Source organism: Dipodomys merriami, unplaced genomic scaffold, assembly GCF_024711535.1.
Source record: "Dipodomys merriami isolate MVZ:Mamm:240054 unplaced genomic scaffold, mDipMer1.0.p SCAF_4, whole genome shotgun sequence".
In the NCBI taxonomy this organism is placed as follows: domain Eukaryota; kingdom Metazoa; phylum Chordata; class Mammalia; order Rodentia; family Heteromyidae; genus Dipodomys; species Dipodomys merriami.
Genome location: NW_027205603.1, coordinates 48,716,208 through 48,860,386, shown reverse-complemented (window position 1 = coordinate 48,860,386; position 144,179 = coordinate 48,716,208).

Here is a 144,179-nt window from a genome sequence, read left to right as displayed (position 1 = left end):
AAAAGAGATTGAACACACACACACACACACACACACACACACACACACACACACACACACACACACAAACATACACACACACACCCCTAAAATAAAAATTATACAAAAAAAAATAGAAAACAATTTTCAAAAAATTAAAAAATGGGTAGAAAAGAGTTCTTTGATTTCTTTTTTTTACAGGGGGAGGGTGGGGGAGAGATCTTTTATCTCCCCTGTGTCTGTAACCAGTCTCTTGGTGGAGTCTCTGGTCTGCTTGTGGTGTTTGAATTGAATGAAATAATGATTTCCTGGAAGTCAGTAATTCCACTCACAAGTTTACATCTCTGGGAAACTCTTGCTTAGGACTCCAGCTTACTATAAAGAAACTTACTTTCTGGATGTTTTCCAGAGGAGGAAAGCAGATAGTAACCTGGTTGTCCAACAAAGAGATCGTGAGAAGGCATGGCAGACATGGAAATCAGAAGCTATGATGCAGCCACCCTAGACTATGGACATGTCTCAGAAACTCTATAAACCAGAACATAATTTATAACATACCATTCCTATAAGCTAAAAAACAGTCATACAAAAATACATTCCATATTTTAAATGGCAAACGTGTACTCAGGCATGCAGTTGAAATATAGTGGATGATGGCTAGAATTGGAGAAAATAAGATTGTTTGGAAGGAAAAATTAAAAGCAGAAATGAAAATGAACTGTCAGGTAAGGAGCATGATTAAATCACTGAATCTCTATAGATACCATAGCAACATCACAGAAACAAGCTTCTGCTGATACTTAGGGTTATTTATTATCAAGTGCAGTTTTATGAAAATTTGCTGTAGTACAGGTAAACAATTTGGATATGTGCTGCCTGTAGATGAAAGTTCCCTCAGCTATAGCCAAATGAAGAAACATGAACAACAGCAGAACAAGAATGCTAAGGTTTTCTGACATGTGCTTTTAGAATCATTTATTGTGATGAAATCTGAGACAAAAAAACTTGCTTATACCATTGTGAATTAATATTTCATCAGGAAGTAAATATATATTAATATAAAGAATTGTGAATTGTTTCGGTTTTAAATTTTAATCCTTACTTTTCTGCTTTTAAAGGTAATTCATATATGTTATAAAATTTAAGAAAACATAGCATACTTCTAATGAATAAAAAACAACAAATAGATCCATCAGGGGATAAGCAATTTGAAGTATTTCATAGGATGTATTTTTCTGTATGTGTGGGTTGTGTCCACACATGTCATACACACAGACACCCACACCCACACCCAAAAAAACACATCACTACACTTTCATACACAACAGAAGGAAAGTGTTATAATGCCGTTTTCCATCAGTTCAGGCAACTATAGTAAGTACTATACTGAATAGCTTCTAAACAACAAATATTTGTTGTTCATGGTTCCAAAGGCTGTAAGATTGATATCTGCATGCCAACACAGTGGGGTTCTTGTAAAGCCCTCTTCAGAAAGCTATCTTCTCCGTGAGTAATCACATAGAGAAAAGAATCAAAGAGAGCTCCTTTCAGTCTCTTCTCTAAGTGAACCAATGCCATTTCTGAGGGCTCCTCATTCCTAATTCAATCACCTCCTACTGTTCCAATTCTTAAAACCATCAGTTGGGCACTGGTGGCTCACAACTGAAATCCTAGTTACTTAGGAGGCTGAGATCTGAGGATCCCACTTCAAAGCCAGCTTAGGCAAGAAAGTCCATGAGACTCTTACCTCCAATTAACCACCAAAAAGGCAGAAGTAGAGCCACAACATGAGCCACTCATGTTGTAGAGCACTAGTCATCCTTGAGCAAAAAAGCTCAGGAGGAATGGTCCTGTGTTCAATCCCAGGACAGGCACAAAACAAAGCAAAACAAATCACCTAAGAGTTACAACTTCCACACATGTGGTGGACACAGACATTGAGCATTTCAGCCAAATATTTTGTAATTTTTTGGCTTGACAACATATCATTTAAATAACAACATTTGAATATGTTTACAAGATATTTGTGATGGCTTTTTAGTATTCTGTGTTATAATTACTAACTATATTCATTTAGCTAGTATTTTGAGACTTTTTCTTATTACTTACCATGCTTTAGGTGGAATCATGGACAGTCATAGATAATTAAAAAAAAATTATTCCAAGGGATAAATTTCTACTTGGTAGTAGTTTTAGAAGTAGATAAGGTCATTAAGTAGAATCTGAAATAGTGAGAAATTCTTAGATCTTTCTAGATTTCTATAAACCTATATTATTCTGATCTGAAGTACATGGTAAATCTAATGGCACTTTTTCCTCGAGAATATGAACAATTTTTGTAATGAATGATTTTAAGTTAAAGATGAGTAGTCTGAACATTGCAGTTAGAGTACCCAACATGAACCCTGTCTTCCTACATGAACTTTAACAAGATTCTTAACTGATTTCTATCTGTTTCCTTACCTGTGAAATGGAGATAGAACTTTCTTTTGAGGATTTCAGGAGTGCATGGTGCATGTATGTATGTGTGTGTGTGTGTGCACACGTGTGTGCATGCACGCTGAGTGCACATGTGGTTGGGTATGTACTTATGCTAAGTGAAATGCTTAGTATATAGTTATGGTCTTGAAAATGAGACTAGTTGTAGTTAAAACAATCAACTGGTTATTTTAATCATTTTGGTAATAATAAAATACTTTAATTTTGACATCTTCTATTCCACTCTTATATTTTTCACTCTGAATATGAAAAATATCATATCATCTCTATGTAGCAAAATAACACACACACACATACACATACACACATACACACCATGGAAACAGATTACTTTTAATTACTTTCATCCTTTAGGCAGTTACACTTTCAATAGAAGCAGGGCACTTCTCAAAACTTCCTTTTCTAACAACATATAATGATAATGACAATTATATAATTATAGCATGTATGGTTTGTAATTTTCCATATTCTTCAATTCTGGACCCTCCTCTATTACCTAATGAAAACTAGCTGGAATTGAGAAGATAAAATTTAGTGATTGGAACCATGTTGAATTGTAGCTATTTTAACAAGTATTACCTTTTAATTAAACCCATGCCTCAGAGGATTTAGTTTCGAATATTTGCTTATAATTTTCACTTAAAGGTTTCCACTCCAGAGGGTTTTGTTTTAATGAGTTAGGATGTTTGTCAGCTATGTCCTCACCTTTCTTTTCTTGTCTCAATTCTTTCATATCATTTTAGTCATGTGAAGGCTAGCATTAAGGATTTTTTTTTCAGCCAATGCCACTGACATAAGCTCTTAACTCTAGCTACTCAGGAGGCTAAACCAGAGAATCTTGATTTAAAGATAGCCTGGGAAGAAGAGTCTGAGAGACTCCATCTCCAAAATAATTAGCAAAAAGCCATGTTGGAGGCATGGCCCTACTGTTAAGAGTGCCAGCTAAGCAAGTATTGATTCTGGCAATAAATAAATAAAGGAAAAAGAAAGAAAACAATTTGATGGTATCAATTACTATATATATATATATATAGTATATATATAGTGTATATATATATACTATATATATATATATATATATGTATATTTTTTCCTACTGTGTTTGAGACTGGTTGATAGAAACATTGACAATGAACAAGTTAAAAAATCAAATTGTCAGCTTTATTAACTGGTAAATCAATCCAGAGGCTATATCTTTAGATGTACAGGCTAATAAACCTCTGAATATTCTACACCTACTGAAACCCCTGATCAAAGGGAAAGTCTTTGAAAGTCTCAAAGCAATGCTGGCATGGCTTGGTTTTTATAGAAACAGGCTGAAAAGAAGCTTCTAACTAAGACCTAATTGGTAGATTCAACCCAAGACATCTATAGTAAGGAATAAATGGAAAATAATTTGGGAAGGTAGAGAAGCAAGTAAACAGGTGGTGGGAATTTATTAATCTGGTCCAAACTTTGGATTTTGTATGTTGGAGACTTAGCTGACAGATGTCCTTGAGCCTCTGGATATTTAGAATAGTGTGCTAGAAGCAGAACAGGAAGAAATGTGTTTACTGGCTTCTTCCTCTCTTCTCTTTTTATGAGGAATAGTTTGCCTCCTAGGGTATGAAGTACTTCCCACTTAAGAGATGTGCAGCATCAGAACCTTTCTATCTTCCCTGGGAGTGCTCTCCAGAGTGCCTTATTGATCACCTCCTTTGTTCTGGCTGGGTACTATTAAGAAAAGTGATTTTTTAACCCTAGTTTAACAGTCTCACTAGTATTCTTTCTTTCCAGCTGGCAGAGGTGCAAGGAATCTTCCATGGTGAACTCTCAATCTGCCCTCAATTTGGCTTTTATTTTTCTATAGCACTGCAAGCCCTGGAAAAAGAGCCTACATATCAGCCCTTCAAGTGCTTCTACTGAAGTTCCACTTACATGGTCCAGCATAAATGGCAAACATTTCCTAAAACACACTGTTGAAGTTCAGAATTAGACAGTAAACTACCTCTGAAGAAATATGCTGCAGAAAACCCCCTTTTAGGATCATTTTACATAGTCTTTCTATTACATTTTTGTCAAGAAATGAATACATGTAATCTATGATTTCCTTTTGAATTTGCCAGGAATCTCATTTTGGCATGTCATGTCTTTTGAATTTATATTCCATTCACCTATTCCAGTTTAGCCTTATGGAAGATAAGAGTTTTGTCATTTAGAGCATGAACCTTGGAGCATGCTGACTGGGGGAGAGGGGTCCAATCTTGGCCAGGATTTTCTAGACAGTGTAATTTGGGGCAAATAACTTATTATCTCTAGGCCTCAATATCCTCCTTTGCAAATATAAATAATATTATAGTAACTATTATGTGTGAATCACTAAAAGTTTGGCATAAACATTATCTATATAAGTGGATTACTCTTCTCTGAAATTCCTCCTCTTCCAGAGTAAAATCCTTTGAAAGAAATTGCATTTCAGAAGTGATATCACCACTTCTCCTAGAGAGTAAAAACCAAATAAATATGAATTGATAACTAGTCTCTTGTCATCTTTTTATTTCTTCTTCATGGATGACAAATGTCTTCTGAATGTCTGGATAGGCTGTGAGCTGTTACAGCCAGGTGTATACAGCTCTATTAACACACCAAAATAGGTAATAACCAAAAGTCTATCATGCCCATTCTCATGATATAAAAAACTTAAAATTTCCCCACTGCATATCTTTGCCTGAAGATAGTCAATATCCCAGATTCCTCCTTTATAGTGATTGCAAGCTACCCCACAAAAGACTTAGCTCAGTGAACAGTTGTGCTCATTTTACTTTCATCATTAAGAGCTCTTCACATAGTTGATGTTTATCTTCCTGAAACCCTCTCTTTTGTCATGTCTTCCTCCTACCTCACAGGTCACTTCATAATTTTGTGTTGCTTCCTTCTTTTCTACTCAGCATCGTAAGTTTTGGATGCCCATTGCTCAGTCCTTAATTACAGTCTCTTCTCACTGCTTTGGAGATTTCAGTTATTTGGCTCTTTCTTTTCTTTTTCTTTCTTTCTTTCTTTCTTTCTTTCTTTCTTTCTTTCTTTCTTTCTTTCTTTCTTTCTTTCTTTCCTCCTCCTCCTCCTCTTCTTCCTCTTCCTCTTCTTCCTCTTTCTCTTCTTCCTCCTCCTCCTCTTCTTCTTCTTCTTCTTCTTCTTCTTCTTCTTCTTCTTCTTCTTCTTCTTCTTCTTCTTCTTCTTCTTCTTCTTCTTCTTCTTCTTCTTTCTTCTTCTTCTTCTTCTTCTTCTTCTTCTTCCTCCTCCTCTTCTTCCTCCTCCTCCTCCTCCTCTTCTTCTTTCTTCTTCTTCTTCTTCTTCTTCTTCTTCTTCTTCTTCTTCTTCTTCTTCTTCTTCTTCTTCTTCTTCTTCTTCTTCTTCTTCTTCTTCTTCTTCTTCTTCCTCCTCCTCTTCTTCCTCCTCCTCCTCCTCCTCCTCTTCTTCTTTCTTCTTCTTCTTCTTCTTCCTCTTCTTCTTCTTCTTCTTCTTCTTCTTCTTCTTCTTCTTCTTCTTCTTCTTCTTCTTCTTCTTCTTCTTCTTCTTCTTCTTCTTCTTCTTCTTCTTCTTCCTCTTCTTCCTCCTCCTCCTCCTCCTCCTCCTCCTCCTCCTCCTCCTCCTCCTCCTCCTCCTCCTCCTCCTCCTCCTCCTCCTCCTCCTCCTCCTCCTCCTTCTTCTTCTTCTTCCTCATCTAACTACTTCCTAATTTATACTTCTTGTACAGATATCTTCACTAAAATTCACATTTATGTTTTATGATTGTCTACATATTTGGATGTCCGACAAGTTTATGAAGTTGAACTTGTCCAAATTTATACATCAACACTTCCTACCTCCCTTTCCTGATCCACCTCCCTCAGAACAACAAAAACAATAGAGCAAAGCTCTTGCTCCTTTTCATTTTCTCTTAGTTGATAGCAACTACATATTTCTAATTGCTTAGTTCAAATCCTTTGTACCATTCATAATTTATCTTTTTTCTCATTACACTTATTCAATTATTTCAGAAGTTCTACTATTTCTTCCCCTCCTCCTCCCTGCCCCCCTCCTCCTCCCCACTCCCCCTCCTCCTCGCTCTCCTCCTCCTCCTCTTCTTCTTCTTCCTCTTCTTCTTCCTCCTACTTTCTACAAATACTTGTACAAATTAGTTTAACATGTAGATTTATGTGTATAATGCTTCTTGATCAGAACTATTACTTCCACAGATTTATCCTGTCTTCATTTCTCTCTTCAATTTTCTTAGCTCAATTACAGTGAGTATCATGGCTGTATTCATCTACCAATCATCTATTCCTTCTGCCCCATTCCTTTTCATTCCTACCCCCTCCTCAGTTAAACATGTTTAAGTTTCTTGGTTTTGTGTTGTTCAACTGTCTGATAAATGATCTTATAGGCTACCTGATAGAATCTCACTCCTGTGTACACTATCATTAATCAATTTGATCATGTATGTAATATATGTGTACAAATACATACATATATATGCATAAAGCCCTATATGTGTCTATATTTTGATCTAATTTACATACATGAGAAAAAACAAAATTGAAGTTAGCCTGACTTACTTCTTTCAATATGAGTTTTCCAGGTCCATTCATTTTCCTACAAAAAATGTATTTTTCTTCTTGATGGATGGATATAATTTCATTGTATGTGTTTATGCCAGTTTCCTTATCTATTTCTTATTTTCAGGGCATCTCGGATGCTTCCATAACAAGAATTTTGCATTTTTGCTACATGTAATTTATCCCATACAATTTCCTAAAAATTTAATTTTGCTATTAAGTATTTTCTAAAATGTTTTAAAGATATTTTTATTTTTCATGTGTTTATTTTCTTTAAGTAGTTGCACAAGGGCGACCATTCAACAAAGCAGTTAATGTGTACAATGGGTCTTGATCAATGTCACTCCTTTCAACATCCTCACCCATCCCTTCAGACCGCTGCTCACACTTTTCTTATTTTTTTAGGAAAAATATTGACATTTAACTAAACCTTTCATTTATTCATTTTGTTGCTGATATTTTATAAGCTAGCATATCCAAAAATAATCACAGACAGGCAGATTTATTTTAAATTACTTGCCTTTGCTTATCTCACAATCTTCCCAACAGTAGCAAAAATCTGTTTTCTTTTTGCAGGAAAATATACTTACTCTGAATGGGGGTCTCAGCTCATCAAGTAAGAGGATATAGGAAAATAAAAATATAAAACACAGAAATTTGTTAGATTTTTTTTCAACCACCACTCAGCATTCCAAAAATATTACACACGAGACTGAGAAAATATGCTCTGTCTCTGAGCCTGTATTTGTGCTTTAAGGATAGTTTGTACTTATGGGATTTTTGTTTGGCAAAGTTTTATCTTCACTGTGGAGAGCTAATCATGTAAAATGACTATATGTTTTTCAGAATAAGATTTAAAAAATCTCTTTGACTCACAGATAAAACCAAAATCTCTTGCTTAGGTTCTGCTCAGGTATGCCATGAATCCACAGTACTTTATCTTCTAAATTTGGCTGCTTCCAACATTGAATGCCTGAAACTTTGATCCTTACTTGACCCTTACTAAGGTCCAATAAGATGAAAGCTTTAGGATGAGGGACATTCCCCTTCTGTCCAGTGTTCTCTAGGAGTCAGCATATATTTATATGTGTGTGTATATATATATATATATATATATATATATATATATATATATATGGAAAAGCAGTCAAACAGAAAAGTATCACAAGAACCCAAGATAGTATTCTATCTAAAAAGGCAACTTTTCTCATAAATTGTTATGTATGAATTATTAATTGAATTGTTACTATTGAGCATTGGAGTAACATGAATAATTATATTTTTTTAGGAATTAGATTTTGTTTTTATCCCTATTTTGCAAAGAGAAAAGTATAGATTGGGGTACTTAAGGAACTTTTTCCAACCTTGTTATGCAAGGAAGTATTAAGAAAGATAGTTTTAGTGGGTCTGTGCTGTTTGGGAAGTGGTAATTTTAAAAATGTTTTAACTTTAGATTCTTATTCTTTTTGGGGGGGGGGTCTGGTTGTGGGGCCTGAACTCTAGGCCTGGGCACTGTCCCTCAGCTCTTCAGCTCAAGGCTAGCACTCTACCACTTGAGCCACAGTGCCACTTCCAGCTTTTTTTAAATTTTGCTTATGTGGTGCTGAGGAATCGAACCCAGGGCCTCATGCACGCAAGGCAAGCACTCTACCACTGAGCCACTTTCCCTGCCCTAGATTCTTATTCTTTACTTCCATTCAGTTAATTACAAGGCTTCAATGAGGCAGCATATGTCAAGGGTTAAGCTCTACACCACAAGTGACAAAGTAAGGACTATTTTAAAAATATTTTTGCCTGTTTTATCCTTCTTGACTACTTTTTCTTTCTTTTAAAAAGCATTGTAAAGGTGATTTATAAAGGTGTTATAGTTTCATAAATCTAATGTGTGCATTTCCTTTTGAACAATGTCACCCCTCCCTCTTTTTCTCCCAGTTTTCCCCTCCTGACTTCCCTCCCCTATCTTCCCCAAGTTGTATAATTCATTTCCAACATAGTGTCTACTAGATTGTGCTGCTGAATTGGTTTACCCTTTCTCCCACTATTTCACATTTTGGAATTCCCAGCAGATGGCTAGTTCTTGATTTCAAGACAATTACTTTGCGATAGTTATTACTTGAGAATGGTATAACTGTACCAACACTTCATTTGTTATTGACTTAATAGTGCATTAACAACACATGGTAGATTATAAAAACTTCTCCCCAAGTAGAATTGTAACCACATACAGTGGATTCAACCCATTATGTATGTAGACAAGAAAAAAGATAAAAGCATGAATCAAAGCTTCTTACATCACATAAAGACAGAAAGTAGAATAACTACCATAATTTACTCATGTTCACAGGCAAAGGCAAGCACATTCCTGTGCATGCTCAGTTGGAGATCATGCTTTTTTCATGTATCACATGTTCAAAAATGGTAGATGGAAATGTCTCCCGAATGGAGAATTAAGCATCAATATAATAATTATAATAAGCAATGGTTATTCTGGATCTGGGTCATTCAGAAGAGTGACTCAGAGTGACTCAGAAAGTTAAGCTGGGCCTGGAGGACCTTATCTGAAACAACAACAACAAAACCTTCTTTGAAGGAATGCTAACAGTTATTTTAATTGGTAGCAGTTTATCTTTTTTATTTTTAAGCCTCCACAAGTGTAGGAACTTGCCCCTTAAAGTTCCTATCTAGCAGCTAACAGAATCAACTGGGATATATTTACAGAACACTAAGTTCTTTTCAGAGATTTTTATTCATCTCCTTGATAGTGAGTCTGAAAGTAGATTAGATATTAGTATTTCACTTTTCTGTATTATATATGCAGTGAGGATGAGGTGATTCTGTTAGTATTATGCTCACCTTTGGTCCTCAGCTCCACCCAGACCTGGGCCCCCCTCCCATTCCTGGTGTTCCCGCCATACATCTGGCCCCTCCCTCTCTCTGCCCAGACCCACCTGAATTCCAATCTACCTCCCTTAGACTCTCCTGCTACCTGGATAGAGACAGGTGCCATGTGCTCCCTCTTGGGGGAAATATGGCTCCTCTAATAAACCTTATAATAATCTTTCTCCTGTGCCTGCCTGCTTCTGCTTGGTCCCTGGGTTGGATGTGTGGGATCCTCCTTTGGATTCTACAACTCATTTTGTATTCATATAACTTTAGCAAATTGTCTAGCAAATTGTCTAACTTCTCTGAACTTCAGTTCTTTATATAAAATGAGACTAATAATATAACATCCTTGAAAGATTTTCTTTCCTGTCAAGATCACATATGATTATTCCTTCAATATTGTTTCCTTTGTCCATTCACAACCTATCCAACAGCATTTTGTCTCTTATTCATGTGTTTTCTTGCTGTAAAATAGCTAAACTCATACTTTCCATCCTCTTCCATTTTTTAGCTTGTACCTTTAGCTGTCTTGATCTATTCTTTAAGGTTTTAAATATAATTTAAATTTTACTTTGATCTTCAGTGATATGCATGACTACTACTGCATAGTTTTTTTTTGGGGGGGGGGTCCGGTCGTGGGGCCTGAACTCTGGGCCTGGGCGCTGTCCCTCAGCTCTTCAGCTCAAGGCTAGTGCTCTATCACTTGAGCCACAGTGCCACTTCTGGCTTTTTTCTTTTTGCTTATGTGGTGCTGAGGAATCAAACCCAGGGCCTCATGCATGCAAGGCAAGTGCTCTACCACTGAGCCACCTTCCCAGCCCCCTGCATAGTTTTTTTTTAATACAAAGATAATAAAATAAAGTAAAACCAAATCTTGTTTATCTCCTAAATATTTTCATAATTTGATTTTAGAGGTTTTTATTCTTTTGTAAGAGAGTAACTTTTTGACTTGTTTGCAATTGTTCATAGATGTTTTTTCTTCTCTTAAGTTTAAATTATGGAAAGTTCAAGACACAGATCTGAATGTGCCAAGTATTTTATTCTAGACTTGTTAGAAAATTATAAAACCTCTTACTTTTCCCAGAAGTGTTTATATATCAAAGTCTTTCTCATATTCTGAAATTCAATCCAAAGAAGTTAATCTCTTTTCACTTTCTCTCTTTTCCTACAAATAGTAGCATGTCACTAAGACTAGAATACTTTACCAAGTACTCTACTTTCCCTTACACAGAGTGCTAAAACAAGTTCATGATTGAAATTCCACAACAGTACTAAGTCATACCCTTGAAATGTTTTCCAAAATAATTCCTGGGAAGGATAACATGAAACCTTCACATGACATGTTCTTAACTAAATCAATTCTTTTGGGAAATTGGTAACCAAAAGCTGGAGGCAGAGATATTATTTAGTGATACACTGACAGTGCTTTACCTACTGTAATAAGTTATGATTTTGCTGGGAGATGTTGGCTCATGCCTGTAATCCTAGCTACTTAGGAGGCTGAGATCTGAGGATCACAGTTCAAAGCCAGCCCGGACAGAAAAGTCTGTGAGACTCTTATCTCCAATAAACCACTAGAAAACTGGAAGTGGTCCTGTGGCTCAAGCAGTAGAGCACTTGCCTTGAGCTGAAGAGTGCAGGGACAGTGCCCAAGCCCAGAGTTCAAGCCCATGACCGACAAAAAAATAAAAGAAAAAAAGAAAGAAACAATCGCATGAAAGAAAAAAAAACATTTGAATACATATCTTAGGGTTCATTTCCCTAACATCAATCTATCTGACCTTTTCTGCTTGATTCAGACATACACTGGTTATTGAAAATAAGGGAAACCATGGGACTATGTTTCTTTGGGCCTGGCTTACTTCACTTAATATAATTTTTTCCAAGTCTTTCCATTTCCTAATAAATGGGGCAATGCCATTCTTTCTGATGGAGGCATAGAATTCCATTGTGTATATATACCACATTTTCTTGATCCATTCATCTACTGTCCCTCCCCCACGGTATAACCCCTGCTTTCACTGTATTTGATGTTGGTATAATTTGTGGAGGAGAAGGGAAAAAACAAGTCATTTAACAAGGGATACAGGTGGACCCATTGCAACAATGAGACGTTCAAGTCGTTATGTCAAAAAGGAACTTTACAACTTTGGAAGGGGTGGGGGAAGGAGGGTTGGGTGGAGGGGCGGTGGAATGGGAAGGGGAAACAAAGGAAGAGGCTACAATGCTTGACAAGAAATGTACTCATTATCTTGCCCATGTAATTATAACCCTTCTGTACAGTATTTTCACACTAAAAAAAGAATAAGTTATGATTTTGGTATGATGGACTCATATACCAGTTGACTGTTTTCTTCAGAATATAAATCCTTTCCATAAATTCTTCTTTAATGAAGACAAAATTTTAATACTAAAATAATAGTAAAATATAAAAAATAATAAAAACTGCTCAAATCTAAAGTCTTTCCTTTATCGGCAACACCTTAAAAGTATCTTCCACTCATGACATTAGAAAAATGGGTTGACAAGATTGGGTATGTTGATCTTATGATGAACAGATCCTTCACTGCTATAAAGGTTCACTGGAAATTATAATTGAATGAACCAGCTCTCTATCTTTGCTGGTGTGTGTGTGTGTGGGGGGGGTGTATGTGCATTTGTGCTCACAGAAATGTCTTTTCCATTATTAAGAACCTCACATAAAATGATGATGTTGATAGCAGAAATGAAATTGGAAAGGTGATTCACCCAGTTAGCAGAGGTTTAGAGATCACTGGAGCTGTAGCCCTGTGGCAGACAATGCCTGCTAGAACTACAACTCAGCCCCAGGCAATGCCTGGTAACATTGCAGCTTTGCCCTGCTGCCACTGACTTCTCAGGTCCCAGGAAGTCAATGAATGATGTCTATAGACAATGAAGGGTGAGAGAGAACTTTCTTCAGAAGAAAGTATCTCATTTGAAGGCCTCTGGTGTTTTCTATTCTAAGTGTCTGAGTTTAGTGGTATTTATACCGTTGGCTGGGCTCTGATTGGTTGCCCCTATTATAAATAATTGTTTGGAAGGTTCATGTTATTGGTCAGGTCCTGCAATATCTCAATTGTCTTTTAATTCCTTATCAACACCCTTTTCTGAATATCCTCATTCTCCTATTTGAAGGCTATAAGAATTTGAGGAACTAACAAGGGCAAGTTAGAAGCAGAGGTGGAATGTTCTGTTCCTGCTAGAACCTCTTTTGCAACAATGCTGTCTCTTTGGCATCTGGTTTCACTGGCCAGACCACGGTGCTGTCTAGAGGTCCTAGGTGCTAATCTACCTTTGCACCAACATTCATCATTGTGGTGGACCACTGGAAGGCTACACAAAAAGCTGAAGAAGGAAACATTGATATGTGGAGACTAGAATTGAGAAGCCAATAAAACATTAGGTAGTTGTGGTGGACCACTGGAAGGCTACACAAAAAGCTGAAGAAGGAAACATTGATATGTGGAGACTAGAATTGAGAAGCCAATAAAACATCAGGTAGTTGAAGGAAGTTTTTACTGTCATGGTTTATTTACAAAGTGTGTCTAATGATAACTTTATCAGAAGAAGTCCTGAACATGGAGCACTGAATTTAAGGTGAAACAGTTTCTAGTGCTCTCTTAACCATGCCAATCAAAGAAGTTGAAAACTCACTTAAAAATTTTTATTTTATTGTAAAGATGCTGAACAGAGGGGTTAACAGTTACATGAGTAGGATGATGAGTACATTTCTTGTCGAGCATTGTTCATTTCCACAGTGTCTTATGAGTATCAATGTTGCAGTGGGTCATCTTGTGTCCTTGTTTCAGCTCTGTTATTTCGCCTCCCCTCCCCAAATTAGATGCAGGGTACCAAAATCAAGTACAGTGACAATGGGGGAAATACTCTAGGGGGAAGAACATACAAAGGAAACAAAAAAAATCACACAGTACATTTAAAAAAAAGAAAGAATTCATGTACATATCTTGGGGTTCATTTTGTTTAGCATCATCATATATGGACATATGTACAAAGCTTTTGGGCTTTTCTGCTCATCTGATAAAATTATTGCAAACAAGGGAAACCATGGGACATATATTTCTTTTTTCTTTTCTTTTTTTTTTATTGTAAAAATACCGTACAGAGGGGTTACAATTACATGGGCAAGGTAATGAGTACATTTCTTTTTTTTTTTTTTTTTTGGCGGTTGTGGGGCTGGAACTCTGGGCCTGGGCACTTGTCCCTCAGCTCTTCAGCTCAAGGCGAGCCCTCTACCACTTGAGCTACAGCTCCACTTCCATGAGTACATTTCTTATCAAGCATTGTTGCCTCCTCCTTTTTTTCCCCTTCCCATCCCTTCACATTTTCTCTTCCCCCCTCACCCCTCTTCCCCCTTCCCCACTCCCCCACCCCTGGCCAAAGTTGTAAAGTTTGTTTTTTGACATAATGTCTTGTACATCTCATTGTTGCAATGGGTCCACCTGTATCCCTATTTAAACAATTGGTTTTTTCCCTTCCCCTCCACAAAGTATACCAACACCAAATACAGTGAAAACAGGGGTTATATTGTGGGGGAGGGACATACAAAGCAACAAAGAAATCATCTTATAAGTGTGCTAGAAACAATCACATGAAAGAAAAAACATTTGAGTCCTTATCTTGGGGTTCATTTCCCTAACATCAACTTATCTGACTGTTTCTGCTTGTCTCAGACATATACTAGTAATTGCAAATAAAGGAAACTATGGAACCTATGTTTCTTTGGGCCTGGCTTACTTCACTTAATATAATATTTTCCAAGTCTTTTCATTTCCTAACAAATGGGGCAATGTCATTCTTTCTGATGGAGACATAGAATTCCATTGTGTATATATAGCACATTTTCTTAATCCATTCATCTACTTAGGGGCATCTGGGTTGGTTCCGTATCTTAGCTATGGTAAATAATGCTGCAATACACATAGTTGTGCTGGTAGCTTTAGTATGGTCTTGTTTGTGAACATTTGGGTAAATGCCCAAAAGTGGGATTGCTGGGTCATAGGGGAACTCTATGTGGAGTCTTTTGAGAAACCACAAATTCTCAAAGAAACAACTGCCCAATAAATAAGTGGGTTAAAGACTTAAAGAGAAACTTCTCTGAAAAGGAAAGAAGGATGGCCAATAGACGCATGCAGAAATGCTCAACCTCCCTAGCCATAAAAGAAATGCAAATCAAAAGAACATTGAAATACCACCTCACCCCTGTTAGAATGGCTATAATCAAGAACTCTAATAACAGATGCTGGAGGGCATGTGGACAGAAGGGAATCTTACTGCATTGTTGGTGGGAGTGTAAACTTGTTCAACCACTTGGGGACATATATTTCTTTGAGTCTGTCTTAACTTCACTTAATATGATTTTTCCACAGTCCCTTATATCTCAATTTCAGGTATACATATACAATCGAATTCTACTTATCCATCAGAACAAATGATACTGTAAATGATACTGTAAGGAAATGGAAAGACTTGGAAAAAGTAATATTAAGCAAAGTAATGGCTTCTCTTCTTGTGGTGGCTAGAATGTGCCTATAAATCTACAAGTAATCACACTGGATAGTAAACAAGTGGTTACAAATGAATTGATGGACATAGAATAGACCATGGAACACAAATGGTGTAATGCTTTAAAAAGATGAATTCAAAGCCCAGCAATAAGGACCAGGAAATGTATACTTGCAAGAGGGATGGGTGGGGCCAAGGGGAGAGGGGTAGAAGAATTAAGGGTAGAAGTGGGGAGAATGCAGGCAAGACTTCGTTGTACATACCACAGAATTGTGAAATATAAGGGACAGGGTAGGTCAAAGGGGGATTGAAGATGCTGAGCTGATGACATGAATCAAGATGCATTACACACACAAACTGCTTTGTTAAATGGCATAAAATTCAATACACAAACTATGAATTTTTTAACTTGTCATTGTTAGTAAACCACTGAAACATAGCATTAACTGGATTGGTATTGAGAGATATGTGAATGCAATATTAATTATGGCAGTGCAAGTCAGCTATGCTATCATTTAGTTTTGTTCCCTGAAGATCAACATTTTGAATGTTGCCTGGAATACAGAAAGTATTTTATGTAAATTGCCAATGTTTTTCAAAATGTAACTTTAGGGAAATTTTTAAAATAATACTTTCTGTTATTTGTCAATCTTGACATTCAGAGCTGGCTTTTGAACATTTGAACTGCAAAGACACAGAGATGATGAATACTTATTTGTATTTATCTATCACCATTAAGAAATTAAGAGTTCAATGATCAGGTCCTTTATGTTAAAAGTTAATAACAACCCTGGTATCAATGAAAATGTGATTAAAGAAGAATTTTAGGTAAATGCTCTTGAGTTTTTCTTTGCCTGTAATTTCAAGGCATTGTATCTGAAATACAAGATGTTATAGTCATATATATATACATATATATGTACATATGTATAGATAACAAAAATTATATATGCATATATATGTATATATAATTCTTGGTTTCACCTTGGGAAATTCCATTTCTTTGTAGAGCTGGTGCTTAAGAATGGCCACATGCCCACATGTTCCTCAGACAGTCTTGATTTTTATCTGTCTTGACACTGTTGTTCTTAGCAATCCACTTTTAAATGGAGAGGAATTTAAAATGCATAACATGGTTTTACACAAGAATCTATGTCACATTGTTCCTCAAATTAGTAGGATATATAAAATATACTCATGTAGGTTCCTATCAAGGCCATATTGAAATATATCATTTAAAAAGAAGTAAAGTCAAAATCCTGACTATTAACCCATAGCCTATTAAACAAATACATGTTACTCTCTCATTAAAATAGGTAGACTTTCCTGCATTACCTTGCTTTTTTTCTGAAATGCGAAAACATGTAATGTTGACAGCTTGACTTTGTTGACTAAATTTGCTCTTTGGAGGGAAACTCATTCCAAATTTGTTAAATAAAAAACCAAGGTGCTCCTGAGATATTTTTTTGAGAGAAAAAAAGCATCTTGACTACAATGATAAAGAAGCCAGTTCTAAAAGTTAAAGTGTGTACATTCTAAGTAATAATAATAAATATGGTTGTAATCTAGTGAGACAAAGTTGACTTATGAAGGAGTATAGATATTTAAAGGTTGTGATAGATTAATTATATTAAACACATAAGGGAAAAGTCATATGTGTAGTTTTCATAGAATTATTTTTACCAAATTAATTCTGTTTGTGTGTGTGTGTGTGTGTGTGTGTGTGTGTGTGTGTGTGTGTGTTTGTGTGTGTGTGTGCGCGCGCGAGCGTGCGCGTGCGCATGCACGTGCTGTTCCTGGTCCTGGGTGCTTTCTCCAAACACTTTTTGCTCAAGGCTAGTACTATACTATTTGAGCCATGGCTCCACTTCTGTTATTTTATTTATTTTTACTTTTTGTAGTTAACTGGAGATAAGAGTCTCATGGACTCTCCTGCCCAGCCTATCTTCAAACAGCAATCCTCAGATCTCAGCCTCTTTAGTAGCTAGGATTACAAGCCTGAGAAAATGGTGCACAGCTTTAAATTAGCTTTTAAGAACATTTAGTTTTCATGAAATTAGTCATCCTATAATAGTTCTGCATATTAATTTTTCCTCTAATTTAGTCTATTTATTCTCCTTATGGGTCTTATGTACTTTGTAAGGTAGGATTTATATTTGTGTACCTGACTATTTGACTTGGGAACAACAACAAAAAATTACCCACCCTTCTACGCTGAAGAAAATTAGTTGCTACAGTTTTCCAATAAGACAAAGGAAAAGACAGAGTACTGATTTCCAGATTCAACCATAAATCATTCTGTAAAGAAGTATTTAGAAGGTGAGGCAGATTTATCTAATGATCCATCACATTATTTTCTAGTAGATGAAATTTTTCATTTAAATTTCTTAGCAGAGTTTCTCTTCCAAATTAAACTCTACCTTTTGACAAATGAGCCTTTGCCTTAGAGCACAATTGACCACAACAAATGCTTAGGAAAAGTAGTAATGTTACAAATCCAAGTGTTCATTGCCTTGATCAAATTATTAAGCATAGCAGTCCTAATGTTTCAGTTTCAGATTTTCACCATTTGATTAAAAATGATTTTGTTATCTTATTAGCTACATGACATAGGCTTTGTAGCAGCTTTAAAAGATACATATATATTAATTGTATTAACATGTATTATGAGTAAGCATGTGGAGTCAAGGAACTTTTATAGATTTGTACTAGATTACCTAGTTACACTAAAATATCTAATTATAATCACGGAAATTATTCTTGGCTTTTTTCATGTTCATGGAGTAATTTTTTTCTTTTATTATTGCATGCAGCAACAAGTAGAGATTTTATTCTTTGTCTCTTACTGTGTTTACACAGTGAAATCAGGTCAATTTTCATGACCTAATTATATGTTTAATAAAGATGTTATGCAAATATAAATGAGAATTGTATAATGTTTAATTATAATACTGGAAATAAAAATTTTACAATATTATAAACAATGAGAGATTGAAGTCCGAATTTTCTACTTATTCTACTATGTCAGGATTAGCCAGGATCTTTATCTTGACAGGTATACAAACTGATTATAAGTGATCACTAAATAAAATTAATTTAGTAATGTTTATTAGATATTTTGCTCTTTTAAAATCTATTTTTATTGTAGTACATTTTTTATATATTAGCTTAGGTTTTGTTTTTAATTTTCTGTTTACCCTCTTCACAGTACCATCATCTATTTCAAAAGAACTTAAATTGCAACTAGAATGTGAGTCACTGACAAAAGTGTATCTTCTCTTTCTATATAGGTGATTCAGGTAGAATGTTTTCTAGATTCAACAATTTTGTAGGGCATTATATGATTCCAGTTTTTTTTCTGAATAAATTATCAAAGTCTCACATACAGTTCTGTAAAAGAAAAAAGATGGTGAGTTAAAGATACCTGGTGCATAGCTTTTGACCTTTTCTATTTGTCCCAGACAGATACTAGTTATTGCAAATAAAGGAAACTATGGGACCTATGTTTCTTTGGGCCTGGCTTACTTCACTTAATATAATTTTTTTTTCCAAATCTTTCCATTTCCTAACAAATGGGGCATATCATTCTTTCTGATGGAGGCATAGAATTCCATTGTGTGTGTATATCTATATCTATATCTATATCTACCACATTTTCTTAATGCATTCATCTGCTGAGGGGCATCTAGGTTGGTTCCATATCTTAGCTATGGTAAATAAAGCTGCAATAAATAGTTGTGTAGGTAGCTTTAGTATGGTCTTGTTTGTGATCATCCCAAAAGTGGGATTGCTGGGTCATAGGGGAGCTTTATGTGGAGTCTTTTGAGGAACCTCCATACTGCTTTCCAAAGTGGTTGAACAAGTTTACATATGATAAAATAAAATGAATTCAGGTGAAATGAAACCCAAGATAGCTAGGCCCAAAGAAACATAGGTCCCAGAATTTCCCTTATTTGCAATAACTAGTATATGTCTGGGACACGTAGAAGAGGTCAAAAGCTATGTACATGTGACCAGATAAGATGAAGTTCAGCGAAATGAACCCCAAGATAGGCACACAAGTGGTTTTTTTCTTTTTGCTATTGTTTCTAATGTATTTATAAGGTACCATGGAGGGTGTTTTTGTTGCTTTGTATGTTCCTCCCCCAGAGTATAACCCTTGTTTTCACTGTATTTGACATTGGTATAATTTGGGGAGGGGAAGGGTAAAAACAAAATGTTTAAATAGGGATACAGGTTGACCCACTGTAACAATAAGATGTAGAAGACACTATGATGAAAAGCGAACTTTACAACTTAGGTGGGGAGGAGAGTGTAGTTGTGGAGGTTGGAGGGAAGGTATGGTAGGGGAATAACAAAGGAGGAGGCAACAATGCTTGATAAGAAATAACTAGTATATGTCTGGGACAAGTAGAAAAGGTCAGAAGCTATGTACATATGACCAGATAAGATGATGTTAAGCAAAATGAACTCCAAGAGAGGGACACAAGTGGTTTTTTCTTTTTTGCTATTGTTTCTAACATATTTATAAGGTACCATGTGGGGTTTTTTTGTTGCTTTGTATGTTCCTCCCCCAGAGTATAACCCTTGTTTTCACTGTATATGATGTCAGTATAATTTGTGGAGGGGAAGGGAAGAAAACAAAATGTTTAAATAGGGATACAGGTTAACCCATTATAACAATGAGATGTACAAGACACTATGTTGAAAATGAACTTTACAATTTCGGCGGGGGGGGGGGGGGGGCAGAGGGAGGGCGGGGGCTGGGGAGTGTAATTGTGGAAGTGGAAGGGAAGGAATGGTAGGGGAAAAACAAAGGAGGAGGCAACAATGCTTGATAAGAAATGTACTCATTACCTTGGTCATGTAACTGTAACCCTTTGTACAGTATTTTCACAATAAAAATTTTATTTATAAAAAGATACCTGGTGCATTCAGCATATCCACAGATCTTAAATAAAGCATTATATCTTCCTCTCTCCACTGGAAAAGTGTGAAACCACTCAAGAATCAATTAGTTTTGACTTGTACTGATATTCATGGAGACAGATCTACTTGAGTATAAAGTGCAAGCTGTGCTACAGAGGAAAGCAGAGGGCAATTTCCTGGGAGAGCTACAGCTTAACCTGAGGTGTATGAATTGCAATGTAGAAGCACAAGACCTTTGAAAAGTCAAGGAAATTTGACTTTTCTAAGTGCTCATACCTTCTCAATAACCAAATTCAATGGCATTTAAATGGTTGAAATGTTGGACAAGGAATTCATCAGCTTTATTTCAGAAATAAAAAATGACTTCATATAGCATGCAAAGAAAAACTCCAAGTATGTACATCAATGGATGAGGAAGCAACATGAATGAGAAATTCAACAAGAAAACTGAGACTCTGGGAAATAAACTCCAAAAATATTAGAAATACTTAATTTAACCAAATTAAAAAAAACAAATTGAAAACATCATCAAGATAATAGACCAGAGTGAAAATCAAATATCTGAGTTGTGTGACAAGGTTGGAAAATTATTAATTCAACACAATAAATAAAATGTAACTAAACTTTCAAGAACTCTAGAATGTGATTGACACTAAACAGCATAAACAAAGAAACTGACACAAACTAAAGGTATAGAAAACAATGAAATCATAAAAGAAAATTTCCTAGACCTAAGAGTGATATAGACATTCAAGTAAAGGAGACATATAGAAACCTTCATAGATACAACTAGAGAAAACGTATGATATTTGTCTTTGTGTTTGATTTACTTTCCTTAACATGATAAATTTCCTGTGACATTATATATATCTATATACTATGTCATAATATAGATAATATAGATAAATAATAAATAAAATAATAATAGATATATATATAGATAGATAAAATAATAATATAGACATATATAGATATATATATACACCATTTTCTTAGCCATTTATCCCTTCCTATATGGACTCTAGATTTTTAAAGACATGAAAATAGAACAGGAACCATTTAGAAAGAGGAAATGAATCAATCGCAAAGGGTAAGGAGGATAAATTAAGGTACTTGGTGGTGAACATAACCAATGTTCATTGCATACATGTATGGATATGTCCTAAAGAAACTCATTATATTGTTGAATCAATAAATAATAAATACATAAAAATAAATAAGTAAAAATAAATAAGTCTTAGAGAATTACCAAAATGAAAGTTGAGATATTTCAAACTTTACATATTTTTAAGGCAAAACCTAAGGGCTAAATATATCCTTATCTTGGTCCTATAGAATATCATAGGCAAAGTAAATCTTCCATAGGTTTTTTTCTTTGAATGATATTCACTATCTACAGAACAGTGGACAATTGCCAACCTAAGTTGCATATAGTGCTCAAGATATAAATGAAGTCATATTGCAGTATGTGAAGTCAATAACTTTAGCTTTTAATCTGCTTTATCACTTAGTGATTTAGAAAACACAAAAGCCTTATTTTATTACTTTATTTGTTAAGGAGATTTAGATATAGATAGAAAAAACATTATAACTCCAAGTGTTTAGATAATGAGTAGAAAAGGAATTACAGTAGAAAAACAGGCTTTGAATATCCCATAGCCCCACTACACTGAGAAATACAGAGATGAGAGTCATGAGATTCTCTGTAGACCATTAATTGCTCTGAGTACAGACAAAGTGCAAACAGCTCCTTTTGAATGCTACTGATGAAGGCTCTGAGCCTCTAATTCATGGTAGAATCTTGCTTAACTACTGAGATTTTTAATTTAAAATTTTTTATTGTCAAGGTGATGTACAGAGGAGTTACAGATACATAAGTAAGGTAATAAGTACATGTCTTGTCAAACTTGTTACCCTCTCCCTCATTTTTCTCCTACTTTCCCTCCCCTCAGTCTTCTCCAAGTTGTACATATTATTTTGTGAGTATCGCTGTTACATTGGTTACCCCCTTGTTCTTTGTCTCACCATTCTGTTGTTCCCCTTTCCTTCCCTAATTCAAATAAATGTGTATACAATACCAGGATATCAAAATCAAATATAGTGACAACAAGGGATATACCATAAGGGGAAGAACATACAAAAAAACCAAAAAACCAAAACAAAAAACAAGAAATCACATAGTACATTAGAAACAACAACAAAGAAAAGCCTCTTGTGTCCATATCTTGGAGTTCATTTTGATAAGCATCATCTTATATGGTCATATGTATGCAGCTATTGAGCTATTTTGCTTTTCTGCTAAGATTATCCTAGATGTATACTATTTATTGCAAATAAGGGAAACCATGGGACCTATGTTTCTTTGGGTCTGACTTACTTAACTTAATGGCCAATAGACACATGAAGAAATGCTCAACATCTCTGGCCATAAAAGAAATTCAAATCAAAACAACATTGAGATTCCACCTCACCTCAGTTAGAATAATCAAGAAATCTAATAACAACTGATGCTGGAGGGGATGTGGCCAAAAAGGAACCCTACTGTACTGTCAGTGGGAGTGTAAACTTGTTCAACCATTCTGGAAAGCAGTTTGGAGGTTCCTCAAAGGACTACACATATCTCAGAGAGGGAAATGGATTGGACAAAATGATAGGGGAGAGATTAAAAAAAAGAAAAATGGAAAAACAAAAATTTAAATTTAAAAAGTGAAACACTAAAAATTATTAAGTATAAAGAAATGATATTGAGAGATGAAATGGATAGAATGAGAGGAGGGGAGGGAAACATGAAAAAATAAAAAATAAAAATTCTTAAAATTAGTTACTTGAAAATTATATAGGTATAAAGAGATAATACTGGTATTAAAGAAGTTAAGCTTAAGAGGTTGTGAATTGAGTAATAAATTTCTGGATTAAGCATGTACACAGAAATATAATTACACTCAAATTGCAAAGTATATGCCATTTTAAGGAAATATCAAGGAAGATTCCTCTAAAAGGGCACATTTGCCACTAACTTGTACCAGGTATCTGAGTGATGAAAGTCAAGTGCCTGTAGGATCTTACCCACATCTGTCTTTCTGTTCTTTCCTTACTTGAATATCTATATCTGTATGTTTCTTCTAAACTCCAGAGGCTGCCTAGGTCCTTGGGCAGTGACATTCTTAAATCCACTTCCAGAGTCAGCTGACTGTGCAGCACCTTCTTTTTGGGCACAAGCAATCACAGTGCTGGTGTCCTGTGTTTTTCTGTGCCAGACACTTGGAGTCAGGTAGCCTTCATGGGCTGCAGGGAAAGCCAATGGGACCATCATCGTGGCTCTAACAGCAGGTCTCACACTACCCTGAAAATGTCTGATTGACATTTTCTAAAATGATTCACTGGTATACTTTACAAAAATAGCTATTGTGAATTTATTCACAATATCACTCCAAGCCAGTTACATAGCTTACTCCTGGAAGACTCTGACAGTTAAGATAATCATTTCATTGATATGTGTGTGATTCTTTTTCTACCTAAAATGTAGACAAAACTCAAAGGAAGTGAGAAATGTAAATACAACTTAAGAAGTTCATTCAGAAGGCACATTTTAAAATGATATCCCTTCTAAAACCTAAAGTGGGGTTTTCCTCTGCCCTGATGTGGCTCTGCTTAACTATTAAGCATTAAAAAAACTATGTGAAATGATGGAAGGGAAAGGAAATTTTGATTGTACCTTTCATCTCAACCAGTTAAGGAAAATATGTAGAGGTAAATAGAATAGTATTAATCAAGCCTTTAGCATCAATGACCCATCTCTAAATCCATCTCCAAGCACAGAAAAGAGCCAGCACTCAGACGTACCCTCCCCAGAAGGAATTGTGATGAATTTGAGTAAACTTTACAAAACTTACTCTTGGAGCACTTGAGCTAAACCAAATTCAGTGAATGCTATTAGAGGGAAACTGGGAAAAGTACATTAGTATTTTTCTAGCTTATAACACATTGAGAATAGAGAAGATATTTAGTGATATCTATAGAAATTAATTAGATAAATTTTTCAGAGAAAGCCTCAAAGTAAGTTCAGGAAAATATTAATTATGCAACAAAAGTATTTCCAGCATTGAAATTAAAATTTTCTATTGAGAAGTAAAAAAAGACAAATAAATATCATCACAGCACATGTAATTTTTGTGTATTTCATAATGCTACATTCTCTTTTCAGTGTACAAATTGCCTATTTTAGAGAACATAGAGAACAAGAGCAGATAATTCAAAGAATATGTATCCAATGTCTCCTGTAATTCTTCTATGCATAACATTCTTCTGAGTAACTGTAATGATTTCTTCCTTTCCTTCTGACTTCTTTTTTTGGGGGGAGGGGGTCCGGTCGTGGGGCCTGAACTATGGGCCTGGGCGCTGTCCCTCAGCTCTTCAGCTAAAGGCTAGCGCTCTACCACTTGAGCCACAGTGTCACTTCCGGCTTTTTTCTTTTTGCTTATGTGGTGCTGAGGAATCGAACCCAGGGCTTCACGCATGCAAGGCAAGCACTCTACCACTGAGCCACCTTCCTACCCCCTTCTTCTGACCTCTTAAGCATCATCTCCATTTAACCAATTGTTTGTTCTGTTCATTATACTTTATGTTGACAGTCACGTACGTTTTGTTGAAATTTAAATCAGTAGTTGATAGAATGTGCTTTTCCATATCTCAGCTGATACTGATGTGAGTATAGGATGATATGAAATTTGAACCCTGTTAATCTAGTATAAAATGTAGCTCATAGAGCTCTCACAATTTCATCTCTCAAATAAATCACTTTCCCCAGATTTCCTAAAACCAAGTGGCTGGTACTACTATGGGGGAAATTCCAAAAAGAATCATAAAAAGAATGATATTTGATTGAGTCACTGATTAGAGAAATTCTCAAATTCCAGGTATTATATGAATATGTCTATCTTATATATAATATGTACATCAGCCCTATACTATAACTCCATGTACTAATACATTCTAAAAGATTTTTGTTACTGTTGATTCCTTGGGATTTTCTACATCAGTAAGTACATCATGTGCAAGAAAACATTTATGTGTTCTTTCCCAGTCTGTATACTGCTTCTTTTCTAATTACATCAGTGGGAGCTCCCAGGATGATGTCTAATAGTCACATTGAAAATGAACAACATTTCATTATTGCTCACTGGGAAAATATGAAGATTTTTTTTCACCTTAGATTTTTAAATGTGCTTGCCATTAGGCCCTGCTTCCTTACCACCCAAACAATAACATAATAGTCTTGGAAATTGGTGAGTTGTGTGGTTCTTTTTGTTAGTGTTTTAGTTTTCATCATTTAACATGTCCTTACATGTGATTTGCATGTGATTTTAATAGCTATGGAAAAAATTCTATAGCCAGAAAAGATTAAGTTAGAAGTGACAGAAAAATGAAGACTGTGTTCTATAGTTCCACTTTGGGAAATATTGTCATCCTGTGCACTACAGATGTCTTTGGTGTTCAATATTACTGCAAAAAGATAGTCTGCTTATCTTGTGCAGTGTCAGAACCAGTATTATCCCTTTACATTGCTCTCTCAGAGATGTCCTCCACATGGTCCCCAGAAAGATTCTAGGTTCATTAGAGCTGTGAGCAGGGTATTGTGGAACAGCTATCATTGAAGAACAGATACCTGTTCTTGGAAATCATTGCAGATCTATATTTGCAGCACTGATTATTGTGTGCTTCTGGATGCAGAGGGAATCTAAAGAGAATCTGGATGCAGAAGGGAATCTAAATCCCTACACTCATTTTTCATGTTTCCTTTCATAAGTAGGACATATGTACAGTTTTGTTTTATAATGGGATTAAGAGGTTTTTGAAACAGGACCTTCAAGTATTCTTGGTTTAGTTCATGGTTAATTATTCACAGAAAGGCGTTTTCCAATCAATATGCATGATAAATGCAACAATCTGTCTTCACCAAAACATGGTTCAAATATGAGGAGAGCTAGATGATCACAAATGGTAATAGCTAGTGGATCATGGACAGGAAAATACCTTAGAGAAACAGGGATAGAGTGGGACAACATGCAACTTTGCTAGGCTGTTGATTGATTAAGAAAGCTACCTATTATTGATGTTAGACTTGTAGTTTTTTTCTTTTTCTGGATCTACATTTGTGTTGAATTTACTGTGTTCACGGCATTGTGCTAAAATTGTGCTTACAGATATTTTCCTCACAGAGCTGCCTTTGCGGTCTGAAGCCATTAGATTTACTAGTTGTAGCTTGCCCTGGTCTCAGCTCTACTTCTTGTGCCATACCTGCGGGCTCTTCCTTCTGACTCCTGCTTAGAGGTCTGGATTCCAGCTCCAGTTTGGTTTTGGACCAATTGTGTATTTTCTTATGGTGCAATACAACCTTTTATGATAGGTTGCAGTAATTTATAAAGCTATATTAGGTTTTGAATGTATAGATTGTTATACTAGAACCTATATAACAGCCTTGATTGCTGCTTTGGGCCACAAAAATCTAAAAATGTTTTCTGTGTACAGCCTTTCAAGAAATTTCCTGATTCCTTGTTATACATTATATAAAAGATAAAGCCTTGGGCAGTGTGTCATTATAGTATCCTCAAGGCACTTAATCACATATTAGACAGAGCATCAGATAGCTATTTTGTAGGTCATTCAAGCACAAAGTTCAAAAACTAGTTCTATATAGAAGTAGAATATAAGTCAGTTTAGAACAAGATGTCAATGTTTTTCATTTTCTTTTTTGGATGTAGATTTGATTGCATTTTTTTAGAATGGCTCTTGACAGAGAACTCTCAAAAATACCACAGCCTGTTTTAACTTGTTTTCAAATCTTCTATCCCTCTTTTATTATTCCTGGATTTTTTCTTATCACTTCCAGAGATGAATTGTTATCCTAGCAATGACCCAAGCTTCAGAAGTAAGGCCTCCATTCACATTGTTTGTCATTGCTGTTCAAAATGTTCTATGGTCACCCATAAATCCAAAGTTGCCAGAAATCTCACCAGAATCTCATACCTGAGCCCAGGCTTAGTGAATCAGGAGCACACTTTTACAAGATTAAAAAAAAATTGAGAACTAGTTCATTTCACTTAAACTTGTGATTTCAGTATTAATTATAAATATAGAATAAAATGATAAATGTGATATTCTTAGCTCAGGTTTGAAATATAATTCTTATGCTAAATTTACATGTTGAAACCTAGCCTGGATGACCTCAAGTTGTAATCCAATTAAGACACAGGGTCATTGTAGATGCAATTAGTTTAAAAGAAACCATCCTGAAGTAGGTTAACAGCCCTTCCCCCATGCCTACACAGAATACCAGAATGTAAAGCAGAGATTGGGATGACATTTTTATAAGCCATTATACCCCCCCAAAGATAGTAAACAAACCACCAGAAGCACAGACTGGACTATTTTTCACAACCCTCAGAAAGAAAAAAATATGGGTAACTTGATCTGTTGCTCTGGTCTCAAGGACTGTACTTTTCTCTTATTTGAGCCACTCAATTTATAGTACTTTGTTTCAGCCCTATAAAACCAATCTATGGTGTTTAATTGAAGTATACATTTTTCTTGGACAAAAGAACATCTCCATTCCAAATGCATTTTTTTGTTCAGTATTTATAGATCTTGGTGCAGAGGAGCAGATGTCAGTAATACACATGTTATTTTTTTTATAGAATTGTATAATGCTATCTCATGAAATGGAAATTATTGTATTAAGACTTTAGGCAATTCTAGTGTCAATATTACATGATATAATATTAGAGATGCTATTTACCATTTGAATGAATTATTTATTAGCTTTTAAAGAAATCTCACTCCAACAGAAAAACAAATGCTAGGTGGGATTAACCTGAATCTCTTGTGGTATATGGTGTCCTGACACCATGATTTCAGTATCATTGAAACCTGATGTTAACAGAGCCTTTCAGCTCTATCAAACTGGAAACTTCACCTTCTTTAAATGCAGTTGTCATGGAAACCTCAGAGTTCTGGGATTGTTGTTTTCAGAAGGCATTGAAAAACTCAGTGCCAATATATGAGCACATGGGGTGTCAAATTAATGTGTGTGATTTTGCTCTATTTTTAAAATAGAAGAGGGGAGGAAAAGAGAAGGGCACATAAATGTTTTTGCTAATCCTGCCAAGGAATTTCTATTTAATCTTTGTGTCACATCAGAATCATCTATTTATATCCATCTTTGTATCAGATAGGATTTTAGAGAGTCTAAGTACTTAAAGTTGTTATCAGACAACTGGAAAACATATCCACAATATAGTTGCACCATGTATAGTCACATATTCTGAAAAGGCTCTCTTTAGTGAATCTGAGGCTGAATGGGTTTTCCTTTATTAGGCTTTCTCTGTTCTATTTAATCTTTTGCCCAGTGCTGTGTCCCATTGGGGTAAAGGGGAAAACATGCTTTAAAAAAATCCTTTTACCATCTTTTTTTTTTTTTTTGGTCAATTTAGGGGCTTGAACTCAGGACCTGGCCACTGTCCCTGAGTCTCTTTGTGCTCAAGGTTAGCTAGCACTCCACCACTTGAGCCACAGTCTACTTCTAGTTTTTGAGTGGTTAATTGGAGATAAGAGTCTCATGGAGACTTTTCTGCATCACTGGCTTGGAACCACAATCCTCAGTTCTCAATCCCCTTAGTAGCTAGGAGTACAGGCATGAGCCAGTGACACCTGGCAAACTATCTTGCAATTAACGCATCTGGATACTATTTTTTTTTCTCCTGTTGCTTCCCTTGATGGTTTTCACATTGTTACCTCTTTAGGCACCCAGAGTCCAGGTCATAGGCTCTATGAGTGAGTGCTGGAGAGGTGCCATTAATTTGAAGGTGAAATCTCATGGGACAGAATTTCTACTCAAAATAACCTTGTATTCGTTAAAATGAAAGAGATAATACATTGTAATAGGGTCATTTTGAATGGATATTTCATACCATACAATTATCCAGTCAAAACTAGGTTTCTTTGCATGATTCTTTACACTCTGCAAAAAGTATATTCCAAAATCATGTATTAAACAGAAAGAGATTGCTCATGTAACGTATAAGTGCATTTCATTTGCATCTTTCTCAAAGGAAGATTGTGGTGGAAAGAATTTTAGTACAGTGGAGCCAGAAAAATCATGATTTAATCTAAGGCCCATCATTTACTGTTTCCACAGAACTAACATTTTAGCATATGAGACCATGGTTAATTGGTCAATTCCAAGTGCTATAAAGCCATGGTGTAAGGAAAGATCATGTAAAAGAACTAAATACATCAGCTGAATCAAGTTATTTAATATTGGTTCACTTCTGATCTCAAGGACTTTTACCCAACACATAAATAGTGAGTACCCACTAGTGATAGAATCACACAGTACCTTCATTCATTCCTCTATTTAAATGTGATAATAAAGAGAATTTTGGAAGGTCAGTGATAGTGCATAATGAGTCAAACTGGTACACTGTTAATTTTCAGTCACTCATTTCCCATATACACAATCTTTGTGTCCATTTGTGTGTGCTTGAGGCCACCAATCAGTAATTATTTATACTTGTACCTTCAGTTCCAAGCATAGGTATTTAGTACTGGTTGAGTGAGTACATAATGAGGGATAGGCGAGGACACCAAACTCTAGGTGCATCCAATGTTTACTTCCTGAGCAAGATAGCAGAGAGTCCAAGTTTGACTAGAGACCTTTGCATGATTTTTAAACTATATTCAGAAATAATGGGAAAGATGGCCCTACTGACTTATTCCCTGGGGATATAAGCTTGATGTTGCTTATAGTTTCAAGCTCAAGGATACAACCAGGTCTTAGAAGGTAAAACTGAGAGACAGAAAGACGTAAAAAAAAAAAAAAAGATGTAGAATGAGAGAAAAAGTTACTGTATCCACCCATTCATGAGGCTACGTATTCACTGGCTATTGTATGGAACATGTGTGTTCTATGTTAGGTGAAGTATCTTACTTCAATTTCATGGAGAGGTGAATATGTTTAAGAGGAAAACCTTGTAAAACTTTGGGGCACAAGAGGAGACATGTGACCCTTGTTTCTCTTAAAATTTCATAAAAGTGCATTAGAGTTTATTGTGGTACTGAACATTAAAAATCTCTTCCCAGGGAAGTCCTTTTCCACCTCCCCCACCCCCGACCCCCCACCCATCCCCCTCAAAAGTATGATAACCGTCTTGTTATCAGGGACCAGGCACTCACTGAGCCTTAATGCTAGTTTTGTAGGACCTGAGAAAGCCATCTGGTGAATTCAAAGGAAGTTAGAGTAGGAAATGTAAAATGAAACCAAAAATAAAAAATAAAAAAAGAATTCCACCCACCTTTCACCTGGTTCTCAGCATGTCTTCTGATTATGATCTGGCCCTGTGAGCTTCCAGGGCCACTCACTGTAGAACCTACTTATATAATCATAATGATCTGGTAATTTCTCCAATAACTGCATATGTTAGTTTAAAGTAGATGTCTTTTTACTTGCAACTAAAGATCTTAATTGACACAGTAAAAGTATGATTTGAGACTTTGTTGTTCACTGGTATCTACCAAGCACTGAGATCCATGTCTGGAACTTGATGAGGTAGTTTTTTGTTTTTTGTTTTGTCTGTCGTGGGGCTTGAACTCTGGGCTTGGGCACTGTCCCTCAGCTGTTCAGCTCAAGGCAAGCACTTTACTCCTTGAGCCACAGCGCTACTTCCAGTTTTCTAGTGGTTTATTGGAGATGAGAGTCTCACGGACTTTCCTGACTGGGCTGGCTTTGAACCTTTATCCTCAGATCTCAGCCTCCTGAGTAGCTAGGATTACAGGCGTGAGCCACTGGGACCCAGCTCTTAATGCGGTTTATTGAAGTTTATATCCAATTTCATTTCATGTTTGAGTAACAATGTTAATCTTTATTTTATACATAAAACCAAGATTAGGAAAACATGACATATGTTTGGAATAAAACTCAGTTCTGACATTAACATGTAGCTTTTAATAACTATTTGCTATATCACTATATGATGGATGATTTGTACAAAAAGTTATAGTACATGTACAACTTCATTTGTGGAGGAGGTAATGGGATAATGAGGAATATAGGAAAGAGAAAAAATCCTAGGACCTGTTAAAGAACAAACATCTGAACTGGTTAGTTTTATATGATAACAAGGATCAGTATTTTAGTACCCAGTGTGTCAGAAATAGGAAAATCATTATCCTTAACAAAATTATATACGATGTGTATGATATACCAAAATACTGCAGGTATATCATACTTGTCATGCTTGGACAAAATTGGTCTAAGTAGCATAACAGGCAGAAATTTAAATGTTGAGTTAATATGGGATTATCTTGTTGTGATTAGCAATTTAGTAATTAGCGTATTTTTATCAGGCAGAGCTATCTCAAAATTGATGAGTATGGCTAGTTAAAAAACTTCAACATAGGTTGAAGTTGAACCATTCAAGCACCTTAGGATAATGACACAAGTCTGTGGTAAAACTGATTTCTTACTAGAGGCTTAAGTTTCCAACAACTTTTCACTTGTAATCTTTTTAAGATATTCTGGTAGCAAAATCTAGGTTCCAGGAATTGCGAGTTGAGTTTCTTATGCTATTGCAATTTCTGGTCTGGTTGGATGATTAGAACAAAGCGAGTTTCATTTTACACTTCTTGGTATTTGCCTTCTTGTAGAGTATGCAATTTCAGCAAAACAAAAAATGTATTTCTCCTCAATGCATAAAAGCTTAAAGAGTAAAGAATTTGGACTTGGAAATTTTGTTGTAATCTTCGTTTCCAAGACTATTTTCCACAAAAGCAAGCATGAAAAATATCACAGAATAATGAGAAAGTTGTTACCTTCTTGGAACTTCCCTCTATCCCATTTTTCTCTGACACCAAAGAGGATAAAATCTGTATATTCTTACACATTTTCCTTGTTTGAGTTAGTACATAGTACTACAGGGACCAACAGGTACTATATTTATAGTAATGTGGCCCATCTTTCTCTCCTGAAGTAGCAATTACACTTGAAGTCATTTCTCAGTTACTTATCACATTTGCACTTCTAGATTGTAGCTGTTCATCATGCCGCAAACCACAGTGGTGTCTCTGGGGAAGTAGACAAAGCATCCAGGGTACATTAGTAGCTGTTAGCCAACCTACCAACAGATGGTTGCAATCTAATCTACTCAACAGATCATATGGAATTGAAATGTCCTGTAACATTTCCAAATGAGAGGGACCCAAAACACCTGGTTCCAAAGACAAAAGGAAATTTTTTGTCATTAAATGACAAGATTAAAGGTTTTTCTTTATTTCTGTTCAGGGGTCCTTTGAAAAATACACAGAGAAAGCTCACTTCTGGACAGCAACATGTCTTTTCAACTATTTTTAGTTTCTTTGTAACCAGAATATCTCTGGGAAACGAACAGATCCCAAGGCATTTGCAATATGTCTGAGTGAGCAAGGAATGGAGTTGAGGAAAAAGCATAGCTGGAAGCAATTATACTATTCAATATATCTTACCACATCACTGGATCCAGTGACTCACAAGCTGACCAGGGGGCATCTAATGATTATCCAATCAGATCTTTTTGTTATTGGCTAGGCATTGACAAGGGTAGATATAATAACAGATGAACAAAGTAATAAATCAGCATATCATCATAATAGTATATTTGGATAAGGGCCAAGATGGTCTAAACAGCTCAGATAAATGACCCATCTGATTGATGAAGAATTCAAAGAGTGATAACTATATTCTTTTGAATATAAACCAAGTGTGGATTTTCACTTTCAAGCATGCCTACCATGTCATAAAGCACTAGAAAAATTATGAACAAAAACAAAAGGTCCAAGGTAGACATATAGAGCACATACCTAACATATACAGGCCCTGAGTTCAATCCCTACAACAGTAAAAAGAAAAAAATTAAAAATAAATATAGATAGAATATGGACATAAACATATAGACAGACATAAACATAGTAGATATTATATATACAGATGTAGCATCCCAAAACTATGGAGGTAGCACTTTTTCTTTAGTCTAAATAAATTGAAATCCAAATAGGGAATGTTGACACATCTTGTGTGAACTTGGTCTACTCAGTAAAAGAAATGAATAAAATGTTTTGGACTGAAATGAAAAAAAAAATGAAGATTTGAGAACTGTCAAATATATAACCAGATTTTCACACAGAGATTAATGAATCCTGGGCCACAAAGGGAAACATATTATATGACACACAAAAGTCAGTTCCAGATGTATTGTAGATATAAAAAGAAAACTTCTGGAGTACTGTAATAAAAAATAAACAGAATATCTTTGTGATCTTGAAGTGAAAAACATGTAGCACAAAAGCACTGATCAAAAAATGCTGGTAAATTGGGCTATATGGAAAACAAAATATGTGTTCAACAGAAGCGATTAAGAGAGTTCAAAAGGAAATAAGAAAAATAGGCTTAGACATCAATTTAGTAGGCTCTTCACAAAAGAAGAAATTCTATGGCCAAGATAAATGATGAAAAATAATGTATTTTCCTATTTTAGGATTTAAAAAAGTACAAATTCAGTGCATATTGTGAAACCAATATTTGCTCATGAGCTGAATTAAACAATCAAACAAAAAAATAAATCAAATAGAATATTCCAAGTGTTGACAATCTGTCAACCAAAAGCATAACCAAAAGTTATGATCTGCTGGTGAGGTTATAAACTGGTCTATCACACTAGGTATAAAAAAAGCAGTTTTTAGTAAAGATCTGTCAACCTAAGTATATAGCTAATAGGAATGTGAGTATATCCACTAACGGATGCATGCTTGAATCTTCATATAACATCATTAAAATAACTCAAATTTTCAAAATACAAATCTCATATATTTCCATAAGTGAATACAGGGATGAAAGTGAATATCACTAGTTTCTTACAACAATATAAATCAAGTTTTCTAACATAATGCTGAATGAAAATATGCAAATACAAAAATTCATGCTGTGTGATTCCATGTATATAAAACATAAAAATTGACAAAAAAATTCTAGGCTGTTAGAAAATACAATGCATTTTTTTTCTTCACAAAAGTGAGGAAGAATAGGTACTGCAAATGAAAGAGGATTCGGAGATTCTGATAATATACTATTTTTTTATTTGGCTGATGATTGTGGTTTTTAATTTGTAAAAATTAATAATTGCATTTACTTGTTTTTCTCTCTATATTATTTGTCAACAGAAAGTTTACAGAAAGAAAAAATGTAGTTTTCATTTGTTAATAAAAAGTCAAGGGCATCTGGTTTACATCTTTAAAATATAAGAGTATTTATATAAAAATACTCAATTATTCATAAGGACTGTTTATGTAGAGTGCTATGAATTATTTTTCTCCTTTCTATTTGTGTGTATTAAACAAAATAACTTGAGAATGGAAACTATTTTAAGCTGGGATTGCTTCTCTTATAATGCTAAATTAAATCTATTTATCACTTTTAGTCATAAGAACATTATTAAGAGGTTTAGATAGAACAGAATGATCACAGCTTTAAGTGCTTCTGCATGGGTTTATTATTTAAAGCCACATTTCAGATACTGCTGGTACCAACCAGGCAGTGAATGGAAAAGTCAAAAATGAAATACATCCTTGTTTTAGCTTCCCTTTGTTTATGGTTTTTTGGTTTTTGGTTTTTGTTTTTGTTTTTGTTTTTTTGTAATAGCACTAAAGTTGAGATGCCTTGGTCACCTTTTTAAAAAAGTTTTACTGGAGAGACTAGAAGAAGATAGCAGAGATGTAGCTGATCTATATGTGAGCTCTCTACAAGAAATCAGTTTTCGCAGTTCAGGGAATAATTCAGTATGGGAAAATCACACCAAGTGAGCCGTAATAGTACAGAGATTCTGCCTAGCAAGGGAAAATTCAGGCAGTTTGCACCAGAAGACAGATTTGAGGACAAGTGGCTGCCGCGGAACCGGCCAGACAAAGCTGGAACAAGCGGGCCAGAGTCCAAGGGCCGCATCTCTTCACCCACCTCCAGCGTGGACTGATCAAGGGCCCCATCTCTTCGCCCACCTCCAGCGTGGACTGAACGATCAGGATCAGAATTCCACATCCTGCTGAACACTAGCACAGATTGGGATGGGCTGAAATGCCCAGGAAAACCGTGAGTATCCCTGCTCCTACCCACAGAACAGCTCAGGGAAGGCAGCCCTCTCCTCTCCACCAGTGGAGAATGAAACCATATTGGATACTGGCATAGACTCTGCCATAACAGCTGCCATAACTTGGAACACAGAAGCAACAGGCAGCACCATTTTCTCCAGGACAATGATTTGGACCTGTGAGAGTCGTCCCACCCAGGAGGAGGGAACTCCTCACCGGGCCAGGGCAGAGCATCCATTCTTCACTACCTGGTGAGCCCAGGGAGGCAGCAAAGGAATTCCATCCATACCTCAGCCAAACAGGCTCCTTAGCCTGCTGCAGGAATCTCACTCAAATTCATTAAAAATAATAAAAGCTGGACAGGCTATAAAAGCCAAGAGAGGATCCAGGTTAGTCGCCCAAAGGGGCTCCTCACTTTGGGAAAGACCACTGTCTCCAGGCAGGCCAAACCCCAGCCACGCCCCAGCTCAGTCACAGCAGCAATGAACTAAAGTCTCCAGCCACCTCCTCCAGGCAGAACAAAGAAACCAAAAAGCAGATCGTGATTTTTAGTCTGGGAAAAAGGTAGCAAAGTCCCCAAGCCTGTAAAGCAGAACTTTTTTATGTGCACCCAAACAAGCCGATTTGAGAAACCAACCAACAACAGGGAAAACTGACTACTACAAGCAAATCAAAGACAACATCAAGGGACTGGAAAGTGCATTTAGGGGATACATAACCCCTGCCCCCCGCAAATAAATAGAAGATACTTTTTTTCCTCTTTCCTTTTACCTCAATTATATTTTTTAAATTTTTCTTTATTTTTAAACATTTCTTTAAAAAATAAAAACAATTGCTCCTTCTCTTTTTATTTTTGCAACTAGTTTATCTATTACCTTTTTTCTGTCAGTTTTTTTATGTTTTTTGTTTTCAGTTTTGTTTTCTTGATTTTTCTTTTTGCAACAATGTTGTTTTTTATTTTTCCTTCTTCATTGTTGTTCTGTTCACAACTGGATACACAGCCTACAGTGACCACTAGGCTTCCTCCATAACTCTGTATAGACTTAATTCAGAGTATAAATTGTTTACCCAATTCCCTACAGCACAATATTAGCATTCTTCATTTTAGTATTATTACTTCATATGTACATAATTGTTCTAATTTTTTATTTATTTTTTATTTTTATGTATATATTTTTTCTTCTTTCCTTTTTGTTTTTTTTAAAAAAAGTTCCTCACTCTTTCTTACTTAGAAGTTAGATCATAACTTTCCTCCCTCTGCTCCTTTCCTTTGCTATATTTCTCTAATCTGATTTTACCTCCTATATTTCATTGTATATCTTAATCTTTCCTCTAACTACAGCTCACCCATTTACAATTATTTCTGCTCCTTCATTCTCTCTTCACTTTCTTTACTCTGTTGATCCCCAAGTGTGAAACACTGAGCTAGTCTATATCTGTAGTCAGTGAGACTGCCAAAGTGGCTCAAGATGCTACCATTGGCTCAAATCATTCCCAACCTCATAACATAGCTACTCACTGATTACAACTATTTATAATCCCCACTTTTGAAAAACAATACCACTCCCCTAACAAAGATAAGATGAGATAAATAAGGGAATACCTATCTATGATTGGGAACCTCTAAAATCAGTGAACTAATACTGCTCCAGTGTGGATTTGCCTTAAAACTGTGCTCGGCAGTGGTATTGGGCCTACTTATGTAGCCGATAGAGTAGAGATAGAGTGAAATACCTATTTGGATTGTGTACCTCCAAAGTCTGCCCAACCACAGGGCTCTGAGTTGGTGCTTATCTTAAAATTGTTCTGGTGAGGAACTGGATATACTTTCATCTCCAAAAAAGGAGAGCTATAGGGAAAAGATGTATCTTTGAGTGAGAACATCCAAAGTCTGTGCAACTGAAGGGCTCTGGGTTCAGGCTCACAATAAAATTGTGTTCTGATGATGAAGTGGAGATATTTTCAAATTTCAAAAAGAGAAATAGAGTGAAAATACTCATTTTGAGTGTGAACCTCAAATTCCTGTGCCATTACAGGACTCTGGTTGGGAGCTTGTCTGAGAATTGTGATTTAGTGTGTAATTGATATACTCTCACTCCCCATAAAGGTGAGATACTGTGAAAACTCCCATTTTTTATTGTATACCCCCTAAGTCTGCAACTACAGGGTTCTTGGTAATTGCTTACCTTAGAATTTTGTTCTAGTGTGTAATTGGATATAAACTCGTTTCCAAAAAGAAGGTGAGATAGAGTGAAAACATCCATCGTTAATTGTAAACCTCTAAAATCTGTGCAACCACAGGGCTCTGAGTTGGTGCTTGTGTTTTAGTGAGGAATTAGATTTGCTTTCATTCCCAATAGGGAAAACAAGCAACAGAAACACACAAAAAATGGCAAGTCAGGAATTTCAAGTGTCACCCAGGACAAACAGCAACAGAAAATTTAATACAAAATCCAGAGGATACCTCTCAAAATGCTTTACAAACACTACTGGTAAATATGCTGAATGAAAAAACTGAAAGCCTAAATAAAGCTATGTGTGAGCGTGATGAGGCAAACAAAAAATTAATAGACAAATTCATGGAATCCAAAACAAAAAGGTGAATGAATTCCAACAAAAGGGAAGGGGGAGTGGCTGGAAAGTTGGCTCAGTGGTAGAGCGCTTGCCTTACATGCATGAGGCCTTGGGTTTGATTCCTCAGCACCACATAAGCAGAAAAAAGCCACAAGTGGCACTATGGCTCAAGTGGTAGGGCACTAGCCTTTAGCTGAAGAGCTGAAGGACAGCACCCAGGACCAGAGTTCAGGCTCCATGATAGACAAAAAAAAAAAGGAAAGGAAGTACAGTGAAAGGATAGCCATTCAATTAAGGGATTTGAGAGTGAACACAGAAAACTAAATCAAGGAGGCAAAGAAATCCATACAAGATCTGCAACAAACCTTCAACAAAGAAATTGAAGCCATTAAAACTGAGCAATTAGAAGGAAATGAAATGAAAACAAAGTAGAAAGCCTGGACAGTAGGCTAGGTGCAGCAGACAAAGTAGAAAATCTGGACAGTAGGCTAGACTATGCAGCAGACTGTATTTCTGGGATAGAACACAACCTAGACATTATAGAGAAAGAACACACAGTATTCAAGACAAATAAAAAAATGATAGATTAATTCAGCATATAGAAGACACCATCAGAATGCCTAATTTAAGGCTGATGGGTATAGAAGAGGGCCTAGAAACAGAACCCAAAGGTCTAGGGAATTTATTTAGTTTATTTATTAGTTCTCCTAGCAGAGAACTTCCCAAACATGCAAAAAGATAGGCTCATTCAGATACAAGAAGACTTTAGAACCCAAAACAAACCAGACCAGAACAGAGCATCACTGGATAGGTCAACCTGGGAAAAACTCAAAACAGAAACAACAGATATAAACAACTGCATAAACCAACTACACTTAACAGACCTATACAGAATATTCCACCCATCAGCAACAGAATACACATTCTTCTCAGCAGCATATGGAACATTCTTCAAAAAAGACCACTTCCAGATCACAAGCCAATATGTCCAAATACGGATACATTGAAATTATGCCCTGCATTCTCTCAGCCCACAAGGGAATAAAATTAGAATTCAACACCAAATGCTACCAAAGAAAATCCTGTAACACATGGAGGAGAACAACATACTGTTAAAACACCAGTGGGTCATGGAAGAGATTAGAAAGGAAATTCAAATGTTCATGATAGTTAACAAAAATGAACATTACCAGCTCCTCTGGGACACAGCAAAGGCAGTACTCAGGGGAAAATTCATAGCTCTGAGATCTTCCATCAACAAATTGAAGATATCTGAAACCAACAATTTAATGATGCACCTGAAGCTCCTTGAAAAAGAGCAACAACTTAACCCCCAATCCATTAGACAGAAACAAATAAAATTAAATCAAAGTAAATGAATTAGAATTCAAAAAAATCCTTAGAAAGAATAAAATAACAGTGTTGGTTCTTTGATAAAAATTAACAAAACTGACAGACCCTTAGCAAATCTTACCAGAAAAAGAAGAGAACACAACCAAATACACAAACTCAGAGATGAGAATGGAAACATCATGACAGAAACAAACAAGATTCAGAATAGTATAAGGGAATACTTCTCAAACCTTTATGCTAATAAGTGTGAGAATCTGATGAAATGGAAGCATGTCTAGCAAATTTTGATATGCTCAAACTAAACCAAGATATTTTAAACCAACTTAACAGACCCATAGCAAGCATCGAAATAGAAACAGCAATAAGAGACCTTCCATCCAAGAAAAGCCCACAGCTAGATGGGTTCACTACTGAATTCTACAAGGCCTCCAAAGCAGAACTCACACCAATACTCCTCTAACTCTTCGATGACATTGAAAATGAAATTTCATTGCCAAACTCCTTCTGTGAAGCTATCATAGACCTCATCCCCAAACCAGACAGGGAGCCATCAAAGAAAGAGAACTACAGACTCATTTCTTTGATGAGCATTGATGCAAAACTTCTCAACAAAATTTTGGCCAATTGACTTCAACAACTCATCAAAAAAATCATACACCACGATCAAACAGGATTTATTCCAGGGATGCAAAGCTGGTTCAATGTAAGCAAATCAATTAATATAATACATCACATCAACAAGAGCAAAGGATAAGAACCACAAGATTATTTCAATAGATGAAGAAAAAGCATTTGGCAAGATCGAACACCCCTTTATGATGAAAGCTCTGGAAAAACTAGGAATGCATGGAACATTCCTCAATACAATAAAAGCTGTATATGACAAACCTACAGCCAGCAGAATACTAATAGCAAAAACCTAAAACTGTTTCCTCTGAACTCAGGGACAAGGATGTCCACTCTCTCCACTCCTCTTCAATTTAGTGTTAGAAAGCCTAGCTGGAGCAATAAGACAAGACGCTGACTAAAAGGGATCCAAACAGGGGAAGATGAAGTAAAATTCTTCCTTTTTTAAGATGATGTGAGTTTGTATTTAAAGCACCCCATGGACTCCACTTCCAAGTTATTTGAGCTGATTCAAAACTTCGGCAAAGTAGCAGGGCATAAAATTAACCCTCAAAAATCAACGGATTTTCTGTATGCCAATAATGAGAAGAATGTGGCTGAAATCAGGAAAGCAAATACTTTTTTTTAAAATTTAATTTAATTTTATTTGTGAACATACTGTACAGAAGAGTTACAATTACATGGGCAGGATAATGCATACATTTCTTACCAAGCATTGCAGCCTCCTCCTTTGTTTACCCTTCACATCCCTTCCCAGCCTCCCCCCTCCCCCCATCCCAATCCTATTCCTTCCCCCCCCCCCCCCCCGCACTGACATTGTAAAGCTCGTTTTGGACATGACAACTTGTACTTCTACTTCTCATTGTTGCAACAGGTCCACCTGTATCCTTAAACAACTGGTTTTTCCCCATCTCCTCCACAAGTTATACTGACATCAAATATAGTGAAAGCAGGGGTTATACTGTGGGGGAGGGACATACAAAGCAACAAAGAGATAATCTTATAAATGCGTTAGAAACACATGCATGAAAGAAAAAAACATTAAAATACACATCTAAGGGTTCATTTTCCTGACATCACATTATCTGACCTTTTCCGCTTGACTCATACATATACTAGATATTACAAATAAGGGAAACCATGGGACCTATGTTAGCAAATCCTTTTGTAATAACCTCACAAAAAATAAAATATCTAGGAATTAACTAAAGAAGTGAAGGACCTCTATGATTAAAACTTTAAAAACCTGAAAAAGGAAATTAAAGAACTACTAAAGAAGTGGAAAAACCTCCCATGCTCCTGGATTGGGAGGATTAACATCGTATAAATGATTATACTGCCAAAGGCTATCCACAAATTCAATGCAATACCCATCAATATCCCAACCTCATTCTTCAATGAAATAGAAGAAGCAATCCAAAAATTCATATGGAACAATAAAAGACCCAAACAGCTAAAACAATCCTTAACAGAAAGAACAGTGCTGGAGGAATATCAATTCCAAATTTCAAACTCTACTACAAAGCCATAGTAATCAAAACACCTTGGTACTGGCATCAGAACAGACCTGAGGACCAATGGAATAGGACTAAAGTCCAAAAAATGACCCCACAAACCTATAGCCACCTAATTTTCAATAAGGGAACTAAAAGTTAGAATGTAAGAAAGACAGCCTCTTCAGTAAATGGTGCTGGCAAAATTGGTTAAACATTTGTAGAAAAGTAAAGTTAGATCCGTATATATCACCCTGCACCAGAATCAACTCCAAATGGATCAAAGAGGACACCCTGAAAACATTACAGGAAGGAATAGGAGAAACTTTAGGGTTCCTTGGCACAGGCCAAAATTTTCTTAATAGAGACCCAGAAACACAACAAATCAAAGAAAGTTTTGAAAAATGGGATTGCATGAAACTTTAGAGCCTCTTCATGGCAAAGGACATTGCTAGTGAAATCAATAGAAAGCTGACAAACTGTGAGAAGATCTTCACTAGCCATACAACAGACAAGGGTCTCATATCTAAAATATACTTAGAACTTAGAAAAATAAATCCCTCAACAACAAATCCTCAAAGAAACAACTTCCCAATTAATAAATGGGATAAAGACTTACTTAAAGAGAGACTTCTCTAAAGATGAAATAAGAATGGCCAATAGACACATGAAGAAATGTTCAACTTCTCTAGCCATGAAAGTAATGCAAATCAAAACAATGTTGAGATTCCACCTCACCCCAGTTAGAATGGCTATAATCAAGAACTCTAATAACAACAGATGCTGGAGGGATGTGGCCAAAAGGGAACCCTACTGCATTGTTGATATGATTGTAAACTTGTTCAACCACTCTGGAAAGGCTCCTCAAAAGACTGCACATAGAGCTCCCATATGGCCCAGCAATCCCACTTTTGGGCATATACCCAAAGGGTCACAAACAGAGAGATACTAAAGCTAACAGCACAATTATGTTTATCACAGTATTATTCACATAGCTAAAATATGGAACCAACCCAAATTCCCCTCAGTAGATTAGTGGATCAAGAAAATGTGGTATGTGGTATATAAATATATATATATATATATATATATATATATATATATAAATTCTATGTCTCCATCAGAAAGAATGACATCTCCTCATTTGTTAGGAAATGGAAAGACTTGGAAAAAATCATATTAAGTGAATTAAGCCAGTCTCAAAAATTTAGGTCCCATGGTTTCCCTTATTTGCAATCATTAATATTCATCTAGGCTAATCTTATCAGATGAGCTGAAAGGCTCAAAAGCTATGTCCATATGTCCATATAAGATGATGCAAAGTGAAATGAACTCCAAGGTACAGACATGAGAACCCTGTCTTTATTGTTATTGTTTTAAATGTACTATGTGATTTCTTTTTTGTTTGTTTCCTTTGAATATTCTTTCCCCTATGGCATATCCTCTATTGTCACTGTACTTGATTTTGGTGCCTGCATCTTGTATATACATTTGTCTAATCTGGGGAGGTGAAGGGGAATAACAAAACACTGAAACAAGGACATAGGATGACCCATTGCAACAATGATACCCCCAGGACCGCATATTGGAAACGAACTTTACAACTTCGGGGGGGTGGGGAGGAGCGTGGGAGGTGGGGAGGGAATGGATAGTGGGACAACAACAAGGGAAGGGGTAACAATATTCTACATTTAAGATATTCATTGCCTTAATCATGTAACTGTAACAGCATCTTTACAGTAAAATAAAATTTTAAAAAAGTGTTACTAAAATGCAACAAAGTAATTATACTATAGTATAATAAGGTAATACATACTCACCACTCCTGAAAGTCTCTTACTGTTCTTTTTTCTCCCACTCCTACTCTGTCTCCCCCTCCTTTCCTTCTCTGTCTCCCTCTTCTTTTTGTGGCAGTGGTGTTCTGACCTCTTAACATGACACATTTTCAAAAAGTCAAGGAATAAATATCACAATGTTTACTACAGGCACATCTCTGAACTACTCATACATTCCTTCTGCCTAATTCCAACACGTTAAGCTTATTCAACCCTAGCACAACTCTAGTTTTGCATAATATACTGCAATCTTCGCACTTGTTCATTCTTCTTTCCCATTGACCATTCTATGACATTTTATGAAGTCTAAAATAACTGTTGCCTCCTCTGAGTGGCAGGGTAGGTTTGTCTGTCAGGAGCTAAAAACAGGAAAGAGACAGCTTGCCAGTTGGTACCTGAGGTGTAGACAGTGAATCTTAGTAAGAGAGATCAACTACAAACACAGGTCCTAGCTGTTGCTGGTGGCTCATACCTCTAATCCTTACTTCTCAGGAGGCTGAGATCTGAGGATGGTAGTTTCAAGCCAGCTGGGGTAGGGAACTCCTTAATATTCGTATCTCCAATAAACCACTGGAAAACCAGAAGTGTTGCTATGGCTCAAAGTAGTAGAGTGCTAGCTTTGAGTGAAAAAGTTCCAGGATAACATCCAGGTCCTGAGTTCAAACTTCACAAACCATGAAACAAAACAAAAAAACCACAGGTCTTAATCTCAGGTTTGTGGGAGATGTTTGGGTAGCATGATCAAGCTGTATAGGATAAGTATATAAGCATGCCTGTATGCACGCATGCATGTGCATGTGTGTGTGTGTGTGTGTGTGTGTGTGTGTGTGTCCCTCACCCCCCACCCCACACCTCTGAGAGAGAGTAGACCATGACATTCACAACTAGTCTTAATTCTTGAATTTGGTCATTCACTTGCAAAATAACCAATACTTCCTTACTCTTGGCATATAACAGATGATCAATAAAAGTTCCCTAAATTGATGAAGAAATTAGCAGAAAATAATTTTTCCTCTTTATTCTTCCTTATGGTAGTATTTGGAATAATAAAAAAGTATGTGTCTAAGTTTATGATATAATATAATCAGATGTCTAAATCTATCTGTTTACCTAGCATATATAATATATGTATATATACATATACATACATACACATACATGCATATATCAATTCCCTCTAAAATTTACAAGGTAAGATCTTTAATTGAGCTTCCTTTATCCCTTGTTTAAACTTCCCTCAGAGATGGTTGTCCAATTTTTTTCAAGTTCTTTCAAACCCATAACTTAATCATTAATTGCTCCCACACACAGTAGAAAAATAATATTAATGGTCTAGTAGCTATCACCACCAGTTTTCCATGTTAGATTATTTTCATATTTTAAAATAGATCTTTATTTTGAAATAGAATAAATAACAATTGTGAAGGTTGTAAAGAGAGTTACCCATTTCTTATACCCAGTTTATCTTATTATTGTCATCTTTATGTCGTAAAGTACAATTGTCACAATACTAAACCAATGTCTTTACATTATCATCAACTGAAGTCTATTCTTTCTTCAGATTTCCTTAGTTTTTCACTGTTCATGATTCTATCCAGGATACATAATTACATTTAGCTATGTCTTTTCAAGCTGTCTTAGGTATGACAGTTTTTCTGACTTTTCTTGCTTCTGATGACCTTCAGAGTTGTGAGGTACAGTGTTCAGTGAATTTGTAAAATATTCTTCATCTGGATTTGTCTGGTGCTCTCCCAGGATTTCAGTGGTATGTAGATTTGAGAAGATTATAGCTATAAAAGACCTTTTACTTTTCTCGAAAAACTACAAATTTTAGGGTTGGGAAGGTGGCTGGGGGGTAGAGTGCTTGCCTTGCATGCATGAGGCCCTGGGTTCGATTATTCAGCACCACATAAACAGAAAACAATGGAAGTAGCACTGTGGCTTAAAGGGTAAAGTGCTATCCTTGAGCTGAAGAGCTGAGCGACAGCACCCAGGCTCAGAGTTCAGTCTCCACGACTGACCAAAAAAAAAAAAAAAAATTAAAGCTCACATTAGTCTTACAAGGGGGTTTCATTGTGAATTTTCCATGCATGCATACAATCATAATCAAACTCATCCTCTCTAATATTTTCTGTACATATTACCCCTTCTGGAAACATTTCACTATGTTTCATTGAGCTATTTGTATGTATAGAGGTAAACTATTTTGATCATTTTCATCCTCAGTCATCCTCTCCAATAGCCCTCTGCTTCCACTGATATATCTCCCAACAGTTTGTTTTACTTTCTATTTTTTTTGTTTTCAGTTGTATCATTTTTTTATTGTGAAAATACTGTATAGAGGGGTTACAATTACATGGGCAAGATAATGAGTATATTTCTTATCAAGCATTGTAGCCTCCTCCTTTGTTTCCCCTTCCCATCCCTTCCCATCTTCCCCCAGCACCCCCACCCAATCCTCCTCCCCCACACCACCAAAGTTGTAAAGTTTGTTTTTGACATAACGACTTGTACATCTCATTGTTGCAATGGGTCCACCTGCATCCCTATTTAATAGATTTGTTTTTTTCCCTTCCCCTCCACAAATTATACCAACATCAAATACAGTGAAAGCAGCAGTTATACTGTGGGGGAGGGACATACAAAGCAACAAAGAAATAATCTTATGAATGTGTTAGAAACAATCACATTAAAGAAAAAAACATTTGAATACATAACATCAACTTATCTGACCTTTTCTGCTTGACTCAGACATATACTAGTTACTGCAAATAAGGGAAACCATGGGACCTATGTTTCTTTGGGCCTGGCTTACTTGACTTAATGTAATTTTTTCCAAGTCTTTCCATTTCCTAACAAATGGGACAATGTCATTCTTTTTGATGGAGGCATAGAATTCCATTGTGTGTATATAACACATTTTCTTGATCCATTCATCTACTGAGGGGCATCTGGGTTGGCTCCATATCTTAGCTATGGTAAATAATGCTGCAATAAATATAGTTGTGCTAGTAGCTTCGGTATGACCTTGTTTGTGATCTTTGGGTAAATGCCCAAAAGTGGGATTGCTGGGTCATAAGTGAGCTCTATGTGGACTCCTTTGAGGAATCTCCATAATTCTTTCCAAAGTGGTTGTACAACTTTACACTCCCACCAACAATGCAGTAGGGTTCCCTTTTTGCCACATCCCCTCCAGCATCTGTTGTTACTAGATTTCTTGATTATAGCCATTCTAACCGGGGTGAGGTGGAATCTCAACAATGTCTTGATTTGCATTTCTTTTATAACTAGAGAAGTTCAGCATTTCTTCATGTGTCTATTGGCCATTCTTATTTCATCTTCGGAGAAGTCTCTCTTTAAGTCTTTAGCCCATTTATTAATTGGGCAGTTGTTTCTTTGAGGATTTGTTTTTGGGGGATTTAGTTTTTCGTTCTGAGTATATTTTAGATATGAGACCCTTGTCCGTTTTATGGCTACTGAAGAGCTTCTTCCAATCCATGGGCTTTCAATTAATCTTGCTAGCTATGTCCTTTGCCTTGCAGAAGCTCTAAAGTTTCATGTAATACCATTTGCCCAACCTTTCTTTGACTTGTTGTGCTTCTGGGTCTCTATTAAGAAAATTTTGGCCTGTGTCAAGGAGCCCTAAAGTTTCTCCTATTCTGTCCTGTAATGTTTTCAGGGAGTCTGCTTTTTATTTTGAGGTGTTTGATCCATCTGGAGTTGATTCTGGTGCAGGGTGATATATACGGATCTAGCTTTACTTTTCTACAAATGTTTAACCAATTTTGCCAGCACCATTTACTGAAGAGTCTGTCTTTCTTACATTCTAACTTTTAGTTCCCTTATTGAAAATTAGGTGGCTATAGGTTTGTGGGGTCATTTTTTGGTCTTTAGTCCTATTCCATTGGTCCTCAGGTCTGTTCTGATGCCAGTACCAAGGTGTTTTGATTACTATGGCTTTGTAGTAGAGTTTGAAATTTGGAATTGATATTCCTCCAGCACTGTTCTTTCTGTTAAGGATTGTTTTAGCTGTTTGGGTCTTTTATTGTTCCATATGAATTTTTGGATTGCTTCTTCTATTTCATTGAAGAATGAGGTTGGGATATTGATGGGTATTGCATTGAATTTGTAGATAGCCTTTGGCAGTATAATCATTTATACGATGTTAATCCTCCCAATCCAGGAGCATGGGAGGTTTTTCCACTTCTTTAGTAGTTCTTTAATTTCCTTTTTCAGGTTTTTAAAGTTTTAATCATAGAGGTCCTTCACTTCTTTAGTTAATTCCTAGATATTTTATTTTTTGTGAGGTTATTACAAAAGGATTTGCTTTCCTGATTTCAGCCACATTCTTCTCATTATTGGCATACAGAAAAGCCATTGATTTTTGAGGGTTAATTTTATGCCCTGCCACTTTGCCGAAGTTTTGAATCAGCTCAAATAACTTGGAAGTGGAGTCCATGGGGTGCTTTAAATAAAAACTCACATCATCTGCAAAGAGGGAGAATTTTATTTCATCTTCCTCTGTTTGGATCCCTTTTAGTCAGCATCTTATCTTATTGCTCCAGCTAGGCTTTCTAACACTAAATTGAAGAGGAGTGGAGAGAGTGGACATCCTTGTCCCTGAGTTTAGAGGAAACAGTTTTAACTTTTTGCTATTAAGTTTCTCCAGGCTGTAGGTTTGTCATCTACAGCCTTTATTGTATTGAGGAATGTTCCATGGATAATCAATATTTAAAGTGTTTAAGTCTATTTTGTGGGTACTATTGCTTAATTTATTATTAGTTTTAAATTTGTCATGTTTGGTGTAGTGAAGAGTAAATGCCTTTAATATTGACCTTAATTTGTTATATTCAAATCTAAGCTAACTTTTCTCTTTGTTTTTATTTTCATAAGATTCATTGTTTTTTGTTTTATTTTTAATTTAAAAGGTGATGAGCATCGGGTTACAGTTACATAGGTAAGAGAATAAGTGCATTTGTTTTAATCATCATTACCTCATTTTTCGTTTTTTTAAGATATACTTTCAAATCATTTCCAAGGAAGTCTTATTTCCTCCTTTCCAATTTACACTAATGAGGTCTACCAGGATGCTGTTGTATAGCTTTACCTCCTTCATGACCTGCCTTACCACTAATAAGTCTTATGCTATCAATGGTTTTCTTACAGAATTTTTCCCCCTACATACTTATTTCCATGAGTGATTTTTTTATTACAAATGAATTTTTGGAATTTAAATTATTTTTATATCAATTGATAACATCATATAATTTCACTTTATTAGATTAATGATAAGGTGAAGTATAGTCATTGATTTTCAAGTGTTGAACCAGTCTTGAATATTTGGGATAATTCCCCTTTGATTATGTTTATTATTATGTTTTACTTTTTTTCATTTTTAGTTTGCTAACAATTTTGAGGGTTTTGCTCCATGTTATGAGAGATCCTGATTTGTGGGTTTTATTATAATGTCTTCATCTAGTTTTGTTATTAGAATAGTGCTTGCCTTACAGTTGTGAAGTGCTCCCTCTGCTTCGATTTTTGGAAGATTTTTATGGATAATGAATATTATTTCATCCTTAACTTCAGTAAAATACAGCAGTGAAGCCATCCAGCTGTTATGTGTCTATTGTAGTTATAAGTCTATTGGTTTTCCTACAAAACCAGCAAATATTGACCATTGTGAAGAAACCAGGAAATTTCAGCAACAGATCCAGACTATAGCTAAGTAAATATAGGAGTCTGGACTAGTACTTCATTTCTTACTGTAATTTCTTCCTTTTGTTAGTGTAGTCTAATTTGTGTCAGCAATCTAATTTGTGGGAATAGATTTTCAATACTATTTTAAAATCTTTTAATGTTTGTGAAATAAGTGGTATTAATATCTCTTTTATTTTTGATATTGGTAATTCATACATTCTCTCTTTTTCCCTTATCTCTGTGGAAGTAATTAACTTTAATAATTTCAAAGAATAAACTTTCAGTTTCATTGTTTTTCTTTTTAATTACATTCATTTCACTCTACTTTTATTTTATTTTTTCTTGGTTGAGACCTGATTTTCTGTCTAGAGTACTTTAAATGAATGTATACATGAAGCAAACTGCTGTCAAGTTTACATGGTTGATATAGTTCAGCAATTTCCAACTTTAAACTAATCCATTCTTCTGAGATAAAAGTTCTTTCCAAGGAAATGTTTTATTGTATCATACATAATACTTAATAACATGTTCTTTGAATACATCCTTGGTGTGTATTTCTCATAGAGATAAAGGAAGATCATAAATTCATTAATTTTCTTATAACTCTCTGTAAAAGCTTTTCAAAGCACTTTTACTACTCACTGGTATGACAACTAGATGAAATTTCTTCTATATATTTGAATATTTCCATGAAGTTTGCCTTTGTCATATAAGGATGCCTATTTTACAACTAAATGTCTTCCACTAAAGACCACACCACAGTTATATAGACAGCTAAACTATTTCTGTTTTATCAGAGATTAAATTCTTTCCCAATTCTAATATAACTAAACTCAGGTGAATTATTTAACTCATGTGCTATTCACACACACAGAAGATTCTAGTTTTCTACTTTTCTAGAGAGAATTGAGAATTATTTAATATTTCCTTTGAAATTCTATCCAAGGGTTTCTAGTTCAAAAATGACTGGATAAAGATGATTTTTATTTTGCTTCTTTTCCAAGAAACCATTCAAATTGTAGCATAACCTTTTTAAAAAGGCATTGAAACAAAGGACATTTTAACAAATTTCTAGAGGAGAGAAAGTAGAGTGATGATGGATGAGGTAGGTGGAGAAAAATACAGTGTTTATGACTGGAGATGGAGATGGAAATGATCACTACATCAGAATTCTAAAGGCTCTGAGCAACATAGAAAGTGAGAATAAAAAATGACAGTGGAGGGGCTGGGAAGGTGGCTCAGTGGTAGAGCGCTTGCCCCGCATGCATGAGGCCCTGGTTTCGATTCCTCAGCATCACATAAGCAGAAAAAGCTGGAAGTGGTGCTGGGGCTCAAGTGGTAGAGTGCTAGCCTTGAGCTGAAGAGCTGAAGGACAGTGCCCAAGCCCAGAGTTCAGGCCTCATGACCGACAACAAACAAAGCAAAACAAAACAAAAACAAAAACAAAAAAATACATTGGAAAAAATTAACAAGATGAGTTGAACTTCTGCATATCCAGAATTTAATTTAGTTTCTCTATTCACTTTGCTGTAATAAGAAAAGGTCACCACCTCCTTCCCCTTTTATACAACATTGCACACATTTGGAGGTAATGATCAGATGATCTTCTCTGCTATAGTCAGCCATCATGGAAGGCGGGCTTAAGATACTATAAAGACATTTATCCCCACTCAAATAGATAGTAGAGTCAAAGCAAATATTTAAAAATAACATCAAGGAGCAAAGAGAAGAAGTGATAATAGATGAACAAGGTTAACAATTTCTAGATACATGACTAAGAAATAAATAATAAAAACATTGGGAAATACTGCATTTCCAGATGTTTGGAAGGAAATGGTGGCATCAGGGACCTGGGAAGGCAGAGCAATGAGAAGTAAGGCTGAAAATAAAAGATTTATTTATTATTTTTTTAGTTCTATTACTTATTTATTACAAATTGGTTGTACAAGATTTCATCTTAATGTCCATTTATGTACAGAATGCACGTTGATCTGACTATTCCCTCCATCATTCTCCTTCTTTCTCTTCACCTTTCCCCATCATACTCAGCAGATTTTCTCACTTAATTTTCATGTATGTTCATAAAGCATTTTCACCATATTCTTCTTCCTCCTCTCTATTTGAAAGCTTTGACAACAACATAACAATTGGATGCCCAGATTTTCTTCACCACTGTAGAAAGATAGATGACCCAAGCCAATTTATGCATTAGGCAGAGTAGGCACATTGCTGAAGCCCCATAAAATATCTTAATTCCTTTGCCAATCAGAACTAAAAAGTGAACATCATCCTGACTAGATTGTGTTGATCTTTACTTATACAATGATAAAATATAACTCTTATCACTCCTTTATGGATGAGGGTGTACAGAAAGGTAAAAGTGTCCACTGTTCATAATAGTCCTAACACAGTCCCATGGGTAGTGCCTCCTCTTCTACTATGGAAGCATAGAAAAGATCATTCCATTTTGAAGAGGCTGGAACAGTGAGCTTGATATGCAGGTACTTCAGAGAAGCATATTTATTATGCTCATAAACTGGGGGAGTAAATGAAGTCTGCTTACTAGTCTGGCTCCTAGGCAAATCTCTTGACACAAGAGGAAGAAGTGGGCAGCCTCCTCCTACATACTGTTCAGCTATGGCTGGTGACTTAGGCATAGCAAATTTCATAGATTAATAGAGAGCATAAAGATATTAGAGGTAATAGTTTGGTAAAGGCCAGGTGAGACAGTTTCAATAACATTTGATTTATTCTTTAAAAATCCATGAGTTAAGGACATGTCTTGATTTGTTCATCAGTATAAAACTAGAATCTAGAACAGTCAGTACATAAAACAAAGGCTTGTAAGAAACATTTCTTGAGTAAAGAAAGGCAAAAATACATAAAAGAACTTTTTCAAGTTTTAAAAAAAAATTTATTTTATTGTAAAGATGCTGTACAGAGGTGTTACAGTTACGAGTAAGACAATGAGTATATTTTTTGTTGAGCATTGTTACCTCCTCCTTTGTTTTTCTCCTATTATCCCTTCTCTGCCACACCTTCACACCCTTGAAGTTGTAAAGTTAATTTCCAACATAGTATCTTGTGAGGGTCATTGTTGTAATGGTCATCCTTTGTCCTTGTTTCAACATTTTGCTATTCCCCTTCCCCTCTCCAAGTTAGATAAATGTACATACAAGATGGAGGGTTCCAAAATCAAATACAGTGACAACAGGGGATATACCATAGGGAGAAGAACATACAAAAGAAACAAAAAAAATCACATTGTACATTAAAAACAACAAAGAAAGACCTCTTGTATCCATATCTCGGGTTTCATTCCACTTACTGTTGTAACACATCCTCCAAACCTTTTTCACTGACACTGCTTGAACCATTTGTGCTGTCATTGTCCTTTGCTTTGCAAATAATTCCCCCAGCAGTCTGTAATTGTGCTGGTAATTGTGTTACTCAAAGTTTCATCCACAAATTAAGTATGCCTTACAGCATGATTAAATTCTAAAAAGCAAAATGGTTGGAGAAAATCCATTATTGTTATTTAAACTGCCAAATAATCATTTCCCCAAATATTCATAATGCAAACTGCTCTTCTAAAGGGTAAGCTGAAAATCATTCATTGCATACTGACAGGCTAAGCTAAATTAAAAAATGTATCAAAGATGAAGGAATCTAAGATACAAATGAGCATTTTAAACTCACTTATAGAATTAAATGATTTCAAATGTGAGACATTTATTATGTCTGAAACTTTATGTAGTAAGTTCACTTTGAATAATAAGAGTAAATTTAAAAACTAATCTTTAAAATTATATTTAGGTTGGTAGGTATTACAGGTTATGACTTTCATTATGCATATGGAGAGAAAAGGGAAGAAATAAACACCTCATCAAGCACACAGTAGTGCAACTTTGATGTTTCTACTCCTTTTTTATATTTGTATTCTCTTTCGTTGTTGTTTTCATATTTATTGCATTCTTAAGTACAAATACCATTGTAATAAGCAAAATTGTAAGTATTTAAATTAATACTTTAAATAGTTCCCCCAAATCCTCACTAGTATTTGCTTTTTATTTCCTCAATGATAGTTATTCTGATTGAAATGAAGTAAAATCTCAATGTGAACAACTTTTCTTTTTGTCTCTAGGCTTTCACACAATCTGAGATTAAAGGAGGATATTTTTAGGAGAGGAGCACAAGGACATAACATCTATGTTCCTTTGATCATATAAAATAATATTTATTGAAATGATCTCCAGGAAATGGAAGCAAGGTGGTTTTTTTTAAATGTTGTTTTGTTTTCTTTTGATTTTGTCTCATTTGTTCATTTATCTGTCTTTGGGTGGGTAAAGTGGAGCACAGAAGTGGTGGGACAAAGAGTAAACAAATGTAGCAGAGGTCCTAACTAGACACTATGTGGAAAATAAACTATACAACTTGTGAGTGGTGCAGGGAGGGAAAAACTAAGAGAGAGCGAGGGAATGGATGACATTGTTCAAAAAGTAACATACGCTTCATCTGACTTATGTAACTATAATCCCTCTGTACATCACTTCTTCAATAACAATAAGATGCATAAATAAGACATTAGGAAAATATCAAGGTTACAAATATAAGAAACTAATAGAAATTAATACATAACTTTAAATCATAACTCTAAATGTTATGGTCTCAATTCACAAATTAAATGACAGATTCACCCCCAACAACAAATCTTCAAAGAAATAACTGCCTGATAAATAAGTGGGCTAAAGACTTAAAGAGAAACTTCTCTGAAGAAGAAATAAGAATGTCCAATAAACACATGAAGAAATGCATGTCTTCTCTAGTCATAAAAGAAATGCAAATCAAAACAACATTGAGATTCTACCTCACCCCAGTTAGAATGGTTATAATCAAGAAATCTAATAATAACAGATGCTGGAGGGGATGTGGCCAAAAGGGAACCCTACTGCATTGTTGGTGGGAATGTAATCTTGTTGGAAAGGAATATGGAGGTTCTTCAAAAGACTCCACATAGAGCTCCCCTATGACCCAGCAATCCTATTTTTGGACATTTACCCAAATGATCACAAACAGGGCCATACTAAAGCTACCAGCAGAACTATGTTTATTGCAGCATTATTTACCACAGCTAAGATATAGAACTAACCCAGATGCCCCTCAGTAGATGAATGGATCAAGAAAATGTAATATATATATATATATATATATATATATATATATATATATATATATATATATGGAATTCTATGCCTCCATCAGAATTTGACATTGCCCCATTTGTTAGGAAATGGAAAGACTTGGAAAAATTATATTAAGTGAAGTAAGCCAGGCCCAAAGAAACATAGGTCCCATGGTTTCCCTTATTTGCAGTAACTAGTATATGTCTAGGACAAGCAGAAAAGGTCAAAAGTTATGTACATATGACCATATAAATGAAATGAACCCCAATAGGGACACACTTTTTTTTCTTTATTGCTATTGTTTTTAACATACTTATAATGTACTATGTGATTTTTTTGTTTCTTTTGTATGTTCTTCTCCCATGGTATTACCCCTATTTTCACTGTATTTGCCCTGTATCTTGTATATACATATTTCTAATTTTGGGAGGGGAAGGGCAAAAACAAAATGCTTAAATAGGGATACAGGTTGACCTGTTGTAACAATGAGATGTACAAGACACTATGTGGAAAAATGAATTTTACAACTTGTGGGAGGAGGGAGGGAGGAGTTCGGGAGGTGGGGAGGTAAGGGGTAGTAGGGGAAAAACAAAGGAGGAGGTAACAATGGCTCGATAGGAAATGTACTCATTACCTTAATCATGTAACTGTAACCCCTCTGTACACTGTTTTTACAATAAAAAAAAGTATTAAAATGACATAGATTCATAGATTGTATGGAAAAGATGGACTCAACTATTGGTTTCCAAAGGAAGTAAATTTTACTGGCAAAGACAGGCTTAAAGTAAAAGTGTAGAAAAGTTATTGTGAGTAAATGAAACCTAAAAACAAGTAGCAATAGATATGCTCATTTTCAAAGTGAATGAGAAGAAATACAAAAGGGACACATATTACCAAAGGAAACAGTCTTCAAAGAGGATATAACAATTTTAAATATTTATGCACATCAGCTGACACATTTTCAGTTAGAAGAAGAAAATGTTTGGCCATGAGTGCATGTAGTCATAAACAATAATCTGGACTTTCTTACCTCACTGTCATAAAAATATGTATCATTTAGAACAAAAAAAATTCAACAAAATCTTTAAATTTAAATTTTACCATAGATCAGATGAATTTAGAATATACCACATAAGAGCTGCAGAAAGCACATTCTTCTTAAGTAGCCCATGGAGATTTTCCAAAATAGGTCAAATTTTATACCATATAAGAATACAAGAACATTGAAGCCATTTGAATTGGTTATACATTGGGGATTCAGTATGTCTATTTATGTATACAATGTATCTTAATCACTCCTCCTTTAGTTTGTCCATTTATGTATACAATATATCAGAATCACTCCTCCTTTCTTCCACACTCCTCCCTCTTCTCAAACCAGTCTGTCGTCATATCATAATGGAATACAATTTGAGATAAATTGCAAGAAAAATCACAGAAATCATACAAATACCTAGAGATTGAATAATATACTTTTAAATTATCATAAACTTAATGCGAAAAATCAGGATGGAATGAAGAGAGGAAGGAGGAGAGAATGCAGTCAGAACATTCAATGCATATTCTACAAAATTAAAAGAATTGAGAGAAGTGGAGGGATAAGGGGGCATTGGGGAGAATAATGAAATCAAGATGTATTGTATTTATAAACTATTTTAATGAATGGCAACCCTTTCATACAAATACTTAAAGATAATAAAATACATTGAAAAATACAATATATTAGAACTATGCATGGTTCTTTAAAGGCAGTACTTAACTATGATTTTTTACATTAAACATTTGAAGGAGCTCAAACAACCTAATGTTGCATCCTTATTGAGAGAAACAAGAAGAAAATCACTAAGTAAGTAAAAGGAAAAAATTATGAAGATCAGGGATGAAATTAATGAAATGGAAACAAAATAATACAAGGGCAATAAAGGTTGTCTTTTCTTTCAAAAGATAAACAGGATTTCTAAACTAAAGAGACAGAGAACAAAAAGTAAAATTAGAGTTGGGATACAGATAGAGTGGAATTTGTTTTGGAAAAACTAGATACCTCAATGTAGAAGGTTGAAACTACACCACTAGTTTACAAAAGTCAGCTCAAAATAAAACAAAGAATATAATACAAGACCTGAGAAGTTGAAACAATTACAAGAAAACAGGCACAAAACATTTCAAGATTTAGGCGAAGAAAATGTTGTTCAGAATAGGACTCCAATTAATCAGTATAAGAGTAAAAAAAGACAAGTGAGATTTTATCAAATTCAAAAGCTTCTGCACACCAGAAGAAACAATTATCAGAATGAACAGTCTACAAAATGGAATAGAATCTCTTCCAGGTAATCATTCAGCAAGGGATTAACACTCAGAATATACAAAGAGTGTCAAACAAAACCCCAGTTGATTATTGAGCCAATGAGCTGATGTTTTTAAATGAGTAAAAATGAACACCAAACCATCATCCATAAGGCAAACACAAATAAAAAATCCATTGAGATTCTATCTAACTCCAGTCAGAATAGCTTACCATGAAAATAATAAGTCACAAGAAGGACTGGCGAGAATGAAGGGAACAAGAACTACAACATTTCTGGTGACATTTTTATAACATTGCTGGTGGCATTTACATTTGTCCTTTGGCAGACTCAATCTTGAGTCATATGTCCCAATTCCTATAAGTAGTCAGAGTGTAGAGTAATACAGCCACAATAGAAAGCAGCATGGAAGTTCCCTAAAAAAAATAAAAATTGAACTAGCATATGATACAGTCATATGACAGTTGCATATATAGAAAACAAACAAAGTTTAGTGTAAAAGATACCATATTTATTGTGGCACTATGCACAATAGCTCAAATTATAAAATCAGCCTAGGTGCCCATCAGTAAATGAATGGATAAAGAAAATATATATACATAAGATTTCTCCTTGAGAGATGATGTCACATCAACAATTTTGTGCCTGCACTTTCAAAATCAACCAGAGCCAGAGGTCAATAGAAGTAAGAAGCCTGCCCATCTAATGTCCATACCTGTCTACCTATTAACTGGACAGGAATTTATATTCTTGCCTTTGTTACCTGACTTCTCCTCTACCTAGTCACCAGATGTCAGAAGTAGCTAGGGACATTTCTACCAACATTTTTCAGCCCCAAGTCCTTCCTCTTGCCATTTATATGCTCTCTAGTATGTTTTTTTCCAGCCCCTCAATGCCTCATGAGACTTCTCCAGACTTCATCTAAGGACTCTTGCCACCAAGGGACAGCTGCTGCTTGCTGCCTTCTCTGGGAGGGGACCAAATTCCAGCCTTTTACCCTTATTGTCGAAGCCCCTTGTCCGCAGGAAGTAGCCAGAGAGAATTCGTGTCCTATTTCATGATTATTATTTTTTTCTTTTCATTATTTTTTTTATTTTGAAAATACCATACAGAGGGGTTAAAATTACATGAGCAAGATAGTGAGTATATTTCTTTATTTTTTTAATTTTTATTTATTTTTATTGTGAAAATACTGTACAGAGGGGTAACAATTAGATGGGCAAGATAATGAGTACATTTCTTATCAAGCATTGTAGCCTCCTCCTTTGTTTACCCTTCCTATCCCTTCCCAGCCTCCCGCTCCCCCCACCCAATCCTCCCCCCCCACTATAGCTAAGATATGGAACCAACCCAGATGCCCCTCAGTAGATGAATGGATCAAGAAAATGTGGTATATATACACAATGGAATTCTATGCCTCCATCAGAAAGAATGACATTGCCCCATTTGTTAGGAAATGGAAAGACTTGGAAAAAATTATATTAAGTGAAGTAAGCCAAGCCCAAAGAAACATAGGTCCCATGGTTTCCCTTATTTGCAATATCTAGTATATGTCTGAGTCAAGCAGAAAAGGTCAGATAAGGTGATGTTAGGAAAATGAACCCTAAGATATGTATTCAAATGTTTTTTTTCTTTCATGCATTTGTTTCTAACACATTTATAAGATTATTTCTTTGTTGCTTTGTATGTCCCTCTCCCACAGTATAACCCCTGCTTTCACTGTATTTGATGTTGGTATAATTTGTGGAGGGGAAGGGGAAAAAAGTCTAAATAGGGATACAGGTGGACCCGTTGCAATAATGAGAAGTACAAGTTGTCATGTCGAAAACAAACTATTTCATGATTATTAAAAGGCAGGAATGTAAGGTCCGCTCCTGGATGGTGAGCAGACTCCACCCTCCTTGCAGCAAAGTCTCCACCCAGTACCTGCGTTACCTAGGCAACCAGCACACCTATAAGAGGTCACATCTGAATTTGATGTGGCCACACCTTTATCCACCCTTACCCTAGATAAGGCCTAGCCCAGGTCCAGAAGCTCTCTTTTCCCAGCAATCTCTCTTTCTCACCTCTCTTTCCCAGGTCTTTCCCAGGCCTTTCCCAACCACGTGGAGGGCCAAGATGGCCTGGTGCCAGTCAGAATGATGAATAAACCTACCCCTTACCTGAAAAAAAATTAAAAAAAAAAAAGATTTCTCCTTGACATTAAAAAAAATGTTGTTGTTGGCAAGTGGATGGAAATGGAGGTCATCATGTTAAGAGAAATGAGACATTCCTACAGAGATGAGTGCTGCATGCTTATTCTCATTTATGGAAGAAGGAAAACAAAATAGAATAAAACAGATTAGAACAAACAAACAAAATGGAAAGACAAGAGAAGAAAATAATAAAATGGATGAGTAAGATGAAAGTACATTATATGCTTGCAGAGAATGTCATAATGAAACTTCTTACTATATACAATATATAGTGCCAGCAAATTCAATATTTATGCATAACATTTTTTAAATAACTCCTGTATCAAATTTGCATCCATATAAATTCACATAAAACTTGCACAAAATTTCACTGAATTGTATTTTGCAGTTAAAATTTTATTTAATAGCATAGCACAGATGCACTCTACCAGTCTAGCAAATTTAGTTGTATTTCATTTTTTGGATTCATTTTGTTTAAATTAGTATTATTTTACCTATTGAAATTACAAAATTATATATAACTAATGCTGGCATACATATTTGTCAAACTAATAATATTTTTATGTTTTGTTCTAGAAATCCAACATAATAATTTATGAATATTTTGCATTTCTAAGTCATTATGTAGAATATCTAAGTGTTTTTATCATTTCAAATATGCAAGTATTTATCTAATGCAGTAATGTTAAAGATTTTAACTTTGTTACTCTTCCAAACACTAAAAAGGAAAATACTTGGTAAATCAATCCCTATTTCTTACAAATTTCATTTTTAGATTTCGATTCAGATTGTATTAATTTTACCTGATTATACATAGTTTAACATGTTTGTCACGAACCAAGATACACTGAAAAAGGAAATAAAAGAAAGGCAACTTCTAAAGTATTTCATAGCATTACCTGTAATAACTTCTACCAAATTATTCCACCTACACTTCAAATGTATTGGCCAATTATGCCATTTTTGTAGGGAATCTCAATACAATAGCATTTGTGGAGGAATTATAATAATACAGCTTAGAAAAATAGTATTAATATTTTTTCTTTGTCATAATCTCATTGCAGATGTGTTTTTAGAAAGCCTTATCTTATCCCATGGCAATACTTGTTGAAATAAAGTCCTTTGTTCTCTCCATCCTATTCTCAGTGTTTGAAATGCTATTTACCCTTTTCTGAATTTCAATGAACTTTTGAGTTTTAAAGGAGACAGTATTTTTTTAATTGTGAAAACACTGAACAGAGGGGTTATAATTACATGGGCAAGATAATGAGTACATTTCTTATCAATCATTATAGCTTCCTCCTTTGTATCCCTTTCCCATCCCCTTCCCATCCTCCCCGCTCCCCCCCCCCCCCAAGTTGTAAAGTTCGTTTTCAACATAATGACTTGTACATCTCATTGTTGCAATGGGTCCACCTGTATCCCTATTTAGACGATTTGTTTTTCCCCTTCCCCTCCACAAATTATACCAACATCAAATACAGTGAAAGCAAGGGTTATACTGTGGGGGAGGGGCATACAAAGCAACAAAGAAATAATCTTATAAATATGTTAGAAACAATCACATGAAAGAAAAAAACATTTGAATACATATCTTAGGGTTCATTTCCCTAACATCAACTTATCTGACCTTTTCTGCTTCACTCAGACATATACTAGATATTGCAAATAAGGGAAACCATGGGACCTATGTTTCTTTGGGCCTGGCTTACTTCACTTAATATAATTTTTTCCAAAGCTTTCCATTTAAAGTAGACAGTATTAAGAAAACTATTTTTTCTCCAAACCTTGTCTCTTAAGGTGAAGAAATAATGTAATAGTAACATTTTTAGAGAGCACTGCTGTAAGAGAGAAATCTATTTCCTCTGAACTTTAGCCTAGGAAGATGAATGCATTAATTTTGACTCTATGTGGAACAACATCTCTTGGAGGGAACTAGTACTAAAGAAATAAACAACACTGCAAGTCACATCCATTGTTGATACCCTTAAGAAAGTATCCACACTGACTTGTACTGAACCTTTTAATAACAAGGATTGTTATTAAGGATAAAAGAGTTCTAGATCCAAATTAACTGCGTTTCTAATGATGTATTTATTTTAAATGTCAAAGCAAAAGGTGAGTGCTACCAACAGTTATTAGTTCAACATACAAATTTGTTCACAAAATTATTCCCGCTTCCCCATTCATTTACTGTGTGGAAACTGAATTTCAGCTTAAAATTCTATTAAGTCATATCCAATATAATATTTGTGATATTTACTTGCTATATATGAGATTTACTTGTTATAACAAGTTATGGTAATGTGAAGCATTTTATTCTACAAGGAATATTCTGGTCTAATTTTATTTTTTATATCATTAATGCGTTTTTTTATTGTGAAAATATGGTACAGAGAGGTTATATTATATGAGCAAGGTAATGAGTATATTTCTTATCAAGCATTATTGCTTCTTCCTTTGTTTTTTCCCTTACCATCCTCCCATGTTATTTTTATATAAAAACACGTATCTGTTCTTTTCTCTCTGAGTTGAACCCAGGACCTTCTACTGTTTGAGATACACACAGATCCTTACTTTTATTTGCTTTTTTTGGTCGGTCATGGGGCCTGAACTCGGCATGGGCACTGTCCCTCAGCATTTCAGCTCAAGGCTAACCCTCTACCACTTGGGCCACAGCACCTTCTGGCTTTTTCTGCTTATGTGGTACTGAGAAATTGAACCTAAGTCCTCATGCATGCAAAGCAAGCACTCTACCACTGAGCCACCTTCCCAGGCCCTGCTTTTAAGATTTTTTTATCACTGATTTTTTCTCAGTTGAGGGGCTTGAACTCAGGGCCTTGGCACTGTCCTGAGCAATTTTGCTCAAGGTCAGTATTCTAACATTTCGAGTGTTAAAACTCCATTTCAGGTTTTTTGCGGATTAACTGGAGATTAAGAGTTTCATGGACTTTCCTGCCAGGCTGGCTTCAAACTTGGATCTTCAGATCTCAGCCTCCTAAGAAGCTAGGATTACAGGCATGAGCCATTAATGACTTTTTATCACCTTTATCAGGTCTATAAAGTTAAATAATGTAATATGAACAGATTTTAAATGCTATGTTTTGAAATTTGTTAATGATGGATCAGGTTTGAGCTTAATATAATTTCTCAAGCTTTCCACCTCAAATCATTATAAAATATTTTCTTACTCATATATTGTATCTGTCGTGAATCAAGGTGTTTCTTTTTCTGGACTGTTCTTGCTCTCTGTTAGCCTGATCTCCTCCATCTTAGGAGAGCCCCCACCGTCTTAGGCCTTTCAGAAAAGCATGGCCCTTCCTTGAAATTAGCTGACACAGGGGTGTCAGGGCCTTCCCAAACAGGCAGCTGCTTCAATAAGGATAGTTCCCCCACTGAAGCAGTATCCCATACCGTTTGTGCAGATACAACCTTAAAGGGTAACAACAGATTCTCCCGAGGTAATTTCCTGCAACCATAGATGTTAGCCCTTGCCTCTGCCACAATAAAGCCCCCCCCTCCATAAAACACTTCATAACTGTGATTTGTAGCCCTTCTAGCAGCTACTCTGCCCACGAGTTAGCCTATCAGGTTACTGACATTGAATTCCTTTTCCTTTGTATGTGACCAACTGTCCTAGTGATTCTCTTGGGGAAGCCTTCCACTGATGCCATGACTCATATCAGGGCTCTTCCATCAACCTTGCTCTTCCCCGTCCTAGGCAATCTGAGCTGCTTTGGGAATCCTGCCCCCACCCCGCATCACCCCCGCCCATCCCTTCCAGGCTTCCCCACCGAAAATCAGCCAAGGTCCTTTTCCCCATCACTCAGCGCTCCGACTTCACATCCACCAGAGCCCATCTGCACCCACTGATCTTCCTTGGTGAGTAAGTTCTCTAGGGAACCCAGACACTCAGACCTCTCGAAGCCCTGGAACCAGGCTCTGGGATTTCTTCTTGGGATTTGGGCTAGACACGGAGGATTGTGGGTGACAACCTCCCTCCTGGTCTCCTTCTCACTCATACTAGTCCGAGAAACGTTTAAGAATGCCCACTGTCTCTGGCCACATGGGCTTCTTACCATGGGTAGATCCTCCTCATACATTCCCTCCAACTCTCCTTAATAATTTTACTCCCCTTAAACTCACCCCCGACTTCAAGCCTTCCCAGTTTATCCAGCTGTGTAATCTAAATCTGGCCCTTTATACTCTGGATAATGACTCAAAGTGGCCACTTCATGGGACTTTCATAACTTCTGTGAGTATTCAAAAAAATGGAAAGAAATTACCTACATACAGGCTTTTCCTTTCTCCACTCCAAGCCCAGTCTCTGCACTTTCTGCTCCCCTGCTCAAATTCTTCTAGCCTCAAAGTCTCTGAATACTTTCACTTTTGACCCAGCCAATAAGTCCCACCCTACCACCACTCTCCTGCTTCCCCGCCCCCCCCAACCCCCCCAACACCACCTCCTCCCTCAGACCCTACTGCACCACAGCTTCCTGCCACATCTGGAGCCTCTGCACCTGGGTGGCAGCTGCAGCCCAGCTTGCCTCTGTCCAGTCTCCAGCTGCTCAGCAGCTTGCCACAGTGCCTCTCATCTCCTTCCCCTCCGGGAAGTGGCTGATGCCCAAGGGTATTTGTCCAGGTTCATATCCCACCAAGTCCTTCTCTGTCCTCTGCCCAACAGTGCACCCTCTCTGCTTTCCTGCCGTGATCACCAAGTCCTCTGCTTCTCTCTTCCCTCTCTTCCCTCTCTTCCCTCTCTCCTCTCTCCATCCCCCTACCCCCACCTCTCTCTCTCCCTGTCTCTCTGTCTCTGTCTCTCTGTCTCTGTTCTCTGTCTCTCTCTGTCTCTGTCTCTCTGTGTCTCTGTCTCTCTGTCTCTGTCTCTGTCTCTCTCTCTCTTGTGCCCCCGCTGATGACCTCCATTCCAGCTGCCTACAGACCACCACCAAAATTGTCCTCTGTTCTGACTCCTTCATGAATCTATCACTGACAGTGGCTGGCTAGCAAAGACACTGGGCCAATGTCTCTCTCTCTCTCTCTCTCTCTCTCTCTCTCTCTCTCTCTCTCTCTCTCTCTCTCTCTCTCTCTCTCTGTCTTCTCTCTCCTTTTCCCACCCCTAAAATCTCATAATGGGAGCAGTTAGATAGATTGTCTTTGGAACACTAATCCATTTCTTTTCTTTCCTGAGACTACTCACTTCAGACTCTGGATTCGTAATTTCTTATTTAAGGCAAAACTCCTCTTGGAGGTTACTATAGGCCCCCTGGAGGAATCCCTCCCTCCTCAATTCTCTGCAGGCCCTGGAGATCTATACCCACCTAGGAAGTGACCTCCACTCTCCCACCAAGCTTTACCAAAATTGTCTTAACGGTTTTCTGTTCTGGTTATTTTGTTTGGTGTTGCCTGTAAGTCCCTGCCCAGTATGGATATTAGACAGGCAGACTCTATTTTCTTTTTAATTTCCCGGCTCTGGTTAATTTTGAAAGGGTAAGCGCAAAGTGACTGCATTTAGGATGTGACACCATTCCCCCTTACTTCAAAACTAGCTTTGTCCTGGGGGTCTAGGTGCTTCCTTGTTCAGACCCAAACCAGTGGGATGGTCTGTGCCCCTTGCTGGCAATAAACAGTCCTAGCCTGTTGAAAATGGAGTCTGGTTTATTCCTTTTCTGTTCTCTTCCATTTTCCTAACATTTATTATTTGGTTGTTTCCCACAAAGATCCACAGTGAATATAGCTATAACACAAAACATTTATTTTTTATTAAGATCATAGTATATGAATTATATGCATAAAATATAATGCAGATTAACTTCTGGTTATGGAAATCTAATTTTTAATTCCCACTTCCAAACCCTAGCAGTATGAAAACATACCTGGGGCATGGGAATCTGTGTCTTGTACCAGTCCCTTCACCCCCCAGTCTCTCCTGTATAGATAGTACTTTATTTTTAATGTACTATGTGATATTTTTGTTGTTTCTTTTATATGTTCTTCCCCTTATGGTATATCCCCTGTTGTCACCATATTTGATTTTGGTAACCTGCATCTTGTATATACATTTATCTAATTTGGGGAGGGGAAGAGAAATAACCTAGAGTGTCTCTCTCTCTATATATATATATTATATATATATATATATATAATATATATTAGAGAAGCAACTGGAAAGACTAGAGATGCTTGGAGGAAGATTTCCTGATTCAGATAGACATTTTTCAAATGTTACCAAGAGAAAGCAGTTACATCAGGGGGCTACAAATGATAAGAAGCTATCATTAGCATTTGTATGTGTTATTGTGATCATTAATGTAAAGTATACAACAAAGTACTACCCTTTGATTACATGTTTGGTACAGGACAGTTTCATTCCTTGTTTCCCCACCTTGGTGACCTTTTCCCTTATGAACCTAGAGTTTGTCCACTATTTCCTAATCACATATATAGGAATCTATTGTAGTGTGCCTCCAAAGTATCAACAGGAACTTTTGTGTTCGTAGGAGGGAAGAGCAACAGTCTCTTATAGACATCCATGAGGTGCTTGTTGAATAAGACTGGGCTGTTGGGTTGTAGTGCATCTGTTAGAATTCAGCTCACACCTTTGCTGTAAACACGCATCCTGCATTCTTTACAGCAGCTGCCAGAACATTTCCTGATTCTGGAAGTGATGGCTCTACAAGCTTGTGCTTTGAGAATTACCGTCATAAACACAGAAAACGGTGCCCATAAACAGTATTTTAGGACTCTTGTTTGCTTTATGCTCTACATTAATTGACTTAACTGAATGAATTATGTTTATGCAAAGTGTAATTTCAGAAAGACATTAGGAAGGATCCAAGAGAATGTATTAAATAACTTTGTATGAAATGTATATCATGGTACAGTTTAATCTCACAATCTTGTGGTTGTGGATGTGTAAATTTTTCTATACATAATTTATAGGAAAGTAGGCAGCAGAATGGTAACTGTCGTCTAAGTTGTATTAAGTTCCGTGTATTTCTAATTAGAGAGGCAGTTAAATATACAGCCTTATTAAAGGGACTGAATACATATTTCCACATTTAATCTGTCTTCTTGGCTCTCAGAGTACTTCTCCCCAATCTAAGCTACTGACATTTAGATCATGCTGTGTCTTTAATTGCCCAAGCAGTTACTTAAAACATTGTATTCTATTTCAAAGAATGGATCTCTAGAGGAAATGATGTTTCTGTTTACCTGGGGATTCCAAAGTAGTAATTTGAACTATTTTCCTATGGATATATTTCCACAATTTTATCTCCTTTTATAGAGGGTAGAAATTTACCTAAGGCTTTTTTTTTTGCCAGTCCTGGGGCTTCAACTCAGGGACTGGGCACTGTCCTTGAGCTTCTTGTGCTCAAGGGTAGCACTCTACTACTTGAGCCACAGCATCACTTCCAGCCTTTTCTGTATATGTGGTGCTGAGGAATAGATTCCAGGGCTTTATGCATGCTAGGGGTGCACTCTACCACTAAGCCATATCCCCAACACTACCTAAGGCTTTCTATTTTTTAGTCAATAAGACTGGATCTGGATTGTTTCTTTTGCAGTAAATATGAAAGACTTCAGGAATATTAAATGCCACTATTCTTTGATTTCTGACACTGCAATACAATATATCAGACTCTAGTATTTTATAATATTGACCTGAGAAAAATTCTTAGGTACATTCTAAGTATTCCCAGTAATGGAATTGTGTATGTCCATGTTTTAGCTATTAGACTTCTCCAAGCAAAACAGAATGCGTTCTCATATATATATATATATATATATATATATATATATATATATATATATATATGTAAATTTTTTTTGGTCAGCTGTGGGGCTTGGGCCTGGGCCTGGGTACTGTCCCTCAGCTCTTGAGAGCAAGGCTAGTGCTCTACCACTTGAGCCACAGCGCCACTTCCCATTCATATTTTTAAATTTTATTTTATTGTAAAGATGCTGTACAGAGGGGCCACAGTTACACGAGTAAGGTAATGAATACATTTCTTGTCACCTTTTTGCTCCCTCCTTTGTTGTTCTCCCACTATCTCTTCCCTTCCTCACCTCCCTCACTCTCCCCCTCTCTAAGTTGTGAGTATCATTGCTGCAATGTGTCATCCTGTGTCCTTGTTTCAGCATTTTGTTACAGAATGCATTCTGAATCCTTTAGTCAAGTCCAAGAATGGAGAGATTAGACATGCAAATGAGTCAGCAAATGGGTGGAGCTCTTATCCAAGGCATTACTGAATACATACTGGGTTGAAACTTAACAGCAGCTGAATTAAGATGAGGCCATTTCATATGTATTCAAGATTGCATTCATCTGGGAAGCAACCAACTATTTACTCTATAATTCTACAAGTTTTTAAAAACATGACACTTCAAAAACATGTAGCCATCACCACAATTCAGAATCAGCCCTCAATAGCCACAATTTCCACATCTGGGGATTTAACCAACCATAGACCCAAACCATTTGGAAAAAAGAACGAATTAAGTTTCTTCTGTGTTGATCATGTGCAATATTTTTTGTCATGAGTCCATAAACAATCTTGTTTCAGCTACTATGGGAAGGATCATAGTAACTTGAGTTACAAAAGAAGATGAGTAAACAAATACTATGTCACTAATCTGGGGGATTTGAATATCTCTAGATTTAGTATCTGTAGAGGATTTTAGTAACAATATCCTGTGGCTAAAAATGGACAACTATGCAAGCAGTTCACTGCATCAACTCCAAGTCCCTTACAGACACTCATCTGTTTTATCTACTTAGCATAAAGCACTTAAGAACCATTCATATTGTCCAGTGCTGCAGTAATTTATATCTTGCTGAGGAGAATTTCTTTGTATAAGTATACCGAATTTGTTTATGCACTAACCAGATGAAGGGCATTTGGATGGCTTTTAGTTTTCAGTAATTATGAATAAAAGTTATTGTAAGTGTTTGTACAGATATACATTTTCTTTTGTATGAGGATGGGTTTTGTTTCACTTGGGTTAATATTCAGGTGTGCTATTTCAGAAAATTATGTAAGCTTATACTTAACATTGTAAGATTACCAAATTGTGACTGCATCCCTTTGTAGTCTAGTTGCTTCCTATTCTCAGTGTTTAATTTGGTTAATTCTTTTACTTTTAGGGATTTTTTTTTTGTACATTACTTTTTATTTCTCAATGACAATTGCTGCTGAATTTTTCCAAGTATTTATTTATGTTGTAATAAAAAATATAGAAATTGATAAATCATTCTAGTAACTCATTTACATTGAGATATCTAAATATATAAAAACATTTGTTTAGCAACAATTTCCAAGTTTGTCTTCTCATGGGCAAAAGAACACATCTTTGGACTTTTTTTTTTTTTGTCGGTCATGGGGCTTGAACTCGTGGTCTGAGTGCTGTCCCTGTGCTCTTCAGCTCAAAGTGAGCATTCTACCACTTGAGCCACAGAGTTTGAAATGTTTACTACACTCTGCTCATCCAGATGCATAACTCAACTAAAAATAAATCTCTAAGGAAACAAAAATATACTGAATATTTAGTGTATTGATTCTTACTGAGGAAAAAGTTGATTTGATTTTCTCCCTTTTTCATAATGTTTTGGTGTCATGTAGAGATGACCTCACAATCAGCGAGATGAGATAGACCAGCTACTTGTCTCCAGTGAGTAATTTAAACTTCCAGTGTTCACCTCTCCTTTTGTGAAGTTACAGCAAAGCAGTAGACTGAAAGAAATAATTTTAAAGAGACTAAAGGAAATATTCCTCTTAATCTTATACTTCATGTGGTTCTTTTTTTTTATTGTGAAAATACTGTACAGAGTGGTTACATGGGCAAGATAATGAGTACATTTCTTATCAAGCATTGTAGCCTCCTCCTTTGTTTCCCCTTCCCATTTCTTTCCATCCTCCCCCTGCTCCCCCCACCCAATCCTCCTCCCCCTCCACCAAAGTTGTAAAGTTCGTTTTTCCACATAACGACTTGTACATCTCATTGTTGCAATGTATCCACCTGTATAAACGATTTGTTTTTCCCCTTCTCCTCCACAAATTATACGGACACCAAATACAGTGAAAGCAGGGGGGGAGGGACATACAAAGCAACAAAGAAAAAATCTTATAAATGTGTTAGAAAAATCACCTGAAAGAAAAAAAAAACATTTGAACACATATCTTAGGGTTCATTTCCCTAACATCAACTTATCTGGCCTTTTCTGCTTGACTCAGACATATACTAGTTATTGCAAATAAGGGAAACCATGGGACCTATGTTTCTTTGGGCCTGGCTTACTTCACTTAATATAATTTTTTTCCAAGTCTCTCCATTTCCTAACAATTGAGGCAATGTCATTCTTTCTAGTGGAGGCATAGAATTCCATTGTGTATATATACCACATTTTCTTGATCCACTCATCTACTGAGGGGCATCTGGGTTGGTAGATATGATGTGTTTGTTTCTGAAGGATGTGGCTGAAGTAGGCATTACAGATCTGGTGAAATGGAATTTTCTTCTGTTGTTGCTCACAATGGGCTGCCCTTATGGCTCTACAGCCAGCAACCCACAGCAGGCAACACCTGCTTCTGGTGGCAGTGCAGCAGCAGACAATGCTTGCCCATGTTGCAGCTCACACTGCCAGATCCGCTGAGCTGCCTTTGTTCTTGTCTCAGGAAACTGACAAACGAATTCCAAGACAACAGAGAGTGAGTAGGAAGGTCTTTATTCAAAGAAGTATCTCCGTCAAGGCATCAGCTGCTCTGTTTTTGTCTGCTTTCCTTGTCCATTGTGGGATCACTCTCTCTCTCTGTCTCTGGGCATTGGGTCTAGGGTTTTTTTTAATATATATAACCTGATATATGCTCTGATTGGGCAACCCTGAAGGTATAGAACAACCTGATCAATCAGAGAAGAACTGCGGAATCACTGTGAGTCTGTTGACCTAGAAATGTAGTTCTCAATTAAGTCCATCTCCCTTATTCCCTCTACCGCAAGTAAAATTATTCTTAGAACCTTTATCTAGTCTCATAAACTAAGAAGGATGGAGACAGGACACTTTATTCTCTAGAGCTGGAACACCTTAAACAATGGTGCATTCCCCATAGGCTGTTCTTTGCTCACCAAATTAATATCACCTTCCACTTCAAGATGTTTTTCAGAGGCTCTGAGCTCTCACTAATCCACCAAACCTTTTAGCTTTTTAACTAAATTTACCCTTTCAAAAGCTCAGAATGAAAATCATCAGGCTCATACAGGAAATGATCATGTATTATGAATAATCATCCATTGTGTTGAAAGAAAAAAATGCGAATGCATGATTTTGTCTTAAGGTACCTGGAACCTTACCAGTTACAAAAGACCAAAAAAGAATTTCTATATTTTCCATTCTGCTGTTTCTTTCCATTCCATCCTATTTTACATTAATCAAAACTTCATATGAGTAAAAGAATAAAATTTCAGTGTTCAGTATTGACTTTGATTTTACAATCTTCATACCTATTAATTCCATGCAAGTAATAACATTTTTATGTCTTAGGTTTTTTTTGTTTTGTTTTTATTCTTGTTTCTGTTTGTGTGGGATTTTTGTTTGTTTTTGTTTTTGTCTATCATGGGGTTTGAAGCCTTGGACTGGGCACTGTCCCTGAGCTCTTTTGCTCAAGGCTTGCCCTGACACTTTGAGGCACAGTGCCGCCTATGGTGGTTAATGGGAGATAAGTTTTTCATGGACTTTCCTGCCTAGGCTAGCTTCAAATCATGTTCCTAAGATCTCAGCCTCCTCAGTAGCTAGGATTAGAGGTGTGAGCCACCAGCGCTCAGTTTATGCCTTAGTTTGATAATGCACTCTTAACATAGTTGGTTAGACCACCTCATTATGATCTACACATTTGATTAAATATGAGTCACTTTTACCTTCAGCTTTGAAAGTAAAGTTTTTTTGTCTGGCATGATTGCAAGGCAACATCAATTCAATGTAGATGTAGCTGGAAGTAAGATTTGTATTTTAGGAGATTATATAGTACAGATTGTTTATTCTCTTTCAAATTAAAACTCTGTAACTTTTATTTTTATTTTCTTCATTATTTGGACAAAATTCCATCCACAAGTTAAAATCATGAATTTAACTTGAAAGTATTCTATACAATGTCCATAAAATTTAATGTGTGGACAGTGCATAGAAACTTTCATATGTAGGTAACTTAATAGGTAGTATCTACCTATTTAAAAGAGCCAGGAAGCCAGGCACCAGTGGCTCATACCTGTATTCCTAGCTACTCAGGAGGCAGAGATCTGAAGATTCAAATCCAACCCAGGCAGGTAAGTCCATGAGACTCTTATCTCCAATAAACCACCAAAAAACTGCAAGTGGTGCTGTGGCTTAAGTGGTAGAGTGCTAGCCTTGAGCTGAAGAACTCAGGCACTGCACCCAGGCCCAGAGTTCAAGCCCCACAACTGACAAAAAAAAAAAAAAAAAAAGAGCCAGGAACTATATTCACAAAGGTATATTAGGTACTATTTGTTTAAGTAAGTATCCCTTGGAGGAAATAAGCCCCAATAATTATGATTAAACATTTAATTTACAGTGAAGTGGAATAAAATCATAAAAATTAACTTAGGTTCCCACCAAAGTATTACACATAGGAAAGGCAAAATCCCTTATTGTTCAAGTAACATATTTTGTTTTCCAAAGAATCACACCAGTATATGTGTTTGTCTAAGGTTTCATTTTGACAAATTTTTATCTTTGGATGATGAAAGATTGTTGAGTAAAACTACGTATTGGTATACAATATAAAATGTATAACTGATTTCAATCAATTGAAAGATTCCACATAATTGATTTCAAATGCCAATTGACATTGAGGGGCAGGATTTGAAAAATATTGCTGTAGATTTAAACCCCTTTCTGTCAGTTTTTGGCTCTGTGACTTGGAGCAAAGTATATAACATTTCCATATTTTTGTTACCTTTGAATGGAGACCATGTTTATAAGATTTCAGAAAAAAGATAAAACAACCCCACTCATGACAGTGACTCTGCTAGAAAGAGGAAACTGTAGGGTAGACAGTTTTATTCCCAATAAACGTCGGAAATTTAGGAAGTTGCTTAGTTTGTATATATTTTCTATACCAGATTCCTCTAGTACTGTCAGTACTCCTGGGAAAGCATTAAAGTTGTTATGACTGAAAAAGAAAAAAGAAAGAAAATGAAAATAGTTCCACCATCTGTCTCATATTGATGTGTATGGTAAGATATTCTAACTTCTGAAGGCTTTGAACTGCCTTGATGACTCTTCAGTCTCTAGAGTCCTTGCCTGTCATCAGGACTCTGGTGGTGAAAAGTAGGAAATTCTTCTCAGAAATTACCATGGATCTAGTTATCATATGGTGCCCAGATCTGCCTTTTAGTCACTGGATATGAGATAAATAAGTAATCTGGTTCTGAAATGTCTGCCTGGTTACTCCCTAAATGACTCTCCCATTGACACTTTTCATGTTCTGATTCATAGCTTTCTTGTAAAATTTAGGAAAATGTTGCCATATTGAAAAATAAAATTAAGGTTATGTCTACTTAAGAATATGGTCTGTTGGAAGTGGCGCTGTAGCTCAAGTGGTAGAGTACTCGCCTTAAGCTGAAGAGCTGAGGGACAGTGCCCAGGCCCAGAGTTCAAGCCCCACGACCGACAAAAAAAAAAAAAAAAAAAGAAAAGAATATGGTCTGTGCCTGCTATCTGGTTTGAAATCTTAAAGGAAACTTGAAAAGGTAGACAAGTGTGCCTTTTTCCTTACTTAGAAACTCACATTTATTTATTTCTCAAAATTCCAGAGGAGATACTATTAGATAGGATTTAATAGGCATATGAAACACACAAGATTTTACACTTCCTGTTAACAGGACTGTACATCAGTTCTCCCTAATAACAAACTAAGAAGTAGAAAATCTGGGCTTAAGCATCCATACAGTTTATAAACTACTGTATGACTTTGATCTATTTGTTAAACTCCTTTGATCGACAGTTGACTTTTCTTTCCATAGTGTTAAATTTCCATTAAAGCTCCTTCTAGATATCAAATGTCTGTACTTTCCGATTCTGAATCAATCAAGCAAGATATTTAGATAAGAAATGCTTAGCTTATTGAAGAAACATGTTAAACTTATCTTATATACTCATTTTATTCATTTCAGAATATATTTGCTATTTCTAAAGGATACTACAATAAAAAAGATCAAAGAATATTATTCAAAGATAGTGAAAAAATTTTATTTCTTAAACCAATTGTGGTTTCACAGATGTTTGTTATAATTTTATAACTATACATAGCATAAACATTCTAGTTGAATGTTTTCAATATTAAGTAAAAAGAGTAAACAGAAAGAAAAAGGAGATATTAACAACTGTGTTTATTTTACTCACTAACAAGAATTTTATCTGAATATCTACAAAAACTGTATAAAAATAAAATTGGACCTTAAACCCAAATATTCCATGTATTAGTTTATGTGCATTTTACAGGTTTCACAAAAATTACTTAGAAATAAAATAATAAAAATATTGTTTTCTTCTTACTCTGGAGTGAGTAGTGATTAATAAGTTTTCCTTCTGAAGGACTAGAGAGAGACAGAAAAAGCATAGTTTGTGCCTTACATTCCACAAGTTACTGAAGATTCCAATTAGAGGATTTGTATAAAACAGAGAAAAGTATCATAACCTGCAGAGTACAATAAATACCCTGGCATATTTGCAGTTTGTAGACAGTTCTATTGTGCTTTGATGACAATTTTTCTTTTTGCTACCTTTGGTAAAATGTATTCCTGTCTTTGCACTGCAAGAAAAATAGGAACTAATTATATGCAATATTAAAAAGAAAGAAAAAGAAATCTTTCAGCTGTGTGACTTTAGGCAAAGTCAAAACTCACCACCCATTTTAATTTTTGATTTATAAAATCAGAGATGTGGTCATCAACCCTACATTCTTTGTCCTTGAGGATAATCCCTGGAATTGAAAAATCTTATACTAGCACACCACTTTCTGCCATTGCTAATGTTCCAGCTTTATTCTATTATGGGCATTGTGAAGCAGCAAATTAGCGTCAGTTGTGTGCACTGCATTGCAGTAGTTTGGAGTGAACAATAGGATACCTTTTTACAGATGTCTGTGAATGTGAAGGAGCACCAGGTTTCTCGTTCCCATGGAAATATAACCTCAATTAAAATTCTATTCTCATCTCTATGAAACTGTGCACAAATGTCTAAGAATCAAGAATGATACTGAGAAACCTGCTAAGCTTAGTAATAGCTCTTGCTCTCCTGCCCTGATTTAATTCAACTTGTGTTCATCAGAGATGCACATCATAATTACTTCTGGAATTTTTTCAAATAATTCTCTCCAAAATCCTACCTAGGGGCCAGTGAAACAGAATTTCCCAGAGATGGCTCAGGGACATGCATTGTTTTGGATAATGCCTGGGAGGAAATACTGGTTTTTCTTCTAATGAAATTTAGCTTTTGTGTTCTTTTCAAGATAGAGCAGGAGATAATTGTCTATAGTAAATAAGCAAAATCATTTAAAAAATAAACCCAAAGTAATTGTCCTTGCTTAGAAATACTTACTATCTTTTACAAAATAACAGCCATTATCTTATAAAATGGGATCTTAAGAAGGTGCATAGAACAACTTGACCAAGTATGCAATAACTACAATAAATACCAGATCTGAAAGCAATCCATCTATGACAATAATTTTTCAGAGAAAAATATAAACTACTAGTGGAATACAGATTCAAATTAGGGAGCTTTCGGTTGCCTTCAAAAAGTCTATTATCCAGGTCCAGTTACTGTGCTAAAAAATTAGTAACACAAGCCGGACGCTGGTGGCTCCTGCCTGTAATCCTAGACTCGGGAGGCTGAGATCTAAGGCTAAGGATCCAGGTTCAGCTGGGAAGGAAAAATCCTTGAGACTCCTACCTCCAATAAACCACCAGAAAATGGGAAGTGGCGCTGTAGCTCAAGTGGGAGAGCGCTAGCCTTGAGCTGAAGAGCTGAGGGGCAGCACTTAGGCCCCACAACCAACCAAAATAACAACAACAACAACAACAATAATAATAATGTATTGTTTCTAATAAAAAGTTGATTTCCCATTTCATAGGTAAAGAGCTGGAATCTAACAGATATTTCCATGGTTTATAAAGGTCTTGGAACTAAGACCTAGCAAAGATGAAAAGCTTAAATATTGTATCACGAGTGCAAATGTCACTGGGCATTCTATCACTCACTGTTCCTTGGAAGGTTAAGAAAGTGTATGGGAGAAGCGTTTGCTTCCTTCACCTATACCAAGCAGGGGAGGAAAACAAAGTCACTCAGCAGGTAAGACAAGAGGTCAGGGAGCTCCCTCTTCCCCATGTGGAATGTAGAAATGGAATGTATCTCTGAGCAGGTCTGTCTGGCATTTCTAGGAGGGTTGTTTGGATGGTTCAATGGCAGGTAATGCCCACAAATGTAAGCTGGTAATACAAAGAGACCTGAATACTGAGTCTGGAATGAAAGGGGAAAGGGATAAGGAGATCCCAGAGTGGGCAATAGGAAGGCTTTTATTAAAATGGGTGAGATATGTTATCATCTCAAAGCCTATTTGTACAAAGGGGACTCAAATCCCATTCTTCCATTTGTATATGTTCATTGCAGTCCTTTACTTATTATAGTTATTTCTGTTATATTGTACATATTAAACTCTTACCAAATACATAGTATGCAAATATTTTCCTCATTTCATAGGCCTTATTTCATTTTATTTTATTGATTGTTCACCTTGCTATATAGAGCCTGTGACGCTGATGTAGTCACAATTTGTCCATGCTTTTCTGTTGCTTATGCATTTAGTATCATATCTAAGTAATCATTGTGAAATTCAGTGTCATGAGGAATTTTCTCTATGTTTTTTATGCTAGAGTCTTCAAATTTGAGTCTTTAATCATGAAACATTTTCAATTTTTTATGTTTGCTATTAGATAATCTAGTTTCATTCTTTTGCTGTGAATATGCTATTTTCCTAATAAATTGCTGTTGTAGAGATTCTTCTTTCTCCATTGTGTATTTTTGGCATATTTTTGAAGATTAGTTAGTTGCATATTGGCTTAGGTTTATATCCAGGCTCTTTATTCTATTCTATTGGCCTAGGTGTCAATCTTATGCGGTGTGAGGCTGCTAGAATTATTCTAATTTTGTGATGTACTTTAAAAATCAGGAAATGTGATGCCCCTAGCTTTGATAGTCTTCTTAGGTTTGTTTTGATAGTCAGAGATCTTTGGTAGTTACATATGAATTCCAAAATAGGTATTTGCTGTTTTGCAGAAAATTATTGCTCATATTTTGATAGGGACTACATTGAATCACTTTGAGCACATTTATATCTTAATCATCTAACATACCCCATGAATACCAGATACCTTTCCATAAATTGGCATCTTAAATGTCTTTCATCAGTGTTTAACAGGTTTTAGTGTTTAATCTTTTTCTCTCTACAGATAAAATTATTCATAAGTGTCTTATTATTTTATGTTATTAAAATTGTTACTGTTCCTTAATTTCTCTTTCAGACAGTTTAATTTCAGTGTTAAAAAGGCAAGTGATTATTATTTGTCTTTTTTAAAAATCTTGCACTTTACTGGATTTGAGACCCAGCGTTTTCTATATATAAGATCATACTGCCTGTAAATAGAGAAAAATTTTCTCTTTTTCTGGTTTGAGTGCATTTTAGCTCTTTTCCTTGTATCATTGTTCTGGCTGCAACTTCTACTGCTACATTGACTACAACTAGTAAAGGTGGACATCCTTGCCTGGCTTTGCTTCTGACAAGAGAATAAAAGCTTTTTGTTTTCTACCATAAAATATCATTTGCACTACGTGCAAAACAAAGTCAAAATGAATTATCACCTCACATCTCTTTTTTTTTTTTTTTTTTTTTTTTTTTTTTGTCGGTCTTGGGGCTTGGGCGCTGTCCCTAGGCTCTTCAACTCAAGGCTAGCACTCTACCGCTTGAACCACAGTACCACTTCTGGTTTTTCTAGTGGTTTATTGGAGATAAGAGTCTCATGGACTTTCCTACCCAGGCTGGCTTTGAACCGTGATCCTCAGATCTCAGTCTCCTGAGTAGCTAGAATTACAGGCGGGAGCCACTGGCATCCGGCCCACCTCACATCTCTTAAGACAGATGTCATTAAACCAAAAAGATAACATGTATTGGTCAAATTGTAATGACATTGAATATCTCTTGTGTACTCTTAGTGGGAAGGTAAATGGTGCATCTACTTTAGAAAATGTGTGAAGATTCTACAAAAATAATAGACCACAAATACCATATAATCCAGTAATATCACTTCCAGAAATATATAAAAATAATGATCTTACTACATAATTATTTTATTATTCACTGTCTATTTATAATTTACACTGTCAGTCATGCTATGTGAATAATCTATATGTTCATAACTGGATGAATCAATAAGAAAATGTAGTATGGGCATGGAGTGGAATATTTTTCACATTTAAAATGAAGAAAACCTATCACATATAACACCATGAATGAGCCTGCAGGACATCATGCTAAGTAAAATAAACTACAAAGGACCACTAGGATAAGATATATAAAATTATCAAACCCATAGAAACAATATACAATAGTAGCTACCAATGGCTGGAGTGAGAAGAAATGAGGAGTTAATAGTAAGTTCATAAAGTTTCAGTTAGGCAAGAGGAATAGCTGGAGATCTGCTCTAAACATCGTGCCTATAGTTAAAAATAATACTGTATTTTTTTGCTTAAAATTTTAAGTGAATTAGCCTTATGTTAGATATTTGTACTATAATTCATTGAAAATCACCACTTTCCTCTGTCTATGATTGTGACTTCTACTATTATTGAGATAGAACCAAAAGCTGAAGTGAATGATGCATTGTACTCCATATCTCATCCACTAGAACCGTTAATATCTCCATAAAGACTCAGAGAACCCAGGATGTGGTGAATGTGACACAACTCCTATTTTATTTTTATAATAATTTATATTTAAACCCTGACATCTTATTCAGTTATTAGAAAATGTTCAGTGTATTTGAACCAACTTAGCATGTGAAACTAATTTTCTACTGGAAATTGTATTAATCTAAATACAGTTCAAGTAGTTCCAATTGAATTTTGCCTTCAAATCAGATATAAGTACAATACACAAACTAGCTTGAGGAATATAACATATTTCATTGGTAACTTTAAATATTTATTACACATTGAAGTCATTCTGTTTTGGATATAGTGTTTAGGTAAAATATATTTTAAAATCAGTTTTATCCACATTCCTTTTGCTTTTTACATTCTAAGTATTGAAATTATAAAATTAGTGTATCACTCTATTATGTTTCTATTCAGTATGATGCTATAAAAGCCATTTCATCAAAATACCTCATTTTGCTCATGGCAAAAAAAAAGATTTAGAGAAATTAACATTTTGCAAAGTCACATAGCTAGACAGAGTCAGGACTAAGTTCTAAACCATTTCAAAGATTTTTGTTAGCATTTATTAGTTATGCAAGGTGAGTTTGACTGTGAGAGTTTCACATCTGCATAGAGTACTGCGATCAAACCTACCCCTTTTGTCATTCTCCCTTTCTTAAAACAATTTTATCAGGTTTTATTATTTTCTTTACTTTGACCATATTGACCCTCATTCACTCTCTTGGTTTATTCTTCCTTTCCTTCTAGACCTGCTCCTCAAATTCACTCTCCTGGCATTCAGTTTTTTCATTGTTAATTTGATTTTAATTTTTAAAATAACTTTTACTGAGATTAAATGATCACATAAATCTCATAGCATTGTGGGACAGTGATACTTAGTTAAAGTCACAAACACATTTTAACTTTCACAAGGCAATTGTCGTTATCATGGTCTATAAAGTTTGTGAATTCTATAAACTTTGACAATACAACTATTTCTTCCAAATCAGTGATATGGTCATTTCTTTCCCTTTGCTTAGTGTCAGCTGTTCCCTCTTTCCTTCTCATGCCCTCCCTCCCATCTCTGCCCTTGAGTTGCTTAGTTCATTTTTATCAATGTCATTGTTAATTTTTTTTGTTGGTCCTGGGGCCTGCACTCTGAGTCTGGGTGCTGTCCCTCAGCTCTTCAGCTCAAGGATAGTGTCTACCACTTCAGCCATAGCACCACTTCCATCTTTTTCTGTTTATGTGGTGCTGAGGAATCAAACCCAGGGCCTCATGCATGCAAGGCAAGCACTCCACCACTGAACCACCTTCCCAGCCCTGTCATTGTTAATTTTAAAAGGATATTTGTACAGTCATTAATTGCATTAATTATATGAAGAGATATTTAATGGCATTGTACACATACATATATGATATATTGTAGATATATGTGTAATAATTTTGTCACATTGATTTCCTATAATCTAATTTCCAATCCAGGCCACCCTAGTGATCAGATAGCTAATGAGGTACTATAGCTAAGAAGATCAGGAATTTTCAGCAATGTTTCTTTAATGTTCCCCTATCTTTAGTTTAATATATTAAAGAAGTAATTCTTAGAGGAAATAATCCATGTTGTTGCAATTATAGTAATTTTTAATTTCAGATAGACTCAAGCCCTATAATACTTTGTTCCTTTAATACAAGTTGGGATTAATTTAGCAGATCTTTAAAAGTTTTCTTTGCATAGATGTTAACAAGTCTCTCTCTCTCTCTCTCTCTCTTTCTCTCCTTAAGTTTCATCTTCAGTTTTTATGTGACATGTTTTTATTCATAGCCAATTAGACAAAATCAGTCATGTGACAACACAAGCTGCAAGGAGCTGGAAAACGTGGAAATGTACGTGAATGTTCACATAGAGACCATAAAATGTCTCTGCCTTTTACATCAAGAGATATTTATAGATCTCAGTCCACAGTATTTTGTGCAGACTGACAACCTGATATCTGCTTTGTTTGAACAAATGACCCTCAAATGCCAACATATTGAAGTTCTGTGCCATGCCTGTGGCAGTATTAGTAGAAGGCAGATGCTTTAGAAGGTAAGGGCCTATCTAGAAAGAAATTAGGTCATTGAGGATGTGTCCTGAGGGTTACTGGGATTCTGATCTCTTTTTGCTTTCTCTGCTTAAAGCTATGGAACCAACCTAGCATGGACTGGGATCTCTTTTCCTCCATATAAATTGCTCATCACAGTGTCTCTTTTTTTTCTATCACATTGATAGAAATGAAAAGCTAGTACTTCTAACAATAGATTTTTATCCAGGCACATGTGTTTGTCTCAATTAAAATTTTTTTTCAGATTAGTAATTAATTATTTTCACTATAGCCAGAGTTTTGTCTATAAGTCAGAAGATTCTCATGTACTTTTGAGGTGGAAAAGGGCCAATATACCCAAGGTCTTCACTTCCTACCTTCCCTCCTTTAATTGTTTTCATTATTTTTTCACGAAGTAGTGGAGGAAAGAAAGACCCTATGCTTGGAACTGTGCTGCTGCTGCCTCCTCCTCCCCCTCCTCTCCCTCCCTCTCCTCCTCCTCCTCCTCCTCCTCCTCCTCCTCCTCCTCTTCTTCTCCTTCTTCCTTCTTCTTCTTCTTCTTCTTCTTCTTCTTCTTCTTCTTCTTCTTCTTCTTCTTCTTCTTCTTCTTCTTCTTCTTCTTCTTCTTCTTCTTCTTCTTCTTCTTCTTCTTCCTCCTCCTCCTCCTCTTCCTCTTTTATAAATTAGCTAGATGGCCTTTATGACATTCTTGACATTTCTTTATATCTAAAGGTATGTCATTTTGTACAAATGTCTGTATCTGAATTCTTATATCTAAGAACAGAGATTCATAGCTTTTATTATTCAATAAATATATCACACAAGTAATATATTAAAAGACATATAAAATAATTAGTGGAAGTTTTAATCAATTCAAAAATAATCCAAAGCAGAATGCAAATATTGGATGGATCATGGTTGTTTTCTTTATTCAATCTGCTCTTCTTCTCATGTACTCTTTTTTTTAATGGAAAACTTTTCAAAAAAGAAAATTTCAACTCTTTGTCCCCTTTCCTGCTTTCTTAAATATTATTAGACCTAAATGTTTTTTTCTTTCTGAATCTCTTTTTTAATTAAAAAGGAGTTTTAAAAGTAGTTGTCTCATGGAAAACTAACTACCTTTGTTCCTTCTAATCCCAGGACTCACTCACAACATCAATATAAAAGACAGTCAAAGGATACATTTGCTAAGGTTCATATTTCCACTTCAGGTAACATCAAATTTGCCACAGAAATACATAAAGAATCAGATTATTAGTTTCCTAATTTGCAATGTGTTCTTAATCTTCCATTTTAATTTTTCTCTTTACTGATCTCCACTCATCAAAAAAAGGTAGTTGAAAGAACATTCCAAGGCCTCATCAATGCTGCAATAGGAAATCTCAGTGCTGAAAATGACTTTAATATCACTCACACTAAATAAGGCTAAGAAAAGCACAAGAGGGGTGAAGAGAGAAGATTTCTCTATGGAGAAGCTGTCTAAAAAGCAGGCTGAGTGAAACCATAAACTTTCAGACTTAGAGAAAATATCCTCATGACATTAACAATAGTTGTAATCCTCATTTAAAAATTTTATTAAAGCAAACCAAAATATTTTGTTTACAAATCACAGTCAACTTATTTAAAGTTTTATAAACTGTGATGTGTGTTTCCTCTTGATATAATACATATCGGCAGTAATATTTGCTGAATGAATATTCATCTGCATTTCCTTATTTTCCAGATCCTTAAAATTTAGATGAGGTCTTATGATTGATTTTTATCCAATGGATTATAAAAAAAAAAGAAGTGGTGCTTTTCAATTCTAGCCAATGCCATGTAAAAAATTGGGAGGTAGGGCTTGGAAGGTGGCTCAGTGGTAGAGTGCTTGCCTTGCATGTATAAGGCCCTGGGTTTGATTCCTCAGCACCATATAAACAGAAAAAGCCAGAAGTGGTTCTGTGGTTCAAGTGGTAGAGCACTAGCTTTGAGCAAAAGAAGCTCAGTGACAGCTCCCAGGCCCAGAGTTAAAGCACTAGGACTGGCAAAAAAAATTGGGAGGTCATATTTATGGTTTATGATGTCAATGTTAGCTAACTGGGTACTACTTTCAAAAAATTCCAGCTGTAGGACTCTGAGTTAAAGTTAGTGGAAAGAGAAATTCACATTATATTTCAAGGCTGACATCCCTTTTCTGAAGGGCTTTTTAATTAGATGCAGGAAACAAAAATAAAAGCAGGTCTCTAGGCTCCTGGTTGGCTCCAAGCTTCACTCTCCATGATCATCTTCTATTATTGACCTTTAGGATCAACAGCACTCCAGGTCTATCCTCTAGGAATGGAGTCATTAGCTTTCCACATCAATAACTCTTTTTTTTAATTTAAAATTTTATTTTATTTTATTTGAGAACATACTGTACAGAGGGGTTACAATTACATGGGCAGGATAATGCATACATCAATAACTCTTGAAGCTCTATTCCAGCAAGTAAATACCTCTGGTTTTCCCATTTTCCTTGCAAGACCTCACATGTTACCACTTAAGGTAGAATTGTTTGTAATATAACTGATTTTCTGACTGTACATTTCAAATCTGTCTGGATCCTCTCATACATGTGTAAGCCTCTATTGCAATAATATTTCTCTTTTTCCATAATAATCATATGATTGTCCTGGTTCCTGCATGGATCTGTATGATTTACTAATTATAGTACATTTAAATTTCAGATAGAATCAAGCCCTATAACAGTTTGTTCCTTTAATACAAGTTGGTTTTAATCAGCAGATTTTTAAGATTTCTTTGCCTAGATGGTAATGTCTCTCTCTCTCTCTCTCACTCTCTTTCTTTATCTCTTTCAGTTTCTTCTAAAATTTTTATGTGACATGCTTTTATCATCTTTCCCCTGCATAGATACTGTAGAGCTTTCATATTCAGAACAATGCATGACAATGTTGATAGCAACCTGATTACTGAGGTACCACAGGAAAGAGAATTTCTCTTGAGTCTTAATACTAAATCCCCCCAAAACAAATCCTTAAAGAAACAACTGCCCAATAAATAAGTGGGCTAAAGGGAAACTTCTCTGAAGAGGAAAGAAGGATGGCCAATAGACACATGAAGAAAGGCTCAACCTCCCTAGCCATAAAAGAAATGCAAATCAAAACAACATTGAGATACCACCTCACCCCAGTTAGAATGGCTATAATCAAGAACTCTAATAACAACAGGTGCTGGAGGGGATGTGGACAGAAGGCAACCTTACTGCATTGTTGGTGGGAGTGTAAACTTGTTCAACCACTTTGGAAAGTAGTATGGAGGTTCCTCAAAAGACTCCACATAGAGCTCCCCTATGACCCAGCAATCTCACTTTTGGGCATTTACCCAAATCATCACAAACAAGACTATCCTAAAGCTACCAGCACAACTATGTTTATTGCAGTATTATCTACCATAGCTAAGATATAGAACCAACCTAGATGCCCCTCAGTATGTGAATAGATCAAGAAAATGTGGTATATATACACAATGGAATTCCATGCCTCCATCAGAAAGAATGACATTGTCCCATTTGTTAGGAAATGGAAAGGCTTGGAAAAAATTATATTAAGTGAAGTAAGGCAGGCACAAAGAAACATAGGTCCCATGGTTTCCCTTATTTGCAATAACTAGTATATGTCTGAGACAGACAGAAAAGGTCAGATAAATTGATGTTAGGTGAAATGAACCCCAAGATAAGGACTCAAATGGTTTTTCTTTCGTGCTATTGTTTCTAATGTATTTATAAGATGATTTCTTTGTTGCTTTGTATGTCCCTCCCCCACAGTATAACCCCTGTTATCACTGTATTTGATGTGGGTATAATTTGTGGAGGGGAAGGGAAAAAACAAATTGTTTAAATAGGGATACAGGTGGACCCATTGCAACAATGAGATGTACAAGATGTTATGTTGAAAAACAAACTTTACAACTTTGGTGGTGGGGGTGGGGGTGGGGAGGATGGTAAGGGGAAACAAAGGAGGAGACAACAATGCTTGATAAGAAATGTATTCATTACCTTGCTCATGTAATTGTAATCCCTCTGTACCATATTTTCACAATAAAAAACTTATTAATAAAAATATTTTCCTTTGTAAAAAATAAAGCTTTTTTTTTAGGAAAAAACCATGAGAGTTTGAAGTTTTGTTTGTTATTGTGGCATTAACTAATCGAAGAAATAAAACCTAGTGTATTATTGGAGAAGCATATATCTAAAATTTAAACTGGTGAGGTGGTTTAAAAGCCACTAATGCTAGCTATTTGTAGAGTGAAGACAGGTGGGCGGAATGGAGGGGACAGTTCAATGCCAGCCTAAGTGTAAAAGTTTGAAAGACTATTGTCTACTATTAGTTAGGCACTCTGGTGTGTGCCTGTTATCCCAGCTAGAAGGGAAACACAATGGCTGAGCCCAGTGCAGTGGGAAAGCATGTTTGGGAGTACTGAAGTCCAGGGCCACCAGAGCTAAGGGGATGCCTAACCTCAAAGATAACCATTGTACAAAAAGAGCTAGAGTGTGGATCAAGTGGTAGAGCACCTACCCAGCAAGTGTAAGAACTAGAGTTCAACCCAGTACTGCAAACGTAAGTACAAGAGATAATATAAAGACACTGCTGATGAATGGCCCTCCTGAGTAAACATGAAAAAAATTCTCCAAGAAATAATATTAGCAAATCTTGACTAAGTGCTGTTTTTACCCAGATACACGATTGTTTTGATATTCAAAAATTAAGTTTAATTCACTATTTCAACCCCTTGAAGCAAAGAAGTGAAAAAGAAGATGTAAAGAAACATGAAAAAAAATCAGCATTCATTCATGGTAAAACTCCAATCTATTCATAGAAGAGGAATTCCTTAACATTTAATTACATGAAGAGATAGCATTATTAGCAATTAATTAGTTGCAAATATAAATTAAAACTAAAGCAAGATACCATTATCCATCCACTAGAACATGTACTATTTTTAATGTTATGTGTTTGCAAGGGTGCATAGCCACAAAAACTCTCATATACTGCTGTGGCAAATGTACTTGGAAACCCATTTAGGAACTATTTTGGCATTTATCATCATCATCATCATCATCACCATCATCATCATTATATTTTGGCCGTACAGGGATTAGTACTCTGGACTTTGCCATCCCTGATCATGAGTTCAACTACATGAGCCACAGTGTCAGGCATCTTTGCTTTACTAATTTTATTTTCAGATAGAGTCTCATGATCTAATAAAGAGACATGTAATTCAGTGCCCTGTTTATTGGTTGAGATGAAGCCAGGGAAAAGTTTTTACCAGACTGATTTTGTGCTATGATGTTTCTGATCATTAATTGCAAAGCAGATCCCAATTACTGTGCCCAGCAACTTTTGGCAATTTCTCAAGATGTGAAGCCCAGTTTGTTTGTTTGTTTGTTTGTTTTTGTCAGTCGTGGGGCTTGAACTCTGGGCCTGAGCGCTGTCCCTCAGCTCTTCAGCTCAAGGCTAATGCTCTACCATTTGGTATTGTTTCTAATTCTGGTTTTTGGTGTTTTATTGAACATAAGAGTTTCACGGACTTGCTTGCCTGGGCTGGCTTTGAACCGCGATCCTCAGATCTAGCCTCCTGAGTAGCTAGGATTACAGGCATGAGCCACCAGCGCCGGGCTCCTACAGTTTTATTATATAGTCAAGAATAATTTAAGGTGCATGTCTGCAAAAACCTATGCAATATTTCTAATAATTTTTATTAACAATCTCAAAAACTGGAAACAACTGAAATGTCCAATCAGTACATGAAAGACCCATTGTATCTTTATATAGTGGAATTGTTTTCACCAATAAATATGAACTACTGGTTTATGCTATTACATGACTATTCTCTAATACTTTATGCCAAATGGAAAAAGCTAGGCTCAAAAGGGTCTTTAGTTTTGGCTAGGGATGTAACACAATGGTAGAGCATCTGTCTAGCATATATAACCTCTAGCTATGTTTCCCAGAACCAAAAAATAAACCAACCAGTCAAAAGATTAATGATGAGTATGTTAATTTGACATTTTAAAAAAGGAAAGTTCTTGGGATGGACCAGTTGCTAGGGGTTAAGGCTATTGGCGATGAAAAATCTACAGTGGAGAGGAAGGAAGGGAGAGGAGGGGCATAGATAGCATGAAGAATTTTGGAAGGTAACAGAAAATGTTCTGTTTCTTGACTATGTGTAAGTTTCCATGTCTTTATGTAAAATCATAAAACTGTGTAATAAACTTGAAGTCACTGTATAGACATTAAAATGATAAACTTACCTGGGTGCAGGAGGCTTACACCTGTAATCCCAGCTATTCAGGAAGCTGAAATCTGAGGATCACTGTTCAAAGCCAGTCTGGGCAGGAAAGTCCATGAAACTCTTATCTCCAGTTAATCACTAGAAAACCGGAAATAGTGCTTTGGCTCAAGTGGTAGCACCCTGCCTTGAGCTGAAGAGCTGAGGGACAGAGCCCTGGCCCAGAGTACAAGCCCCATGACTGACAAAAAAACAAAACAAAACAAAAAAACAAAACAACAAAAACAAAGATAAACTTACATGTTACAATGTATCCTGTTTTAAGATAAGGATAGCAATATTTTGTGCCTTTTTGAATGAATGACTGTTTTTGATTTTAGGTGTATACCATCAAATTTAATTTCCCTTCCCTCCCTCCCTCCCTCCCTCCCTTCCTTCCTTCCTTCCTTGAACTTGGGGGCTGGACCCAGAGCTTTTTTGTTCAAGATTTGTGCTCTACTCTGTTTTGTTGGTTATTAATTGGAGATAAGTCTCATGGCCTTTCCTGTCCTTGTAGGCTTCGAATCACACTCCTCAGTTCTCAGTAGCTCTGTTTTCCTGGGTAGTTAGGATTACAAATATGAGACACTGGCACTTGACTCAATTATATTTATAACTCACAGATATGTGACCTTAATAATTCCATGGATTTAGTAATATAAAATAATTGAACTACAGTACTGTTTCTTTCCCCAAGAGTTTTACTTTTTTTCACTTCAGTCATCTATAATCAGATTTTACCCAAAAATATTAAATGGCAGACACTAGAAATAAACAATTTTTATCAGTTTTAAATTGAATAGCATTCTTGGTAGCATGACAACATTGTATACCATCCTGTTTGGCTTACTCAGATGTCAACCTATATGTGCTGCTTCCAGCTAGTCAATGAATAGTCATACCACTACCAGATAGAGAGGCATGGAGTCACTTGTTCAAGTTACCCTCATTTCACTTAATAATGTCCCCAAAGAATTAAAGCAGTGTGTTAATAATTAATATATGCCAGAGAAAAACAATAATTTGCTTTCCTTTCTAGTGACTTTTGTATGTCTTACTTAAACATCCTGATCTACATATTAACGATTATAAATTATCTGTATTGATTGATTTAATGCCAATCCTGAGCTTGAACTCAGGCTCTGGCCACTATCCCTGAGCTTTTATGCTCCAGGCTAGTGCTCTACCACTTAGGCAACGGGTCCATTTCCAGCTTTTTTAAAAAAGAGAATTTCATGAACTTTCCTGCTGGGCTAACTTCGAACCACAATCCTTAGATATCAGCCTCTTTAGCAGCTAGGATTCCTGGCATGAGCCACCAACACTGGCTAAAGAACTATTTAATATATTCCTTATATACATATACAAACACACACATACATTCTGGAAGAACATATAAAACAATATTAATTGAAGCCATCTCTAGAATAAGTATTATATGATTTATTTTTCTTTTGTTAATTAACTTCATTTAATAAAATTCATACATGAATCAACAAGACATTAAAATATATTAGAAATAGGTTTCTAAAGTCAGTCTTTTCTGCTTATTAACTTTAGTTCTTTATGGTCTGTTATAGCTGTATGGAGTGAGTGACCTTGGAAGTAAATCTAGAGAAAGGAGGCTGAATTTTTTTGTTTATGATAACTCTTAAGGTCTTTTTTGCTTTAAAGTAATGTTTTTTCCTGTTCACATCACGGCATTGAGATGCAAATTCCTCTTTGGTACACTGAGAAGGTGATCTCACAGCTTCTTTATAATAAGCACAGAAATAGGCCAGCACTAAGATGCAAAGAGAACAAACCTCAAAATGCATCAGATGGTGAGCAGGTGTGAAAGGGGCCAGTATGGGAAATGACACTGAACATAGTATTTAAAACATGTCAGCAGAACTCATAAAAGCAGGGAGGTCTATAAAAGTGAGAACAAGCAGAGAACACTTGGTTTACTGACCCTAATCAGACGCTACATTTCCGAGTATGAAGTTTTTATACCAAAGAGAAAGTACAGCTGTGAATATATAGTGCAGAACAAGAGAGAAAATAAATTCTCAGAATTGAGGAAAGCAGCAGAGGAATATTTGGAAGCCAAGAGAAGAAATCCTATTGTAGAGTCCACCAAAGTCAAGGTAATTACAGAAGATTGTAATGGCAGTACAATGGCTTAGTGTCTATGTTATACAGGATAATTATAAGGGAGAAACAAATATTTAATCCAAATAAACCTGGAATAGTTGAGTTATTTTTTCCAATATTTTACTTTGCATACATATAATATATAATTTAGATTTTATTACTTAAGATATATTTTTGTATATATGGGGATATGTATATATCCATAAATATGCACATACATAATATATATCATATAGGATTGAATTTTTTTCAAATATGAAATCATAATGTAGATTTAACTTCATTTTCTAATTTTTCATTTGGAATTTTGTCATGGATTTTTCTCCAGGCTATTAATCTCCTCCCTCTTTTTTTTTGGGGGGGTGTCCAGTCGTGGGGCCTGAACTCTGGGCCTGGGCGCTGTCCCTCAGCTCTTCAGCTCAAGGCTAGCGCTCTGCCACTTGAGCCACAGCGCCACTTCCGGCTTTTTTCTTTTTGCTTATGTGGTGCTGAGGAATCGAACCCAGGGCCTCAGGCATGCAAGGCAAGAACTCTACCACTGAGCCACCTTCCCAGCCCCTCCTCCCTCTTTTTTTTTTTTTTAATTGTATTTTATTTTATTTGAGAACATACTGTACAGGGGGGCTACAATTACATGGGCAGGATAATGCATACATTTCTTACCAAGCATTGCAGCCTCCTCCTTTGTTTACCCTTCACTTCCCTTCCCCGCCTCCCCCCTCCCCCCACCCAATTTTACCCCCCTCCCCCACCCAATTATACCCCCCTCCCCCCCCCCACACCGACATTGTAAAGCTGGTTTTGACATGACATGACATCTCATTGTTGCAACAGGTCCACCTGAATCCTTAAACGACTTGTTTGTCCCCATCTCCTCCACATGTTATACTGACATCAAATATAGTGAAAGCGGGGGTTACACTGTGGGGGAGGGACATACAAAGCAACAAAGAAATAATCTTATAAATGCGTTAGAAACACATGCATGAAAGAAACGAAAACATTAAAATACATATTTAAGGGTTCATTTTCCTAACATCACATTATCTGACCTTTTCCGCTTGACTCATACCTATACTAGATATTGCAAATAAGGGAAACCATGGGACCTATGCTTCTTTGGGCCTGGCTTACTTCACTTAATATAATTTTTTCCAAACCATTCCATTTCCTAACAAATGGGGAAATGTCATTCTTTCTGATGGAGGCATAGAATTCCATTGTGTATATATACCACATTTTCTTGATCCATTCATCTACTGAGGGGCATCTGGGTTGGTTCCATATCTTAGCTATGGTAAATAATGCTGCAATAAACATAGTTGTGCTGGTAGCTTTAGTGTGGTCTTGTTTGTAAACATTTGGGTAAATGCCCAAAAGTGGGATTGCTGGATCATAGGGGAGATCTATGTGAAGTCTTTTGAGGAACCTCCATACTGCTTTCCAAAGTGGTTGAACAAGTTTACATTCCCACCAACAATGAAGTAAGGTTCCTTTCTGTCCACATCCCCTCCAGCATCTGTTGTTGTTAGAGTTCTTGATTTTTGCTGTTCTAACTGGAGTGAGGTGATATCTCAATGTTGTTTTGATTTGCATTTCTTTTATGGCTAGGGATGTTGAACATTTCTTCATGTGTCTATTGGCCATCCTTCTTTCTTCTTCAGAGAAGCTTCTCTTTAAGCCTTTCGCCCACTTATTTATTGGGCAGTTGATTCTTTGAGGATTTGTTGTTGGGTGGTTTAATTTTTTGAGTTCCAAGTATATTTTAGATATGAGACCCTTGTCCGTTGTATGGCTAGTAAAGATCTTCTCCCAATCGGTGGGCTTTCTATTGATCTTGCTAGCTATGTCATTTGCCCTGCAGAAGCTCTGCAATCTTATGCAATCCCATTTGTCCAACCTTTCTTTGATTTGTTGTGCTTCCGGATCTCTATTCAGAAAATTTCGACCTGAGCCAAGGAGACCTAGGGTTTCTCCTATTCCATCCTGTAATGTTTTCAGAGTGTCTGCTTTGAGTTCAAGGTCTTTGATCCATTTGGAGTTGATTCTGGTACAGGGTGATATATAAGGATCTAGCTTTAGTTTTCTACATGTAGTTAACCAATTTTGCCAGCACCATTTACTGAAGAGGCTGTCTTTCTTCCATTCTATTGTTTTAGCTTCCTTATCGAAGATTAGATGGCTATAGGTCTGTAGGTTCATTTCTGGGTTTTCAATTCTATTCCATTGGTCCTGAGGTCTGTTCTTATGCCAATACCAAGCTGTTTTGCTTACTATGGCTTTATAGTAGAGTTTGAAATTTGGTATTGATATTCCTCCAGCAGTGTTCTTTCCGTTGAGGAGCGTTTTTGCTATTCGGGGTCTTTTATTGTTCCATATGAATTTTTGGATTGCCTCCTCTATTTCCTTGAAGAATGAGGGTGGAATTTTGATAGGTATTGCGTTGAATTTGTAGATAGCCTTGGGAAGTATTTCCATTTTCACGATGTTAATCTTGCCAATCCAGGAGCATGGGAGGTTTTGCCATTTTTTAAGTTCTGTGTTGATTTCCTTTTTCAAGATTTTAAAGTTTTCATCATAGAGGTCCTTCACTTCTTTGGTTAAGTTAATTCCTAGGTATTTTATTTTTTGTGGGGCTATTACAAATGGAGTTGCTTTCCTAATTTCAGCCACACTTTTCTCATTGTTGGCATATAGAAAAGCCATTGATTTTGGGGGGTTAATTTTATAACCTGCTACTTTGCCAAAGTTTTGAATCAGCTTGAGTAATTTGGGAGTGTAGTCTATGGGATTCTTTAAATACAAGATCATGTCATCTGCAAAGAGGGAGAGTTTTATTTCTTCTTTCCCTATTTGGATCCCCTTTATGTCTGCATCTTGTCTTATTGCTGTAGCTAGGCATTCTAATACTAGATTGAAGAGAAGTGGAGAGAGTGGGCATCCTTGTCTTGTTCCTGAGTTAAGAGGAAATGGCTTTAGTTTTTCACCATTGAGTATAATGCTGGCTGTAGGTTTGTCATATACAGCCTTTATTGTATTGAGGAATGTTCCATGGATTCCTAATTTTTCCAGAACCTTCATCATAAAGGGGTGTTGGATCTTGTCAAATGCTTTTTCTGCATCTATTGAGATAACCATGTGGTTCTTATTCTTGCTCCTGTTGATGTGATGAATAATATTAATTGATTTGCGTATATTGAACCAGCTTTGCATCCCTGAAATGAATCCTGTTTGATCATGGTGTATGATTTTTTGGATGAATTGTTGAAGTCGATTGGCCAAAATTTTGTTGAGAAGTTTTGCATCAATGTTCATCAAAGAAATGGGTCTATAGTTCTCTTTCTTTGATGAGTCCCTGCCTGGTTTTGGGATGAGGGTTATGATGGCTTCATAGAATGTGTTCGGTAGTGAGCTTTCTCTTTCAATTTCATTGAAGAGTTGGAGGAGTATTGGTGTGAGCTCTGCTTTGAAGGCCTTGTAAAATTCCGCTGTAAAACCATCTGGTCCTGGACTTTTCTTAGCTGGGAGGTCTCTTATTGCTGTTTCTATTTCAATGCTTGATATGGGCCTGTTAAGCTGGTTTAACTCATCTTGGTTTAGTTTTGGCATGTCAATATTTGCTAGGAAAAGGTCCATTTCTGTCAAGTTCTCAAACTTATTAGCATAAAGTTTTGAGAAGTATCCCCTAATAATGTTCTGAATCTTGGTTGTTTCCGTGGTGATGTTTCCATTCTCATCTCTGAGTTTATTAATTTGGGTGTGTTCTCTCCTTTTTCTGATAAGGTTTGCTAAGGGTCTGTCAATTTTGTTAAGTTTTTCGAAGAACCAACTCTTTGTTTTGTTGATTCTTTCTATAGTTTTTTTGGATTCTAATTCATTTAATTCTGATTTAATTTTGATTATTTCTTTCCGTCTACTGGATTGGGGTTTATCTTGCTGCTCTTTTTCAAGGAGGTTTAGATGTGTCATTAAATTGCTAGTTTCCGATCTCTCCAATTTGTTGATGTAGGAGCTCAGAGCTATAAACTTGCCTCTGAGTACTGCCTTTGCTGTGTCCCAGAGGAGCTGGTAATTTGTGTGTTCATTTTTGTTGAATAGCATGAACATTTGAATTTCCTTTCTAATCTCTTCCATGACCCACTCATGATTCAGCAGTGTGTTGTTCAGCCTCCATGTGATACCGGACTTTCTTTGGTGGCTTTTGGTGTTGAGATCTAATTTTATTCCCTTGTGGTCAGAGAGAATGCAAGGTATAACTTCAATGTTTCTGAATTTAGACAAGTTTGCTTTGTGGCCTAAAATGTGGTCTATTTTAGAAAACGTTCCATGTGCTGCTGAGAAGAACGTGTATTCTGTTGCTGCTGGGTGAAATGTTCGGTAAATGTCTGTTAAGTCTAGTTGATCTATGCAGCTGTTTAGATCTGCGGTTTCTCTGTTGAGTTTTTGCTGAGTTGATCTATCTAGTGGGGAGAGTGGTGTGTTAAAATCCCCAACAATTAATGTCTTTGGATCTATATGGGATTTGAGGGAAAGTAGTGTTTCTTTGATAAATTTGGGTGCTCCATTGTTTGGCGAATAGATATTTAGAATTGTAATATCCTCCTGAAGGAGAGATCCTTTAATTAGTATGTAACGACCTTCTTTATCTCTTCTCACGAATTTTAGTTTGAAGTCTATTTTATCTGATATTAGGATTGCAACTCCCGCCTGTTTATGAGGGCCGTTTGCTTGGTAGATTTTGTTCCAGCCTTTAACTTTGAAAATATGTTTGTTTTTACGGGCAAGATGTGACTCCTGCAGGCAGCAGATAGAGGGGTCTTGTTTTTTAATCCAACTAGACAGTCTATGTCGCTTAATTGGAGAGTTCAGTCCGTTAACGTTAAGAGATAGGACTGAGAGGTATTTGGGGGTTCCTGCCATGTTATCCACCTTCTTGGGGGCTGTGAAAACTGGGTTCTTCCTAAGGTTCTTGGATTCTCAGTTTGGGTGCAGTTTCTTGGCCTTTGTTGCGGTCTTGTTGGTTTTCTATGTGTAGGACATCTTTAAGAATCTTTTGTAGGGCTGGTTTGGTGGAGATGTATTGTTTCAATTTTTCTTTGCTATGGAAGGTTTTTATTTGGCCTTCAGTTATGAAGGAGAGTTTAGCTGGGTACAGTATTCTTGGTTGATAGTTGTTTGTTTTTAGGGCATGGCATACGTCATTCCAGGCTCTTCTTGCTTTGATTGTCTCTGCTGAGAAATCTGAGGTAATTCGAATTGGTTTCCCTTTATAAGTGAAAGACCTTTTCTCCTTGACAGCTTTAAGGATCTTTTCCTTGGTCTGGGTTGATCCTGTGTGGATTATAATGTGACGGTGGGATGTCCTATTCTGGTGTGGTCTATTTGGGGTTCTAAAAGCTTCTTGTATCTGAATAGGCCTATCTTTTTGTATGTTTGGGAAGTTCTCTGCTAGGATCCTGTTAAACAAATTTCCTAGACCATTAACTTCTGTTTCTAGGTGCTCCTCTACACCCATTATCCTTAGATTGGGCCTTCTGATGGTGTCTTCCAGGTGTTGGATAGACCTATCATATTTCTTGGACTTGTCTTGGATGGTTGTATGTTCTTTCTCTATAATATCTAGGCTGTCTTCAATCCCTGAGATTCGATCTTCTGCATGGTCTAACCTGCTGTCAAGACTCTCTACTTTGTTTTTTATCTCTTTTCCTTCTAATTGGTCAGCTTTGATGGTTTCAAGTTCTTTGTTGAAGCTCTGTTTTAGGTCTTGTATGATTTTCTTTACTTCCTTAATTTGGTGTTCAGTGTTTGTTCTCAAATCACTTAGTTGATTGGTTATGGTTTCTTTGGACTCCCATTCCTTCTGTTGGGTTCCATTCAGCATTCCGTTTGTGGTCTCCCTGACTTCCTTCAGCTCTTTGTTAATGGATTCCATGAATGTCTTTAGTGATCTTTGTGTATTCTCTACCTGGTCTCTTAATTCGTGAATTACTCTTTGATTAGTTTCCTCCCTTCTGTGGGATTCCTGCAGTTCTCTTTGAGTGTTCTCTGCCTGCTCACGCCATTCCTCCCTTTCTCTTTGAGTATTCTCAAGTTGTTCACGCAAATCCTGTATCAGTTTTTGAGAAGCTTCCTCACGCTTATGATATTCCTGTATAAACTTCTGGGATGCCTCCTCTCTCTCCCTATCACGCTCATACAGAGTCCTTTGTACATTGTCAAACTTCTCATTTATCATGTTTGCTATTAGTGTTTGTAGAGCTATTTGGGAACTCTCCTCTGGATTATTCTTTATCTGTTCTAATCCCTGATTATCAAGGTTGGGAATTGAGATACCCGAATTTGCCATTTTTCTTGTGTTTTTCCGGCTTACTCGGCCCATTTGAGATAAAGATTGCACCAGTTTTGTGCTAGAACACTATCTTAAGGCAACCATCAACCAAAGTTTGCATTTGTACAGTCAATAGTCTACAGATACAATCTAGTTCAACAGATACATCTATTCAACATCAAACGACTATATGTTAAAGGACTTCGAACCGCAGAGAAGAATTTGGAAAACCAGAAATTATTAGGATTAGGGAGAGATGTGGGTAAAAAATAGGAGTAGATTGGTGTGGGGAGGCACAGGGAGAGTTAACTATGTCCTAATCACAGTGCAGGAAATGAGTTGGGTAGGATGCAAGTAGAGAGAGAGAGAAAAAGAAGAGACGGAAAGGGGAATAAAGAGAGACCAGAAAAAGAATAGAAACGTAAAAATTAATGTTATTATAGAGGTTAAAAGACCGTCTATTTAGAGTGGAATGTGAATATGTTCAGAGAAGGGGAGGGACATAGAGGAGATGTGAAAAGCTTTAAGGATGGGAACGGGAGAAGAAAAGATCAGAAGTTCAGTAGAGCTAGATAAAAAACAAAAAGATAATTAAGAAAGAAAGAAAAAGAGAAAGAAGACAAGAAAAGAAAGGAAAACTCTTATTCACGTATTCCTAAAATAAAAATTATAAGATGAGAAAAAAAAAGGTTACTGGAAAACAATTATTTTTTCAGAAGAGGCAAGAATTAAAGATTAATAAAAGTTTTAGAAGGGAAAAAAATTTATATATATATATATATATATATATATATATATATATAAGGTACCAAAAAACAAAAAACAAGCAAAAAAAAAAAAGAAAAGAAGAAGAAGAAGAAAAAAAGAAAAAAAAGAAAAAGAGAAAAAAAAAAAGAAAAAAAGAAAAAAAAGTCTTTTGATTTTTTTTTTTTGGGGGGGGGAGGAGTGGGAAGAATCCTGTATCTCCCTTTTGTCTGCAACCAGTCTCTTGTTGGAGTCTCTGGTCAGCTTGAGGTCCTGTGGCTTGATTGGTTTCTTAAGTCGGTTGGTTGGAAGAGGCAGAAAAATGCTCTGCTTTACCCAAGATTTTGAGATCCCCCTCCCAGGTTAGTTTTCTGGGAGGGTGGTCTGCTTTGAGAGTCACAAAAGAGGGGGATGTGGTGATGAGGCTAGGTTCTGGGTAGAGTTGAGGCCTTTCAATAAACAGTAGCTTTTCCCTGGGGCTATTTTGTGATAAAGCTCACAGCGCCCAGCCTGGAGCCATTCTCAGGGTTTCTGTTTTTCAATTGATTGTCGAGGCTGCTAGAGGGAGGGGCAGCCTCTGGCTCTGGTTACCCAGTGAAGTAAGGCACTCCGATGGCTGGCGCCTGAGCTGGGTGGCTTTTCCCTGGATGGAGCTGAGTCTGGCAGGTCACTTCGCCGTTAAGTTCTTGTGACCTGCTAAATGACTCATTTTATTCCAAGGCCTGAGCTGGAGCTAGCAGCTCCTCCGAACTTTGTCGGTATCCAAGATGGAGATCACCGGTGCTGGGGGGGGAGGGGTGGCCTTCCCTCCTCTGCTCCCTGAGGAGTGAGGATGTCGGGCTTGTACTCACGCCGAGTCTTGGATCCTGGGTCGTCTCTGGTCTGCAAACAGCAGGATGAAGATGTTCGCTCCTTGTCGGTTCTTGTTGGTGTTGAGTAGAATCCGCTCGTCTGCTGCGTCTGGCTCCTTCGTCCCCGACTCTGTGTCTCAGGTATGTCTCCGCGGCGGTGGTTGCCGCCGCCGCGGCCCCGCCGCCGGAGTGGCAGCTGCTGCGTTTCCTTGGCTTCCCCTCTCTTGTCTAACTCTCTGTCCTGTGATGACACACTTGGTGTGATTCTCTGGCTTAGGACTGTTCACTGGAACTCTAAAACTCCTTTCTATGCGAGAGCTTGTTCAGATTCCTGCTTCTCCTCCGCCATCTTCCCGGAACTCCCCCTCCTCCCTCTTTTTAAATGAGTATTAGAAGATTGAATACAGGCAGGTGCTCTAAAACTTGAGCCATGCACACAATCTTTTCATTTTTTAGTTTGTTTTTCAGGCACGATCTCATGCTTTTGCCCTTGTTAGCTTGTGTGTGTGTGTGTGTGTGTGTGTGAGAGAGAGAGAGAGAGAGAGAGAGAGAGAGAGAGAGAGAGAGAGAGAGAGAGAGAGAGAGAGAGAGAGAGAAGGGAGAGAGAGAGATACTAGAGCTTGAGGCTTTTTTGTTTTTTGTTTTTGCTCTTTTTAAGTCTAATGCTCTACTACTCTTCCACTTCTAGCTTTTTCAAAAATTTAATTTAATTGTAAAGGTGATGGACAGAGAGGTTGCAGATGCATAAAGTAATAAGTACTTTTCTTATTGAACATTGTTACCCTCCCTCATTTTTCTCCCACTTTCTCTCCTCCCAATCCCCCCCAGTTGTAAAATGCATGTCCAACATAATGTCTTGTAAGAATCACTGTTGCATTGATTCACCATTTGTCCTTTGTCTCCCCTTGTTGTTATTCCCCTTCCCTTCCGTACCCTAAGTCAGATAAGCACATATACAAGACACAGGGTACCAAAATAAAAAACAGTGACAACAGGAAACAAGAGGGTTTTGTTTGTTTGTTTGTTTTTGTGGTTGTGGTTGTTGTTTTAATGTACTCTGTGAAATCATTTCTTTTGTTTTCGTTCTTTTTTTCCTTTGGTGTAATGCCTGTCCTCACTTCCAGCTTTTTGCTGGTTAATTGGAGATAAGAGTTACATGGACTTCGCTGCCTGGAATAGCTTCAACTCATGATCCTCACATCTCAGCTTCCTGAATAGCCACCTGTGCCCAATTCTTGTTGGTTGTGAACTCTGATCTTCCCACCTCTGGTTGCAGAGTAACTGGGATTTATAGGCATGAATCACTGTGCTTATTGAATACTACTTGAAAACAAATTTTTGCTATTATTCCTGATCTATTAAATACCTACTGACAACAATTTTAGCTCACATTTAATTTTGTTAAGGATAAAATATGATTGGCCATTTCATTTCAATAAATATGTGACATAATACTCCCATAAAAGTCTTTGTGTGCATTTATGTTTTGCTTAGTCTGGGAATAGCTAGATTAAATATAGTTAATATCTCAGAATATATTTAAAATGTGCAGAATGTTGTGACAGTTTGCAAATCCATCTTATAATTCTTTACATACGTTATCAACTATAATTATCTAAAATTATAAATATCAACAATTTTAATTTTACATAATGAGTATGGATATTTTAATAATTGTATTTCTATTTAACTAGAGAATTACTTGAAATAAATGTAATTTATAATTTCTTAATATTCTTGACAATTTACATAAATATTTTGATGTTATTTTTAAGTAAATTTCTTTGGGATATAATAATCACTGAAAACTACCAGTTGTGTAGGTGAAAGATTTGAGATGACTGAAAACCATCTAGGATGAAGAATATTCAGAATCTCAGATTTAATGAAATGTAGTAGTTGGATAAAATAAAAATATTACATATATATTAAAATTGAGGAAAAGTATTAAAATGACTCTTTGATCCCCAGTCCTAATCACAGATTTCATATATTATAAAATAGAATGTATTTCTTTTATATAATATTATGATATTTATTCATTCTTCATATATATATACAAGGTATTATATATTATAGATATATAGAATGTTTAAAACAAAGGAATCATTTATATCATATATGATACACATGTGCTCCCATTCTTACATAAATGATACAAGTAGACCTTTATGCTTTCCTTTGCGTATGAATATGTTTCTAACTTTTTGAGGATCTTTTCACCTAACTATATCAGTACATAAACAGCCCTTTTATTTAAGGAGGTATGTCTTGGTACACATGTCTTCATGGAGAAAGAAATTGCCCAACAGGAAACATACACATGTTCATATTTTTCTTTTTCTTTTCCACTTTTTTTTTTTTTTTGTCAGTCATGGGTCTTGAACTCTGGCCCTGAGCGCTGTCCCTCAGCTCTTCAGTTCAAGGCTAGGACTCTACCTGTTGAGCCACAGAGCCAGTTTCAATTTTCTAACTGGTTTATTGGAGAAAAGAGTCTTGGGGCCTTTCCAGCCTGGGCTAGGTTTGAACCATGATCCTCAGATCTCAGCCTATTGAGGCTAAGATTACAGGCATGAGCCACTGGGCGCCCGGCCATTTTTTCTTTTGTCTTTTTGTATTGTCCAGGTGATGTACATGTTCAATTTTGATAAATGATTTTACCATAATGTCCCCCAAATGAAATTACCTCTTTAAATTTTGCACACTATTGGTAATAGTGCTCCTGTTTTCTCACATCTTTAAAATCCTTGAAACTCAAACGGAGAGGAGGAAACCATGTAAGTACAGATCATCCTGAATGACTTGTGTTAAATTAACACTGAATATATAATCAACAATCAACAACTCTTCCAAAACTAAGATATGGAACCAACCCAGATGCCCCTCAGTAGAAGAATGGATCAAGAAAATGTGGTACACACACACACACACACACACACACACACACACACACACACACACAATATGGAATTCTATGCCTCCATCAGAAAGAATGGCATTGCCCCATTGGCTAGGAAATGGAAAGACTTGGAAAAAATTATATTAAGTCAAGTAAGCCAGGCCCAAAGAAACATAGGTCCCATGGTTTCCCTTATTTGCAATATCTAGTATGTGTCTGGGACAAGCAGAAAAGGTCAAAAGCTATGTACATATGACTAGATAAGATGATGTTAAGTGAAATGAACCCAAAGATAGGGACACAAATGGTTTTTACTTTCTTAAAACTAAATAAGTTTAAGCCTAGAAAGCAAATAACAAAGATTTGAAGCAAAAAAGTACATTATAGAAGGGGGTAACACTCTTTGAAAAGAAATGTACTCACTATGTTATTTAGGTAAGTGTAATCCCTCTACACATCACCTTTACAATACAATTAAAAAAATAAAAAAGTACACCACAGAGCCCAACACGTGTGGCATGAGCCTGTAATCCTAGCAATTCATCTATACTATGATCTGATGATCATAGTTACATGCCAGTGGGGCTAGGAGAATCCATGAGACTCTTATCTCAGGTTAAATACCAAAAAAATCAGGTATGGAGCTGTGGCTCAAGTAGTAGAGCACTAGCCCTGAGCACAAAAACTCAGAGCAGCACCTGAGTTCAAGCCCCAGGGATGCCAAAATAAAAAAAAAGTACATTATATAAAATGAAAAAAAAAGATAGAAAAGCCAAGTGTTGGGGAACAGGTGCTAGTGAAAGCAGAGAAAACACATAGCTGAATGAGCATAAATATGGTCAAAATATTTTATATTCATGAATGAAAATGGAACCATGAAGCCTGGGGAAATTGTTTTAAAAGGGGAAAGAGGGGGGATAGGAGAGACTGAGAGAGGAGATGAGTTTGCGTAGGAGAGGGATGGTTGAGAATGTTGAAAGGGGTGACATTGATCAAGATGCATTGTATTCATAAATTGCTTTGTTAAATGGCAACTACTTTCTTTGTACAACTACTTCAGGATTTTTTTAAATATACAGATTTTTTAAAAAGTTACTCTTCCAAATAATAAAGATATTAAAAAGCATATTTCAGCTCATAGAATGTTCAATAAAACTTGGAGGCTTTGTTTTATTTTCAAAAGGCAGCATTATCAGAGTTTAAATTTGACTCTAAGTAAATTTTAGGGGAAAAAATCTGTGAACAAATATTCTCAAATGTCTTTTTAGAGACTATTAGCTCTGCTTGTTTTTTGAGGATAGATTCTAGACAGATGATGGAGCCAATCTTTAGTGAGTACAAGAATTTGATCAGTCTGTATAGGCCACAGAATATTGTCCTGCATGCCTAACTTGTAGTTTAGATCCCTGATAGGCTGAATGATTAATTATGCAGTCCACAAAGACAACTGGCAACATTAAAATGTCTTTTTAGTTTGCCAAAATAAATAAAACAAAGTAAAGCATGACACTTAACGTTTCACTATTGGCAAAAATGGCAAATGGAAAACATCTTTAAACTAATCCCTTGTTGCCTATGCTATTGCCTAACCCCTTGCTTTTTGTTTTCCCTAAAATAAGTCTGATGGTTCTGGGATTGATGAATCTCACTTGCCCTTGCCATAGCTGATGATTCATTGGAGATTAAGTTCTTTCAAATACTTCCCGTAGGCACAGAAATTTTAAATGCTGGTGGGAATTTAAAGTGCTATAGCCATTTAAAAAGACTGTTAATTTCTTTAAAAAAAAAAAACTAAACAGACATGAATCAAGTTCTACAGTAGCTCTAGTCATAATTATCAAAACATGGAAACTCCCAAGATATCCTTCAATAGGTATGTAAATAAATGGCCATCCTTCCAGACACTGCATTATTCAACTCCATAGAAATAAACTATCTAGCCATGAAAATACATGAAGAACTTTAACTGCATAACAGGCAAAATAAACCAGTCAGAAGGGCCTGCCTACTGTTTCAAATATTTTAGAAAAACACGGAACTATGAAAACAGTGAAACTACCAGCATTTGCCAGAGACTATTGAGAGAAGGAAAGAAATAGGCAGCATATATAGATAGGATTTTAAGCTAGTGAAACTATTGCACTTGAAAGTATGATAATAAATATATGTTATTACACATTTGTCAAAACCCATAGAATGTACAGCACTGAGGATGAACCCTAAGGTGACTATGTGCTTGGGTGACAATGATGTGCCTATTTAGTTATTTGATTATAAGTAATGTACTGGTAACGTATGGAATGTTGATAGCGAAGGAGATTTTTGCCTCATTGTTACTAGGGTCTGTGGGAATTCTCTGTACTTTCCACCGACTTTTGCCCTGAACATAAAACTGCTCCAAAACCCAGTCTATTGAAATAAAAATAAAGGAAACAAAAAGATACTGTGTCATTTTTGCTTGTTACACCACCATCTGGATAACATTTTTTATTTTGTACCCAAGACTTTTCATCTCAGTAAAATCATCTCAGGGCCAAATCACCAAAACAAATAAAACAAGGGGGAATTTTAAAGTAAATGCATGTGATTATATAAGTGGACCCCTTTTATATGTACCTAACTACCACTACCATTTTAGTGTCACCCAGAAGACAAAGTGCTATCACCATTAAATTAAAAAACAAAAACAAAAACAGTCAAGCCTGTCCTCAGAAGCATTACTATATGTTTTGTTTTAAGGTATAGTTATATTTGATTAAAGTTGTATTTGATTAAAAATATATTTTTGATAAAAATATTTTATTTTCTTCTAAAATTTCAGGGCCATCCTCAATTATTCATCAGTTTTTAATGAGGATCTATGAAATTGTTTTCTAAAGGCCCAGATACTTAGTATTGCCTGCTTTGCCGAAAGTAAGGTCTCTAGAGTCACAATCAACTTTGTCTTTGTTTCATGGAGGCAGTCATTGACAATAACAAAAAAATGGGTCTGGCTGTATTCCAACAAACTACTATTTACATAAGCAGATGGCAGGTCAACTTGACCCAAAGTCTGTAGTTTGCCAAACTCTGTTCAGTACAGCAAACATTGCGCTGCAAACACTTTCCAGTGTGAATGGCCACATATAATACAACGTATTATTAGTATTTAACTTTTTTCCTGTACTCAAGGGACAATAATATTTTAAAAGTTAGCTCTAAAAATTCCATCACATTTGTTAAATATTCCTCAACTATAGTTGACAGCTAATTTTATATCTAAAGTTCTTCTTTTTGTTGTTTTAGGCAAATGAAATTCTATCTATAAGCCACTTTGCCGAACTTACTATGTATTACTCTCTTTATATATATAATTACTCAACATTTAAAAATACTAAATATTACCAAATATTACACTAGTATGTATTTACAAAGAGAAATCTCTCCACTGACCAACATTTCTGTCATGTACTTTTCCTTTCTTCCTGTCACAGATGATAGTTGGTACCCAAAGAGCTAAGCCTTGTGTTGGAGCACCAAGATTCATCCCTCCTGCCTGATCAAGAATATGGCTCCAATAATCCTTCCATTTTATACTAGGTTATTAATTTTAACTTCTCTACTGGATTATTCTCATCAAAATATAGCATGTTCCTTCTCCTGTCTTAAAAAAACAAACTTTATCTCTTTCCCAAGCTATTACTAACTCATTTTCTTAAAAAATAGTGTTTGTTTGAACAGTTTCCAGGTTCATTATTCTTCTAAAACTGATGAAAAGTCAAGTCTATCAGTGGTATTTGTGTCAATAATAATGGTTACTTAGAGATTTGGAGATTGCTCTTCCATTCTTTAATTGAAAAATCAATTGTAGAGTAGGATGTTGTTGGCTCACCTCTGCAATCCAGGCCACTTGAGGTTCGAAGCCAACCCAGGCAGAAAAATCTGTGAGACTCCAGCTCCAATTGCTCATCAAAAAGCTGGGCTGGAGGAGTGGCTTGAGTAGTAGAATGCTAGCTGAGGGAAAGTAAGGATTGCTAGTGCCAGGCCCTTGTTAAGGCCACTGTAGTATTGTCAAGAAGTAAAAACAAAACAAAACAAAACAATTGTGACCACAGAATATTTGTCAGATAGGAATATGACTCTGAGACATTGCAAGTTTGCCTAGGGTAGAGAAAAACAGATGGAGTATTTGGTGAGCAGTCCTGTCTCTGGCAAAATGCCCTTACCATGTACTTTGTATTTTGTGGAGGCCACTTGATGGCCTAGTATTGATTGTATAATATATGTTGTCAAAATTTCAGCTTATATTTCACTAAAAATAAGTTTCAAAGTGAGAAAAAATAAAAAAATACAGCAACCATATGAAAAATTAAACAGTAAAACAATAAAGGCACTGTCCTGATAACCTCTATATTTTACCATATGCATCACATTTTAAAACATTTAGCACTAATGCTATTCAGCAATGTTATATTAATTATTGAATATCTGCACTATATAATTCAAAATAATTCAAGTCTTTTTTTTTTTGGTCAATCATGAGGCTTGAATTCAGGGCCTGGGCACTGTCCCTGAGCTTTTACACTCATGGCTAGCACTCTACCACTTTTGCTTACAGTGCCACTTCCAGTTTTCTGGTGCTTAATTGGAGATGAGTCTCACAGTCTTTCCCTGTCCCTGCTGGCTTCAAAACATGATCTTCAGATCTCAGCCTACTGAGTAACTCTGTGAGTCATTGGTGCCTGGCTAATCTAAGCATTATATATATATATATATATATATATATATATGTTCTCATTTAATGGGAGATCTAATATAAATCATTATTGTGACTTCTATAAGATAGCTTAACTATCATTCTATTAATGGAAATAAGATGACAAAATAAAATAGGATAAAATAACAAAAATCTCCCTCATTTTCCAAGTTATAAATATATCAACTTTAAAGCAAGATTGCTCCATGTGCTTTTTGGGAAGTATTAGTTTAATAAATTCCCTCATTAATTAAATTCTTCCTACTTCATAGTTTCCACCAGCTGTAATAAGTCTACTCTTCAATGCCTGCCAGCTTGCATTGCTAATCCCTGTTGAAATCTAACCGTACTTCCCTAGGGCAAAGCTTCTGAGGGTCAGACAGGAAACATAATAGCCTTGCTTACTCCAAGTGCTCTTCAGCCCTCTCAAATTTCTCTCTTCCACCTGGGAATCCCACAGGAGGAACACCCCAGTGCCTGCTGGAGTCCAGCCATCTTGCCTCATCTGCTTCAGCTTCCAGCAGAGACCCTCTAGGGCATACTCAATTTGGGGGTGGCTTGGTCTAAAATGTTGGCCCAGATATTCTCTACTCCTAATAGCTCCAATTTAGTGATGAATAGAAATAGGTCAATATTGTCCTCTTAAGTAAACTAGTTTCCTCATGGAATACCCTTCCATCCTGAACACTGCACTTTCTTTTTCTTTTCTTTTTAAACAAATCAGGTAATGAATAATGAGTATAATTCTTTTTGAACCATGTCTCCCCTTCCATTGCTGTATCCCAGTTTTCCCTTCCTGTCCCTATATACAAGATATCCAGTTCATTTTCCACAGTGTCTAGTGGGTATCACTCTTGTATTTGTTCATTTGTTCTACCTTTTATGTACCCTCCCTTGCCCTTCCAAATACTACCTAACAAACAAGACAAAAGAGAAATAAAAACATCAATGGAAACTAAAAAATGTCTTTTGTTTCTTTTGCTTCAAGTTCATTTCATAGAATATTATTTTGTATGATCATCTTCACATAGCTATTGAGCCTTTGTCCACCACTCCTATGCATATCTATATCTATCTATCTATCTATCTATCTATCTATCTATCTATCTATCTATCTATCTATCTATCTATCTATCTCTGTGTGTGTGTGTGTGTGTGTATATATATATATATATATATGTGTATATATATATATATGTGTATATATATATATATATATATATATATTCCTTTGGCCTCAGTATGTGAATAACTAGAGTCCTATCAAATTTATCACATTCCAGTGTGTGAGCATAGATAGATAGATACTCAAATATCTTCTTGCACCAAAATCAATTCTAAATGGATCAATATATGTATATGTATAGGTAGATATACATATGTATATATACATAATCTGTCCTGAAAATACTAGGAAAAGTCTGTTTCATTAATAAGGCTGACTCCAGCTTGGTGAATCTCTGGTTTGGGGGAGCCAAGAGGACAGTAGGAGGAAGAAATGCTATACAAGGCTGTAGGTCCATGAAGCAAGTGCTACAAGTACTATTGTTAGATATCTAAGGCTGAACCATGAAGAACAAATGTAAACTGGCCACTTCAAGACTTACTCTTTTTTTTTTTTTTTTTTTTTGTCGGTCGCTCTTCATCTCAAGGCAAGAGCTCTACCGCTTGAGCCACAGCACCACTTCCAGTTTTCTAGTGGTTCATTGGAGATAAGAGTCTTACAGACTTTTCTGCCTGGGCTGGCTTTGAACCATGATCCTCAGATCTCAGCCTCCTGAGTAGCTAGGATTACAGGCATGAGCCACCGGCGTCCGGCTGCAGACTAACTCTCTATGAAACATTTTGTTGTTTCCGGTGTTCTTTTGTTCTCACAATTGTTCTTTTAGTTAGATATTTTAAGATCGTTGTATACATGGAAAACAGATTTCTCCATGTGTTTCTCCTTTGTCATTCAATGCTGTTTGGTATATTCATAAATGTCATTTGCCATTTGCTTTTAATGCATCTTGTTCTACAGTTAGATCAAGCTGATCCCAGGTACCAGTGCCATGCTGTGCTCACAAGTTCTAGGAAGATACTGGAGAAACTAGCTCTTGTTGAACCTTTTTTTCTTTCATGTAGTCACTGTACTGAAGCATGAGACTATCCCAGCTTTTCTGAGAGACAACCTTGATGGAGGCTATCCATTACTCACATTAACTCTGGTTGCCATTGCCGACACTCCAACTATCTACTTTCACACCAAGTGGAAAACTTCTCGTTTTGCTTTTTTTTTGTCAAGATTGATTCTTTGTCCTGTTTCAGTATCATCTTTATCTTCTTTTGAAACTTGATTTTACTCATTAATAATTCCCTTACCATGGACAATGTCCTTTCTGCTTGCAGTAAATTCTTATCCACTCTATTGCTTAAATTAAGGGGACAAATGCCAATGAAACATTCAACACCTTAAAGTACCATCCCATATAATTTCATTTGTTTTTATCCCTGAAAAATTAAAAGGAATAGCTTTTCAACTTTACCTCATCACTAATTTCTAATGTTTTAGTATGCCATGTATTAGAAATTGACTTTCTTTGTAACTATTCTTCTAAACCTGTTTTACCATGAAAAACAAGGATTATACAAACACTAATAAATAATTCCACTGAGAGTAAGTCTTAGAAGAAAATAAACAAATGAAAACATAACATTCATTTCTGTTGAGGTGTGTGGAGACAAAAATAGGTAGCACTTGAAAGGATTAGTTGGGATACAGTATCCTGGATACATCTGCATTTTAATTCATATTGGAAGGTGAAAAAACCTTCCTAGTATCCTATGGATTCAGGACAGTTGAACACAGAACAGGTAATGGAGCTTGTGAATGTTTCAGAGAGGTTAGCCATTGTCTTTCTCCTAAGGAAAACACACAAGTTTCTAGGAATCTTACTTGACACATATCAATTAGAATTATTCCAATGAATTCATGCATGTATTTTAATGCTTACAGTTGGATGGTCTTATTCCAGGTGCAGAGTACTTTGGATTTAGGGAAATATGTAAGTAAATAACCTAAAATTTCATGAAGCTGTTTCACACTGGTAGCTTGTTGTTCTCTATTCCAACCATTAGCAATGTTTCAAAAATAAATTTACTGAGATGTACTTCCCTTATAATTCGCTTATTTAAAGAACACAAGTCAATGGTTTTTTATTATATACATAGAATTGTGCAACCATCTTCACAATCAGTCTCTGAATATTACATCATTCTAAAAAGAAACTGCATATTTGACAATCTGTCTCTCACCATTTTCCCCAACAATTGCTTACCCTTCTTACACAGTTATTGATCTTCTCTCCTGAATATTTTATATAAATGGAATCATGGAAGAGATAATCTTCAGTATCAGTTCTCTCTGTCCCTCAGCCTGTTTTCTAGGTTTGTTCATGTGGTATGATTTATATCACTACTAAATTATTTTCTGATGGAACAATAGTATGTATGCATTGTCACACAACAATGTAGTACAAACTGGTGGCTTAAAACAGCAGAAATGTAACAGTTGTCTTGTTTGGCATGCATTTTTTGTTATGTTCCATCACATATCTCTGTAACTCAATTGATTTGCTTGACTAGAAAGAGCTTGGTCCCTTGTCAGTTGTGACAATCAAGTGTTTTATGGTTCAGTTCAGAATAATTTGACTTCCAGAAATGTATCTAAGACCCTGAGTTGATACACTGGATGAGGGGACTTGGTTAGCTCAGCAAAACTGATTTTAGATTTCATGATGAAGAGAGTGTCTATGGTTCCATGACAACCAGTTGACAGCAAACATGGTGACTAAAGCCCCACAACAGTGATCAAGAGCAGTTCAAGATGACAAAACTGAAATTATGCCATTGTCACTGAAAATCATGTATTTAAAAAAAAATCAATTCTCCACCTAAGTGCCAATGCTGACTCAGTAAGAGCAACCTACATTTCTATTCCTAGTCATGGAGTCTTTCTGCCAACTACCTAAGGACTCCTTATTGCCATCACAATCCCACAGTCACAGAAAGAACAATGACAGTAAAACAATGGCTTGCTAAACAATCCTTTGTTACTGATAAGTTTATAGTCAAGATTTTGGTGTTATTCATCTAATAAATATTTATCAAGAGTGTTTTGTGTACTGTGTGGTGTGTAAGGCTTTGTTAGAGAACAATGCTCTTTCCAGAATTGTCATCTAACATCCGATAAAAGCGTTCAGCCTGAATGTTTCTCAAAGCTCTCCTGCACCTTGTCAATCTTGTGCTCATCATTTCAGATTGTTAAGCATATCACAGCCTTGGGTAATCAGGCCACAAATGTGCAGATCCATTCATATCTACAGCCTTCCATGAGGAAGAGCCATAAATATTAATAAAGCCATTTATCTATAATTTCAGAGTGTTTATATGTTGGAATGTCTAAGCTTAGAGAAGTCATATGGGAAAAATGAGCACAAGGTTGTGATCAAGGTCAAATATAAAATCTATCCATCTAAAGAAAAGAATAAAGGTAATTTTCTAAATGTCCCTCTAAAAACCCTCCTTTGGTATTTCCCTGCTTAAAACACTATGTGGTTTCTGCTTTTTATCTGATTTAAATCCAAATTATTTTATGCCACTCCAAAGACCCACTGATCTTATTATAGACAGGACCTTGGCTTTGCCTCTGAGACAGTTTTATGCTGCCAAACCTCCCTGAAGTATTGTTTCCTATATCCTTGCTTGGATATATCTTCATCTTTCAAGCCTTAAGGTGGTCATCATTTTCTTCGATAAAGCATTCCATTGCTCTGTATATCTGACACAATGGGTTAGACACTTTTCTTTCCCTGTTGCTAAGGATTCTCTATTTTTCACACCTAGTGTCATATGCTAAGTGTTTGCTTAATTGTCTTAATTAGATGTTCTGTATAATTTAGCATATGAACTAAGATACATCTGAGATAAAAGGGTATTTAATAACTATAATTTTATGTACATTAAAAAATTATTTCCTGATTAGTGGACAAACCTATGGAAATTGTATAAAATATTTTCAAATGCAATGATCCTTTATAAAGCCACACAGTTTGTATTTATTAAAACAAAAAGTCTTTATGTTAATTTTGAATACACCCAAACAATGTAAGTAGATTATTCTTTGATTCATTGATATAAACAGATTCTTAATTGTACATACACTGGTATGGTATAATTTTACTTGTGTAGAGTGTGTTTTTGAAATACAATGATTTTTAAAAATTCTTTTCATAAAACTAAGTTGTATTTTATATGAAAGAACTTTATTGTTGAAATCTCAATTGACTGATATCTGCAGGACATGGTATTTTTTTTTTTTTTGGTTGGTCATGGGGCTTGAACTTTCGGCTTGGGTGCTGTCCCTGTGCTCTTCAGCTCAAGGTGAATGCTCTACTGCTTGAGCCACAGTGCCACTTTTGGTTTTCTAGTGGTTTTTATTGGAGATAAGAGTCTCAGGGACTTTCTTACATAGGCTGGCTTTGAACTATGATCCTTAGATCTCAGCCTCCTGAGTAGGTAGGATTACAGGCATGAGCCACTGGCACCGATGATATTTTTTAATTGAGAAAATACTACCTATGTACACTGAAATAACTTCTAGTTTCAAGAAACTTTTTTTGTTAAATACAGCATATATTTCATTAAATATTTTTCCTTTGATATTGAAATGTGCAAATATTTTAGTCCAAATACTTAAAAGGTTATACTCTTTTTCCCCGGCTCAAAAGTCTTTAAAGTATATGTCATTATGAGGCAAAAGTCATCATGGAAGCTCACTTTATTCAGATCATAGAAAATTCAATCTCAAATCCATGCCATTAGTATGTAAGTTTTTCAAATTTAAAGCAGGAGCTTTGGGGCTGGGAAGGTGGCTCAGTGGTAGAGTGATGCCCTGGGTTCAATTCCTCAGCACCACATAAGCAAAAAGAAAAAAGCCAGAAGTGGTGCTGTGGCTCAAGTAGTAGAGTGTTAGCCTTGAGCTGAAGAGCTGAGGGACAGCGCACAGGCCCAGAGTTCAGGCCCCATGCCTGGACCACAAAAAAAAAAAAAAAAAAAAAAAAAAAAGCAGGAGCTTTATTAAAATAGTCTCCTTAAGCTGAAACATTTTACAGTCAAATACAGAATTTCAAAATTAAGTTTTTATGTAGTTTGTAATGTTACTTTTATTTCATTTCATTTTAAAATTATCTTTAAGTCATTGTTCAAATGGGTTTCAATTTGATTCCTCAGTTTAAGAAGTATATTACATCTTAATCAATGTCATCCCCTGCATCATCTCTTTTCCTCCTAGATGAACCAACTTCAATGCCTTCCCTTTAGCCAACTTTACTTATAAGACTTCCAATCAAGCTGGGAACAAGTGGATCACACTTGTAGTCTAGCGCCTTGCAAATTGGGGGGTAATTATAGTTAGAAGGCAGCCCAGGCTGCCAGGTTTATGAAACTCCTTCCCCACATCTTAACCAATTACTGGGTGGAGGCATCCATTCCAGTCATCCTAGTTATGCAAGCTTTCATGCATTATGTGGGAGAACTATTCAGACTCTAATTCCAGTCCCTACTTCACACAAATGTCAGCTACCATTTCCAGTTTTTTTCCCCACTGAACTCATAGATAATGATACAATGTTGGCACAATTTGCTGCTGCCAGATGACTTAAGAACAATGGTCTCAGTATTTCTTCCACCATTAGCACTGCAAGGAGCTGGCTGTCTCTAAACCACTTGTATCAATGGCCTTATCAAGATCCAATTTGAATGACATAAGTAGTCTATTTAGTGTACATTATTCAGGGTTTGTATATTCAGTTATACAGTCAATGCTCAAATCTATTTTTACAACATTGCATCATCCAAAAAGAAACAATCATTCTAGGTCATTCTCCATCCATTTCCCTATTTTGATTCTATGAAACTACTGATTCATTTCTGTCTACTTTCATTGTTTTTTTTCTGGAAATTTTGCATAAGTCTAACTCCTCTTCCCCAAGTGTGGTCTTTGTATCTGGCATCCTTTGGTTTGCATAATATTCTCAAGTTTCACCCATGTAGCAACATGTAACAGTGTTTTATTACCTCTAAAATTTGACTGTTACATCATTGTACACATTTACCATAGTAAGTATTTTTATGCAAGAACACAGGTGAACAGTATTCATGAAAGTGAAAGGTTACTTTGACACATGGGGCAAGGGATGGTGAGAGGGAAATAGTTTGATTGTTTTTGAGATGTAACAAATTGTTAATGTGATGCCTCTTGAGTGCACTTGTCCTACCCACTACCAGATGAGACCTTTCTCAAAGGAAAAAAAATTGGAATTTTACCCAAACCCTATTTTCTTATTTAAAGAAAAATATTAGTAAAAATATTATCGTAGGCAATCCAAAAATTCATATGGAACAATAAAAGACCCCAAATAGCAACAATGATCCTTAACAGAAAGAACAGTGCTGGAGGAATATCAATACCAAATTTCAAACTCTGCTACAAAGCCATAGTAATCAAAACAGTTTGGTACTGGCACAAGAACAGACCTCAGGACCAATGGAATAGAATTGAAAACCCAGAAATGAACCCACAGGCCTATAGCCACCTAATCTTCGATAAGGGAGCTAAAAATATAGAATGGAAGAAATACAGCCTCTTCAGTAATTGGTGCTGGCAAAACTGGTTAATCACTTGTAGAAAACTAAAGCTAGATCCTATATCACCCTGCACCAGAATCAACTCCAAAGGGATCAAAGACCGCGGAGTCAAAGCAGACACTCTGAAAACATTACAGGATAGAATAGGAGAAACCCTAGGACTCCTTGGCACAGAACAAAATTTCTTAAAAGAGACCCAGAAGCACAAGAAATCAAGAAAGATTGGACAATTGGGATTGCATGAAATTGCAAAGCTTCTGCATGGCAAAGGACATAGTTAGCAAGATCAATAGAAAGCCCACCGATTGGGAGAAGACCTTCACTAGCCATACAATAGACAAGGGTCTCATATCTAAAATATACTTGGAACTCAAAAAATTAAATCCCCCAACAACTAATCCTCAAAGAAACAACTGCCCAATAAATAAGTGGGCTAAAGACTTAAAGAGAAACTTCTCTGAAGAGGAAAGAAGGATGGCCAATAGACACATGAAGAAAGGCTCAACCTCCCTAGCCATAAAAGAAATGCAAATCAAAACAACATTGAGATACCACCTCACTCCTAGTTAGAATGGCTATAATCAAGAACTCTAATAACAACAGATGCTGGAGGGGATGTGGACAGAAGGCAACCTTACTGCATTGTTGGTGGGAGTGTAAACTTGTTCAACCACTTTGGAGAGTAATATGGAGGTTCCTCAAAAGACTCCACATAGAGCTCCCCTATGACCCAGTAATCCCACTTTTGGGCATTTACCCAAATGATCTCAAACAAGGCCATACTAAAGCTACCAGCACAACTCTGTTTATTGCAGCATTATTTACCATAGCTAAGATATGGAATCAACCCAGATGCCCCTCAGTAGATGAAGGATTCAGAAAATGTGGTATATATACACAATGGAATTCAATGCCTCCATCAGAAAGAATGACATTGCCCCATTTGTTAGGAAGTGGAATGACTTGGGAAAAAATTATATTAAGTGAAGTAAGCCAGGACCAAAGAAACATAGGTCCCATGGTTTCCCTTATTTGCAATAACTAGTATATGTCTAAGACAATCAGAAACAGTCAGATAAGTTGATGTTAGGTAAAATGAACCCCAAGTTAAGGACTCCAGTGTTTTTTTTCTTTCTTGCAATTTCTTCTAACATATTTATAAGATTATTTCTTTGTTGCTTTGTATTTCCCCCCCCCCCACGGTATAACCCTGTTATCACTGTATTTGATGTTGGTATAATTTGTGGAGGGGAAGGGAAAAAACAAATTGTTTAAATAGGGATACAGGTAGACCCATTGCAACAATGAGATGTACAAGATGTTACGTTGAAAAAGGAACTTTACAACTTTGGCATGGGGGGAGTATGGGGAGAGGATGGGAAGGGGAAACAAAGGAGGAGGCAACAATGCTTAATAAGAAATGTACTCATCACCTTGCCCATGTAATTGTAACCCCTCTGTATGGTATTTTCACTATAATAATAATAAAAAGTGAAATGAATAAATAATGAATGAATAATAAAAAGTGAAATGAACCCCCCCAAAAAGTTTTTAGTCTACTTTAAAAAAAGTTCTCTTAAAATATGAAAGTGTTTCAAGAAGGTGCCCTAAACCCATGGCATATTGAAGCAGCAGAAATAAGTCAGGTATATCACATGACTATGATTGTCCTATCAGGTTCCTCTAGTACTAAACACTTTTTTAATGGGGAGATTATATTAGCTTTGTTCCTGGAAAATAATAGTATCCCTGCAGAATATTGTAAAGCATTATTTACAGTTATTATGAATTTTGGAATAAGACAGTGATGGAACATTTCCTTAAGATCAGTGACCCAAATAATGATTCTGTTTCTTCCCATTGAAAATTATGCTTTACACAAATGTTAACTCCAAGTTTATTTTCTTGGATTATAATTTTAAATAACATCACAATGTAACTTGTATCAATTAATGCAAGCTACATATGATTTTGACAGGTATAAAATGCATTATTTTATTTAATTCTGACTTTACCAATTTTACAGAGATCTGATTATATCACCTGTTCATATGTTCTATCTGGTGGAAAGCTGATGGATTAGTGTATAGAATATTTATTAGGGAGTACTGTTGGCCTCACAATGCAGTTTTAAGTTTACTTTTCTTTTTTGTTCAGTCATTGGGCTTGAACTCTGGGTCTGGGTGCTGTCCCTCAGCTCTTCAGCGCAAGGTGAATAGTCTACCACTTGAGCTACAGCACCACTTCCAGTTTTCTGGTGGGTAATTGGAGATAAGAGTCTCATGGACTTTCCTGCCTGGGCTGGCTTTGAACCATGGTTCTCAGATCTCAGACTCCTGAGATCTGATTACAGGCATGAGCCACTGATGCCTGGCTATTTTTTTTTGTTGTTGTTGGAGTGGTGGTGGTTGTGGGGCTTGAACTCAGGGCCTGGGCGCTTTCCCTGAGGTTTTCTTCTCAAGAATATGGCTCTACCATATTGAGCTACCACTTCACTTCTGGTTTTCTGGTGGTGAGTTGGAGTTAAGAGTCTTAGAAACTTTCCTGATTGGGCTGGCTTTGGACCACTGTCTTTAGATCTCAGCTTCCTGAATAGTTAGGATTGCAGGTGTGAGTTTCTTGGTGCCTGGCTAAACACATTCTTTTCTTACCACAGCTTCAGTAATTTTAGTCTATGAGACAAAAAAAAAACTCCTAATATTAGGCAGACAACAACAAACATGCTTACTTTACATTTTATTATAAGAGTCAGAGGGCAAGGTAGCTGAACCTTCTATCGTACTACACCAAGGAATAGAGGAACTTCTATGAATCGACATGTCTCTGTCAGGAAAGGAAGTGAAGTAAGTTATGGAAAGTTGAGGGGGTAGACATAAATTGAAATCAAAGTTGGCTTCTTATGCAAATGAGGTCTTAGAGGTACTAGGCATTTCTCCTCATCTCTGTATAGCCACATGTCAGGACTACAATCTTTTCTTTCTTTTGAAAGCAATTTCGAATAAGAGATGCAAAAGTTTCTGACTTTAGTTCACTAATTTAACTAGGTGTATGCTTGTCTTTCAAGCACAGAATTTTGTATTATTCCTGTATCTGCAGAGGCCTGCAGTTTCTCTGAGTAATCAACTTGAAATATGCCACAAGATATAGTTGAGATGGGGCTATTTTATTCTCCCACAGTATCAACACATGGAAAAGGGGGAACTGAAACTAGACAGAAAGAGAAGTTGGACTTTATGTGTTCTTAATAAAATCCCCTAAGGGGAATTCTAAAATTGATAAGACTATTCAGAACTGTCTCAAGTTACGGAGAGAAGTCATTCTTCATATTCCTTTCTTGAGCAGTGATTGGATGGGGGCTGCCCAACAGAGGGCATGACACTAGGCAAGCCAGCTCTGTCTAGCCCACAGAAACGTTCGCTGGAGAGGGCCAACAGCTGAAAGCCATCTGGTAAATATTCTCCAGCAGCGGGAGAAGTAAGCCCTTTATTTCCACAATGATGTAGGTAGCACATCACCATACCTATGGAAATCATTGTCTTCCTACCTATGAATCACTCAGTTTTGGTGAAGTTTAAAAATCTTTTTTGAAAAACATCTTTATCTTACTTAAAAGAGAAGCCATATCTGAGCCTGATGTTGCACACCTGTAATCTTATTACTTGGAGACAGGAGGATCACAAATTCAAAGCCAGCATAAGGTTCATAGTGAGATTCATCTTAAATAAACAAAAAGAAAAAGATAAATATATATGTATATATATAGTAAAATAAAAGAAACCTTGTATTATCTTCCATTGATATTTGACAAGATGAATATTTTGAGGTAGACTTGTTAACTATTCTGACACCTGTATTTTCCTTATATCAGAAAATGAGGCTGTATTTGATTAAAAGCCTAAGAACATCAAATTCTAATATCTATGACTGAAGGTATGCATGTGTGAGATATTCAGCTTTCTTAAATTACAAAGAAAAAGAAGTAATATATACTTGTTGCTTTGGTGGTCTCATGGATGTACGTTCTCCATATCATTGACATATATGCATTTACATATATGCCCAGCTTTTTTATTTTAATCATATGTTAATAAAGTGGCTTTAAAATGATATAATCATCAGGAACATTTTGACTGTATTTTATTCTATTATGAAAACCATTCTCTTAAAACTTCAGTTGTGGAAAACCTAGTAAATCTCTGCCTCATAAATTATTGAATTTATACAATATTAAATTTATATCCCATGAAACCATTTCTAAGATAATCTCGTTTGTTTAGTATAAAGTCGAGCTGAACTTCATTTCTGGCAAGTTTCAGAAAACATTTTATTTGGTCAATTATAAAGAACAATCAAGTCTACTTCTTGGTTTGATTAATATTTCATTAAATTCTTCTAATCCTCCTGTGACTTACACAGACTTATCAAGTCTTGTAAAACAGCACCCATTATGTCTTGAAGGTTTTTTTTTAGAAATAAAGCTTGGTTTTAGTGTGTTTGCTGCACTTGACATTAAGACACTCCCTGTATTTCCTGGAACACAGTGATAAGGAGTAGAGTGCTCGCTGTCTACCATGAATAGTATGCTGCCCAGCAGGTCCCTAGAATTTAATCTTCTTGGAAAAGTTGCGTTTATATCCATTGAACAAAAACTCTCCATTTTCCCCATTTCTAGTCACTGTCACCCACTACTGGACTTTCTGGTCCTCTGAGTTGGACTACTATGGAAACCTTAAGTAACTGGAATCATTCAGTGTCTGTCTTTCTATGGCTGCTGTGTTTCACTTAGTAAAGTGCTCTCCAGGCTCACCCATCTTGTCTCAAAGGATGGTATTTCCTTCTTTCCTAAGCCGGAACAATATTCTCTTGTATTTTCTTTATCCATGCATCTGTCAGTAATCAGTAGGATTGCATCCAGTCTGTATCTTGTTACTGTGGATAATGCTGCAACAAACGTGGGAATGGAGTTATCTCTTTAAATCCTAACTGTGGGCCCAGCCAGCACAGTGGCACATACCTTTATCCCAGCAATTCAGTGGGTCAAGTGCAGGAGAATCATGTTTTTTTTTGACCAGTCAAGGTAAAGTGTGAGTGAGAGATCCCATCTCAACAAACAAATAAGGGTTGTTTGTAACCCCTGTGGGATAGTTAGGTAGGAAGATAGTGGCTACCTCCATGGTCCCCATCCAAAAAAATTACTAGTGCAGAAAAGGGCTGGAGCTGGGACTCGAGTGCTGGGGTGCCTATCTAGAAATCTTGAGGCCCAATGTTGCTCTTCTTTTTAAAAAATTAAAGAGTGAAGATCTCATGCTTCTTTACCACATAACAAAAGCGAAAACAAAGGAAGATAATGAAACTCTGGCATGAGTTAGATATAATATATCTGTTGATTACACTGCATCAACTTGTACATTTTATTTATAATTAGAAATTTTTCAGATATTCCATAATAATGTTAAAAAATTAAGCTATCAGTCCACATTGAGAATTTATGACTGTTAAACCCACTCAGAGAATTCTTATACTTAAAAATCTCATATAATTTTAAGGTATGTATTATTCTAACATTCTAGCTTGCAGATGAAGCAGCACAGACAAACTGGGAAGTAATTGGGTACAGATCACACAAGTAATAGACTCATATAATTCTAAAATTCATATACTTACCACTATGAATGTCTGATTACATTAAAAGTAAAACTAACTGTTTGGTGTTATTTGTGATGTTATGGGGGTTAATGTCTTAAAGATTGATTTTAAAGTGGATCAATTAAATAAAAAAAAGTGGATCAATTAAATGCACCTATTTTTCTCCTCAAACAAACAAACAAACATAAGTAGCTGTTTACTTAGTGTGACTACACCTAAAATCTACAACTATTTCATCATCCTAAAGATTTTTAATTTACTGTTTATAATCCCTCCTATCTCCCTAATACCCTTCTCCTAGCCCTTGACAATCATTTCCATATTTTTTGTCTTCTTGAAGTTTTGTATAAATAAGATCATAAAGTATATAGTAGTTTGAGACTGGCTTGTTTTCACTTACCTTATGGCCCTTGAGAGCCATTTAAGTTGCCATGAATATGAATAATAGAGCTCTCTTTACTGCTCAGTTGTTTATAGGATATTGAAGTGCCACAGCTTGCTCACCCATTCTCCACTGAACAAGATCTGGGATGATTCCATTGTGAAAGTACTGGAGTGTTCCAAGGAAAGTTGTCCTGGCCTGAACATTTGTAGATTTTCACGTAGTTTCTATTTCTTCTCACTCACTGCTTGAGTGTAAAATTGTTCAATCAGAGGATGAGAGGCTCCCAAACTATTTTCTAGAGTATCTGCACTATTTTACATTTCAACCATCCATCAACGAGAGATGCAATTTTCGTACATTGCTGCCAGCATCTGGTCACAGTAAACTCATATTGACATTTACCAATACAGAGTGAGTACATTTAGAATTTTTTCCCTCTCTTTAGCTCTCTATTCCTTCCCGTGTGTATAATGAAAGCATCTTAACTATTTGTTCTGCATACACACTGGAAACAACACATCAGGCAGGTCTATAACTTTTGCTTCAAGTACAAAACACAATTAAGAAAATGCCATAGGAGAAAAAAGTGTAAGGGCACCTTGTTACCTACTCTTCTGGAATGGTTCTGATTTCCTACCAGGTCTCCACTTAAGCCATTTAGGAGGAGAAGAGTATCCTGTTTTGGTTCCCTGTATAGCTTTCACTAACACTGTATGGTGCAGCCGTATCATTGCTGGACATCAGTGAACTTCTGATGGCTCAGGCAGCCTGTTATGATATTATCACAGCATGAAGAGGGAAGGGTATGTCTTTGCTGCTGCTTAGGTGTGGGCAGTTCAGGCTGTGTCTTCTCCAGTGAAAGCAAGGAGGATAGGAAATCATTATGGAAAAGAGGAAGTTATTATGGACTGATTATTAGGCGTGACTGATTCCCTGCTTGGTATTTTCTGACACAATCTAGCAAGAAGGAGTACCTTTCTCTGAAAGGGATGATGGAAGCCTGAATCCCACCATCAATCTTTGCTGGTATAGGTCTATATGGGCTGCATGTTGTTCTATGGTGTTGAGCTGAAATAGTGTAGTCATGGACTATATATTTATTACTGTCTTGCTCTTTCTTGGTCTTCTAGTCCTCTGGACAGAACGAGCACATGTTTTCTCATTCCGTCCTCCCTCTGCTATTTGTTTCTATTGGCATTTTTACTGTGTTAGCTTCTCTGTCACTCAGTCCAGGATATATATGGCAGAAGGAAAATCTGGGAAAGTTACCACCATATCATTCTCCAGGTGGTGGTGTTTCTCACATGCATTGTACTTCTCTGCCTTTCATAATTTTCTGTGTGTTTTCTGTAACGTCCAGGACTTTAACATGAAGTTAATGGAAACTATAGAGAAAAATGTGTCTACTTCACATTTTTCCAATAGTATTTGTGCATTACTATTAAGTTTTAAAACTCTCTTTGACATAAAAAGAGTTTGGAAGTGGAAGATAGAACCCATCACACAGAAATGGACCACATTAGGTATCTGGACATTTCTGCTATTTCAGCTTCCTCCAAGACTTGACAGTGTCCTTCCTTGCCATTGTAAAAAATGTCCCCTTCCTGGGTGCTGGTGGCTCACTCCTGTAATCCTAGTCACTAATGAGGCTGAGATCTGAGGATCAAGGTTCGAAATCAGCCTGGGCAGGAAAATCTGTGAGACTCTTATCTCCAACTAATCATCAAAAAGCCAGAAATGGAGCTGTAGTTCATATGGTAGAGTGCTAACTTTGAGCACAAAACTTCAGGGAGAATGTTCAGGCCCTAAGAAAAAAGATGTCTCCAGCGTCTAATGGCTAAACAGAGTTTGAGGATGGATAGATAGGACAAGTGAGAAAGTAGGAAAATACATTAATACACTGTTAGTAAGTGAATCCTACTGTATTACATGGTGTGAATTAAGAATGTATTTTACTAGGGAAGCTTACAAGCTGGAGTGAGTAAGTAAATGAAGGTCTCAGCTGCTTCTTCCTTCCATCTGCTCATGGAAAATGAGTTCTGCTCAGGAAGAGGGTAAACAAAGATAGGCCACTAAGTGAGAGTCCGTCCTTTTTGATGTTCTTCCAGTCTTCTTTGTTGTTATCCATGGACAGAATTGAGCACCAATCAACCTGGGATCCAGTGCCATACACATTGGCTGGTAAGACTATGTTTATTAATGATAGACCTTGGAGATTAAGGCAAGGCTAGTCTTTTCAATGGTCCTATGGGAATTTAAGTTCAAGTGCTATTTCTCCAGCCATGAAAATGTATTGACCCCCAATCCCAATCTATTCCAAGCTAGTATATTGTCCAGGTAACTCAGAATGTGATGTAACTATCATCAGATCATATTCATTAGAGTAATAGCTCATAATTAGTTCCTTTACCTCCTCTCCAGATAAAAAAATCCCATTAGATTTCAAAGTAATAGCTATAAGAGATGAATTTGAATCAATAAATATAATAACAAAAGAGATTTAATAAAACAATTATTTTTCCCTTCATGGTAGAGCGAATGGAACCTGGAGTTTATGGATGCTAGGCAAGTCTTTTACCACTGAGCTGTATCCGCAGTCTCTGGGTCTTGCTAACAAGTTTTTCTTAAGCAGCCTAGGGTGGTCTCTAATTCACAATCCTCCTGACTCAGTTTCCCCAAGTGCTGGGATTAGAGGTCTATGTTTTCACGTGCAGCCTTACATTTTCTTTACTTTGATTATACAAGTTAAAAATATTATAAAGTTCTTTAAAATTTCACCAAAATCACATAACCTCATGCTAGAGATAGAAGTGTAATGCAGGCATAAAGTGAAATACTGCTCTTTCCTGCACCACTATATGTCCTAAACTGCATCTACTGAAGAAGATAACATTTTCATGTTTCAAGAAAATGCCATTGTCTTTCATCTCAATCATTGTAAAAAGAAAACAACAGAAAGGTCTGCATACTTCTTTTAGAAACATTTTAATTATGACAGTCAATTTGCTTCCTTCACTGCTACTGCTACAAATGTAAATTTTTACTAAAATACACACTGTTTAACTGTGACAAAATAAATAGACAAACTAACAGTTTAGTCCTGTATGGACTAAATTTGCTTCCTTCACTGCTACTGCTACAAATGTAAATTTTTACTAAAATACACACTGTTTAACTGTGACAAAATAAATAGACAAACTAACAGTTTAGTCCTGTATGGACAAAGTAACGGATAAAATGATTTCAACATTAAGTGAATTTGTAAACTAAAAGAGCTTTAGCATTGACTTCAACATTAAATCATTATGGATTAGGATCAGCATTTATTAGTGCTTATTCATTTACCAAGAAATATTTACCAAGTGTCATACTTTATGAGAATTGTTTTACAAGGGTTTTATAAGCAGGATTGGTGATTAATTGGTGGTAGACACAAACTGAAAGAATATCAAGATAAAGAAATGAATTAGCAAACTACTCAAGAAAGCAGCAAAGGACTGCTTTTTTCAATAGAACATCTCTCTTTGTTTTCAGTAAAGACAAGCCAGAAATCTTAGAAAAATTTGCAGTGAGCATGCTAATTTTAGAAATAGAAGTACAGTCCTATCGAGAAATATCTTGATTCTCTAACTTCTTTCATAAAACTGTCAAGCAACAGAGAAATATCTAATATCTGAAGAATAAGAGTGTATGTGGGGAAGTATGTGTGAGGGACATAAACAAAATTTGAAAAATCCCCACCTTACCCCAGTTAGAATGGCTATAATCAAGAACTCCAGTAACAACAGATGCTGGAGGGGATGTGGACAGAAGGCAACTTTACTGCATTGTTGGTGGGAGTGTAAACTTGTTCAACCACTTTGGAAAGCAGTATGGAGGTCCTCAAAAGATCCTCATAGAGCTCCCCTATGACCAGCAATCCCACTTTTGGGCATTTATCCAAATGTTTACAAACAAGACCACACTAAAGCACGACTATGTTTATTGCAGCATTATTTACTATAGCTAAGATATGGAACCAACCCAGATGCCCTCAGTAGATGAATGGATCAAGAAAATGTGGTAAATATACACAATGGAATTCCATGCCTCCATCAAAAAGAATGACATTGCCCCATTTGTTAGGAAATGGAAAGACTTGGAAAAAATTATATTAAGTGAAGTAAGCCAGGCCCAAAGAAACATAGGTCCCATGGTTTCCCTTATTTGTAATAATTAATATATGTTTGAGACAAGCAGAAAAGTTCAGATAAGTTGATGTTAGGTGAAATGAACCCCAAGGTAAGTATTCAAATGTTTTTTTTTCTTTCTTGCGATTTTTTCTAACATATTTATAAGATGATTTCTTTGTTGCTTTGTATATCCCTCCCCCACGGAATAACCCCTGCTTTCATTGTATTTGATGTTGGTATAATTTGTAGAGGGGAAGGGAAAAAACAAATTGTTTAAATAGGGATACAGGTGGACCCATTGCAACAATGAGATGTACAAGAGGTTATGTCGAAAAATGAACTTTACAATTTTGGCCGGGGCGGGGGTGGGAGATGGGAAGGATGGCAAGGGGAAACAAAGAGGAGGCAACAGTGCTTGATAAGAAATTTACTCATTGCCTTGCTCATGTAATTGTAACCCCTCTGTACGGTATTTTCACAATAAAAAAAAGAAAAATCCCTTTATTCTAAATGATTGGAAGCAATGGATTTATTTGTACTGTGAATATAACAATGGAAAGGTATGAACTAAAAACTAAAAAATAAAGGGATAAAAACAAAAACAAGTCTCTTGTTTTCATATCTTGGAATTTCTTTCAGTATGTATATTAAGTGGCACTTAGGCATTGCTTTTTTAATATTGATTTTTCACAAGAAGAATACCCTTTCTTGCTAAGGATGGTAATGCAGAAATGAGAAAACATATTCATGCTAACTGCAGAGCTCAGAGGCCAAATTGTGTCTTCTCTGTGTGTGTGTATGTGTGTATGTATGTGTGTGTAGGTGTGTAGGTGTGTGTATATGTGTGTGTGTGTTTGTGTGTTGAGGGAGAGAAGAAAAGATCCTACAAGGTGTATTTCTTGATGGTACTGTTAATTAGAAAAGTATTAATATGGCCAGAACTATAGAGAGCAGAGCTTTTATAACATCTATTGTGAAAATTCCATATTGTCAGGAACAATAAAAGGCTACTGTTTTCTAAATTTTTACCAAAAAAAGGTTGTCAACAAGGATTCTTTTTACTTCATTCTTAAACACACACATGTACACACATGTAGCACATATACATGTTAGCACATACACATACAGAAATGCATTGTTAGGCTTATACTTGTCACTTGCTTCAATCTATGCCAGACTCCGGACTCTAATTAGATACCAGCACAGTAAATGTAATGGAACATGGTCATTCTTCCAAATCCCTATTCTGCTCAGCTGTAAAAGCTACTGGGGGATTTAAGTAGTTCTAATAAATCACCCAAAGGTAGATAGAATTTACTACTGGAAGGGAAGACTTATGGAGAAATAAATACCAGAAAGAAAACATTGAGTACTTAATTTCCTTAAATCTTCTTCTAAGCTTCTCTTCCTTCCTTAGCTTCTGTTCTGCCCCAAAATAATCCACATAATACTACTCTAAAAGAGTAAGTTTACACTGGATTTTCCTAAATTTATATTTTTCAGGGTTTCTTTAACAGTTTCTTGGTTCATGGTTGATTTGACGCATTTTATTGAGAATTTTTATCTTTATGATCAAGTAAATTGTTTTCTTTTTGTTGATGTTCTATCCTTATTTGGTTTTGATAACAGTGTATTATTGTATTGATAGTATGGGTTTAATAGCATTATTCTCTTTCTATTTTACAAAACAATTTGAGGAGGATTGATTTTAGTTCTTTAAAGGTCTTATAAAATTTGTCAGTGAATCAATATAGTCCTGGGTTTTTCTTTTGTGGGAGATTACTTATTTTTCTTTTAATCCCATTGCTTGTTATAGATTAGCTTAAGTGGTTTATATCTTCTCTATTCAGTTCTGTTAGATCCAATGTATCTATAAAGTTATATGTTTCATCTAGATTTATTCATTTATTACTATATCAAAAATTTTAAGTATTTACCAGTGATATTCTGGATTTCATTTGTATTCATTATGTGATGAAAACATTTTTACCTCCAATTTTATAAATTTGCATCTTTTCTTCTTTTGGTCAGTTTGTTGAAGTCTTTGTAAATCTATTATTTAACTTTTCAAAGGACCAACTTGGTGTTTCATTTATTCTTTGAATAATTTTTATGCCCCTTTCATTAATCTCTTCCCTAATATTTACTATTTCTTTCTACTTACTGGTTTTTGGTTCAGCTGATTCTTGTTTGTCGATGAATTAATTAGGCTATTTGAAATCTCTGTTGTGTGTGTGTGTTTTCTGTTGTTTTTCAATACCACAGACTTTTTACTTGGCACTGCATGTGTTGTATGTCTGGTAAATTACATTTTCATTTTCCATTATTTTCTGGAGATATCTTCTTTTACTTTCCTATTTATTTCTTGAATAACTTACTTGTATATTTCTATAGGAAATAGAAATATAGGAAAATAAAGTTGGAACTCAGTATCTGGCAGCTTCTATTGAAATTCAATTCATAATGAAATAGAACCTAGCTGGGCGCTGGTTGTTCACACCTGATCTCAGGAGGCTGAGATCTGAGGATCGAGGTTCAAAGGCAGCCTGGGCAGGAAAGTCCGTGAGACTCCACTCGAAAACCGGAAGTGCTGCTGTGGCTCAAGCGGTAGAGCACACGCCTTGAGCTGAAGAGCTGAGGGACAGCGCCCAAGCCCAGAGTTCAAGCAAGCAAGGGAGAGAGAAAGAGAGAGAGAAAGAGAGAAAGAGAGAAAGAGAGAAAGAAAGAAAGAAAGAAAGAAAGAAAGAAGGAAAGAAAGAAAGAAAGAAAGAAAGAAAGAAAGAAAGAAAGAAAGAAAGAAAGAAAGAAAGAAAGAAAGAAAGAAAGAAAGAAAGAAAGAAAGGGAAGGAAAGGAAGAAAGAAAGAAAGGGAAGGAAAGGAAGAAAGGAAAGGAAGAATACAGGCATAGGATAATGAGGGTCCTCAAGGAGATAGAATTTGACTATGCATGCATTCTGCTTTTCAAAACAAATTTAAAAATGAAAACAAAAGTATGTTATAAGCTAGAGTTTTCAAGGAAGAAAACGACAATGCCACAACAAAAAATCATGTTCCACAAAGTCAAAAGACAAGAGAGGTCAGAACAGTCTAGGAGAGCTAATGAGCATGAAACAGGTGTTTCCAAGAGAGTGGTAGAGAACAGATGGGAAATCAGTTACCAGAAAGAAGTGTCCTTTTTCAGCAGAGTGACCTATAGTCTTCAAACCAGAAGAACACATCATAGCATGTTATGATTAATCAACACACACACACATGCCCATGCACACACATCTAGGACAAACCATGGAACATTCCTAAAATGAAAGAAGAAAAACAATTCTACACCTTCTAGGGAGACAGTTAGATAAGACAGATTACACTTTCTAAATCCTTTTGTAGAATAACATCTCTGTTAATGGCAGTAAGACAATTCAAATTTTGTAAAATGTGTTAAAATAACTATTGAAGTAGAAAGATGTAATATGTTATAATCTCATGCTACCATGAGACTACAAATTCTAAATTCTAGCCTTTATACTATTTCAGAATTTGCAGAATGCAATAGAAAATAAATTATTTTCTAAAGAGTTTATTTCTTTGTATGATGTGTAAGAAGTAAGTCCTGAGAAGAGAGTATAGTCTTGTATAACACATCTAATATATTAAAACACATATAAATTTTATCCTGACTCTTAAAATCTGGAAAACTAACAAAACTGTCTCTAGAGTTAATAAAGGTAAAGAAAAAAATTCAATCCCTTTCTTAATATTCTATTTTTATTTACTATGCAATAAAATTTTAACTATTGTGAAATTGTTTCTAAAATAAAAGTTAATATCATATTAAAAAACACCAAAATAATTCTGTATGGATGGAATACAAGAGCCTACTTTAACACACCTTTGTTATATCTGTTTCAGAATCACTCACCAGCTTCTTATATGATTTCTATTTGCTTGTTTATAATTGTAGTTTATTTGAGGGGATAAGTGGGTAAGTTGTACTTTAGAGAATTTCAGTCTCTGAATAAGTAAATTATAGCTGAAAAAGAAAAAAACAAAAACAAAAACAGCAAACATCATGCTGCTAATCAACACTTACAACCTTCTTCACTCTGAAATGGTAATGGCATCTACTCTCCATGAAAGAATCAACTCTCAATCTGTTCAATATCCTTTCTTTTGCTATCACTAACAGGTTTTTTTAAAAATATTTTTTTATGGGGCTGGGAAGTTGGCTCAGTGGTAGAGTGCTTGCCTTGCATGCATGAGGCCCTGGGTTTGATTCCTCAGCACCACATAAGCATAAAAAAAAAAGCCAGAAGTGGCGCTATGGCTCAAGTGGTGGCATATACATACATACATATATATGTATGTATGTATATGCCACCACTTGAGCCATATATATATATCTTGAAATTTCCTAATTCATTAGTAATACATCCTAAATCAACATAATGTGTCTTCTTTTAAATTTTGAATTGCTCTTAGACAGGGTCCCCAGCACAGGTGTTAACCGTGTGCCTGATGCATAGCCATTGGGCCTATTGGTTCATCCTTTATTCCACAATTTCTGTGCTTTTCCTATTCCTCCCCAAATCAGATAACCTTATAAATAAGACAAAGTTTACAAAAATCAAATTACAGTGACAAAAGGGAGAAAACAAAAAAAAAGAAAACAGAAAAAACCCAAAGTACCACAAATAGTACAGAGAAAAAAAACAAAAACGTTGTTTCCATTTCTTGGAATTCATTTTGATAAGCTTCATTTTATATGATCATATGCACATAGCTATTGAGTGCTTGTGATGCTCTTCTAAGAATATCCTCCTTTATTCTCACTGTGTGAATGTTTAGACTGCTGTTTAATTAATCATGTCCAAGTGTAATTATTTGTCTTTTACTATCCATTGGATTTACTTTTAGGTTTATAGGCACTTTCTAATTATTACGAAAGAGGGAAGCCATGCAGCCTATGTTTTTTTGGGTCTGGCTTACTTCACTTAATATAATTTTTTCCAAGTCCACTTCCTTATAAATGGGGCAATGACATTCTTTCTGATAGAAGCATAGGATTCCATTGTATATGCATATAATATATATATATAATATTTCTTGATCCATTCATACATTAAGGGTATTTGGATTGATTCCATATCTTAACTATGGTAAACAATGCTGCAATGAACACGGCTTTGCTGGAGGCTTCAGTGTGGCATTGTTCGTAATTATTTGGATAAATGTCCAGGAAAGGGATTGCTGGGTCATTGGGAAGCTCTATGTTTAGTAAATGGAAGCTAAATTCTTTTTCTGTGCATCTTCTGTGGATTAACTCACAAGTCCATCTGGGTATCATGAGCTTGTATTGGAATGATAAACTTTCTTTATACTTTTTCAAATTTTCTCAAATGTTTACTACATACACCAGAAGGAAAGGAAGTCTAAATCTTCAGGTCTTGTGGTAATACTTGAAAACTTGTTCCACCAATTGTTGAAGACTAAAATATTTCCTTACAGAAGAAAAAAAAATCATGATGATAATCTGAGTATCCTACTGGAAGTAATGGTGTCTGTGAGTAGTTCATGATGAAAGGGAACATGTTACATGTGAGTCATTTCTTTTCTGGAACGAAGGTGACACTCCTGAGGTTCTTTCTTTTATAATCATTGAGACTGATTTTTCTGTAGGCCATTTTGAATCTTGCCTGAAAATTAGCAGAATTTCCATGAAAATCAGAGTGTTTGTGTTTTGCTTCCTAATTCTATTATAAGGAACTGGTCTTTTGAACTTAACATGAAAGGGAGGAAAATATGCACCTTTTAAGAGCATCCTTGGATTTTCACTTAAAATGAAAACCTGTGTTTTCATAAATCTTAAGAAGAAAATTAAAGCAACTGAACAGATGCTTCCAAACAGATGTTCATGAGACCCTGTCTTGCTTGGCACATTTTTCTTCCTATTAGGCAATCTGTCTTTTTGAGCAGTATTTCGAAATTTTCAAATAACCAAATTCAGTTTATCACATGATTTGGTATATACTTTATTAAATCTGGAAATAAAACTTTTGGCTGGAATATTGCTTGATTAGAACACACAAATTGACTAGTATAGGTAAAATGATTTATCTGGAATAAAAAAAGAAATAGTTGGTTATTCTTCTAATGCATTCAAAGATTAAATTGCACCTTGATGTGAATTTTGTGAATTTTCTGAATAACTGGATGCTTTTGTAGTATATAGTTTATGGAGGTATAGCAGGAAAGGAACCTCCTTCGTTTAGAGAAACACTTTCCTCACAGGTTGTTTTCTTTGCAGAAGGAAATGAAATCAGAGGAAGGGAAAGGGCTCATTGTATCAAATAAGGAAGTGGAGAGAAAATAGTGAGTCATTTTGAATCACAGAAGGAGCACAGATGTACCAAAATGTTGATGATTCCAAGGCACACATTGGAAGACTCAGGCTAGTTTTAATGATTGGTACAGTTTCTATCCCTGAAGACTTTCAAACCAACCAGGTGGAACAATACTATAATCTCAGCACTTGGGAGGCTATGATAGGAGGATCATGAGTTGAAGAACAGTCTAAATACATAGCAAGACATGATCCTTCCCCCACCTCCAAAAAAACAAACAAAATTAAACAAGTAAATCAGTCTATTTGAATTTTTTTCCTTTTTTTTTAAATTGGAAAGGTGATGTACAGAAAGGTTATAGTTACATAAGTCAGGTAAGGAGTACACTTCTTTTTGAACAGTGTTACCCTTCCCTCATCGTCACCCAGTCTTTTCCCTCCCAGCCCCTGCCACACCCCCACTATCCAAAGTTGGATAGTTCATTTCCAACATAGTGTCTAGTGAGTATCACTGCTGAATTGGTCCACCCTTTGTCCTACAATTTCTATGCTTCCTCTTCTCCTCCTCAAATCAGACAAACTTACGTACAAGACTAAGAGTACAGAAATCCAAAACAGCGACGAAAGGGAATAAACCAAAGAAAAAAGAAAAAAAGAAAAAATTTCAAATAGTACAATTAAAAAATGTTTTGTTTCCTTTGCTTTGAAGTCAAAAGCAGACACTCTGAAAACATTACAGGATGGAATAAGAGAAACCCTAGGTCTCCTTGGCTCAGGCCGAAATTTTTTGAATAGAGACCCGGAAACACAACAAATCAAAGAAAGGTTGGACAAATGGGATTGCATAAAGTTGCAGAGCTTCTGCAGGGCAAATGACATAGCTAGCAAGATCAATAGAAAGCCCACGGATTGGGAGAAGATCTTTACTAGCCATACAACGGACAAGGGTCTCATATCTAAAATATACTTGGAACTCAAAAAATTAACCCCCCCATCAACAAATCCTCAAAGAAACAACTGCCCAATAAATAAGTGGGCGAAAGACAAAGAGAAACTTCTCTGAAGAAGAAAGAAGGATGGCCAATAGACACATGAAGAAATGTTCAACATCCCTAGCCATAAAAGAAATGCAAATCAAAACAACATTGAGATATCACCTCACCCCAGTTAGAATGGCAAAAATCAAGAACTCTAACAACAGATGCTGGAGGGGATGTGGACAGAAAGGAACCTTACTTCATTGTTGGTGGGAATGTAAACTTGTTCAACCACTTTGGAAAGCAGTATGGAGGTTCCTCAAAAGACTTCACATAGATCTCCCCTATGACCCAGCAATCCCACTTTTGGGCATTTACCCAAATGTTTACAAACAAGACCACACTAAAGCTACCAGCACAACTATGTTTATTGCAGCATTATTTACCATAGCTAAGATATGGAACCAACCCAGATGCCCCTCAGTAGATGAATGGATCAAGAAAATGTGGTATATATACACAATGGAATTCTATGCCTCCATCAGAAAGAATGGCATTGCCCCATTTGTTAGGAAATGGAAAAACTTGGAAAAAATTATATTAAGTGAAGTAAGCCAGGCCCAAAGAAACATAGGTCCCATGGTTTCCCTTATTTGCAATATCTAGTATATGTATGAGTCAAGCGGAAAAGGTCAGATAATGTGATGTCAGGAAAATGAACCCTTAGATATGTATTTTAATGTTTTTTTCTTTCATGCATGTGTTTCTAACGCATTTATAAGATTATCTCTTTGTTGCTTTGTATGTCCCTCCCCCACAGTATAACCCCTGCTTTCACTATATTTGATGTCAGTATAACTTGAGGAGGAGATGGGGAAAAACCAGTTGTTTAAGGATACAGGTGGACCTGTTGCAACAATGAGAAGTACAAGTTGTCATGTCCAAAACGAGCTTTACAACGTCGGTGCGGGAGGGGGGGGAGAATGGGGGAAAGGAGAAGGATTGGGATTGGGGGGGAGGGGGGAGGCTGGGAAGGGACGTGAAGGGTAAACAAAAGGAGGAGGCTGCAATGCTTGGTAAGAAATGTACGCATTATCCTGCCCATGTAATTGTAACCCCTCTGTACAGTATGTTCACAAATAAAATAAAATAAAATAAAATAAAATAAAGGTGAAAAAAATTCAAATAGTACAATTAAAAAATATTTTGTTTCCTTTGCTTTGAGTTCATTTCGATTCACTTCATTTTTTTCCATAATAAAATTTAATGAATGTATTTGGAACCAATAAATAATCATTTAAAACTAAAACATAATGTCATGAATGAGTATGTACCTATTTGCATATATCTTGGTACCTTTTTGTAAGAGTTATTTGTTTCATTTTTTACATGGAGAAATGGAAACGTATTGGTTGATTTTGCATTTTGAAAGGGTGTGTTTGTTTTGGACAGCAAGCAGGGATCCTGGTGCTTGAACTCAGGGCCTGAACACTGTCCGAGCTTTTTTTTTTTTTTGCCCAAGGCTGGTACACCATTGAACCATATCTTCATGTCTGGTTTTTGGGTGATTGAAAAGCCTCATTTTATATGATCATATGCACTAGCTATTGAGTGCTTGTAATCTTCTCCTAAGAATATCCTCCTTTGTTCTCACTGTGTGAATGTTTAGCCTGCTGTTTAATTAATCGTGTCCAAGTGTAATTATTAGTCTTTTACTACTCATTGGATTTATTTGTAGATTTATAGGCACACTTTCATTATTACAAATGAGGGAAACCATGCAACCTATGAGTCTTCTTTCATTAAATGAAATAATCTGTGCTTTTAGAGACAGATCCTGTTACCATATGGGCACTTATTTTCTGTTTTCCTTTTGGTGGCATTAGGATCTGAACTCAGAGCTTTGCATTTTGCTGCCAGTTGATTTACTGCTTGAGCCACTCCCCAGCCTTCTTTTTTGCTTTAGTTTTCGGTCTAGAATTATCCTCAGATTGTCATCCTCTGGCCTATGCCTCCTGCATATCTGAGATTATAGTTGTGACCACCATGATGGCTTATCTGTTGAAATGAACTTTTGCTAATGTTTTGTCTATGCTTGTCTTGAACTACAATCATCTTCATTTCTGCCTCATGAGTAGCTGTGATTATAGGTGTGCATTATTATGTTAGACTCATCATTTATTTAACTGGAAGTAGGATGGATAAATTTGCAGACTAAAGAGGGAAAATTGTAAAATTCTGGCCCATGTAATATTGTAAAATAAGGTATAAATGGTCCCCAGTTTCTCTCTCACTTTTAGCAATGATATCTCAGCCTACCTCAGACTTCCATAACTTCTATGTCTCCTTTCATATAGTCTTCAAAACTCATTCAGATCCTACATTCATACTAAATATAAAGAACTTACAAAGGGGCCAACGCTATAGGCTAAGATCTACTTAGCAGAATTCCAGAATCTCATCTGTTAAATAGTGGAGGCTTAAAGATGTGGAATTGAAGACAAGAACTAAGAGCCAGGCTGAATGAGTCTATACAGTTGTCCTTCTTGTGTTCTATATCTAGCTAGCTGTGACCATTTTAGTGACATACAGCTGAGACCATTTCAGACACAATCATTATAAAGCCACTTGCTTTTAGGGCAAATAGCCTCTATTGCTATCATATACACATTTAAAATTGCAGCTTGATGTTCTACAATTCATTTTAAATGCAAGTTAAATCTTCTCTAATTAAGCAGTGTTAAGTAGCAAGATCATCACCAACACAGGTATTTGCAGATTTAATTTCTCTAAAGAAAATAGTGGAGCTGATGTCCAGTGTATTTCCCCCTTATTACTTGGCATTGTTTCCCTGCAAAGGAAGGAAGTACAGAAGCCAAAATAAGACAGATAACAAGGAAAAGGTGTCAAGACCAGTGAAAAGATAATGGACAAAGGAAGATAAAAAATGACAATAAAGAAATTTTGTTTTCAGGACAGGAAGAATCACAAGGACCAGGACTTCCAGGTTGAGTAAAATCATGTTGAAAGTATGTACCCTCATCAGGTTCCTCATGGAAACTGTACCATAACTGAGGATGTGGGCCAGTGCCAAGTCCTCCTGAACTAAGAGGCTCACAAACAGGAAGAAAAGGGAGCATCTGAGTCAGGATCCACAAAGGGAAAACAATGTGTATTTCCGCACTGTGTTTGGTTATCTCTGCCCTCTGGACCATCTGCAATACAAGGTGATGATCTACAGATATGGATCCATTCTGCTTTTGATTCTCTTGTGAGACTTGGATAATCAGCTGTTAACACAGCATTCAATCATTAAAAAGGAGAGCTGAGAGTTTGATGACATGCATAATATTTCACAAATTAAGGATGTGCACTCATCAAAATGTTTTAAATCTGTTTGTGTGTGAGAGAGAGAAAAGAGAGAGAGAGAGAGAGGAGTGTGTCTGTTAAAAGTTCAATTTCAGGGGTAGAAAGTAAGCCATAAAGTTAGGATAGCTTTCAGATCAGCCCAGTGCACACAATCGATCTTACTCTTCTACAGAGCCAATCAATAGCATCAGAGCTTAAATGGAATAGTACATGGCAATGTCTCTCTAATGAGAGCATAATGAAAACATGAGTGCTCATTGGAAAGCATTTATCTGAATTTGGTGTACCACAATTTCCTTCAACATCTCCAAGTGTCTGGAACCTCTTAGGATTTCAAGATGTATAGAGGCAAATTTGTTTCCCCTAATCGGTCTGTCAGGAAGATAAACGATGATCATTGTAACATATGCTGTTCAAGGTCCTGGGTTTTCTGTCAAAAGAATTACCCTACATACTTCCCATGCAAAGGTAAAGGTCCACATTTACTGACTGAAAGCTGTGAAAAAACATGAATTCTAGATTCCGAATTGTTTTGGAATTTAGAAATGTAAGGTATATATGCATACCATCTATTTTGTAACTATACTAATTGGGTCAAAAGTAGGCATAGTTATCAGGTGACAATTTCCAAATTAAAGTCTACAAATCACACAAAAATGATATAAAATAAATGATAGAAATGGGTTATGCTTTGCCATTCCAAACCTTGAATTTTTGTAAAAAATTGTTAGATTTTTAAAATGGTGCACAAAGACATTAGACCTAATTTTTTTTCAATTTTTTATTGTGATTAAGTGATTACATAAATTTCACAAATTTCACAGTATTGTGGGATAGTGATACTTAAAGTCATAGACACATTCTAACCTTCATGGAGCAAATTGTCTTTATTGTGGTCTATATAGTTTATGACTTCTATGAGCTTCAACAATACAGTTATTTCTTCCACATTAAGTGATATGTACATTTCTTTCCTTTTGCTTAGTTTCAGCTGTTCCCTCTTTCCCTCTCATTCCCTCCCTCCCATAGCTGCCACTGAATTGCTTAGTTCGTTTTGATCAATTTCCTGTGTAGCTGATGGGTCCCGCTGTTGTATGTTTCTCCCTGTTTCCCTCTGTTTCTGTGTCCTCCTCCTAATTTCCCTCTGATGTGCACATATATACCATATATGTATTCAGCAGCATGGGGTCCTTTAGTAATGATTTAGACCTAATTTTATATGCATATTTTCACTATTAATAAACCAATGTTGAAATTATTATTTGCCAAAGTTCATACTGTATTTACATTTTCTTAGTTTTTCTTTTCCAGGGTACAACACTGAATTTAATTGTCACACCTCCCTAGATTCTTCTTGAAAGAAATACAGTCAGTCCCTCATAGTTTCTTTGTCTTTTGGTAACCTTGTATTGAATGAAAAATTAGTTTGCTGGGGTTTTTTTTGTTTTGTTTTGTTTTTTGTTTTTGTTTTTTTCCTGTCGGTCGTGGGGCCTGAACTCTGTGCCTGGGCACTGTCCCTCAGCTCTTCAGATCATGGCTAACACTCTACCACTTGAGCCATAGTACCACTTCTGGCTTTTTCTGCTTATGTGATGCTGAGGAATCGATCCCAGGGCCTCATGCATGCAAGGCAAGCGCTCTACCCATGAGCCACCTTCCCAGCCCTAGTTTTCTGTGTTGTTGTTGTTGTTTTTTTAATGTCTCTTAGTTAAGAATTTATCTGATGTGTTTTCTCAGATTAAACTGGGATAAATAATTCAAGCATGAGTATAGAAGAGAGATGCAGACATATAAGTGTCTAGATTTAACTATATAGCAAAATGTGTTTTAATCCATATGTAATAAGCTTACGACAATACTGTAAATTCTTTTGTCTAAGGTGTCCAGGCCCATGTCTTCTCCAAGCCTTTAGCTTCTTCAATTCTTATAATTCTTCAACTTTCTATCTTTCCTTCTTTTATCTTCAACTTCCTTCTTCTTCTCCTTCATCCTTTCATATTGATATTTCAAGCATAGAGTCAAATTTTGTTCTCCTTCCACAATGTTAATTACCAATCCTTGGATTCTTCTAATTTCTTGTAAACAATGAGAAAAACACATGTGTTGATAGTAGCCGTATAAAAATATTTATAGATATTGAAATGTCACAACATTTAATTTTAAGCTAGATGAAACAAAGAAGGTATATAGGTATGTATGTAGGTACATATGTACAAAGTCATACCTAAATTTTTATTTTTCTTAATTTCATTTTTTCCAACTTATTTCTTAATTTAACATGTAGTAGCTTGGGAAATTAAAAAAAACAATGTGGGTTTTATTTTTGTTGTTTTTTATAATAGTTTTTTTTCTTTTTTGTGACAGTTTTAGCTCAGAGCATTGTGCTTGCAAGCCAGGTACTCTGCTATTTGAATGTATCCAGCCATTCTTTAGTTATTTTAGTTATTTTTCAAATATAGTCTTATATTTATGTCGGGGTTGGCTTCAACCATTACTCTTTTATTTATGCTCCTATGTAGTTGGTACAATAAGTGCACCACCCAATGCAGCTTTTCCTTGATGATGAGTTCTCATGTAATTTTTGTCTGAAGTAACCTTGAACTGTGATCATACCAATCTCTGCCTCCTAAATAGGCAGAATTATGAGCATGAGCCACCATGCTCAGCCGTAAGTTGTTTCTGTACATTTGCTTGAATGTGTTTAAACATTCTTTTTGCAGAAAGTAAATGTGTTATAGCATATTAATTGGCTTCTGAAAATCATGAGACAAGTGGAATTTTAGGTTTTTTAAAAAATGTTAAAAGAAGCATGCAGATAAGAAGCATCATCAAAACCAGGCCTCTGAATAGTCCACAAAGAATGCCACTAACATTGACAACGTCACCCTGATCACCAGCTGTTGTGCCTTAAGAAGTCAGCTGTCACTACTATCATTGAGCAGAGCTTCTGTGACCATCTACATAATCCTAGGAATGCTATTTTCTTGGTCTCGAATTCTTTGCCTCACTTATTCTAGATTCAAACTGCTGCTTAGAATATTTAACCCAAATTGTTCTTCCAAATCCAAATTCTTTTCCCACAGTCTTTGTGAAAGTGCTCATAAGATCTATGAATGTATTCTGTACGTTATCTCTTTCCCATGACTCACAATGTAGTCTTAGGCAATGGAATATCAAGTTCTCTAGAAGACATGTAAAGGATTTTGACTGTGGATGGAATCCCACCGTCAAAGGAGACCTTCCTAAAAGCACGGAATGTCCAATGCTTTTCAGTAAATCAACTACTCATATGTAATTACCTGGGAGGCATGAGTATTCATCCCCTTACTGACTATATTTGAACAAGTCTCAGCAACACAAACTCAGGATCAATATTATTCCTTGTTTAGTTTCTACCTCTTGGAAAAAAGAAGAGATATTTCTCTTTAAGTGTTTACCATAAAAATCACCATGTGCACAAGCTTTTGCATATAATTCATATACAATCCAGGCATAGTTTCTTCTGGATATCATGCATTTCTTTCTAAAATAAATATTGATATAGTGATTTGATGCTCTCTCAGAAGAGAGGCACAGAATTAATGTTTCTAATAAGAAACTGTTTTTAAGAAACAAGGCAGAAGAAACACCTAATAATAAAATGTCAAACAATAGTGTATCACAGGAGACCTCAAATACTCAAAATTCTCTGTGTGATAGGAAATAGTGTGTTGCACTGGGCGGAAGTAAAGAGGAGTCTTGAGAGCTGGTTGTTTTCTGTACCACAGAATTGAGAAGGAAATAGTTCCAGTAATTTAGCATGTGACAAGCCCTAACTTATTTTAATCCAAATTAAAATGATTTTTGGGAGCATGTCAAATCTGTAAGCCTGACATTTGGAGAAATGACAGTGGAAAAGCTCTCTCAGTGGTAGCTAAGTGTGAAATGTAGCCCTTCTCCCTACTCTGATAAATGAGTTTTTTTTATGGAGAACTAATGCATGACTATATTAGTTTTGAGGGTAAAGAAGAATTTAGGATGTCTTAGTATATTTGTCTTCAAAATATTTTGTATCCCTATTCTGCAAAGGAAGCAAGTTACATATTCACAGAACTATACAATAATTATGATATTCTATAATATCACAGTATCATAGAGTGATAGGAGGATTTATAATTCTGATGGTTTAATTAATGGACAATAACATCTAGACAAAAATTGAACCTAATGCACATTATTTTAAGTACGATGTGCGAAATGAAACTACTGTTATTTGTAAAAAATTTACTGCAGTCTAATTTTGTAGTTGCCCATTCATGTTCAGACAAAACACTGTCAGACTGTGGGATATCCCAAGTGGTAGAGGACTTGTGTGACAAGTAAATGGCCCTGAGTTCAACTCCCAGTTACTGTCAAGAAAAAAAACATTCTCAAATTGGACCATCACAGAACCATTGCACCATAGCATTGAAATCCTGTGACACGAAGTTAAAATACTAAGTTCTCCCCCTGTGCTGCCCAATAAGAGAAAGCTACTTTTTTGTTTTGCTTTTGTTTTGTGAGGAGTTTGATGTTGGTCTGTCATGCGGCTTGACCTCAGGACCTGGGGTACTATTATGGAGTTTTTTCTCTCAAAGTTAGTGCTCTACCACTTGAGCCACAGAGCCACTTACAGTTTTAGGTGGCTAATTGAAGATAAAGATAAAGATAAAGCCAGTCCTGCCCAGACTAGTTTTGAATTATGATCCTCATATCTCAGCCTCCTGAGTAGCTAGGATTATAGGTGTGAGCCAACAGCACCCAGCTAGTAACCCTGATTTTTATGGGTGACAATCAAACTGAACAACTTCAATTGTTCCATGCTTCATATTTTCCTACAAGTTTTGTGATGATCCATTTGTCAAAGAACCACTTGTTCATTCATTAATTTATCAAATCAACACCATTTTATTTTTAGTTTTTTGTCAGACATTGGGCCTGGGTGCTGTCCCTCGGCTCTTCAGCTCAAGGCTGACGCTATACTACTTGAGCCACAGTGGCACTTCTTGCTTTTTCTGTTTATAAGGTGTAGAGGAATTGAACCCAGGGCCTCATGCATGCAAGGCCAGCATTCTGCCACTGAGCCACCTTCCCAGCACCAGCACCAAATTTTTGAGCATTTGCCAGGCCAGGGAGAATTCCTTTTTCTTCTTTTAAGAAAATACAATGAAATGTTGTTGAGTACAAATAATGTACCTAGGTGCATCTGAAAAATGCATTAGCTGCTTTAATAAATAAAGAACATTCACTTTACCCATAAGTATTTAAAAGGGTAGTTCAATCCTGATTAAGACATTTTGAGTGGGAGACAGAAGCAAAAAAACTAAAGAAAACGGGCAATGGAAAGTAGATGGAAGCACAATGTACCTTAGAATTCTATAGAAAACCACATAGAAAAGCGTATCTCATATTTGATTCTCAGAAGAAAATGTAAGAAAAGAGATTTGACAGCTAGATTTTTAAAAAAAGGCCAGGGCCATCTACACAGAAAGAACTAGATTTGTAAAAGCTAAGAGTTGTGAAGCTGTGTGATTATGGAAAAAAAAGAAAAAAAAATTGGCTAGACTGGAATTGGTGCTCAAATAATACAGGCCCAGACATGAGCAAGAGAAACAAGAGAGTTTAAGGGTCTGAGTTCAAGACCTATATGGGGCCACAAAAAGTATCTGACCACAGTATAGAAAATGAAAGCTGACAGGAGAAACAAATTATAGCAACATCATAAACAGCCTTAAATGTCATGCTAAGTTAGAAGTTGGAAATCTTTCCTATGTGCCGAGGAATATGATAATTTTAAAATAGGAAATGACAGGACCAGATGTGCATTTTAGAAATTTCACAGTTAGCAACATGGATTAGAATGTGAAAACCCAAAAATGAAAATGTGCATTAGGAATTTTGGTAACAATTTAAGTAAAAGATGAATAACTGGCATGAAGTAAAAGGGTAGGGATATTATAGAATCACTTTGAATAGAAATCAGAATTTGTTGAAAAGGAGTAGATAAAGAAGGGATTGAAGAAATAAAATCTTTACAAATGGCTCTCACTATCATTTTCAAGGTGATATCAAGTATCACAGAGGTTAAGAGTCTAGAGGATAAGAGAGTTGGAAAAGGCAAAGATAGAGGGAAGGAAGAGATAGAAAGAGATACAAAAAAGAAAGAAAGAGATATCAATGGTTTAGTGATTAATATACTCTAGTATACATACTATCAAAGACATAGATGATGATGATGGAAGAAGATAGATAGATAGATAGATAGATAGATAGATAGATAGATAGATAGATAGATAGATAGATATAGATGAACAGAATGAGCTGATAGACACATATTAAAGTCTCCAATTGAGAATTCTTCTGATAAGTAACTAAATTGCTAGTTTAATAAGGTTGACAATAAATGTACTCATTACTTATTTATGTAACTGAAACCCTCTGTATATCACATTGACAATAATAAAAAAGTTAGGATCTCAAAGAAATCACTTTGATACATATAGTAAAAGAGCAAGGAATAAACATGGTCCAACATTATGATATCCAAGTACACAGTGGACTTGTGGATGAAGAGAACACATATAAGACATAAAGGATGAACTACATGGATAAGATCAGGCAGCTAAGAATTTTATCAACTAAAAATGGTGTCACAGAGGAAAAATAGTTTTTGTTAACATAGATTAGTATACTGACAAACTAGAAATTAAAGAAAACCAATACAATAGAGCAGCTGTGATTTTGTTTTACATATAAGGAAATTAAGACTTAGAAAAGTACAGCTGATAAAGGATTGTGACACTCAAACCCTCTTCACCTTTTCCATGTCTGCAGAATTTGAGAGAACTCTCCAATGTAGGTTTTCTTTTTAATCATTTAAATATATGATAATAAGAATACTGACTGACACTGCCTTATAAAGTGAACTTGGTAAACAAAAAGTGATTTTGTTTCCTCTTCTGCCATTAATACTAACTATCAAATAACACAATTACTTATATGACCATCAAAATCCATCAGGAAAACTCTCAATCTTCTGCAATTAAAAAAAAATCTTTACTCCTCAATTCAGAAGTTGGATGGAGGGTACTCGCTTATATATTGTTTCTTTCCTACTTGCTCTCATTTCTGACCTGATTGGAATGAACAAATTGGGGTATCCCAGAGGAGTAGGTAGAAAAAGTTCTAAAAAAAATAGCTGACATCCTTGTTTCATTCCTGAATTTAGAGAAAATGGCTTTAGCTTTCCATCATTAAGTATAATGCTGGCTGTAGGTTTGTCATCCACAGCCTTTATTATATTGAGGAATGTCCCATGGATTCCTAGTTTCTCCAGAGCTTTCATCATAAAAGGGTCAAATGCTTTCTTCTCCATCTATTGAGATAATGATGTGGTTTTCATCCTTGCTCTTGTTGATGTGACGAATTGTATTAAATGATTTGCACTTAACCAGCTTTGCATTCCTGAAATGAATCCTGTTTGATCATAGTGTATGGTATTTTTTATGAGTTGTTGAAGTTGATAGAGCAATAAGACAAAATGCAAACATAAAGGGATTCAAATAGGAAAAGATGAAGTAATACTTGCCCTCTTTACAGATGACATAGTCTTGTATTTAAAGAACCCCATAAACTTCACTCCCAAGTTACTCAAGCTGATCTGAATCTTTGGCAAAGTAGCATAAATTAACCCTCAATTAACCCTCAAAATTCAATGGCTTTTCTGAATGTCAATAATGAGAGGAGTGTGGCTGAAATCAGGAAAACAACTCCTTTTTTAATAACCCCACAAAAAATAAAATAACTAAGAGTTAACCAAAGAAGTGAAGGACTTCTATAATGAAAACTTTAAAAACCTGAAAATGGAAAGCAGATGTAAGGAAGTAGAAAAACCTCCATGCTCCTGGATTTGGAGGATTAAGATTATGAAAACTGCAATACTGCCAAAGGCTATCTACAATTTCAATCCGATACCTATCAATATCCCAACCACATTCTTCAATGAAATAGAAGAAGCAATACAAAACTACATATGGAGCAATAAAAGACCCCAAATAGCAAAAACAATCCTTAACAGGAAGAACAGTGCTGGAGGAATATCAATACCAAATTTCAAACTCTATTCCAAAACTGTAGTAATCAAAACAGCTTTGTACTGGCACAAGAACAGACCTCAGGACCAATGGAATAGAACCAAATACCCAGAAATGAACCCACAGAACCTATAGCCACCTAATCTTCAACAAAGGAGCTAAAAAATAGAATGGAAGACAGCCTATTCAGTAAATGGTGCTGGCAAAATTGGTTCAACAGCTGAAGAAAACTAAAGTTAGATCCATATATATATATATATATATATATATATATATATATATATATATATATATATATATCACTCTGCACCAGAATCAACTCCAACTGGATCAATACTTCAGAGTCAAAGCAGACACCCTGAAAACATTATAGGAAGGAATAGGAGACACTTTAGGACTCCTTGGCACAGGCTGAAATTTTCTTAATAAAGACCAAGAAACATAACAAATCAAAGGTTGGACAAATGGGATTGCATGAAACTGCAGAGCTTCTGCATGGCAAAGGACATAGCTAGCAACATCAATAGAAAGCCCACGGATTTGGAGAAGATCTTCATTAGCCATGCAACAGACAAGGGTCTCATATCTAACATATACTTAGAACTCAAAAAGATAAATCCCCCAACAACAAATTGTCAAAGAAACAACTGCCTGATTAATAAGTGGGCTAAAAACTTAAAGAGAAACTTCTCTGAAGAGGAAATAAGACTTGGAAAAAATTATATTAAGTGAAGTAAGCCAGGCCAAAGAAACATAGTCCCATGGTTTCCCTTATTTGCAATAACTAGTATATGTCTGGGACACATAGAAGAGGTGAAAAGCTATGTATATATGACCAGATAAGATGAAGTTAAGCGAAATGAACCCCGATAGGGTCACAAGTGTTTTTTTTCTTTCTTGTTATTGTTTCTAACATATTTATAAGATAACATGTGATTTTCTTGTTGCTTTGTATGTTCCTCCCCCACGGTATAACTCCTGTTTTCACTGTATTTGATGTCAGTATAATTTGGGAAAGAGAAGGGAAAAACAAAATGTTTAAATAGAGATACAGGTTGACCCATTGTAACAATAAGATGCACACAATGTTGAAAAATGAACTTGACAATTTAGGGTGGGGTGGGGGTGGGGTGAGTGTAGTTGTGGAGGTGGGAGGGAAAGGATGGTAGGGGAAAAACAAAGGAGGAGGCAGCAATGCTTGATAAGAAATGTATTCATGGGTCGGGAAGTTAGCTTAGTGGTAGAGTGCTTGCCTTGCATGCATGAGGCCCTGGGTTCGATTCCTCACCACCACATAAGCAGAAAAAAGACAGAAGTGGCGCTGTGGCTCAAGTGGTAGGGCACTAACTTTGAACTGAAGAGCTGGGGGACAAAGCCCAGGACCAGAGTTCTGCCCCCACAACCAAAAAGAAAGAAAGAAAGAAAGAAAGAAATGTACTCATTACCTTGATTGTGTAACTGTAACCCCTCTGTACAGTATTTTCACAATAAAAAACTTATTTTAAAAAAGAATGGCAAATAAACACATGAAGAAATGCTCAAGAATCTTTAGCCATAAAAGAAATGCAAGTCAGTATAACATCTGAGGTTCCACCTCACCGAGTCAGAATGGCTGTAATCAAGAAATCTGATAACAACAGATGCTGGAGGGGATGTGGCCAAAAGGGAATCATACTGCATTGTTGGTGGGAGTATAAACTTATTCAATCACTTTGGAAAGAAGTATGGAGGTTCCTCAAAAGACTCCACATATACAAGATGCAGGGCACTGACCTCAAATACAGTGAAAACAGGGGCTATACCATGGGGGAGGAACATACAAAGAGACAAAAAATTCACATGGTACATTATAAATACATTAGGAACAATAGCAAGCAAGATAAAAAGATATTTGTGTACCTATCTTGGGGTTCATTTCGCTTAACATCATCTTATATGGTCATATGTACATAGATTTTGGCCTTTTCTGCTTGTCCTACACATGTACTAGTTATTACAAATAAGGGAAACCATGAGATCTATGTTTCTTTGGGCCTGGCTTACTTCATATAATATATCAGTGCCCTGAATCTTGTATATTCTAATTCAGGGAGGAGAAGGGAAAAAACAAAATGCTTAAGTAAGGATACAGGCTGACCCATTGTAACAATGATATGTATAAAACACTATGTTAACTATGTTACCTTGCTTATGTAATTGTAATCCCTCTGTATGGTATTTTCACAAAAAACTTATTAAAAAAACACCACTATGTTGAAAACAAACTTTACAACTTAGGTGGGGGTGGATGGGAGGGGGGACGGTAGAGGGAAAACAAAGGAGCAGGCAGCAATGCTCAATAAGAAATGTACTCATTACCTTGCTCATGTAACTGTAACTCCTCTGTACAGCATTTTTTACAATAAAAAACATACAAAAAAAGAAAGACTCCACATAGAGCTCCCCTATGTCCCAGAAATCCCACTTTGGGTATCACAAACAAGGCCATACTAAAGCTACCAGCACAGCTATGTTTAATATATATATATATATATATATATATATATATATATATATATATATATATATACATACATATATACATATGTATACATATGTATATATATATATAATGGAATTCTATGCCTCCATCAGAAAAAATGACACCACCCCATTTGTTAGGAAATGGAAAGACTTGGAAAAAAATTATATTAAGTGAAATAAGCCAGACTCAAAGAAACATAGGTCCCATGGTTTCCCTTATTTTCAATAACTAGTATATGTCTACGATAATCTTACCAGACAAGCAGAAAAGGTCAAAAGCTATGTACATATGACCATACAAGCAAAATGAACCCCAAGATATGGACATAAGAGGTTTTATCTTTGTTGCTGTTGTTTTTAATATAGGATATAATTTTGTGTTTCTTTTGTATGTGCTTTTCCCATGGTATAACTCCCATTGTCATTGGATTTGATTCTGGTGCCCTGCATCTTGTATATATATATTTCTAATTTGGGGAGGGGAAGGGAAATAAAAAAATGCTGAAACAAGGATACAGATTGATCCATTGTAACAATGAGACATGGGAGATACTATGTTGAAAACCAACTTTACAACTTGGGGGGGGTATTGGGGTGGTGGGTTGGGAAGGGATGGTAGGGGAAAAACAAAGGAGGACTAACAATGCTCTATAGGAAGTGTACTCATTGCCTTACTCATGTAACTGTAACCACTCTGTAACTTTACAATAAAAAATAAAAATATAAAAAGTATAAAATATAAAAAACTAGGAAATGTTATGATTCAAAGCAAGAAAAAGCCAAAGGAAATATGATGAATGTCAATGTTCAATATTTGATCATTCTAGTTAAACTTTTTAATTTAAAAATAATTAAAAAGCATGGTAATTTCTTAAAAGTATCTAAGCTGATTATTCATCACAACAAATAGACAGAAAACAATAAAACTAAAATTGTAAAAGAAAAAAGTCAATTAACCAAAGTTTTTTTTCATTCAGTGGACATTTCCTGCAATAAATGAAATATAACAAATTGAATAAAGCTTGAAAAGACAAAAAAAATTCCAGCAGGATTTCAATCTGTTTCTCTGGCTCTTTCT